The following is a 141,988-nucleotide window of genomic DNA, read 5'->3' as shown; positions in this document are numbered from 1 at the left end:
AGATGGATTCTCATCTGCTCCTGCATTCAGTGTGGTGCCTTATTCTGGTTCCTTGTGACTGTGTAGCTGGAAAAGGAAGGATAACTACTAGACGATAGGAACGCATGCTTGAAGGAAGGACTACTGTGGCTGATAGCTGATAGCCGACAGGAAAGAAGCATCCTTCAGAAACACACATGCCTCACCTGACATTCCCTCTGCAGGCATGTATCTCACATAGGACATGGAAGCCTCTGCGAAGTTTCTGCCCGTTTTGTATCAAGACTTGATAAAGAGGTGGGGCTTCAACGGTGGCCCCCTGTACTGGCACGCTGTGTTCCCAGTAGAGAGACTCGGGGTAGCTGAGAGGCCTCTCGCTGAGAGAAACCACAGAGGGCCTGCTGCTCAGTGCCTGCTGGTTTCCTTTTCTCCCAAATCACTGAGGCAGGATCAAAGGCATATATTGTGGGTGTACCCTCGGGACACTTGGGGTCGGCAATGTCTTGGCTTACTCTTGTGAACTGTTCTTTCCAGAAAAAATAAATGTCATGGGCAAAAAATCCAATTCCGTAAGCTTTTTCTAAGTGATTTTGGGAGACTTCTCCTCCTTTTCAAAGTTGACTCCCAAACTTTTACCCTGGGCGTCCTTGATGGCAAGCGTTCTTATTGCACGGACAGACACTGCGCTGCGGTTGGCGTCTAGCCCGAGCCCAGAGCCCCGTCGGCAGCGGCACAGGTTCTCATGCTTGCGCTGTGTGTAGCACCGTGGTCAACGTTGTCCCACGAGACAGAGTTTACACACTATGTTGGAATCACGTCTCTGCTGTCTCAGACCTCTTGCCTTTCCCGTTTGGGGGACTGGTGCCACCACCTCCCTACGGAGACTCGCTCGCTCGCTCTTTTTTTCCTCTTACTGTGGTAAGTATGTAGGTAAGAGTCCCTGGGTAGGCAGATGGTGAGCACTCAACTATGCCCCCAGAGGTTTTTGGTTTGAACCCTCCTGGAGGCACATCAAAAAACAGGCTTGGTGATCCGCTTGTGGAAGGGCACTGCCTTGAAGCCCTGTGGAGCACACACGGGCTCACCACCTTGAGTCAGAGGGACTTGACGACACCCAGTGTTCACGCCACGAGCTACTCCCATAAAGAGGGAGAGCTTGGGATCCCACAGGCTTAGTTCTTCCCTACCGCGGGAGGTCGAGGTGAGTCGGCGTTGACTTAATGGCAGTGAGTGGGGCTTTTTAAGGAAACAATAGTTTGGATGCGTTGTCAGGAGAGATGAGTCTCTGGAGAAGGACGTCATGCTTGGTAAAGTGGAAGGGCAGTGAAAAAGAGGAAGGTTCTTGAGGAGATAGATGGACACAGTGGCTGAAACATGGCGCCAGACCGAGCAGGGTTTGCTTCTGCCGTGCTTAGGGCCACTATGACTCGTGGCACCTGACAGCAACAAAATGTAAAGGTGAAACAGGTAAAGGGAGACAGACAGACATAACCGACAGGACAGGGAGAGCAGCAACAGAAATAGCCTTATTAGGAGCAGCTCTGGATGAGGTTCTGTGACCCAGGCCATCAGGTCAGGGAAGTCTTGCTCAGCAGCCTGGGAGGAGGGGTGGTGAGGAATGTATGGCAATTATGGCAATTAGCATATGGGGTCTGGAAACTCAGAATTGCTTGTCAATTCCTTATGGCTGTCTTCAAACCTGGAACATCTGGTTTCACCAGTTATCTTATCTGGCACCACTGTCTGCTGCTGACCTTCGGGAAGTGCAGGGATGCACATGCAGGGCCCTGACCTGCTTCAGCTTAGTCCACACACAAAGGATGACAGCAGAGGTTTGTCAGTTCATCATGAATCCCAACAATTGCAGGGTTGAAACAAAGCAAGAGGGTGGAGCTCACTGAGGCATCGCTGACACCAACTTGGACACAGGTAACAGTACAGCAGTCATTTCTGCAGCCTTCCCCGGTACAGTTCAGTGACATTCATTATGTACACCATGTTGCCTACTCACCCTGGTCTGCGGCCATGTTTCCAACACCTTTAATAGAACTCAGTGTCCCCTAAGCACCGCAAAGTCAACTCTTAAGGACTTCCCACCAGAACTACTGGCCTGTTGATTCTGCCTCCCCTAATTTGTTCCCTCCCTTTCATTCCTGCTGCTCCCTCCTCACATCAGGCTCTTCCTCCTCCTGGCCCTCTCTTGATAGCCAGCCACCTCGTTCCTGCTTGTAGGCTGGTCGCAGTCCACCCACCACACCCACTTCTCATTCCTTCCCTGGAATGGCAATACTGTTTATAGAGCATCCAAGTTCCAAGGAATTGTATCCATTTCTAATTATTGCAGTGTTTAAATTGCCACCACCAGGTATGGGATGCTTGCTGTTCCCTGATACTCAAAGATCTAAGATAACGTGCCCAGAGGCACAGTCAGAAAGGGACGCAGCTGAGATGAGAACCTGTCCTTCTGTCTCTTAAAGCCCAATTGTGTGTCCTTTTTCCTCTCCAGAGTCCTTGGCATTCGATTCCAGGACATTCATGATCTAGCCCAAGTATACGTTTAATAATTGGATTTTTAAAAAGTAGGATGCTAGTGTCCCAAATATGTGAATACCTACAAGAAATTGAGGCTTACCTCTTCATTGCAAGAGAGATGAATAAGACTGCGTTTGCATGAATTCCAAGCTCTTCAAAGTGCCTTATGTTGGATCCTCACAAAACACAAGGACAAAAACCATGTGATCTAAAATCAGAAACTCACCCAGCCTGAATATCTCCAAAGGATTCCTGAAGCAGAAAGAGCACTTAAATAAGGGGACAAATAGCCAAGTGCTTAGTAAATTATGGCACTGCTATTTGGCCCTCAAGATTTTGAAGAGGGTTAAAAAGAAATCAAAGACCATGTGACAAAGCAGAGTATGCGACCCACAGAGCTGAAGATAGGCACTGTCTGGCCCTTGATAGCAATAGGTTGCAGGTGGTTGGCATAACAGGAAACACTTGTGTCCAGCCTGATCTGGGACGTTGCTGTTAGTGTCGTGGAGTGCGCTCAGACGCATGGTGACCCCACGTGTAACCGTCTGCGTCGCCATTGTCATGTTGGAGCCAAGGGTGCCGCTGCCGTAGCAATCCATCTCTGAGGCCCCTCCGCTCGCTGTCCTTCTCCAGACACTGGTCTCTCCTGATAGCACGTCCAAAGAAGGTGAGGTGAAGTCTAGCCATCCTTACTTCTACGGATCATCTTGGCTGTACTTCTTCCAAGACAGCTGTGTTTGCCCTTTTGGCACTCAATAGTACTTTCTCAAACCCCTTCAAGAGGGAAGTTAACATTCTTAATAAGATGTTCAGGTAATTTTCTGATAATCTGCAAAGGGATTACAGTGTGTTGGGGGGAGGGGAGCAGTCTTCCACCCACTCAGGTGACTGTCAGTCAGGAATCTTGAACTAAACATTTTTTTGGTAGCTTGTCTAACTGCAACTGCATAACCCTCGCCCCTATCCGATGCCCGCCCTGAGAGCGAGTCTCTGCATTGACTTCTTGGAGGTCTGTGCTTGGGCATTCTCAAGGTAAGAAGACTTTGACAGGTGACTCGCCACCATTGCTCTTTCCCTTTAAAACTGGTCACAGTTTTGACATTTTAGAAAGACTCCTTCAAGAACAGAGGAGCGACAAGGGCAGCAACAGAGTCCCGGCGTCTCTTGCATAGTACTGAACACCACAGAGAGCATCTCTGCAGGACTGGCCTACAGCTCCAAGCTCAGCCCAGGGGAGCCTGAGGGCAGCAGAAAGACCCTTCCAGACACCCCATACTCTGCAAAACGCCCTCCGCTCCCAAAGAGGAGCGTACACCAAGTCTAGGACTGAGAAGTTGTGGTTAAGAAAGGTGTGGTAGTGAGCTATAAAAGGAGCCCTGGCGGTGATGGTGGTGGTCTCATTAAGTAAGAAACCACAACAGGCATTTGCCGAGGAGTGATCCTGGCTGGTATAAGAGGTGGGGACTATGAACAGTGTGCTAATGCACAGGCACCACAGCTCCACAAAAAAGTCTCTCCAGAGCTGGTTGTTGAAACAAGTTGGATCACAGAGTGATGTGACCCACAAGTATGCCTTGAATTAGTAAGCTCCACAAGAAAGTGTCTCCAGAGCTGGTTGTTGAAACAAGTTGGATGACAGAGATGGGAGTGATGTGACCCACAGGCATGCCTTGAATTAGTAAGCTCCTTAGATTCCATTATTTGCAATTAGAAAATTATGAGTTCCAGTGCAGCATTATGGTTTGATTTGAACATATGCATCCACTAATTCATGCACTAATTTATTCTTTGTGGGATCTGAGAGCTATGAACACACCAAACATTCTTCTGCACTGAGGGAAAACCAATAAAACAAGCAACCGAGCTAGGAAACGAACAAGCTCTTCCTCCAAAAACAAACCCACTGTGATTGCATCTCTTCTGAGTCATTGGAACCTTAGCTCATTAGGCTTTCTCTGACTGTAGTTATTTACAGGAGTAAACGTCATCCTACTCGGGGAACCGTTGACTGGTATGAATCCCTGACCTTGTGGTGAGCAACCAAATCTTATCCCACAGCACCACCATAGCCCTTTATATCTCTGCACCAACAAACCCATATTACAGGGTTTCCTAAATGTCACTTATAGAAGCCAAGTCAAAATTTTTAATATTATTATATGAATATGAATAAGGAAGGCCATAAAAATAATGACCTTTGACTTATGGTTTTGAAAAATAATGATGAAAATACCGTGGGACAACCTTTCAATAAAAGAAATATGTTTGAGTGAAAGAAAAAAAAAAGGAGCCCTGGTGGCAGAGTGGGCTATGGGTTGGGCTTCTAGCCAGGATGTTAGTAGTTCAAAACCACCAAGTGCTCCGAGGGAGAAGGAGAGACTTTCTACCACATTGAAGAGTTAAAGTCTCTGAAACCCCCACAAGGGCAGTTCTCCCCTGCCCTGTAGTGATGTTATGAGTAACCTTGATGGCAGTAAGTGTGAGTTAAAATAAAGGTCAATCTCAGACTTAAATCTAAATAGTTAATTGTACTTATAAATACTGGTGAAAGTGTAAGAAAAAAAGTACTCTTGTATTTAGAACCACCTCCTTTTCTACTTTGATCTAAAAATCTATCGGTGTATCAAGCCTGATAACAGAATCATGATGGGAAAGAGCATCTGCAGGTGCGTATTGCCTAACGTTCTATGAAGTCGGATGTATGATGTGGACATCATTCAGGCAAGCCCCTCTATCCCATAGCTAAATCCCCATGAGAACTTTGTGGGAGGCTCCCTGCAAAAATAGGTCTGAGAGTTATGTCGCTGGACCGGGTGCCAGATTGAGAGTTTGTGCATGTCTGGGAGCAGGTTGGGTAGCATATGGGGTGGGGGTCACAGAGAGGTGACCTCAGGGAGTAAGTACAGGGTTGCCACTGGCAGTGGTGGTCTGTCTGTCATCATCATTCTCTTGGCAAGGCTGTTCTTGGACTTTGTGTAGCCTTGGCTGCCTCCACCCAATGCTGAGCCTGGATCCTAGGAGACCTGGCCCTGGCCTGCGCAGGAGCCCTGGCAGGAGCCCAGGAGGGAAAGGCTGCAGAGTGGGGCTGTGAATGAATAAGGAGGTGGAGCATAGATGTGGGGTGGGGTGGGGTGGGGGCTGGGGTTTAGGATGGGCTCTGAAGCTCTGCAGCTCATTTACTCTGAGGCCCGTGGTCTTTAAAACCATTCAAACCTCAAACTCACTGCCACTGAGTCCATGCTGACTCCTGGCGACCCCCTGTGGGTTTCTAAGCCTAATGGTTTTATGGGAGTAGAAAGCCCAATCTTTATCCCCTTAAAACGATTAAAGGGACATAATTAAAGGAGAGCTGCTGCTGCTGCTTAAAAAACCAACAACAAAAACACCTCACAGGATCATGGGCATACATGCACTGGAATAGTGCCCCCAAGTGGTGGCACAAACCTGTGTAGAAAAGGACCCATGAGGAGCCAGGAGAGAGGCGCCACACTCTAGGAGCACCACAGGCGAGAACTGACATGCAAATGACCATGGAAAATCCATGGATCTCAAAGGACACTTCTGGAAGAACGATGAGGCTTTGTACTTCCATAAAGGTGTCCCCAAACCAAACCAGACTCGATAATGGCTCATGTTGAGCCTTATAGGATAAGGTAGAACTGGCTCTGTGGGTTTCAGAGACTCACTCTCTATGGGAGTAGAAAGCCCTGTCTTTTTCCCTGAGGAGAGGCTCATGGTTTCGAACTGCAACCTTATCCTTGCCCCACAAGGACGTCTATAAAGACTCGCAGTTTTGGAAGGCCCACGGGGCAGTTTTGCTCTGTCCTGCAGCGTTGCTGTATGGCAGAATGAACTTGACGGCACTGCGCTAGGGGCATTTTCTCAGCCCTCTGTTCCTTGAAGTAGCCCGTGATTGTGGCAGCCCTGTAGCAACCTTGCCGTGTGCAGTGCAGGTGCTGGTAGCCCCTGTCTTGCCCTTACTCTTGCCTGTGCCCGTGGGATGGGGAGGGCATTGTATGGAATTCTACCTTCCAGGGACACCCCACTCCTACTTTCTCCTTATCCGCCAGTCAAAGTTTTCAGCAGTAAGTGTCACACGGTTAGACAGTCCTTTGATCGAAACTGAAATGTTAGAAGCTTTTCTGTATAGTTTTCATTCCCTAGTTGTCTGATTTGCTTGTATTTCTCATTCTAGGTTGGCGACAGAGATGATTCAAATCTTTATATAAATGTGAAGCTGAAGGCTGCTGAAGAGGTAAAGGCTCCACTAGGGGTGCCGTCGCCCCCCACTCCAGCCTCTGCCCCAACCTCAGCCTGTCATCTACCCTCCTGCCCTTCATGCCTCTCCCATTAAAGCTTCTGTCACTCAAAGCAGCCTTATGTTCTAATCAGAACTAGGCGCCTTGGTGCTGCCATAGGGCTCCAGGTTTGCAATCGACGGTTTTCTCATCAGTGATTTGCTCACTTCACAGAGCAGGGCTGGTGGGCATGAAACTGCCAGGTGCCAGTGGTGACAACTGATGAGTAAATGATGGCTGTGTTGCAAGGAGGGTCGGGGTCCAGTGATGACACCCCCCCCCCCCCATTAGCTGTAATTTTGTCTGGAAGGAAACAGGCCCACATCTCTAGTCCACTTGCATTTACCTGTTTCAAATGTTGATTGTTGCAGATTGGGATCAAAGCCACCCACATTAAGTTGCCGAGAACAGCCACAGAATCGGAGGTGAGTCATCATGCGGCCCTGGGTTCTGACGCTTCACAGGCGATGGGTTGGGCAGGTGTGGATCTCTAGGTAATTCTTTTTTCACAGGCTCTGCCTCGAGACAAGCAGCTCTGGTGGTGGAGCAGGTAACCAGTTGGGTTGCTAACCACAAAGTCAGGAGTTCAAATCCAACTGCTTCGTGGGAGAAAGATGAGGCTATCTGGCCCCTTAAAGGTTTATAGGCTTGGAAACCCACAGGAGCAGTTCAACTCTGTCCTATACTAGTCAGAATCAACTTGATGGCAGTATTGGCCCTTGGCCTCTTGAAAATACCCACAGAGCAAATGGTTCAGTCCTAGACTATAAATTTTTATCACTCCAACTGTGATTTTGGCAATATTTGCTTCTGTATCAAACATATCACCTGTGGGTAATTGCTTCCCTAACCCATCAAGCAGATGAGGCCAGACTGCCAACATGAACCCAAAAGCAAGGATGCGAGGAGAGGGGCAGGGAACGTAGGTCGATGGAAAAAGAACAACCAATGGAAATAAAGGCAGTGCCAGCACGTTGGAAATTATAGCCACTGTCACAGAACCGTTGGCTTCATAATGATTGTCCAATGGGAATCTAATTTGCTCAGTAAGCTTTTGCACAATTAAAAGTCATTACCAGTTCTTGGCCTGTAGTTCTCTGCCTTTTAAAGTCCACGTGTGTATGCTCACTCATGATCTCACAACCAATCAACGATGGCATGGTCGCCTGTAGGTCCCGCGATGACTGGGAAGGGGTGAGAAAGAGGGACATCTCTGAGGTCATGGGAATGTTCTATGTCTGCACTGTGTGAACATGGTGGACACCATATGACTTCTGAAATTTAAGTGACATTTGAAATTCTGTTTCTGGGTTGCACTGGCCACATTTCAAGCGCTCACCCACCACCTGTGAATAGAGACCAGTCTCTTGGAAGGGCCAAATGATGGCACCGTCTACTCACCTCACCCAGCATTACTGGCCAGTGCTGCTGTGTCTTGACCTGGATGGTGGCAGCATGGGCGTTCCTGTCGCAGTGATCCGTTACTGAAGCTCTTAGCTTTTTCCTTACCAGACCCCTGGGGGCTATAGTCTGAGTTAAAGTAGAGTTGTGTTCAGGGCTTGGAGGAGGAGGTATAGAGTCTGAGATGAATAATTTAACTCCTAAAAAAAATCATTAATTAACTCCTCTAGGGGGGGCGGTGGAGTTTTTGTCTTAGGAAGTTTTTCTTCACCCTGTTTGTTTGTATGTGCTCTCCAAATGGTCTGGGGCCCGACCTGTAGGTGTTGAAGTACATCTTGTCTTTGAATGGAGACGCCACCGTGCACGGCTTCATCGTGCAGCTCCCATTGGACTCCGAGAATCCCATCAGCACGGAGGCGGTGATCAATGCTATTGCCCCGGAAAAGGATGTGGACGGGTGAGTGTGCAGGGCCTTTCTGCGGCACCTGGGATACTTCACCTACGATATATTTCCCTTCCAGGACTTACAGATTTAGTTCTAAAGAGTCAAGAGACCTAACGAATTTCTTTTCACCTGTCTGTTTTAGATTGACGAGCGTCAGTGCTGGAAAACTTGCAAGAGGTGACCTAAATGACTGCTTCATTCCTTGTACACCCAAAGGCTGCTTGGAACTCATCAAAGAAACGGGTAAATAAATAAATAAGCCAGCAAAGCGTTACATGGCTGTATTGACTGACTTACTGTTCTGTCACTGACCTCTATTGCAGTGGTCCTCAACCTTCCTTGCACTGCGACCCTTTAATGCAGTTCCTCATGTTGTGGTGACCCCCCCCCACCATAAAATTATTTTCATTGCTATTTCATAACTCATTTTGCTACTGTCATGAGTCGGGCGACCCCTGCGAAAGGGTCGTTCGACCTCCAAAGGGGTTGAGACCCACAGGTTGAGAACCACTGCTCTGTTGGCTTCTGATCTCCTTTGCAGTGGCGTATATGGCAACTCAGACAAAATCCACAATTAAAGGGTTTATTAAGGAAGTTAGTAAGTTGTAAGCCAGTGAGAAATGCTTGAGTTAGTTGTTTATCAAGACATGTTATTAAAAAAAAAAAAGACATATTACAAAGTTTCAAGTCTACTCATAAATGCCCGAAGGGGCATAACACTCTACTGTAAGCCTCAACTCAGGGCACTTACTTCAAGCTCCATGGGTCAGCAAACCCAGCTCCCTGGATTGAGTGACTAGAGGCACCCCGCTCCATAAGCCAGCCTCCTGCACAAAAGCACTTTCCTTGCTCCCTGGGTGTGGAAGTCCACTGCTGCTGTTCCACGCCCTGACTTGTGGCTTTGCTGCTGCTCCTGCGATGGGATAGCTGCCATCTGGATCAGGGAAGTCCACTGTGCAGGGATCTCGGGTCCAGAAACCATGCGCTGCTCCTGGCTCTTGGTTGGTAATGACATTCCTTCCCCCTGCATCTCTGGGGGCTTGTTTGATACACAGCAGGATGGCCCTCCAGAAAATTCCGTTTGCAGTTTCTCACAAGTGAGTTCTATCAGTGTCTTCCGCCATCTTCTTACCAGATCTGGGCAGGGAGGGGCCGTTTGGGGGTTAGAGACTTTGGTTAGAAGAGCCATAATTCACTGGCCCTGCAGTGGCCATAAATAGATGGATTTGATTGGCAGAAGGGCCTGTCTCCTGGGGATTTTACTTAGCAAGTCACTTGATTTCCTCAGTTACCTTATGTGTAGTTACTGTTACTCTTCAACAGCTGAGGGGAAACGGGCTCAAGGACATTAAGTAACTTGTCCAGCATACTCAGCAGCTAAGCATGGAGCCAAGACTTAACTCAAGGTTATTTGAGATTGAAGCAATTTCTTTTTGTGAGATCCACAGCTTGCATGGTAGGAAAGGATGGCATGGGATCGTGCAGTGCTTCATTCTGTTACACACAGGGTCCCTGTGGGGCAGAACCCAAGCGCTGGCACCTGCCAACGACATCAGCATGATGATAAGAATTCAGACAGAATGAAACGTTATAAAATGGAAAGTCCCTACCACTGAAGTGGACCCTGAGGCCTACTCTCCACTAGTAGTGGGGCTACACCTATGTCTGGAAATGAACCCCTTTTGGAGTTGGCGAGATCACTTCGTTTTCTGCTCTGCACCTTGGCATTTTAATTTGATTGTGAATGCGTTTTTACAGATACGTGTTTTTAAAATTGGGGTAACGTTAAATGTACAATTTTTAAAAATCGCTCATTGGAAACGATTCAGTGATGTCTAGTATATTCACAAGATTGTTCCACCATCATCACTGTCTAGTTCCAGAATGCCTAGATATCCCCCGTCTCCTGCTCTCTAATCTGCTGTCAGGCAGGGGTTATGTTTTCCAAGGAGGTGTGTCCTGTTAGCAGAAAGGGGCAGAAGTTGCGTGGGAAGTGCTGGCCTGCTGAGGCTCCAGCCTAAGTGAGCGTGTGTGGTCGGCAAGAGGAGGCACAGCACTGCGCTGCCCTGCAGCTTGAGTTACATTTCATAGCACACTTGACAAACAATGTGTGACCGCTTGACAAAGGATCCCAGAAGCTGTTGCCCCATTGGTTTCCCTGCTTCCTCCTGGTGACAGTGAAACTGCCATCAGCCCAGATTGAATTCAGGTCCTTGGCTGAAGGCTAAGCAGTGCATCCAGTAAGGTAGCTCAAAGCCTGAGGTCTTGCCTTTCAGATACTCTTGATGTTAGCTTTACAACAAAGTGCTCACTTTCTATTTTTATAAAAATAGATCGGTTTCTATTTTTATTAACAAAAGGCGATTAAGTTAATTATATTTAAGTAGTGTGCTCTCCACACAAACTGCCTTTGGCATGGGCTCCTTGCCTTCTGCCTTCTCTGCACAGAGGCCCACCGACCAAGCCCTCCAGCCTCCGTCTCAGCTTGCCTCTTTGTGAGGGGCTTTACCCTCGGGTTCCACTCGGTGCCTCAGGCTCTTCCCGGCTTTTCGACTCACAGCAATCCTATGGGACAGGGTTTTCGAAACTAACCCGTTACCAAGGAGAACGCCTCCTTTGTCCCCTGGGAACCAGCTGGTAGTTTCCAATAGCTGACCTGGGGGGTTAGCAGTCCAACACGTGGTCGTCACACCACATTTCTGTCTTGATGTTAAGCAGGTGTAGGACTGGGTCTCATTGGCTGGTGAAAATACGGTCACTTGTCTGCCTCAGAGGGTGGACTCAGACCGTGTAGGCTGAGCGGAACATAAATTGTTCCTGAGGGCAGTGACTCATTACCAGGGGGACCTCGGTGGCCCAGGTGACTAAGTCCTGGACTTCTTGCTAGATGGTTAATGATTTGAACCCAGCTGGAGCACCTGGGAAGAAAAGCTTGGCAGTCACCTTCCTAAAGGTCACACCCTGGAGAGTTCTCTGACTCGTGTGGGCTCGCCGGGAGTCCCGATCGACTAACAATAATGAAATTGCCGGTGGCTGCTGAGTAGGCAAAATGAAAAGCTTACTTTCTACTACAATTAAGTGTCCTCTTTTTCATTTCCCTGCAATTTACCCTGTGCCCCAGGCCCGAAGTCAAAAAGGAAATTTGGGTGAAGTGTGTGTGTACTTTCTGAACTTAGAAAGGATCCTCAACACTGACCTAGTTTTCTCCTCTCCCAGCCAACTTCTATCCACGCACCCGCTTTGTTACAGCTGTTCAATGAGGTCTCCGTCGAATGACTATCCAGCTGGCTCGCAGAATTTGGGGCTTTTGTTATTTTTCCTTTGAGTGTAGGTTTTTTTTTAACTCCCTTCTGACTAAAAAAATGCATCATGGCTTCCTCTGCTCTGAAAAACCCTCAGCAAGAAGCCCGCGTGTACAAATCCCAATTTGTGGTTGCAGCCCTAGAGTTGAGAATATTTTTCTAAGAACCTATTTGTGTGCATTGATTGCTCTGAGTTTTCCTGAAGGAGGCGGCTTCTTTCTTCCCATTCTGACACACTCTGGCTTCTCTTCCAGGGGTGCAGATTGCTGGGAGGCACGCTGTGGTGGTTGGGCGCAGTAAAATAGTCGGGGCCCCGATGCATGACTTGCTTCTGTGGAATAATGCCACGGTGACCACCTGCCATTCAAAGACTGCCAATCTGGACGCAGAGGTAAGGGGGCCGGAGTAGGGCAGACGCGTGTGTGTGTTTGTCCCCTTCCCATTATCAGACTGGCTACCAAGTAAGTATCACCACCACTGTGTACTTGACCCTTGTTCTCGCCAGTCATGCCTGTAATCGTTCATGACTCTTGGTTGCAGTGTACAAAAGGAGGAAGCACACTCAGATTCAGACTTCCCCAACTTGACCTAGCTCAGAGGCAGAGGCGCCAAGATTCAGATTCATGATGGTGCTCTAGTTCCACAGTGTTTTCCTCTCATGGGGAGAAATCCTGTCCCTGTTAACCAGCCCCTTCCCGTTCCCCCAGGCTCTTCTGTCCATACTCCTTCTGTAGCTGACCCCCCTCGTATAAATAAGGCTCACCAGTGCTGATGCTGGGTCTGGACTCTGGCAGCCAGATTGCATATTCTCACCAGGGGTTGCCTGCCGCCCTGAGGTGGACATGCTCCTGAGGGACTGGGCAGTGGTCCTCTAGCATAAGTAGCAGCTTGTTCTTGACCCCCTGTATTGGATTCTCGGGCCCCAGAAGTCTGACCTTGATGTGCCCCTGTCGATAGCACAAGGATCTCTTGTTGTTAACCCCTGGGCTGTTAGCCAGCAGTCCAAACTCACCAGCTGCTCCTTCTGAGAAAGCTAGGCCCTGGGCTTCTGTACAGATTACAGCCTCAGACGTCCTCGGGACAGTTGTGCCCGACCCCGGAGGGTCTCTGCGATAGGAGTGAATCTGACAGCAGTGGGCTTGAAATCCTTTGGTTGACAGCCCCATTTCTGAAATATGGGGACAGGGCGGAAGAGGGTCCAGCACCCCCTCCTCTAATCCGTAGAGCAGTGCTGTGGAAGGTGGTAGGGCCTCAACCTCCAGTGTTACACATCAGGGATGGGGTCCCAGGCCTGTGCTCCCCCTGCTCTGTAGGTCCACATCACCTTGTCCATTCAGTAACATCTGGGGCGAGAGGTACATCCTGCAAGCTGCAGGGGTATGCATGGTGCATGAAGTGCAGAGGAGACCGTGGTGTGGGTGTGTGTCGCTTCACTTTTATTTTTCCTCCTCTTGTAATCCATCAGACCAGTGTTGAGTTCTGATGGGTAAGGAATCTGGAAGGTTTGTAAGGCCGTGACCCTCTTCTCTCTCTCCTAAGTTGATTCATTTTGCTTTTATTTTCACTTTTATTTGTGGACTATAACATGTGCACAGGGAAACCTACTAGCTGTAGTTACACAGCCCATCACGAGAACAGTGATATGACCCTTCTACTCTCCTGCCCCTCCTCTCTCTCACTCACTCCCGCAGCCCCCGGCCTCCTCAGAGCCCTCCCAGTCTTTCCCTTTGGTGTGAAAACCCTTTTCTCCCCCTTTAAAATAGTGACATCACGAAATATTTTTAAGATCCATCTTTGGATTTGTGTGTGTGTGGGGGGGGGGATTCTTTCATCTATCAAGCCAGGCTCCACTCCCTGCAGGTAAATAAAGGTGATATTCTGGTGGTTGCCACTGGTCAGCCTGAAATGGTGAGAGGGGAATGGATCAAACCCGGAGCCATCGTCATCGACTGCGGAATCAACTATGTTCCAGGTACGTGTCGCTGGGGCTGAAGGTGGTGGTTGGTGGAGAGAAGGGTAGAGGAAAGATCATCAGGGGCTTCACGTACAGCCAGAGAGAGACCCTCTTGTGCCCATTTTGTCCTTGAAGCTCTGCGTGGGTGTCGGCTTGCCCGAGGAAGCACACGGTTGGCGGGGTTGCTACTGAAGGCAGGGCCACCTGCTGTCGGGAGCGGCTGTTTGAGTGCCCTTGCTCTCCAGCCCCAAGGCGAAGCCAGGAAGGGGTTAGCTCTCTGTCTTCATGTCGACGTCACCCTTCAGCCTAGGTGGTGGGTGAAGTTGAAACAGCGTCATCCTTGCGAGCAGCACGGCCAGTCCAGAAGCGGGGCCTCCGCTCCTGCCCACGATCCTCTCAGAGGACTGTCTTGCTCTTTGTGTTCATTTTTAAACTCCATCTTGGGCATGGTGGACGTTCCGCCTCATTGGCTGCAGTTCTCTCAACGTAGCATCACTTATCCCACTTCCTGCCCGTGTTTCCGGCTGCCGCTCCTCCTTTCCCCACCCTTCTGATCTTGGTCTGTGGGTAAATGCTGCCACTGGTCTGCCTGGTGTGACTTTACTCCTTCTGGACCTGGTGTCTGACGGCACAGTGAGCCAAGGGTGACTGAGGATGAGTCTCAGGAGGTGTCACCAGTCTCTGACCAGTAAACCTGGTCACGCTCTCTCTCTCTCTCTCTCTCTCTTGATTTTTAATTTGGCTCACATTTTTCTAGGAGGATTTTTTTTTTAAATCAGGCTGCTGTTAGGTGCCATCAAGGATCCCTAGGGACCCTGCGTACCACAGAAGGAAATGCTCCCTGGTCCTGGCCATCGCACCTTTGTTATGTGTGCGTCCGTTGTGGAAACCACCGTGTCAATCCATCTGTCGAGGGCCTTCCTCTTTGCTGCCCCTCCACTTGGCCAAGCAGAGGATTCATTTATCTCTTCCTCTGTAGCCTGTGTCACGGCAGAATGTGACTTCTTAGCCGGATGCTGACAGATCTCTTGCTGGTTTCTGCGTTCCCTCAGATCCCCACCCCAGACCCATCGGCATGCCTGTGCCTAGTGACATGGACCTAGGAGCATCCCCTCCCGCCCCCACTGTGACGTGCCCAGTCTCTTAGCTCACCTCTGTAGTTGCCCTGCACATCTGCGGCCACTTTCTTCTCTCACCTTGTGAGCGCTGCCTGGCCTTTGTGAAGCTCTTGCACTATCTGCCCCTTGTCGTTTCCCTGCCTACAGTGGTAGTGGGGACAGCCTGTCGCCATTGATTCCGAAAATGGAGGAAACTCCAGCAAGTGACAGCTTTTCACCAAGCACCTATTTCTGTGGAGAGAGCACTATGCCAGACCCTGCCTGCCACCACTGAATCTGACTCGCTGGCCTTCACCGTCAGCCACGTCCTACCGGTGGAAACACCCGGTCCCCCTTCCCAGCCCGTCTGGGTTCTGCCTCTGCAAGGGTTGATCTCACCCCTCTCTCCCTGCGCTCTCCTCCAGTAGTAGTCAAGCCCAGCCAGGGCTGCCCAGCCTGCTCTGAGCCCTGGCGACCCCTTGGGTTTCAGGGTGAATCAGTCAGTGCTCCTCGGGGTTTTCATGGTCGTCGCCTTTGGCAAGCAGATTGCCAGGCCTTTCTTCCCAGGTGCTCTGAGTGGGTTTGAACCGCTCGCCTTTCATCCAGTAGTCAGGCGCTTATCCCCTCGCGCCATCCAGGGAGTCCTCGGCCGTGCAGGGTCTGGTTTGGTGCCTGTGATTACTAGCACTCATAATTGCCAACTTGTTGAAGGGAGCTGTAGCGAGAATAATCTTGTTATTCTCGCCTCCCATTGCAGGTTTGAAATGCAGGCATTGAGCTGCCAGGAACATGAGTCACTGTCAAGTCTTCCCTGTTTTTAACCCCCTCCCACGCTCTCTATCAGGCTTTTAAGACAGTAGCTCCTAATTGATCGCTCTTTTTTCCTGTAGTGTCATTACCTACCTGGCGGGATCGCGAGCCGGCTCTCCTACCACTCCATGCTTTCAGTGCTTGCTCTCGGGCATCCAGGCTCTTGCTGCAGAAAACCCTTTATCTCCCGCGTTTTTGCTTTTCGGCTCCTGCCATTCTCTGGATTAGATATGACAGGTGGAAGAAGGATTTTGCATCTTCGTGATGGATATGAAATGTTGAGCTAAACCTAACCCTCCTATTCACATTGATACTGCCCGTAGATGGTAAAATGGGTATAAGAGAAAAGAGTCTGCCTTCTCTTGCTAGACTCTGTCTTTACTGATCCTGGGCAGACAGGCAAATGCATAATGACAGGCTAGCCTTTACTGTTCCCCACCTAACCCACTGCCATCAAGTCAGTTTTGACTCAGTTTCCAAGGTTATAGATCTTTATAGAAGCAGACAGACTCATCTTTCTCCATTGGGCAGCTGAAGGTGGGTTTGAACCGTTGACCTTGGGATTAGCGATCCAATTTAGACCCAACAGCACCACCAGGGCTCCTTTTATTGTCTTCCCACGGTGGCATAACCATGAATGATCAAGTCCATTCCAACTCAGTAATCCCGACAAGGTAGAACTGCCCCTGTGATTTTTCAGGACTGTAACCCTTTATGGGAATATAAAGCCTCATCTTTCTCCCATGGAGTGGCTGGTGGTTTTGAACTACTGACTTTGCAGTTAGTAACCCAATGTGTAACCTACTATGCAACTAGGATAGAAAACCTAAAATGTGTACTCTGCAGATTGTCTTTTTAGAAACTCCATGTCCCACACCTATGGCCACTGTGTGGTTAGTAATTGAGTTAGTTTATCATGGTGCACTCAGAGAAAACATGTCACTTGCTAGATTAAGAATGAGTGAAGATATACACGTATATTCCCAAGAAATTTTTTTTAATTGTGATTTGGGTGAAACATTACAAAGCAAAAGGAGTTTCCATTCAAGAACTTGTTTGTGAGAGTGATTGCTGTCTCCACAATGTAACAGCACATTCCTATACGTACTGTTTCCATTTGCCCTTATTTCCTGTCCATTCCTGCCACCAGAGCTTCATCCCTGGGCAAATGCTGCCCTTGTGATCTTGCATGATTAATAGTTCCAAGAGGTGCACATCACTATATTAACAATTAAAACCTTTATTAAATGGAGTGGAAACCTCGATTCTGAACAAAGACCTTCTAAACTTTCAATAGATCAAAGTAGGAGGCTGACTCAAGGGAAGGGATGGTCTAGCCATTACATTGTTACCAGGTTGGCAGGGCAGCAGGTTGGGAAGAACAGCACAGCTCTAGGTGCTAATTGAGGGTCTTACAAGATAGTATACAGGTCTTACTCGTTGGACAGGTGGGGTCGGAGACACCTCAGAAGAGGTAGGAGAGGGAAGAGGAGAAGGGGGCTAACTGATAGCAGGGGTTAAAAGCAGTTTGAAACAAGGTGGAGTTCCTCACCTTATAGGCCTGTCTGCCATTCGGCTGAACGTTGAATCACAAGACTGTTTTCAGTTTCAGGCCTGCAGTCCCAGGCCATGGTCTCTCTGACCAGTAAGTCTTTTCTGTTTTATAATTTTGAGTTCTGTTTCACATGTCTCTCCACTCTATCCACGACCCTCTCAAGTGATCCCTTTCAGGGAAGTCAGCAATGGTAGTCGGGCACCATCTAGTTCTTCTGGTCTCAGGCTGAGGCTTCAGAGGTCATAAGCCTTGGAGCTAATTGTTTCCAAGTATCGTTGATTTTCTTTACCTGTTTCACTCCATTCAGGAAGAGACCAACAAATGAATCTTTTCTTGAGGTTCAAGTGCAAAACAGAAAGCTTTGGTCAGAGAAACATGTAAATCTTACCTTCCTGCTTGGCTTACTAGTAGATGAACATGGAAGAGCTGTCAAAAGAGGGAGCAGATTCATCACCCCAGCCCAGTCCAGTGGCTGGTACACTGGGTCCCCAAATGAAATGCAGGGATTCAAGACACAGCCATTCTCAAGTTTATTTATGCCCTTGCCCCTAGGGAAATCCTGAGGCCTAGCATGGATAAGCAAAATGTTGGTTTATTGCTGGAACCATGTACTTTGGTTGAGGAGTGCTTATTTTTTCCACTGGCCACGTTACCTGATCCCTGAAGCACTGTACATCAGTGACACTCAAGCCTGCCCTGCTAGTGTTTATGAGAGATTATTACTGAGCACATGAGCTCATCGGGTGCAGCATTTGGGTCTGCAGATGTTGCTATGTGGCAAAGTAAAAATGGCTGACAATCACTGGGGTGGGTGGGTTTCATTTTCACCTAACTTCAGGGCACACGAGTCCCTTGGTGTTTTGAAACTTGACTTTAGGGGTTATGAAAGGCGATGTGTTACTCGTAATCTTCTAGAAACCCAAAACTACCCCAAGGAGTGATGTTTACTGACTCCTTATGGTTATACAAGTGCAGATAAAAAAGAGAACGCCTTATGTTTGGAGAGTGCCTCTCAAGTTTTGAGAGTGCACATTTTCTTAATTGCATCTTGAGTATATTGTAAAATTAAAACAAAACCCTGCAAAGGTTGACCCTGACTCATGCTGAGCCACTTGTGCTAGAATACACCTGTGCTCTGTAGGGGTTTCAATGGCTGAGATTTAAAATTAGGTTGCCAGACCTTCGTTCCACGGCACATCTGTGTGCACCGCCAGCCTTCTGGTCCGTAGCCAAATACATTAGAAGTCTTAACTTAATCCTCTGCAGCTTTGGACTTCAGATAACTATGGGGCCCGGGGGCTGTGGACCAGCTGGTCCTAGAGCCTGGTTTCATGGCTACTTCCTGATCACAGAGAAGTGGCGATCTGCCTGAGGTTCTACCTGAGAACGGCTCTCGGGCCTCAGCACTGCCAGGCCTCCCCTGGCCCCCAGCCCCTCGCAGAAGTGCACCGAAGGCAAGTGTAGGATGTTCTCGGTGAGGAGTGGTGCATCATGGGGTTGTGTTCTCTGGAACAGCTCTTGTGTGCTGGTGGATGTGATCGTTGTTCTTGGAGCCTTTTAAGGGAAGTGTAATTATCTTCTTTGCCTTTAGCATACAGTTAAGTAGCTGCTCGTCTTTGGAATTGGATGTTGAATTGTTCCTCTAGCTGAGAATGAAGCTTAGAAAATGCTGACAGTTGCTGTAGAAACGGTGTCTGGCAGCTGTATGCACCCAAAGACATTTTCTCTGTGGACCTCACAGATTAGCATTTTAAAAGGAGCTCAGTGTAGATGGGAGCTGATTTTAAGAAACAATTGGTATTTTGTCTCCCAGCTGATGGACTACAAAGGGGTTCTCCTCTGGTTCTGAGGAACAAATTTAAAAAAACCAAAAAACCAGGCACCTTGGGTATTTTGCAGGTGAAAGCATTTTCTTCCTAGGTAATCAATCGCAAACACCTGCCATCCTATAGCTGTACAGAGGGCTGCAGTCACTAGACCTGCTTAGTTCCCCTTGGCTTCTGCATCCTCATCACATTGAGACTTGGCTTTGCTTTTCCTCCCTTAACCAGATGACACAAAACCGAACGGGAAGAAGGTTGTGGGTGACGTGGCGTACAGCGAGGCCAAAGAGAGGGCCGCCTTCATCACCCCGGTTCCTGGCGGTGTTGGGCCCATGACGGTGGCAATGCTCATGCAGGTACCTGTGACCTCTCCAAGAACTCAGATACAAAGCTCAGTACAATTCAGAATCCAAGTGAGGGCTTTTCTCCCGAGTGGAAATTTCAGATGCCAAATAAGGATTGTACTATGTTAAAAGGGAAAAAGAAAACAGAGAGTAGGAGAATAAAACAGAAAGGGTCGAATTAATGGGGGGGTGGGGGGTGAGCCAGCAGTATTCTAGTTGGCTTTGGAGCGTAATAACTTCCTCCAAGAGCAAACAGCAAGCACCTTGACCTCTGCTGTGTCTGCTTTGCCATGCGCTTTTCCTACAAACAGCCCCAAAGCCTTTCCAGTGCCCGCATGGAAGGCAGGTTGACAGGTAGACCACAAAGCAGCGAGTTTTGTGCTTCACTTGTAGTGCCGAGGGGCTGGGAATGGAAGTGGAGATGAAAATGATTCACTTTTGCAACATTTTCTTTGTGTCCGTTAATATGCAGAGCACAGTGGAGAGTGCAAAACGCTTCCTGGGAAAATTCAAGCCAGGAAAGTGGGTGATTCAGTTTAACCACCTTCAGCTCAAGACGCCTGTCCCAAGGTAAGAGGAGAGTTTTACAGGCTGATACTGTGGTGGCGTGTGTGCTCCCTTTGAAGCCCCTACCAGTGGTTGGGCCGTGGTGGTGGTTGGGTATCATGAGGTCGCTCTCAACTCCTTGTGAAGTCCTTTCCACAGGGTAGGATGCCACTTAGGCTCCCTAGGGCTGTGATGTTTACAGAAGTAGATCTCCCGGTCTGTTCTTCCACAGATCCCCTGGCACAGATTGGAAGCACCAACCTTGTCTCGTAATCCTTGTGCCACCAGGTCATTCCCAGTGTGAGGGCTCGTGAAATTCCATGAATGAAGATCAATGCAAATTTTCTCTGTGCCTTTTCTCAGTGACATCGACATATCACGGTCTTGCAAACCGAAGCCCATTGGTAACCTGGCTCGAGAAATCGGTCTGCTCTCTGAAGAGGTGGAGTTGTACGGTGAGACAAAGGCCAAAGTTCTGCTTTCCGTGCTCGACCGGCTGAGGCACCAGCCTGATGGAAAATACGTGGTGGTGACTGGGTGTGTTTTTATTCCCTCCCTGATGGACTCTCCATAGTTTTCCAATCCTGGAAGTATTTACACTTAGCACACATTCGTGAAAGGCCCCTTGAATTGGGTTTTCACACCCTCCCATACAGTGTATCTCCCTTGAGCCTCCTGGCAACCCTGGGAAATAGGCAAGGTGATGGACGGTTATCCAGCTAGGTGATGGACGGTTATCCAGCTAGGTGATGGACGGTTATCCAGCTAGGTGATGGACGGCTATCCACCTAGGTGATGGACGTTATCCAGCTAGGTGATGGACGGCTATCCACCTAGGTGATGGACGGTTATCCAGCTAGGTGATGGACGGTTATCCAGCTAGGTGATGGACGGTTATCCAGCTAGGTGATGGACGGCTATCCACCTAGGTGATGGACGGTTATCCAGCTAGGTGATGGACGGTTATCCAGCTAGGTGATGGACGTTATCCACCTAGGTGATGGACGGTTATCCAGCTAGGTGACGGACGGTTATCCAGCTAGGTGATGGATGGTTATCCAGCTAGGTGATGGACGGTTATCCAGCTAGGTGACGGACGGTTATCCAGCTAGGTGATGGATGGTTATCCAGCTAGGTGATGGACGGGGTGAGTCTTAAAGTCTGGTCTTCACACGGAATTTCCCTTTTCTTTTTGAGAATCCAAATATATTAGTTTACCCGATCCATTAAACAATTTTATTGCTGGCCTAGGTTTTAAGGGAGTCAACTGAGAAACTAAAGTCACAGTAGCAGTACCTCTCTACAAGGGGAATTGTATTTGTTGCAGATGGAGAGAAAACTGTAGTATAACAACCATTTCCTTGCAAGTTTGGGGAAATTACAGCTGAGAAGTCTTGGGAAAGACTCCTCCAGGCCATGCTGTCTTCCTTCTCAGAGGTTCTTCCCATTAGTCATTTGGCCCCTTCGGTACTCAAGCCCCTCATCCAGAGTACAGTGGAGGCCTCTGTCTTGCGGTCCCCTCAGATTGAATCAGTGCCTCCCAGGGGATGGCACCGCCCACTTTGGGCAGTGCTGATTGCAATGAAGAATGGTTCTGTAGGAGATGCTAGGTCAGACTTAGTGAATCACATCAACTTGACTCTATGAATAAGTCCTTTTGTGTTTTCATGTTGCAGAATAACACCAACACCCCTGGGAGAAGGGAAAAGCACAACCACAATTGGGCTGGTCCAAGCCCTTGGTGCCCACCTGCACCAGAATGTGTTCGCCTGTGTGCGACAGCCTTCCCAGGGCCCAACCTTTGGAATAAAAGGTATTTGTGGGCAAGAGGCGGGATGGGATGGTCGATTCTCCCGGGCCCGTCATCCCAGGAATGCTTACTAGGGTCTTCACCTCATTTCACTAGGAAAATGCCCTCCTCACACGTCTCTGATGTCTGGCCCTTGGGGAAGGCTTTCATCCAGACCTCCCAGTCGTATATCTCCACTAGACCATGAACAGGGCTCCCCTGGATGGGGAGTGCATCTGGGAGTGCTTCTGTTGACCTTCATATAGTCAGCTGTCACACTAGCAATAAGGATAATCATAGCTACTGATCATTCTCGTAATTTGTAGAGACAAGACCAACCCACATAGTTGGAGACAAGAAAAGTTTGTCCTTCGTGACTATGCTTCCGGGCAGCTTTTGTAGTAAGCCATTTGTTCACATTATTATATCTTATCTGATATGAGGGAGCTGCTGTTATCACCGTTTTGCCACAGTGTCATGGTCACGTGAGCCTTCAGTTGGGCAGACTCCATTATTAGATATCAGAATGGGTCCTCACAGCTGTGCTTCGAGCTGTAATGCTAAGCTCTGACACATTCTAAAACTATGTCAACACCGTGTTTCCTCTCCTGGCTGTATGAAAATTCAACAGCCATAATCATACTCGATCTCCTACTTCTTAAACTCCTAATTTAGGTATTTATTAAAGCTGCTGTTGTCCTTTGCCTGCAGCAGGGTGTCAGGGTAGCCGAATAGTCTGCTAGTTCTAGTCATGACCGTGAACGTTCATCCCGGCACTACTACTTCTGCCCACCCCATCCTGCACTTTACCAAGGACCTGACCCAGCTCTGCTTCTGAACTTAGGTGAACCGGCCCCCCTCGACTTCAGAATGAGTCTTTTTTCCTGTTCTCTTTTGGAACCCCACATTCTTCTTTTCCTCCTGTTGTGAACCACCCCTGCGTGGTCTGTGCCTCACAGAAGCCAAAAACCCCATCCTCCAAGTTGACCTAGATCTCACTGTTAGCCTTGACTGTTTCTGTGGGCCTTTGAATCTTAATACAAACGAGCCAACGATAATCTAGCATTTAAGCTAGCTAACATGCCCTGTTTGGCTGGAATTGCAGTTTCTGGGTTTTTTTTCGCTGTGTGCTTGTGTTTAAAATGCCAGAGTAGCATATGTAACTGTAGTCTGAGCCCTTTAACCAGTGTTTGGAATTACTGATGGAACCGGTTTCTAAAGTTCATTGTTTGTCAGTTCGACTCATTTCAGTTGAGCGATTGTACAGCCCAAACAAATAGTTTAGCTTGGCTGAAAAAAAATAACCTAGAAAATGGCTGTTTCAATCTGTCTAAATGCTTGTAAGAAGTAAATTAAAAAAATAGTCTTTAGCATGCATAGTAGCTTAGAAAACAAAGCAGAAAACCGATTTGGTTTTCATTGCTCTCTGAGTCTGGGAGAGGCATGCTAACAGGAATCCTTGACCTGTCCTCTAGGTGGCGCTGCAGGAGGTGGCTACTCACAGGTTATTCCGATGGAAGAGGTATGGTATTCTGGGGATTGATTGCTTCTCTTCCTTTCTTATGGTTTTGTATTTAGTCGTTTTTGTAGAACAAGGGAACAGTGTTTAAAGGGGAAGCATCTTAATGTGAAGGCCTATGGGACAGCTTGGTTCCTTGGCATGGCAAGGATTTCGGAGGGTGGCTTTTAGAGGGAATAAGTTTTAAGCGATGTGATCAAATGAAACGTGAGGTAGGGAAGAAGCAAGATCCCAGGGATGCAGAGCAGTCACCTCAGAAACGGAAGCCAAGCAGGAGACGCTTGAAGGAGAGTGAGTGCGTCCCCAGTGGTTCAGTGTTGCTGGTGACCCGGGCTGGGGTGGGGCTTGCAGTTTCTCAGTTGGGAGGAATCCCAGCCGAGGACAGTCAGTCGCTCCGTGGTTTGTGTTTTCCGGAGCTCTCTGGATTCCGCGTGTGCCCCTCACTGGGCAGCCTTGAGCACACCCACAGGTTTGTCATCAGGGACTAGCTTGGTTGCCATTCATTCTGTAATGAAGGCTGAAAAGATGTCGAGAATACTAGAGACGGAAGTGGTTTCTGTTCTTTTGTAGTTTAATCTCCATCTCACGGGTGACATCCACGCCATCACTGCAGCTAACAACCTGGTTGCTGCAGCCATCGATGCTCGGATGTTCCATGAACTGACACAGACAGACAAGGTAGAGTGTTGGGGTCCCCAGAGCCCCAGGAACACACTCGGGTGTGAAGCTCCTAAATGAGTGCTGGGCCTTGGGGTGCTGGTGGCACAGGTAGCAGGGCACTGGGCCTCCTCTCGTGTAAAACCTCTCTCTCCTCCTCTTTAAGGCTCTCTTTAATCGCCTGGTGCCGTCAGTAAACGGAGTGAGGAAGTTCTCTGACATCCAGATCCGAAGGCTACGTGTAAGAATTTTCCCTCTTGAATTTGGGTAGTGTGTCAGATTTGGTAATTGACCCACAGGAAACCAAATCCCTTTAGATTAACCTGTTTTTGAGCAAGTTACATCAATAGCCAGAGTCTTATTAAAATCATGATATGCACAGCAAGGATTGGTGGTCGAGATGAGTTCTCGTTTGCCCATAAATAAGTGGCTGATCCTAGAAGAAATCTACCTTCTCCACGCTTGGTTACGTTCTGAAGACCAGGCTACTGTGTGAAAGTGGGACGTGAGCACCACAGACCACAAAGTTACCAACTTCAATACTACATACCTGCCCGACCCTGGGACTCACGGCCCAGCCAACTTGACCACTAGCCTTAACCCATCAGAGTCGGCATCATTCCCATGTCCCTTGCTCCCAGACTGGTGTTTTTAATGCTCAAAGGAATCGGGATGGTAGACTCTTTGCTATTGTCCTAAATGTGAGATGTTGGCTGAGCAGGTCGATGAGTGAGCAGAAGGTGTGAAGCACTGATAACCTGGCCGAGGCTGAGAAAAAAACCTGCCCCTGTGGCACTGATGGGAGGATCCTGGATGGCAGCAGGCAGCTTTGGGGACCTTTAAACAAATCACTCACCTGTAAACAAATTTCTCACGTCGCTGGCCTGTCAGTTGACTCGTCTGTAAAATGATGCGCTTCATACCTGCCTGGCCCTGCATCGCCGAAGTACCAAATGGATGTGTGTCACATGATGAAGGAGAAACCGCGTGCTGTGGTTTGCGTGACCTTTTACAGCAATATATGCTTGTTCATTGTGTACTATATGAGGGGTTCAAACAGCTCGTTTAAAAGTCCCACTAACTTTCCGCCCTATTTTTCCATAAACTTTTTTAAAGTCTCCTAGTGTGTAGTCTCAGAAGACTCACACTTTAAGAGAAACGAAAACTTAATGTTCATCTAAAAACTGGCGCATTGTGTTACAGCAGCTCTAGAAACCATCTCAACACCTGGAAGTCATGCACGGATCCTTCAGTGGGTGAACGGGTAAGCATCCAGTGGAAGGCCACTTGGCAACAAAAAGAAGGAAGTACGGATCCTCCACCCACCTGGATGGATCTCAGAGGCATTATGTGCCACAGAAGAAGGCAGGGTTTCCAAGTCCTGTGAGGAGGGAAGGAAGCGCTAGCTCTGCCTTCTAGAAGAGTGAAAAGGCAGCAAAAGTGCACGGTTAAAGGAAACGCATGTGGACGTGATTGAGACTTCTTTTTACTATATTCTTATCATTCTGAAGATTTCATTGGAGGAGCCCTGGTGGCGCAGTGGGCAAGTCCTCAGCTGCTAGCCGAAAGATCCCTAGTTCAAACCCACCCACCAGGTGCGCCACAGGAAAAACGTGAAGCGAGCAATCTGTTTCTGTAGCGGCGACAGCCTTGGACCGTGGCGGTTCCACTCCGTCCTTTCCGGTCACGACGAGTTAGAACCATCTGAGCGCAAATGCAGCAGCAGCAAAAGCCCGTTCGAAATCAGCTTCTCCAGCCAGACGCGGCCCGGGGGGTGATGGTGGTACTGGAAAAACGACATCTGTGAAACGTCACCTGACTGGTGAGTTTGAGAAGTGTGTAAGCTACCTTAGGCGTTGAGGTCCATCCCCGTGTGGTCCATATTACAGAGGAGCTGTGGAATTCAACGTGTGGGACATGGCTGGTCAGGAAAAAGTTGGAGGACCGAGAGATGCCTACTATATTCAAGCCCAGTGCCATTATAATGTTCGACGTAACTTCCGGGGTTACTCACAAGCGCGTGCGTAACTGGCACAGGGATCTGGTTCGAGTATGTGAAGACATATCCATCGTGCTGTGTGGCAACAAAGTGGACATTAAGGACAGGACAGTCAAGGCAAAAGCCATCGTCCTCCCCCAAAAGAAGAACCTTCAGTCCTATGATCTTTCTGCCCAAAGTAACTACCACTTTGAAAGTTCTTCCTGTGGCTTGCTAGAGAACTCACTGGCGATCCGATCTTGGAGTCTGTGGCCAGGCCTGCTCCTGCCCCACCGGAGGTGGTTAGGGACCCAGCTTTGGCGGCCCAGTGTGAGCATGATTTAGAGGTTGCGCAGCCAGCCGCTCTCAGGACGAAGTTGATGAGCCGGGAGAGAAGGAAGCTGGAGCGCAGCGTCAGAGTCTAGTTTTACAGGCGACTGTCCTGCGGTGTCCGTGGAGCAGCGTGTCTGCCTCTCTTATGGCAGCGCTCAGCAGAACGTGCCCATCTGTGGGAGGCTGAAGGAGAGGAATGGGCTTTGGAGTGAGTGTGGCAGTTAAAATCCTCTTTTTTTGGACCTGCATATCTAGCTGTTTGTGAACGTATTTTTCTTTCTTGAAATTCAAATACAAGACTGCTACAGTCACATCACAATGAAAAAAAACTCAGCTTCTCAATGGTTTGGCTGGAAAAAAAACTTAGCACATTGCATTTCCTTTTGGTGTGCTTGGGTTCAGTCTTGGTCACGGCACTAGTTTAAGCTTGCTGCTCAGATCGGTGAGCATGTACTTGTGTGAGGACACGCAACTGAACCTTTGTGCAGGTGTGAGTAGGAAATGACTCCTATGCTTAGCCAAAAGGGTCACGGTTTTCCCTTCAGAATTTAAGATGGGCTTGTATTTCCCAGGAGGGATCCTGTTTTGAGATACACTAGGTTTAAAATTTTTTCCTTTTTTTTTAATGTATGAAATTTTCCATTATCTTTTTATTAGGTTATTTTGTTTGTTTTTGAAGCCTCCTCCTATTATGTTTTTGCTCGTTCCATTTGATTGTAGTCTTCATTTTCCCACTTCTTCAGAGACTAGGCATTGAAAAGACCGACCCTACCACACTGACGGAGGAAGAGATAAACAAGTTTGCAAGACTGGATATTGACCCAGAAACTATTACCTGGCAAAGAGGTACCAGAGTTTCCTGTGTAACTTCTTGTGCTCACCACCCCCTTATCCCCGCCGCAGCCTTGTTCCATGGGGTATGCAGAGCCAGTATGGCGACCGACTCATTTCTCTCGCCACCCCGTCAGTACTCCATCTTACTAACTGTAGACAAATCTCCCTTTGTTGGGACGGTTCACCATTTTGCTGGCTATTCAGTGATAATTAGAACACTGGTTTCCAGGAACGTCATGCATAATATATATATATATATATATATATATATATATATATAAACAATTTTGCAAGTTTCGTTTTATATAAAACATTTTGATGTCATGCCGTAGGGAAATTATGGGTAATCAACTTCTTGAATCATGTATTTCCTTTATTCTCAGAACTCTGGTCTGCCATAAGTGATCCAACTTGCCTTGTAATTACGCCCTCTTGTCACAGGCTAGGCACCGTCAAGGTTAAACACTCTGCGACTTGCTGGGTGAGGTGCCTGACTTCACTGCCTTATGGTCCCTTGCTGTATGTCCAGAGAAGCGTGACTTAGAATTTTATTTCTTACCAGCAGTGCTTCCATCTCTTATCGCCCAGTTGGGCAGAAGGTAGTGAGGGGCTAATTTATTGGCAGTTTTTGTGACTGTCATTGGCTCAGTAACTGCTAGCAGCTAATGACATTCTAAGATGGCCCTCTTACTAACTAAAATCATATTGGTGTTTCTCTTCTCTCAGCTTCAAAAGCATTTGCCAGATGTTTTAATATTTTATCAAGATCAAGGTCCATTTTGAAATTTTAGCATGTCATTCATTTTTCTTTTGCTTTCTGTCTAATATATATTTTATAAGAAAGAGCAGACAAAGGAAAAGAAAAATAAGACTGGCTATTTTATACAGAAAAACTAGATGCAAGGAATGTGACTATTTAATAATTTTTTAAAAGGAGTACATTTTTCACATAATGAGTGTGTGTATTTAATGATAGCCAGTGATGTATAATACAATGCTTTTGATGTTTAATTAATTACAAACTTTGTGGAAGGTAATTTGTCTTGTTACCAAGTACCCTAAACTTGCCTCCTCTTTGACCCAATTGGAGGCTCGACTGGTTTGTTGTTTATTTCTGTGTGTTTGTTTTGCATTTATTTGGTTGTTAATCTTTGGCATGCCATACAGAATTGGGAATACAGCAGTCAAATGTTAGCAGGAGTTGTTGCCTCAGGAAGAGGAGGCCGGTGGCATAGTGGGTGGGCATTATGGGTTGGCCTGCCAACTGCAAGGTCTGCAGTTCAAAACCACCAGCCGCTCCACAGGAGAAAGATGAGATGTTCTATTCCCATACAGATTGGCAGTCTCAGAAACCCACAGGAGTAGTTCTGCTCTGGCCCTATAGGGTTGCTTTGTTACAAAATTGACTCGATGGTAAACATAACAATCTCAGGAGGTGGGATAAGGTTCATTGGTTGGTCTTTCCTGGGTTGTATGATTGGATATATAGTCTGCTGTTGACAATGTTGGATTATCCATTAAGCAAGATAAGCACAGGCTTAATTATGCTTACTTTTAAATCTGTGGTGAACAGTTTCACATGTTTGTATGAGTTTACTTGTTTGTATTTACTAATCTATAGTGAAGTTTCAAGCACAGGAAACTGTTCACTGTAGATTAGTAAGCACAAGTAAGCCTGTGCATACCTTGCTTATTGGATAGTCTGCTCCTGGTTATCAGAATAAAAGTCATTTCTTCTAAGTGTGTTAAAGGAGACACCAGGTCTGTAACCAGGTTTGGTTCACAGAGAATTTGTACCTGCCCCGAGTTGATGGCTCTTGTGTTTGCAAGGATAGTGTAAGATCAAGGAGTCATGCCCCAAAACAACAGAAAACTTGGCTTTTTGACCCAAAAAAAGTAACCCACTCTGTTTTTCCTTACAATATGGACTATGCCTTAAAATAGACTCCAGATTTCTAGCTGCAGTAGCTGTTTGAATAAAACCATAATACTTTGCTTTCAACATAATTCCTGTATGCTAATTGTATGTGAGCATGGTTTCTCAACTTTACCCCATATTCTAGGTTTCCTATCAATCTTGAAATCAGATACACCCACTCCTCACTTATCAACCTGATTAGGTTCCAAAGACCAAGCTGCTCAAGGAATATCGCTGTTAATGTGGAAATGGAGGATGACTAAATCAGGTCACAAAATCGAGAATGGGTGCATCACTGCATCGTCACCCCCAGACCACTGAGACTCTGGCCCTGCCAAGTTGAAACATAATCATAGCCATCCTAGCCAGAGCTGCTCTCACCTCCACTATCACTTCCCAGACTCATGTTGTTAATGCTCAAAATAGCCAAGATAGTAGAGATTTTATTATTGTAAGTGCCAGGTAGCAAGGTCATCGGTAAGTGAGGAGTGGGTGTAGTAAGACAGTTATTAAATTAGCTTTATTGCTTTAAAACTGCTGGTTCTAAAAACAAAAACAAAACTCACTGCCATCAGCCTCCCTGTGGGTTTCTGAGACCCTGTTTATGGAAGTAGGAAGCGCAGTTTTCCAAAGGAGCCACTGATGGTTTTGAACTGTCAACCACATGGATTGTAGCCCAACGCAAAACCACTACAGAGCCAGGGCTCCAGCTATTGTCCCTGTATTAAGCAATGTTGTTCCTTTGGTAGTGTTGGATACCAACGATCGGTTCCTGAGGAAGATCACCATCGGACAGGCTCCTACAGAGAAGGGGTACACACGCACGGTAACGAATTGTTTCTTCCCAAGTAAACTTTTTCGTGAGTGCCAGCTCCTTACTGCTTCCACCGGCTGATGCTGCCAGTTGTTGTTCTGCCGTCTCCCTTTTAAAATGGCAGAGAGTAGGCGGGCGGTATTGAAGCTCTTGACAGCCTTTGCCGTACGTACGTCCATGCTACCTGTCGTTTTTCTCCCAGTGTTTTCCTGGAGATGAATATCCTTGCATATACGGGGTCAGTGTGCCTTCACTTTTGAGGGCCGTTTTGCAGTGTGCCTCTTTCCTGTGGGAGCGCCCCCTTCTTTCCTTTCACAGGGGAACCACAGCCACCTGAAGACAAGCGGCCTTCACAGGGGTGGGTACATAGTAGCTTGTTGGTCCTCCTATTTGTTTTGTAGAAGTTAGCTACTCAGGGAACCCAGCCCTCTTCGTGCTGGAGTAGAACCCTGCTTCACAACACTTTTCAGGACAGATTTTTCAGAAGTTGGTCACCAGGATTTCTCACAGTTACTTGGGTGGACTTGAACCGCCGACCTTGCAGGTATTGAAGCACATTAACTGTTTGCACTCCCCAGGGACTAAAGAATTATTTTCTTCCTTTAAAAAAAAAAATCATTTTATTGGGGGCTCATACAATTCTTATCACAATCCATGCATCCATCCGTTGTGTCAAGCCCATTTGTACATTTGTTGCCCTCATCATTCTCAAAACATTTGCTTTCTACTTGAGTCCTTAATATCAGCTCCTCATTTTTCCCCTGCCTCCCCACCACCCCTCCCTCCTGACCCCTTGATACTTCATAAATTATTATTTTTTCATGTCTGACACTATCTGATGTCTCCCTTCACCCACGTTTCTGTTGTCTGTCCCCCAGGGAGGGGGTTAGATGTAGATCCTTGTAATCGGTTTCCCCTTTCTACCCCATCTTCCCTCCACCCTCCCAGCATCGCCACTCTCACCACTGGTCTTGGTCACCACCGCCCTGGATTCCCTGTGTTTCCAGTCCCTGTCTGTACCCGTGTGCATAAAGGATGGTTGTCATTAAGTTCTTTTTATTCTGTCCTTTTAAACAATTGAAACCTCACACTTGAAAGCAAGCTCAGCGCCATCATGTGTACGCTGACTCGTGTCTCTGAAGGACAGGGTCAGACCATGAGGAGTTGCGGAGACCGAATGAAAGGGCCACCGTGCTGTTCATCAGTGTGGTTTAACCTTGTTTTCTCTGTACCTGCCCCTCTTATGTGGATTATCTCATTATCTCATTTCACGTTTAAGACACTGCTAACAAATCTCCTGCCCCGCTGCTTTACTCATAACAATGCACATCGGGCAGTAACAGAGGCTGTGATGGTTAGAGTTTAGTGTCAACTTCGCTGAGCCATGGTTCTCAGTGGTCTGAAAGTTCTGTGATTATGTAGCCATCGTCACCAGTCATGTGACCGGATGTGGTCATCCTCCGTTTGCACATTAAGCCGACTTTTTGAATGAGCGACCTGGTCTTTGCACCCTAACCGTGTGGATAAATGAGCAGGTGTGGTCTGTCTTTTCCTGACCCACAGGCCCAGTTTGACATCTCTGTGGCCAGTGAAATCATGGCTGTCCTCGCCCTCACCAGTTCTCTGGAAGACATGAGAGAGAGACTGGGCAAAATGGTGGTGGCTTCCAGCAAGAAAGGGGAGCCCGTCAGTGCCGAAGACCTGGTGAGTGGTGGCAGATCAGGGCCGCTCAGAGGCACCAGTAACAAAAACTGCTGTACTGAATCTGTTAGCGTAAACTAATCCATAGAGTTTTGCTGTGTACATGTTAATTATGAAATGCACTTAATAATTCAGAATAAATAGGTGAGATACCCTAGCACCAATCTCCACATTTCAGCAGTTTGAGCAACCTGTGAGTGTTTTCAAGCTAGAGTGTATGGCTTCTGTTTTCAGAGGACCTTAGGAGTCCAAGTGAGAACCTTGGTAGTTGACCTTGGAGTCACACCCTGGTCACACCTCAGGACACATGGCTTCCTGCATGGAAGTCTCGTGAGGCCATCTGTCAATTCATCTCCCCTGGCAACTGCAGCAGGAACACTTGAAGCTAATCCTTAACCAACCTGAAATCCCCGAGCTCTGTCTGCTAGGCCGGTTCTCCATGTAAGGGTTATTTCCCGACCGCCTGGGTCGAAATGAGAGTTCCCATAGATAAATTTTTAAGGCTCTGTTTGTATTAACACACACCAAAATGTTGGCCTGAGATTGAGGCCGGGAAGGGTTTATTTTTTTGTTTCCCCAGCTTAGGCCAAAAAAAAGGAATGATCTTCCTTGTCAACATCCAAAACAGAAATGTGGAAATTCATTGGAATTGACCCTTAAATGGGAGCCATTGCTTTATCTTACTTTGCTTCCAGGTTGTTCATGAGGGTTGGATAACATAAAAGGGAGACCTGGGATAGTCTTGATCTCCTGGGTAAAATTTCCACTTCAACTTTGAGAAGCACATATTAAATCTGATTTACAGTCACTCCGCCTGGATACCAAAGGCTCAAGGAGCTCAGTGCTCCAGGAACCAGCGTTCCCCTGTTCTAAGCTAGTCTAAAGCGGGCTCCCCACATAGTCTGCAACAGAGCTTTGTTGAGATGCTTGTTTCCAGGGTTACATGTCTTTCTAAAAATTGCATGTGCATGTCATTTTCATTCTATCAGTCCTCCCTGCTTAAAATAACTGGTAACTCCACAGCAGATCCAGTAACAAAGTGAATGGATGCTGTAGTCCAGGTGAAAGTCTAATTGGTCCCACATGGCTAAGAAGGGAAGCCTTGTGGAGGTCGGATGTTGCCTTCTGAGGGGTTGCTGGCAGGAGACGACACCTGGTATGTGTTTCATAGGGGGTGAGTGGAGCGCTGACGGTGCTCATGAAGGATGCGATCAAGCCCAACCTCATGCAGACGCTGGAGGTGAGCGGGGGGTGACAGAGCCCACTTTCCTTGGGGAATCAAGACCCTCTACCTGCCCATCTCTCCCTTCCCATCCTTTCTCATACTTCTGGCAGGGACATGATTCAAATGTCAATTCCCTGTGGGAAATCTCTTCATTTTGGATTCCAACCCTTGACTGTGTGAGCCTTTCTTTCTTCTTTTCATGATGATAGTGTCTAACAGCATTTGCAGATGTACTTGAGGGGCACAGACTGTGTCTGTCTCGCTGCTCGACAGCACCCTCTGTGATCCTGTCTGGGGCGGGAACTTCCCTGATGACATCTCGATTCCCACAGGGCACGCCAGTGTTTGTTCATGCTGGACCGTTTGCCAACATTGCACATGGGAACTCCTCAATCATAGCGGACCGGATTGCCCTCAAGCTTGTGGGCCCTGACGGGTTTGTAGGTGAGCAACTTTGCAAAGTGGGTTCACAGAAATGAACCTCTCTCTCTCTCTCTCAAGTCAAGTGACGTGAGGGGACCCGGGCCAGGTGGCATTGTGAACATTGCCCTTCTCCTTCCTTACAGTGACGGAAGCCGGGTTCGGAGCCGACATTGGGATGGAAAAGTTTTTTAACATCAAATGTCGGTATTCTGGTCTCCGCCCACACGTGGTTGTGCTTGTGGCCACAATCAGGGCTCTCAAGATGCACGGGGGCGGCCCCACGGTGAGTGAGGAGAAGGCTGGGCAGGGTCTGGTTGTCAGGGTTTTCTGAATGCTAAGGGGAAGTTGGGGCTGGTGGGGTTGGGTGGGGGTGGGGGGCACGCGGGGGTCTGCGGCTGCTCTTACCGTCACAGCTCAGAGGCGGCCAGGAGCCAGGACTGGCCAGGCTGTGCTCGAAATGGCCACCTAATCACTCACAGACACTATCAGCTGTCAACATTTGAAGAGGCTGAAATTGGCTTCCTGGCCTTCCTTTCTGAGGAAAACAGCTGATAATATCTGAACCCCTCCAAGAACAAGCACTTGGCTGTACCCCAAAGCTCCTTCATGTTCCAACTGTTCTTTTTAGGTCTTAGTCCCATTTTCCCTTTAAATAGTGACACTGGCAGCCAGTCAGCTCAGCCCCTTAGTCCAGTTGTAGGCCAACCAGCCCCTTCTTGAGCAGTGCAGATGCACAACAAGACTACTGACGGCCTGGAGTGGGTGGGCGTTGGGGGAGGGGTGGAGAGGAGAGGAGGGAGAGGCTCTGGGCCATGGGGAGAATAGGAACTTGGCACTGACTCAGTGGCTCCCATATCCTCAGCTTAATCTGAACTTGGCATTTTCCTGAACTCCTCGCCGAGGCGCGCACACACACACACACACACACACACACACACACCAAACTCAGTGCCATTGTGGCGATTCAACTCACAGTGACCCTGTAGGACAGGGTAGAACTGCCCCTGTGGGCTTCTGAGACTGCCTCTTTACAGGAGGAGAAAGCCCCATCTTTCTCCTGACTTCCTACTTAGCAGAAATTATGTGCTAGCATTTAACACCTTTCCTCCAGCCAGTTCTCAGAGCTATTGAATTGTTGAAGTATTGAATGCCTTTCCTTTAGGAGGTTGTATGGTAATAAGGGGGAAGCGCTCCCTCAAGCTGCAGGATAAAACCTGTCCCTCGGTGTGGCGGTCCGCTTTTTCCCTGGATAATGCAGCGGTTCTCCAGAGGTCAGGCTCGGGATCCCTGTCTAGTCTGAAAATTGATTGAGGGCTCCCTGCAGCAGGTTTGTGTGGGTTCTATCTAGTGCTGCTGCTAGACTAGAACCTATAACCGTTCCATACTCACATAAGTAACATTTTTAATTGAAGTCAGTATTTTCCACATGGCGTTTGGACTGTCTTCAGTGTTCGTGCTCTAACTTGATGGATGACATCTGTGTTCTCACCTTCCGCATTCAGTCTACTGTGAAATCATAAAGCCCGCACCAAAGTCCTTGCTAGGGAGTCAGTCCTGCCTCACAGCGACCCGGCAGCGCAGTGAGTAGAGCCGCCCTGTGGGGTCTACTCTGTAGAGGCTGTCAGTCTTTTTTTCTTTTAAGAATTGTACAAGTGTCGCTTTATTAAATTCTAGAACATTTTCTTCTTCCTTGTACCCGTTGTTGTTCATGTAATTTTTATATGGGGCAAAGCATTCTCGAGTTCCACAACTTCTATATATAATTCAGTACCATTGATTATGCTCTTCATGTTATACAACGATTAGTGATAACCTTTTCCAAATTATTCTACCAGCACTGACGTAAACTCAGTGCCCCCTGAGCAACCACTCTTTCCCCTTCACGCATGCTGCTTCTTCTTCTTTTTTTTTTTTTAAAACAAGCGCTCGCCAGTTTATTAAAGAAAAATATTGCAGGATTTATTTTTCACCAGTCTGTTCTGGCCTGCTTCTAATGATATCAGAATCACCGGGGTCGATGATGGCCAGCGTGCACACCCTGTAGTACTTGCCGCACGCCGTGCCCAACTCGATGTTGTGGCCACTGTAGTGATGGACACCGGTTTTGGCCAACATGGCGCAGTACTCGATTTCTGGTTTCCTCCAGGCCGGGCAGTTGTTGGCCAGGATGACCAGTTTGGCTTTGCCTTGCCTGATCATCTTCAGCGTCTGCTTGTAGCCCAGCACGTACTTCCCACTTTTCATAACGAGTTGGAGCCTCAAGTTGATGGACTCCAGCGACTTTTTCGTCTTCTTTGTGGCCACCATCTTCCTGTCTTAGGTGCGGGACGGCCCCCAACCAAGAGCAGCCGCCAAGATGGCCGGGAAGGGAGAAAGGAAGGAAGACCCACAATGCTTCTTTCTTTTTTCAGTATTTTCTTGATCTAGTATTCACATATACACTTCCATGGTTAAATCGCTTGTCAAATGAGTTGTATCTACATTACATCCTCACAATCAGTTTTAGTGTTCCCTCCAGCTCTCCATTCATTGTTTGTTCCCCAAATCCCCTCACCCTTCTCACTCCCTACTCCCTCCACATCCCAGTTAGACCTTTGCATCGGGTATTAGCTCTACGTCCACTCCTACTGTGCTTCACAAACTAGGAAACCCAACAGAAACAATAAAACAAAATAAGGTGGCAAAAAGCAAACCATAATATAAAGACGCAAATAAAGAGTAAGAAAGAAAAGACCGCGGTTAGTATTTAAAAAGCTAGGGCAGAAATTGTCATGAACAGAGGCTGCTAGGCTGCTCCACGACAGAAAGGCCCATGGTGCTCCATCCAGCAGAGCAGCTGGCGGTTTTGAACTGCTGATCTTAAGGCTAGCGCCCAACCCAACTTGAACCCCCAGTGCAATGCCACCAGGACTCCTTTGTGATAGCACGTGCCACGTGGTTTTTGACAAGCCCATTGCACACTTGCTAGTGTGACTGAGCATAGCTTTGGCCTCGCAGGCTTCCCTGCAAGGTGAGGTCCCCAGGCTGTCCTCCGAGGGTTAGGGCCGTGATGCACTCCACACGCCTCTCTAGCCGGAGAAGCCAAAGACTCTTGGCCAGTGAACCCCTGATTCAGGTACAGAGTGCGCTCCTCTGTCGTGAGCACCTTTTCCGACTCACAGCCAGGCCTCTTCACACCTCACACCCGGCCGCCCAGCATGGTCTAAAGAAGAGAGGGGAAGAGGGCCTGACACAAACACTGCTGCTCTCAGTGACTCAGGGACAGGGAGCCCAGAACGCACGCCACGAGCATGGCAGCTCAAGGGCTTGCTTCCTGCCTCACCTGTCCGGGCCCCTTTAGAACACTGGAGCCCCATAACCTCCCTGAGGAGTGGGGCGAGACCAGGCCAGCGACCCCTTAAGCACAGTCTTTTGTCCGCAGCTACTCCTCCCAAGCTCCCTGTCTTGACCCCCCAGCCCCACCCCCTCCCGTGCTTATACCTCCCCTGTGGCCAAGGCACGGCTGAGTCATAGCACACAGCAGGACCTGTGGCACACCACTCACCCCACCACGGTGGGCTCCCTGCGTCGGTGTCTTCACACCTTCGAGGTGCTCGGCTGCAGGAGGAGGAAGTCCATCCGCTGGTGATTTTCCCTCGGCCTGTCTGTCTTCGGCATAACAGTTCTGAGCCGCTGAGACCTTCACTGGCCCTGGGCTGGCGTGGACCAGCGTGGGGAGGGAGCCCCTCGCAGACCCTGTCACAGGCTCCACCTCCACACCTTTGGGGTGGCCTTTGCAGACTGACGCTCCCCTCCCACGGGGTGTGCTGCGGTGGGTGCCCCTGTCGAGAGCATCCTTCCCCTGCCTCCAGAGACGGCCCCTCCCCAGAGAGCCCTGCTGGCCAAGCGAGGGTTTGAGTCGGGCCGTGATCTGCACGGGCAGCATCTGAAGCCAGCAGCCACTCCAAGAGAAGGGCTTTCTCCTCCCGGAAAGAGCTGACGGTCTCCAACGCTCACAAGGGCAGTTCTACCCGTTCATTGACTCGATGGCAGCCAGTGGGGTTGTATTTGACCCCTGTAAGAGATTCCCATGGCTAACTCCGGCGCTGCAGGGCCCCTGGTCTCGGAGCACTCACTTGTTTTAGGCCGAGTGACTGGACCCTCGAGGACACCCACTAAGCCTCACAAGGTGGCATGACGTCTCTCACTTGTTTCCTTGCCTTCCAGGTGACTGCTGGACTGCCTCTACCCAAGGCCTACACTGAGGAGGTAACCTTGACCCCTGCTGATTCTCACCTAGAAAGTGCCACCCAGCCAGCATTCCTCACCCTGACCCAGCAGTGCTCCTGGGAGCCAGGGGTGCTACAGGCCTTGGGGGCTGCCACCGTGTGAGATAAGAGAAAGAGGGGGAAGTGCTTCAGAAGGCACGGAGTCCCTAGAAACCACTGTCGCCGGTCAGCCAGGGGGGATGCGGCATCCGCTGGGAAGAGTCCAGGCGTGCTGCACATCGCTCGACATTGCACGGACGGCCCCTGTCAGCTCAGGATGTCAAAAGATGCCGAGGCTGAGGAGCCTGCTCTGTGCTGTTGGGAGACTCCTGTCGTGCCCCCTGTGGGGCTTGGCCGGGCTGGGCCCGGTGCAACTCTGTCCAAACTGCCCCTGCAGACCCCCAGCCTCTCGGCTTGTTTTCCCTGGCAGAGCTCCCAGGGGCCGACATGGTTTACAGCGAGCGCCTGCCTTTCCCTGTGTGTCCCGTTTACTACCAGGGGTGGACCTGTGAGGGGATGGCCAGACCAGCTGCTGTCTCTGTTCACTCCATGTCTCAGTCCCCACCCAACCCCCAACATCTCCTTTCCCCCTTCTCCTACACTCCTCCCCCCCAAGGCGTTTAAAGGATCAAGCAATGCCTGGTCACCCGGTGAAGTCTTTCAGACGGCCTGGAAAGGAGTCACCCTCACCCAGGGCCGCCTGTCTTAAGAGTTATGATTTGCCTTTTATGGTCATGTCTGAGGCGGGCGTAGGAGGGGAATTTACAGCTCGGGCCCTCCTGCCCCCCCTCCCGCCCCCCCACAGCCTTCCCTGTGTCTAATTGGAGTGGCCGCCCTCACCGGCCCAGCTGGTGTCTTCATCTCAGAAAGTCTGTGTACTGCAAACCCTTCACCGCCTGCCTAGCATCCACGTTGGCTTTCTTGTGACGGGGTAAAGCATGAGCAGCGCTCCTCAGAATCAAACCTAGCCTGGCCCCACGTTTCCGCTTTCAGAGGGCGAGAAGAAAGAGCACAAATCCCATTCCCGCTGATGAGGGTGGCACCCTGGCCTCCCGTTCCTTCCTGCTCTGCCATGATGGGTGTGGGTCTTCACACTCGGCAAGGTCACTGCTGCTGACTCCCTGCCCCGGGTGTGGATTCTTACTGAAGACTGCTCTACTTGCTGTCTTTTAAACGTACGCTTGTCTTTAAAAAAGAAAAGAAACGCCAGAATAGAATCCGTGAGCCTCCTGGCTAGCTGGGCCTTTCTCGTGAGTGTACGCGTCTGCCGTTGTGCTGGTGCAGAGACAGAGTTCCGTCCTGCCAACTTTACCGCCTCGTGGCCGCAGACTGCTTTGTTAACCCAGATCCATCTTCTCGTAGTGTGGTGTGTTAAGTATTTCACTGAGTGTGCCTGTAGCGTTGTGATTTATTGGCCCTCGCCCTATTGGTGGGGGTTGGTATGGCTTGCCACAAGCAGTGTTCTCATTTAAAGGTTTATTTCCTTAATGGTTGTCTATTAAATTCCATCTTTTTCATTCTTGCAGACAGCATTTATCTTGTTGGCTGGTGTCCCTTATGAAAGTTCACTTTTGAGCTCAGGAAAACCTTTGAAAGCCTGGTGGATGTTGTGTTGTTTTCCATTAGTCTTTATGGCAGCTGTGGAACAACTGTCTCATAGCAACCCTGTAGGGCAGGCTCCTCAAACTATGGCCCACGGCTGCTGAGAACATTTATCCAGCCCTCCGGGTGTTTTTGCCTCATTTGCTTTTTTAACTTCAAAATAAGATATAGGAATTTGTTCATAGTTAGGGTTTTTTTTAACTATAGTCCGGCCCTCCAGTGGGTCTGAGGGACAGAACTGACCCCTGTTTAAAAAGTTTGAGGACCTCTGCTGTACAGGGTTCCCAACTGTGAATCTTTATGAGAGGAGATAACCTCAGCTTGGTGCTGCAGAGCACTGAGGGACTTGAACCACCCATTTCGTGGTTAATGGTTGTGTTAGTCCACGTAGACTAGAGAAACAAATTCATGGATACTCCTGTGTAAGGAAAAGCTTTAAGTACAAGAGCAGTTGAATATTGAGGAAACATCCCAGCCCAGTCCAGATGAAATCCATAAATCTGTTATTAGCCCATATCCGATACCAATCTATAAAGTCTTCAGACTCACGAAACACATGCAATGCACCAAATGCAGGTAGGTGGGTGGGAAGTCTTGTGGATCCAGTGGCATTGTAAGCATTTTGGCACTGGCAGGGGTCTCCACATGGCTGGTCTGGCTCCATCAGCCTCTCTCCGTGTGTCTTCACAGGATGTCTCCCATGGAGTGAGCATGTGTCTCGCCTCCAGTGAGCTGTTTATCTCCTTAGTGCCTCCAAGTGAGGTCATCAAGCTACGACCTGATTGACAGTCTAGACTCCACCCCTTCACTCTGAATCCTCAAATTGACACCGGATTATGTAACTACCACAATGGCCCAATGCCTGACCCACAGCACCACAGGGTTCTTATAATTTATGTAGAGGTAACTAATTACCTTCCTATCTCTACTAAGCTAGAGCTGGTTGATGGCCAATACAACAGCTCCAACATTGCCAAACTGGCTGGGACACAAGCTCAACACACACCCCACCACCCCCGGTAGTTTGTGCTGGACTCAAAGCTGCCCTCCTGCAGGGCGTTCCCTCACCAGGGTGAAGAGCGCACCTGAGAATCCCTCCCGGACTTGCCCCCTTGTTCTGACAGCGAGTGGCTCCTGACTGTAAAGAGGACATTTCCCTGGTAAGAAGCCTCTGCAACTGCTTCAACTCTGAGCTCACCGGCCTTCCACTGTTGTTTTCACAGAACCTGGAGCTAATTGAAAGGGGCTTCAGTAACTTGAGGAAACAAATAGAAAATGCCAGATTCTTTGGTGTTCCGGTAGTCGTGGCTGTGAATGTGTTCAAGTAAGTGCGGCAAGAGGGGGAAATGGTGAGGAAAGCACTGCACAGCGGTGCCTTCTCGTGTGACTGCTCTCTGCGCCGGCCGCACGTGGTCGGCGAGCCATTGCCCTCCCCGGCACGGCGTTCATTAGTCACAGCGAGGACTCTCCCTGCTGGGGACTAAGCGGCAGGCCCCTCTTCTCCACGGGGTGAAGTAGATGTTCTCTTTGGTCTTGGGAGGCACAGCCCGACAGAGTCCCATTATTCCACCAGGCTGGTGGGCTGTTCTTACAAAGGGTCGAGCTGGTGTTGAGCTGCAAGGATTCGCGTAGGAAAGGACTTGCGTGGGTTGTTCACACGTGGCAGTGCTCCTTTCGCTCTCGTTATCATGGCCGAGCCACTGAAAGGGAAGCAGAGCAGAACTCTAAAGCTACTATCTACTGATTCTGATGACGGCTTAAACTATTCTAAATGCTTTCTGTATGTTTACTTGCCTAAGCCCATAGCATCCCGAGAAGCCGCAGTGCCATGGCTAGTCCCGTTCCACTCGTGTGGAAGTTGAGATATGCAAAGATTTTGTCACTGGCTGAGAGTCGCTTATGGGGCCCAGATTCACTCCCAGGCAGTATTCCCTGATTAGTCGTCGTTTAGCAAGTACTAATCACCTGGGCCTTATGGACAGCCCAAGACTGCCTTCTCCAGCCATCCGTCCCTGCTCAAGGTTTTAATGTGAAACACTGTCTTCACAGGACGGACACAGAGGCTGAGTTGGAGCTCGTCAGCCGCCTTGCCAAAGAACATGGAGCCTTTGATGCTGTGAAGTGCACTCACTGGGCAGAAGGGGGCAGGGGGGCCTTAGTTCTGGCACAGGCCGTCCAGAGAGCAGCGCAGGCCCCCAGCAGCTTCCAGCTCCTGTATGACCTCAAGGTGAGCGACTTACTCTGGGGAAAACACACACCACCTGACGCCTCAGATCAGGGCCCCGTGGTCCCATGCTTTGACCTTATGGGTTTGGTTGCCGTGTGAGTGAATTACATGACCACTGCATGGGCTCCCAGCCTTAGGCAGCTTCCTTACAAATGCACGCTTACCTAAAGGGTGAGGGTTTTGAAGAGACTCCCCAGGACGGGCCCTTGTTTCGAGGAGCAAGGGGACGTCATCTGGAGATGCTGTACATGTGGATCCTGGGGTGCTTGAATTGTTTGTTCAGACCACCTTTATCCCAAGGGACCAACCACTTGACCCATCGACTAGGAGTGCCACCAAGCTCAGCAAGGTTTATGACCACTTCCAGTGATGGGGGAAGGTGGTGTGCGCCTCCACACTCTCCCTGACAGCTCGCTGTCTCGAGGTCAGAGTGCAAGACCAGAGCGCTGCAGGAGCCTTGGTCCCTTTTTCCATCACCTCTGGCCCAAGCAGAGGCACTGCCTGCTCTGTGGTACCGTGGCAGGAGTTCAGCCAAAGGTCATCCTTGTTACAGGCTGTATCTTGTTTCCGTTCTCTGCTCCTTGCATTTCAGGTGGTGTGTCCATGGCACTAAAGACCTCCTTAGGACCGTAGAATGAGTACTGTAGCTGATTCTGCTTACAAAAAGTTAGTGGAAACATGGGATTATAAGATAATGGAGCTTTTCCGTGAATTTTTTGAAGCCCTCATATTCTTGAGGTTGTTTTTTGGCCTGATTTTTTGTTGTTGTTGTTACTGGTTTTTTTGTTGTTGTTCTTGTTTGTTTTTTTAAAACATTTTAGGGCTCATACAACTCTTACCACAATCCATACATATAAATACATCAATTGTATAAAGCACATCTGAACATTCTTTGCCCTAATCATTTTCTTTTTTTTTTTTCTCTTTTTTCACATTTTATTAGGGACTCGTACAACTCTTATCACAATCCATACATATACATACATCAATTGTATAAAGCACATCCATACATTCCCTGCCCCAATCATTCTCAAAGCATTTGCTCTCCACTCAAGCCCTTTGCATCAGGTCCTCTTTTTTGTTTGTTTGTTTTGTTTTTAACATAATCATTGATTCTCAAAACTCTTTACTGCCATCAAGCAGATTCCAACTCATGGCGACCCCGTAGCACAGGGTAGCATTGCCCTTCTGTGTTTCTGTGGCTAATCTTTTACAGGAGAAAAGGCCTCGTCTCTTTCCCATGGAGTAGCTGGTGACTTTAAACTGCTGACTTTGTTTAGCAGCCTAACGTGTAACCACTGTGCCGCCCAGCGCTCCAGAAAGCCTGACTCAGAGCGAGCCTGTCAGAGCAGAGCAGAGCCGCCCCGGAAGGTTTCGGAGACTGTGACTTGATGGGCGCAGAAAGCTTTGGCTTCCTCCCAAGGAGCTACTGGTGGTTTGTAGCTTGGTGGTTTTGCACCAGTGATCTTTGGGTCAGTAGCCTCTCATGGGTAACCCACTGTGCCACCGGGACTCCAGAGTGACCCTAAATTACCAGGGCTGGTAGGGCAGGGAAATCACCGCATATTAATTTGGGTGAAGAGAAAGGTAAGGACACAAAAAGGGGGTGATCGCAATACCACAAAGGAATAAAAGGCAGGAGAAGACGCACAAGAGTCACCAACAGCAAAGGTAACGAGGGCTCCGTGCTCTTACACGCACGATCCTGAATTGCGAACGATGGCAGACAGGAATCTTCAAGGGTACACGTAGGCAGGCAGGCCAGGTGAACCGAGGTGTGGAGGCAAATGGGTCTGTGCCCGCAACCATTTATTTCTACCTACGTATTTGAAGGTGCTGTAAACATCCCTGTGTGTTTGGAGCAAACGGGGCAGAGATAGGTAAACTTGGCCATAACCAAGCACCTGGAGGGAACAGGTCCCTGGGCTGTACTCTCAGGGAACCTCGAAGTCCACCAGCATAAGGGAGCCCACAGAGAAAATGCTGTGTGGTCCCCTTTGGCGAGTAGTGCTTACAGAGCCATCCTCAAGTGCACCTGCCGGCTGTGTCACAGAGCAGGTGTCTATGAACTTTTGCACAGAAAACCAGGCAGGAGAGGAACCTCCTAACCTTTGAGCTTTGGTGTTCTCTTATTTCTCTTTGCTTTTGCAGCTCTAAGATGATTACAAGTCATATCCTCCTGACAGATCGGATTGTCTAGGGCTCCTTGAAAATCTGCTCAACCAATCACCGTTTTAGACAGCCCCACAACAGCGCATATGCCCACAAATGTAAAGCAGTTAAAGCTCCCTCACGCCGCCTTCTTTCACGGGGCGTGTGTGTGGGACCCTGTCCGGAAAGGCCACGCGGAGAACGAGAAGTGGGATTGTAGGAGTGTACAGCCCATTTCTATGCATAGCTTCGTTTTGACAAGCAGGAGATGGCCTCTTTTTATATACTAGTCTTAAGTCACCCCGCAACGAAAGTGCTTTTTTTAACAATTCTGACTGTCTTGGCATTTATAGAAACTCCAATTATTAGATGCATGTGTAAGTAACCTATGTCTGAGATCAGAGTAGAAAATTCGCTCTTTTTTCTTGTTTGTATTTCAAGGCCCCTCCATAAGTAATTGCTGTCTGATTTAAAAGGGAGATTTTTTTGGTAATAGATTATTGTTTTTCTTTTTTTTTCTGATTATTGCTTCTTTCATAAAACATGACTCGCTCAGCATTTTGCTGTGGTTGTAGGGTGTACAGAGCCATTGATACATTGCCTAACTTAGAAGTTGAGCATCCAAATGACCTGTTGGAAACTTTCCTTTAGACGGTCTCCCCGCTAGCTGTTTGCTCTGTAGTGTGGTGACGCTTAGAGAAGTGGGGCCCACCTCCCTGAAAGCGCTGCGCTCCCCACCAGGTAGACTGTTGGCCTCTCTGCTGCCATTGCAGGTAGGGTTGTGTTTGCTCCCAGTGGCACGGGAGACCGCCTCTTCCACCACTCCCAGCCTCTATTGATTTCGCACTGTGTCGTTTTAATACACCGGTGCTTTTATTTGGTTATTTGTGAATTCATTGTTGTTGAGACTGCACACAGTCGAACACAGACCAACTTGGCAGTTTCTACAGGGACAACCCAGTGACGCTCATGCCCTTCCTGGAGTTGTGCAGCCTTCCCGTCCTCTCCCAGTTGTTGTTCTCATTACAGACTCCCTGCCCCCTACATTTCCTCTCTGATCTCTCGAGTTTCTGTTTACGTCTGACCCCATTTAGCTGGATCTTAAAAGAGCAGCAGTGAGCAAGGCAGAAACCTTCTTTACGAGTTCAGCTAAATGGTTGTTTGGTTTTGAGACGACTTGGAGGGATATTTTTGAGTTACAGTTTAAAGATCATCCCAGGGCAGGGTGAGCTTCTTTTTGTGACTCTTTCTAAGTAACAGCAGTGGCCTCCCGGGATGTTGTGTTGAAGGTGGCACTTGCCTTTCATGTACCAGCTGGAGGTTATGGAGAGGGATATTGGTTGTCTCATGGCATAGATAATATCCAGATATAGCTTGGCATGTGAGGAGGTGGATGGAGCTTTGTATTAGAACCTCTAGAAATAGTTGTTCTTGGAGAGTCAAAATATTGTTATGCTGTTAAGGTGTGTGTGTGTGTGTGTACGCGTGTGTACGCGCATGCACAGTATGGTCACCTCTGTGGGTCATTTTCTACTTCAAGAAATGTGGGTCTTGGTTTTTGAAGGAAATGTTTTCAGCTTGGTAAGCCTCAGACAATTTACATAGCTGTGTATGAAACCACCCAGCCCCTTTGGAGACTCTCAACTAGAATGTGGCCAGGGCTTGGTTATATGTCCCCGTGGGTTTCTAACCCTGGTCTCTCCTCCCCCTCCTTGTGTGTTAGCTCCCAGTGGAGGACAAGATCAGGATCATCGCCCAGAAAATCTATGGGGCAGATGACATTGAATTGCTCCCCGAAGCCCAGCAAAAAGCCGAAGTCTACACAAAGCAGGTAGGTGTGTGCATGTGTGTTCTCTCAGCTCTTTCTAAAGCAGGCCTGGGAGGTAGGACCCCTGGGTCTCCTCCAGCACTCTGCGTCTGCTCAGAAGTACAGTACGTGGATTGGGTGGTCAGGTCCCAAGTTGTTTCCTGCTTCACAATTCTTTCTTGAAGAGTGATTCAAACTTTGCATATCACGGAGAGGGCAGCATGCCTCCCTCAGTGTGGAACTCTCGTCTACCATGTTGGGAACTGGGTTCAGGTCCCACCAGTACCCCTCAAGTGTAGTTCCCCCCACCCCCCATGTGTGTGGCTATGATTCTGAACAGATGTCGGCCGAGCTTCTGGATCGCCGTGTGTAGAGGGCCCCTCAACAGCAGCTAACAGCAACGGGCACACCATGCGTCTGCGAGTGTGGACCAGCCACGAGAAAGATAGTTACCATCGCACAGTACCGAGATCTTGCCTTCATGTATTATCCTTACGTCTGCTCCAGATGCTCCTGTTCACTTGGTTATATAGTTGAAAAAGGAGCCATTGGTGGTATCATGGTAACACCTTGTGCTGCTAACTGCAAGGTCAGCGGTGTGAAACCACCAGCCGCCTCTCAGGGTGTTCTCCTGTAGAGAGTGGCAGTCGTCCAGGGGTTTAGGTAGAAAACAAATGTTTGGAGAATGATGAAGGCAATGAATGTACAAATGTGCTTGACACAATTGATGTATGTATGGATTGTGATAAGAGTTGTATGAGCCCCTGTTAAAAGGATTAAAAAAAAAAAGGCAGACTTGGAAACTCATAGGCAGTTCTACCCTGTCCTATAGCGTTGCTATGAGTTGACATTGACTCAGTGGCACTGAAATATAGTTAAAAATTTTCAGCCAATTGATTCATTTTGGGGTCTTGAGAAGTAAACTAGAGGGTGGTGAGGTAGAGATGGATACAGAGGGAGATAGGCATTAAAGTAATTTCAGGAGTCCATACACGTGAGGCTAGGGTGTGTTTTGTTGTAATTGTCCTTTTTATTTTTCTCTCATTTTTCCTGCCTCTCTTTCCATCTTTTCCCAGGGCTTCGGGAATCTGCCCATCTGCATGGCCAAAACCCACTTGTCCTTGTCTCACAACCCAGAACAAAAGGGTGTGCCAACAGGCTTTGTCCTTCCCATCCGTGACATCCGCGCTAGTGTGGGGGCTGGCTTCCTATACCCCTTAGTGGGAACGGTAAGTGCGCGCTACTGATTGATGGGTTTCTGGTTTTAAATCCATTACCGAAGCCCCGGAGCAAATGTGCAGCGAGCAGAATCCACCGCCAACCAAGGAGAGCACTGGAGCTGGGCGCACGGCAACTTATCGCATGCTTTCGGTTCAAGTCTGTTTCCCAAGGACACTGTGACCTCAGCTGGATCCAGAACAGCCCTACTTGATTGCCGGTAGTCATGCTGAAATATGCATCTCAAAACCAAACCAAATTTGCTGGCATCAAGTCAATGTACCACACAGTGATCGCCTGTGGGTCTCTGAGAGTCTGACTATTTTCCAAAGTAGAAAGTTCAGTCTTTTTCCCTCAAAGCTGCTGGTGGTTTTGAACTGCGGACCCTGCAGATTTAAGCCCAACAAGTAACCAGGACTAGCACTTCCTAAGCACCTTTCACAGACTAGCCCAGCGCTCCTGATGGTCAGCTGAGAGAGTGCCGGAGGCACTGCATCTCTGTGACCTGAGCCAACACCTGAAACGGGACTGATTGGGTTGGTTGTTTATTTTCAATAAGGAACGCCCTGCAAATGAGCCCCCATAGAAGTAGAAAGTGTGATTGCTTACTACACTTGAAGATAAAGTAGCTGCTAAATGCTTTCACGGTCCTGCAGATTTTCTGTGCATGGAAGCTGGAAACTCGCTGGTTGAGTCGCTGAGGGCCGTTTCAGGCATTGCCACAGTTTGGGCAGTGCGCTCACTCAGCCAGTGATGGCCTGTGGAGCGCTGCCTGCCTTCAGTGTCCTGAGGAGGTGGTAGGAGGGGCATGAAATTTGATCCCGTTTTCACTTCTGCCGATGTGGGCTGTGGGCAAGTTATGAGAGCCCGGCGCCCCTGCCCACCAGTGCTCGGTAGTGCTGCCAATCTACAGGTTTTCTAGAGCGAGGTCAGCCACGTGCCTGCCCACCAGTGTCTCCTCCCCCAACCATCCAAAGGCAGAGGTTTAGTTTGATATTAAGGAGCCTGTCAGCCTTCAGGAGATGAGGAGATGCCCTTGTCGGGGAACACTGCCCACTTCACCCAGCACGCTGAGGAAGGCAGAAGTCCGTGTGCTTTCTGGAGAAATTGTCAGCCGCTGAGAGTGGCGGCTGCACCCTCCACAGTGACATTCTGTGTCTGCAGGCCAGTGGTGGCCGTGCAGAGGGAAGCAGGCCTGAAGGAGGTCACGCTAGTAAGAGAGAAACACAAGCTGCCCTCTCAAGCTTGGAGCGCTTTGGACCCCCAGGTTGGGGAACATGTTTACAAACTTAACCATGCCGGCTGCAGTAACCCAGGGGGTTTGTGTGGTTGACCTGTTCACACGAAGAACTCAGATTTCTAGATCTAGGTGCATATGTATGCATAGGTAAAATCATTCCATGTTAAATATTTTCTGACTATCAACGTGATTCGTGTTTGGGAGAAAATCCTCTTTGGAAGAAATTTTTTTTTTTTTTCAAAAATCATCCCAAACCCTACTATCTCAATATTATCAATCTTTGGAGACTGTCTTAAGAGTTTTCTCCCCACATGCACGTGCATGTCTACATCAGCAGGCCCAAGTTCTTTATCATGTCACCTTCAGGCTTGCCTGCAGTTTGAGGCCGGGCCTCTCCTTTTTCCTGGTGCCTACGTTCAGTACATCCCATTCTCGCATTGACTACAGAGCCTGCAGCTAGTGTGGGAAGTATTGATTAGCACTTGGATATCAGGATTAGATTCTCTAAAGTATAGATGGTTTGTGAGCCAGAAGGTGACTCATCCTTAAAGATGACTCATCCTCTTCTGTAACATTTTTATAGCTGAGTTTTGGAAGTTCATCCTACACTGTTTTCCTGACTGAGTTTGATGAGGAACTTGTGTATGTTCACTATGCAGGAGATGGTGACAGAAGAAAACATACCAAGTTTTCCCTTACAAGCTGCACAAGTTTGCATCTAAGTAGATATTTGTCAAAGCCAAGCCTTTAGAAAAGTGAAAATATATCCAATAAGCATTCCAAGCTCAGTTTTAGAAGGACAAGTTGGACCAGTAAGCATACTGATTGGACAGCCACCTCTGTGCAGTAATGTCCTGGCCCAAGATGACAACCAAACGGAACTCGCTGCATGGAGTCAATCCAGCTCATAGAGAGCCTGTAGAACAGGGTTGGTCTGCCCCGGGGGTTTTTGGAGGCAATAACTCTTCAGCGTAGAAAGCCTCATCTTTCTTGCTGACCCAAGTTTAAGTTAAAGGTTATTCATTCCGAAGGTCATTTTGCTGAAGCAAAAGTAACATGGACATCCACACACGATTCTTTTAAAACAGACCCGACAAAACTCGTAAGCTTCAAGAAAGGGTTGGCGAGCAGCGAGACTGACTGCCCAGCCGCCTAGCCCCGCTGGTCCCCGCAGGGCCAGTGTGAAAGCCCTGCTGTTGCCTGTGCAGTTGCTGGTGCAGACGGCTATGAAGGCCGATGTGTAGCTTCAGTGAAGGACACGAGGGCTTCTCTGCGCCCGGAGCGGCATCGGTGGCTGGGTTTCCCCTCTGATGACAACTGTACAATGCCAGTCTCTCTCTAGCGCTGGACTTTCTCCCGGGGGGAGGGGGGGTGCAGGCGGAAGGAGAGCTAAAGATGGTTTTTCCTGCTGTTTCCCTTGTCCTAGATGAGCACAATGCCCGGACTTCCCACTCGGCCCTGTTTCTATGACATTGATTTGGATCCTGAAACCGAACAGGTGAATGGACTCTTCTAAACAGGTAAGTTGTTACCGAATGAAAGTTCTGAGTTTTCCTGACGAAGCTTTTATGTGAATTATAGGATTGAGTTCCCCACCCCAGAAGCTTTGAAACCTCAGCCTCTAATGCTTTCAAAACCTGTTCCCCAGAAATAGACGTGAAAGTACCAAAAGGGAATAAAAACGTGTAGCAGAGTGAACCCCGAGCAAAGGGAGCATCAGTGAGTTGGCAGTCGCCAGCAGATGTCATAAAGAACACGGGTGTGGACGGCAGGGTGTGGGTTGTCACAGGTTGACAGCATAGAAGAGAGGCCCCGGGTAGCTGCATTTTGGAGGGAGGCTGAGCCCTGGGGTCTTTGGGTTCAGAGTTGGCAGCACACGAAGAGCAGGGGCAGCTGTGAAGGTAAGCATTGACTAAATGTCCGTGGTAGCAGAGAGACTGCCAATCCGGGAGTTCTGGGGACCAAAAGTCTTAGTTGAGAGTTCGCCAAAGTGTCCATCACAGCTTGGGGAAATGATCTACCCCTAGAGCACTTCCCATTGAAATTCAGAAACATCAAAGAAGAAAAACTCTCCTTCACAGAAAAAATATATGACTTGCCTAGGCAGATGAGAGCATGAGAGTGAGATAGTGCCTGTAGACCAAGCAGCATGCCTCCAGGGGAAAGCTGGGGGGATTCCCACTTGTGTTGATACCCCATCTGTCTAGATGATTTCAGAGACTCCAGGTGGGTCACCCCACTTTTTTTCCCAGGACATTACTTAGCCGTGTATTCCAGCCAATGAGGTGGTAAGCCAAGAGTCAAAGAAAGCATGGGTTTTGAGAAGTTGAAATCTGACTTGGAAACAAACAAAGCGAAGTCCTGACAACGGCTCACCTGGCCCAGAGTTAAAACCCAATAGGTTGAGGAGCGAGGGCTTGAGATGAGGAGGACTGAGAAAAGCTAGAGAAGGATGGGGCAGAACTGCTCCCCAGGGTTTCCAGGGCTGTGAACCTTAAAGGAAACAGGCTGCCTCATCTTTGTCCCCCAGGACATCTCATGGATTTGAACTGCTCACCTTGTGGGTACCCACTGCACAACCAGAGATCCTGAGAAAGGACATGGGTGTCATAAAGGTTATGATCCAAAGCCCTCTCACTGCCGTGAAGCCACAGTGATCCTAGAGGACAGGGTGGGACTGCCGCTGCAGCTTTCCAACGCTGTTAATTCTATGGGAGTATAAGGCCTTGTCTTTTTTCCTCAGAGAAGCTGGTGGTTTTGAACTGCTGACCTTGTGGTTAGCAGCTCACCAGGGCTCTTCCAAAGATTATAGTATAGTATACTATCAGAAGGTCTGGCAATATTTAAGAAAATAAAAGTCCAGGTGGAAGCAAGCTGTAGTAATCACTTTAAACAGCGTCAGGGTGGTAAGGAGAAAATTTGTGGCCTCGGTGTGGTCTTTGATCAAGGGGACATAGTGTGACATGGAGATGTCCTGCATGCTCACTGCCCAGCCTGGTCTTGACCTGTATCCAGTGTATTGGTCCCCAGTTTCCAGTCATGGTTTGGGCCGACCCCAGAGGAGCAGATAGAGCCTTGACAATGTATGAGTGGGAGAGAAGATGAAACTAGAAGCTTAGAGAGGACATTTATTTCCTGTTGGCTTTTCCTTCCAGATGGTCTTTCTTCCAGAAGCTACTCTGGAGCTCTGACGGAGCCTGGGCCGAGCCTGCAGTGAGCTGGGGACTTTCCCCAGAAGGCTGCCTGTCATCTTGGTGCCCATCTCCGTGTATAACTTAACACAAATCATGCACATGTCTGTTTACTGAACCACCACAGAATAAAGTTGAGTAACTTTGCCATCTTTGTGTTTAAGTATAAATTGTGGTTCTTTAGGCTTTGTTGCAGTATCCTTGCCGTCCTGTGTGAGTCCTGGGACTGACAACGCAAACTGCGTTTCACGGGAAGCCGTGGGTCTGCCTGTGTTTCTGGGAGGACACGTCGTCAGGAAACCTCCCGAGGGGCTAACGTTAGGGGTGGACACAGAGAATGGCCATGTACCTTGCTATGTTGTCGAATTTTTCACTAAGAAGTATTGCTGATACAGGACTTTGCCCTGAACATCTTGGAATTCTCACAACTTGAGCACCATTTCCTTACTTTTTACAGTAGTGGATTTTGTACCTCTTATTTTTAAGTTCCCCATGAAGGACGGTCACTAACTTGGCGATAGCCCTTCCACTCTGCTGGTTCAGCAAATACTAATTTAGTGCCCACTGAGTGCAGGTCCTTTTCCTGCAGAAGGATTTTTTTTTTCTCCAGTGGCCCCTCTTCTGTCCTTTGTCTCCCATCCTCTGCTCCCTCCTCAAACACCCCCCCCCCACCATCATCTTCCTACATTACCTCCTTCCAGCGGCTGCTGCATCCCCAAGGGTGCCAGTGCTAAATCTGTCGGGCCCTGGTAGAGGTCGTGAGTACAGAATTCAACTTTCCCACCTCCTTACCTCACCTCTTGGTACTCACCTTAGGGTGATTGTGCAGATAAGGGAACACGTCATCAATGACAATTTGTACGGTGACTGACACGTTGTAACTCAGTAATGTCATTTACATCCAAAGCATCCCTCCAGCCCTGTCTGCACAGAAATGCCGAGCTCATTATTTCTGGCATTTGTTAAAGTGTTCTGTAAACCTTCATCTGGAATGGGGTTTGCTGAGACGTCGCCCTAGAGACAAGTCTGTCTGGCATCAGATGGGATGATTGTTCAAGATGCTTCATCTTAGAGGATTTGGTCCTTGTTTGTATCCACACACACAGCAATGTGAATGTAAGCCCTGCGTACTGGGAGGGTAGTGAACACAATTGGAGGAAAGGGTAAGAGAGAGATTGACAAGCTAAGACTAGTAGATAAAGCCATAAGAGAAGTAATACTGAACTGTTTTTTTTTTTTATTAAAAGATCATTTTAAGGGGTGGGGGGAGATGAGCTGATACCAAGGGCTCAAGTAGAAAGAAAATGTTTTGAAAATGATGATGGAAACATGTACAAATGTGTTTGACACAGTGTCTGTATGGATTGTGGTCAGAGCCCCCAATAAAATGAATTTAATTAAAGATCATTTGGTTAAAAAATCATTTTATTGGGGGCTCTTACCATGAACTGTTCTTTAAGATGAATGTTGCTTGAAATGAATGCACCATCACTGATGGGAGAAACTTCCTAAGTGGAAGAAAACATGCCTTCGGTACAAACTCAAATAGCACAACTTGTGATTCCCACTTGGCAGTTATTTTGGAGACCTTTGTGCGTCTGCATTTCAAGATCCACCCTGTGTCTTTGGACTACATGGTACTTAAAAAGAGTCTTCCAATGAGGGAGACTGAGCCTGGCTCCGTGTTTTCTGGTAGTACAGTGTGGCAGTGATAGATTCTCATGGGCCTTTTTGTGAGAACAACTGTAGGATCAATTCTTAGCAATGGGATTGCCCAAAAGGGGGCCTCGAGCTTTGAACTGGAAGCAGACCTGTGCTTGGAAGTGTCCAGAGATAAGTTCTAATGCATCAGGTAAGAACACCAACTCTCTATCCCCATTTCACAGAAAGCAGACTGCAAGACTGGCTAATTCCTGCCTAGACTGTGGTTTGTTTTCACCATCTGCCTTCAAAGCTTCTGATCTCCTACAAAGCAACACTGGCCAGGCCTCACCCAACTGGCCTCCCCATGTTTGAGAGGTGGATGTGCATTTTACATCATTTCAGAAGGAAGAGGAGATAAGGGTGGGAGGAGCAGAGGGGAGAAATCCAGAGGTTGCTGGATTACGTGGAATTCATGGTTTTGTGGAATTGAGTGCTCAGTCTTATAAAAAGATGTCTTAGGTACAGGCTTACAGATTCCATTTCTATAATAGGAGACCATAAAGAGCACACAGGATGGTATTAAATGTCTACAAAAGCATAAATGGGATACCTATGAATATAGGTCCTTAGGACCCTTCTCTGGACCCCTCCCCCTCCCAATTAATGTCAGCAGATGGGCCTCCTAGGAGCTGCGCCTCAGATGGCTGTGGCTGTGCCTTGGTGATTTATGTACACGCTTAACTCGAGAGAGCGAGGGTTGTTTCTCTGCTGGGAAGCAGATTGCAGCAGGATGACGGGAGCTCCCGCTGGGTGGTGCGTCCCACACAGGGCCCACGAACAGATCAAACCACACAAGAACTGGAGGCACGGATTCATTCAATGGTGTGCACGGGGATAGGGTTGGAGGACTTGTTCCCAAAAGGTTCTCTGACATGAAAGGGCTCGTAACAAGGAATTGCAGACCAAACTTGGTAGCTACAGGCCTGGGCTGTGGGGGAGGCTAGGATGGGATGATCAGTATTGTTCAAATGAATATGCAAGCTATTTGATTGGAACACTGGATCTGGTGATTTTAAGATAAGCTGTAGGTAGGATAATTTCTCATCAAATTGGAGAGATATTTATAGGCTGCTTCCCATTATGTAATGAAAAGTTACTAATGGAGTTGCAGACAGTGATGTGGGTAATAGTTGAAACAGCCTGTCACCTAAGTGCATTCAGGAATGACAGGTATCTTACATATACAAGGAGCTGGATACACTTGCAAAGGCCATGTAGATAGGGCACCAGGTTCTAGTCTCAGCCAAATGAAAAACCACAATGCAATTACATATTTGTAGCACAGTGTGTGTGTATGTGTGTGTCTGTGTGGTAGGGCGGGGATGAGCTGCATGTAATGGACTTTGAAGAAATCTGCCTTGGTTTGCATTTCAACTGAAAAAAAAATGACCTCATTTGAAAAATGACGTTTAGTTCCTTCTCCAGCTTTTTTTTTTTATTTAAAGGAAAACATGGAATAAGATCTGCAAGTCACTCCCTGCCATCGATTCGATTCCAACTCACATGACCCTCTAGGATAGGATTGAACTGCCCCTATGGGTTTCCTCGTGTATAACTAAGGGAGTGAAAAACCTTGTCTTTCTACAGAGTGACTAGTGGTTTCGAACTGCTGACCTTGAAGTAAGCAGCCCAGTGTGCAGCCTCTACGTCAAAATTGAAAAGTGACTTGATGACAGTGGGTTTCAGAGTTTGTTTTCCAGGTGGGATGGGGTGTAGGCAGTAGTGGTAAATGAAACAAGGGTCAGGCTACAACTCCCTAAGGGAGCCTTTAATGTTTAGCTTCCTACCACCACCACCCAAAAAAAAACAAAACAACAAACCACTCTCAGCAAGTCAATTTTGACTCATAGTGGCCCTATGGGACAGGGTAGCGTTTCTCAACCGGTGGGGCTCCACCCATTTGGGGTCAGACGACCCGTTCACAGGGGTTGCCCATTTCCTAACAACAAAATCACAGTTATGAAGTAGCAACCAAAAAATAATTTTCTGGTTGGGGAGTCACTACAACATAAGGAACCGTATTAAAGGACGATGAGAACCACTGCCCTAGGGTTTCCACGGTTATCAGTCTGAGCAGGAGCAGACGGCTGCGTCTTTTCCCAGAAGCACTGGGGTGCACCCTCGGCCTTTGGTGTTAGCAGCCCAATGCGTACTCCTCTCCACAACCAGGGCCTCCTCCTTTCTCATAAGACAAGGACCGACCTTGTCCATCTGGAGACGCTTACCTTATTTTTGCCTCTAAGTTGCAAACTCCCAGGTGTCCTAGGTTTGAGAGACCTTGACCCTCAATGAGGATTTGCACAGGTCACATAGTGGTTAGGGATGGCAACGTTCGCTATCCTTCCGCTTGGACACATTTCAGAACGCGCCATCAGCAGTTAGCACCCCATCTGAGCACGTGCCGGACATTCCCCAAGCGGAGAGGTTGTGCATTGCTGTGCAGAGCCTAACCAAGGCTGGGTCACGGGAGCAAGGTCGCTTTTATTTTGAAGTCTGGAAGGTAGAAAGGGGATTCCTGTGCTGCAGGCTCCTGCAGGCGTGGCACCCACCGCAGATGCTTACAAGTGCAGATGAGGTGGCCCCTCGCTGAGACACTACCCTCTGCGCCCTGGAGTTTTGAGGCTGACAGTGAGCCACAAGTGTGCACGTACCGAATTACACCCAAACCCACCACTCCAGGAAGAGGAGGTTGTTGGTTTTGGGGGATTTCTTTACTGTCTTGGTTCATATGTCATTTTATCCCCATACAAACGCTAGCTCCCTCTCTGCAGTTTTGAGCCCAAGTTTTAAAACTCAGTATCCTCTGTAGTCCAGTCTTGGACGCCTACCTAACCTCAAGGTCAGCAGTTCAAACCCACCAGCCGGCTCCGCAGGAGAATGAAGAGGTGCCCCACGCTTCCCATAAAGACAGGCGGCTTCGGAAACGGTCGGGTCGACGGTAGAATGGCCTTGAAGGCAGTGGGTTTGGGTGGGGTTAGGTGTCCGTAACTGTTCCGATGGAACGGCCTATCATTTGAAAACCGATTGTGCTACTTTGTGTCGGAGAAAAGGCGGCCCCCTCCCCATCTCCCTGCTGCTTCTCCCGAGGGCCCAGCTAAGGCTAAAGCGGGAGGGCTCGCTGCCAGGGGCCGGCCGCCCTGCTCTCGAGAGACCCGGCTCGCCCCCGCCGCTCTCGCCCGCCCCCGCCCCGCCCCGTCCCGCCCCCTGCCCGAGCGCAATTGGCGCCGCCGCCTGTCGGTCCCCGCGCGGCTGGGGAGGGGGCGCCGCCAGGCTGCGGTCCCGGTGCAGCTGGCTGCTGGCTCCCGGGCGCTGCCGCGGCTCCCCGCTGCCTGCACCCGGACCCCGGAGCGCGCCCGGACCAGGGAGCACGTCTGGCCACAGACCCCAGCCGCCCTCGGTGAGTAGAAGCCGGGGAAGGAGGCTGCAGGAGGGAGGGTCCGAGGCCGCCTCTGCGGGCGCTCCTGGGTGAGAGGACCCAGGAGTCCGGGCCCCCAAGGTGGCCGGGAGTCAAAGCCGCTGAGGTGGGTGGCGCGCTGGAGTCGCCATCCAGGGGACCCCTGTTGACACGGTGCACGCTCCCTGCTGCGCCGGGCAGCGCTAAGCGCACAGGGGCGGCCCGTTTTGGGGGGGGTTGTGTTTTAGGGTTCCTGATCATTTAGCTGGGACTGCTTTGCAGCCCCTGCACCTTCCCCTCTGAGCACTGGGAGCTGCGCTCTGTCTCCTTTCGGAGGGGCACCCAGCCGGCTCGGCTGCCTCCTGGGGGAGCTTCAGGTCCGGGTCTGGTGCTGGGAGATCGCTTCTGTCCTCAGGACCGATGGCTCTCGGCTCAAGCCCCCAAAGGGAAGGTGGTGTTTTCTGTGGCTTTCGACTTGCCATGGTGTCAGAATGGCGCCAGAGGCTGGAGATGCTCCGAGGTGGCCCTACCGCCCATGCAGGTGCGCGGCCGGTCAAGTGCAGGCTGACATAACTCTGTGAAGTTGGACGTCTCCACGCCGCGCTCCCATCACCACCACTCCCACCCTCACACACATCGTTCCAGGTAGATTTCTGTGTCGATATTTGTTTTATGTCTAGATAAAACAGGTGGTATACATTCAAGAGACAGAGCAAAAATGAAATGAGAGAAAACGTGCCTCTAGAAATTGCCTTTGGCCTTTTCAGGTTAGTTGAAATGAGCATTCCTGAACATGAGCTAATGGTCTGACTTCTAGCAGTAAGAAGTCATCTCTGCTTCGTAAGAATGTCCGGGCGTTGTGATAATCGTACAAGTCTTTTTAATTAGGAAGTGTATGGTATACAAACCGTATGTTAATGAAACTATTTTTAGAAAAATGCTCAGGGCGCAGATAACTGAGGAGAGCTGAGAAGACAGAAAGCTCAAATCCGGGTTGGTTCTGGTTGAGCTTCCCTGGAGGACACGCCGAGACCGTCCTTGCTCGTGGGACCATTTTGTGGTTTTGTCAGAGGCAGAGAAGAAGCAGCGCCCAAACCAAGACAATATTTGCCTGTGTTATCAACTGATTGTTCAGGACTCCAGTTCCTTCATTTAAATTCAGCCCCTATTTATTTATTATATCCACAGAAATTCCTAGGATTATAAAACAAAAACTGATTGTGTATTGGGTAAAGGTGTATAGAGAGCAGATCAGTTTTCCATTTAACACCTCAGCCCCATTTGGCTTCATGCCCTTGAGTGTATGAGGTCATGTGAAAGAAGCGTGCACATCCTTTTGTAGTTGTCACCACGTCGTTATAGAGTGGGCGGGTGGTGGTGTGATCATGGTCCGATGAAGAAACTGAGGCTGAGAGAAGTTAAGCAATTGACCCAAGATTACAAAGCCGATCAGTAGGCTGCAGAGCTGAGCTTAGGTTCAACAGAGGATTGTTTCTGAAGTCCATTCTATGAACCACCGTTACTTTTTTCAGATAATTGATTGCTTGAAGATCCTAATTTACATTGATATCTATTAGTCATTATTTTATAACATTGTCTAATAGTCATTTCACGAATCATAAAATAATCAATCAACTCATAATTGAACCGACACTAGGCTGAGCTCTTGCTATTTTAAAACCAAGCTTTTGAAATTCTTTTATCTTATTTTGGGGGGTTTTAGAACAAATTTAAAAGCCAAGTCAAAATGAACAAGCCATGTAACTGATAAGTTGATGAGCTATGTATAATGGTATGTTTTAAAATTAATTCACAGAATGGTATGATGATTCCCAAGAGTGGATTCTTTAGCAAAAATCCTGTTTTTGCTGTGGAGGAACAAAACTCAACCTCATAATAAAAGACCAGGCTTAGATTGGTGGAACCCACAGACCATGGCCCTTTGCCACTTTTCAAGTCTGGCACTTAACTCAGCCCCGTGGCTCCATGTCAGCAAGAGACAGGTCTATCAGTGGAATGAACTCTAAGGTGGCTTGCCCACACCGGAATAATCTCTTTGAGATCCAAAGGGCTGCATCTACCCAAGGACAGAGTTCAGACGCATTCGGAAGGAAGGGAAGATGGAAACGGGAAACAGGGAGGATAAGCAGTGGACTTGGTCGTACCACCCAGGGCCTCATACGCAGGAGTTACACAGTCCAGGGCAGTTATTGTTGTCGCTCACTCCTGCTGACCTGAACTCTGTGGCCATGCTGAGGGAACAGTCTGAGGCAGCTATTTAGATGACCGTGTCCCGACCATGCAACTAAACTGAAGAGTAGAGAATGACAGCCATGAGTCATTTCCCTCAGAGTATGAATGGGAAGTCGCACCCACCTCCTTGACAGAACACACGTCTTTGTTTACTTATGTGGAACACCCGTCTTTAGAACAAATCCTTAAGGTAGAATGGGATGGTGGCTGAAGAGTTGGGTTCTTGAGTGCTGACTGTCTCTGACCTCCACCTAGCTGTGTGCATGCTGGCAGGCCAATTGTCCCCTCTGGAGTTCAACTGTATTACCCGACTGGATTTGAATCATCTGGGGATCAAGGAATAAGCTAAAGTCCTTTAAAGTTCTCTATTGTAGGTAATTAAAATGACATTAGCATGATTATCATTGGGCCTTCATTACTGTTGTTTTAAATATTTTGTATGTGTTTGATAAAACCAGCAAGGCGGTCGTGCCCAGTCCATAAAGACGGCGCACCAAGAAACCCACAGAGACCAGCTGACGCCTTAGCAAAAGAGGAACTGAGCAAAAATAGATCTCCACTGGAATCTTTTTGATAGAGCAAAAGTAAATGCCCATTTTTATCCCCTAGCTCTTTCAGTAAGATCTTGCATGAGAACCCTGCCCCTCCACCCGAAATCGTCTCTGAGGAAAATCTTGATGAAAGTGAAATAAAATACCACTCTCTCTTCCCTCATCAGGTTGATCTTCAAGGTAAAAATCCGACCAGGAAAGGTCTTTCGTGAAGAAACTACAGCGTGGAATTGCAAGACACCGCGAACGCAGGTACTTGGAGACTGGCGACAACAACTGTATGCATTAAGGCGAGAGGAAGGAAAGCTCCAGGAATCGTCTGCCCGTGTTTGCTCTGTTGGGGAGGAAAGCAGGTCATTTTCTCTGGGAGGAGAGCGTGTGGGGTGAGGATGGAGGCCACCATTTCGGAAATCCAGGTGGAGCACAAGGAGGAGAAGCCATCAGCAGAGGACAGTGCTCAGGACGGGAGGCGCGAGGACCGAGCGGCCGTGCTCTGCTTCAAGAGAAGGAAGAAAAGCGCCAAAGGGCCCAGGGCCCCCGCCGCCTCCGACTCGGGCTCGGGCGGCGCTGCGCCCGGGGGGCAGCCGCTGCGCGGGGCCTGGGCCTCCTTCCAACGCCTGGTAACGCCCCGGAAGCGGCCCAAGCCCGGCAAGGCCAAAGGTCAACCTGGAACCCAGGCCGAGGCCGTGGGTCCTTCCAAGAAAAAGGCACCGTCCAGACTGAAAATCCCCTGCATCCGATTCTCAAGAGGCGGGAAAAGAAGCAGTCGTTCGGAAGGCGCCGAAGAAGACGCAGCCTGCGGCCCGGGAGGCCGGGCGGAGGCTGAGCATCCTCCGCACCTGAGCCCCCAGGCGCCCTTGACCGCGGGGCCCGCCCAGGAGCCCAGGGAGGATGTCCCCCAGAACGGCGACGAGCCAGCCGACGCCCACGTGGGCCGCGCTGTGGCTGCTTCTGGGAAGAGAACGGTTTCCGTGGAGCTTGGCTTGGAGGCTGAGCACGCCGCCATGCCACCAGAAGCGCCCCCTCTGCAAAGAGAGGCCGAGGCGAGCCCGGAGCCGCCAGGCGCGCGGCCCGAGCCAGCAAGCCCCTCCGAGGCCTCAGAAACGCAGCTCCCAGGGCTTTCGGAGCCGCCTCCCCCGGCCGCAAGCCCCGAGCAGCCTGCTGGGGACGCGGCCCGAGACGGCCTCCTGGACGGCAGCCCCCCTCGGGAAGGCCCCGAAAGAGGCGCGATGGCGGCGGACGAGCGGGAGCCCGAGCGTGCGCCAGCGGACACGGGCGCATCCGACAGGGAAGAGAACGAGGTGGAGCAGGAGCAGCGCAAATCGGAAGAAAGCAAAAGGATGGAGCCCATTGCCATCATCATCACGGACACGGAGATCAGCGAATTTGACGTTACCAAATCGAAAAATGTCCCTAAGCAATTTCTAATCTCAATCGAAAGGGAGCCAGGCGGGGTCTTCGCCAACGACGGTGGTTTTGAGGGCAGAACTTCAGAACAATACGAAACGCTCTTAGTGGAGACGGCTGCTTCTCTGGTCCACAATGCCATCCAGTTGTCCATAGAACAGCTCGTGAACGAAATGGTCTCCGACGACAGCAAAATGAACAGCCTCCTCCAGTGACTTCCCGCCGAGTGCAGGAGGGAAGTCAGGCTCCAAGAGGGCGGAGGTGATGTAGTTGTGGCATTTGGGGGAATCAGTTTATCATCTGTGACATTTAAAGTAACAAGCCCACCCTAGAAGGTGCTGAAGAATGGGTAGAGTGGATAAAGCCCGCCCTGCACAATCAGCGACAGGACCACTGCAGGCCGGGCGCTCCTGGACCGCAGGAGTCAGTCCTGAGCAGGACCAGGTGACATCAGGGAGCTGCCACAACGGCAGGTGGATGGCTGCTTTGGGGAAGGAAGACATACTCCGGGAGCACTTTATGTCATACGCGCTTTTATCAACTGATGTCCGAAAATCTGATTTCCTTTTGATAATTCAAGCCTGTGTATAGGCTGACATTGCTTTCAGTTTTAAACTTTTTTTTCTTTCTCTTACAGTGCATTTTTATATTGTTTAAAATGGTGAATATGCTGAGCTACTTTTCCCGAATGTGTGATTTATGGTTGTGACATTCCCGGGCAATGATCTTACCTCAAAATACGGATTAGATTTTCCCAACCTGAAAACAACGAAGAGAAGGAGGCGAGAATAATGCTGTGTTTCATTCCTGAGAAGGAAACCATCCTGAGTTACAAGGATCCAGACCACATAGGATCCATCTTGCAGGATTCCGTCTTGAAGAACTATGTTCAGCAGCCCCTCCTCGAAGAAAGGGGGATGGGTCCAAGGCCAGCCTGGTAGTTAATGCCCTCTGGAATCATAATAATTTAGTAAAAATATGACTCACTCTCAACCAAGAATGAGCCGCATACATGGTTGCATAGTGAAATGTAATTGCTAAAGCATGTATCTTAAATGCCCGTGTTCGTTCATGGTGCCTCTGTGTTGAGGGAGACGAGAGAAAACATTGTATCTGGGTTTAGCGCAGCAGTATTTCCACTCCACCTAATCTGTGGCCTAGAGGCTCTGAAACCCACAGGGGCAGTTTTATTCTGCCCTCCCAGGTTGTTGTGAGTCAGAATTGACTCAACGGCAGTGAGGGTTTTTGTTTGTTTTGAATCTTTTACTTAAAAAGAGGAAGGAGGTGGCAAGGGGAGAGAACTTTACACATGAGAAGAGTTTGTATTTTTATTCAGGTGTCTAAAAGAGGGACATTTGCTCTCATCTGTGACAGCATTTTTTAAGCAAAGTAGTTCGATTTCAATCTCTCCTTGTGCGACATGGCCACGATCCTATGCTGCACTTGCTTCCCCGACAGGTTTAAAAGGTACAGGCCCCACTGTCCAAACTGAGTGAGGGTCGTCCCTGCTTTGAAAGCAGCGGAAGGAATAAAGAGTTTCCACGTGCGAACGAGTTTCTTGTCGAAAGAATATAGAGGATTGTAAAGGACCTGTGTGCATTCTTGCGTAATTTTTGGACTCTGTATAGAAAGTGTGTGTTTCTTTGTCATCTGGAATCTTCATTGAGACTGCTGGCAGAAGAAACTAATCTGACTTTGGATTTGACCCAAATAATATTACTATTGAGACTCTTTGCTGGAATGCAAGTCTTAACATCAAAATATGTATTGCATTTCCCCAATTTTCCTGCTTCCATACTTGTAATCAAAGAGCTTTGGTGCTCTGTGCTTCGGCCCTGAGCTGCTAACCTCGAGGTCATTGATTCAAACACACCTGCTTCCCCTCAGGAGAAAGATGAATCAGTCTGCCCCTATGAAGATTTACATTCTCAGAAACCCTATATAGTGTTGCTAGGTTGCTATCAGTCAATCAATTGGATGACATTGGCATTGGGTTTATATGCTTATAATCTTGAACAAGGGGGGGGCATGGCGCGGCAGGGAGAGTCATTTAAAAGGTGATTTTTCAAAACACAAGTAATCAATTAAAAAGAATGCTAAGTCATCCTCTAAAAATACTACATGTGGTGCTAATGGACTTGAGCAGCTACCAGCAATTAAACCGTGTTTAAAAGGGCACAAATTTTCAAACCCGATTAAGTAAAATTTTAGTAATCTCATGAATTATCAAAAATAAGTACAGCAATTATCAGTTACTGAAAATACTTGCAAGATTGAGGTATGTTTATTTGAAATCTTTAAAAAGGCAGCCAGAGAACTGCTAGAACTATTTTGAACTGAACTTTGAATGGAAACTAATCCTGTAGTCTCGTTTCAACACAATGACCACTTGACTCACAAGGACGAGTTGACTCATAAAATAAATGATATCACCCATGGGGGGAGGCAGATAGCAAGTAAATATGTATGATTTTATATATGTGCTTTTGTTGTGAAGGAAATAACCTTTTATCTAACTAGCTCTAGGTTTCTACTTTTCCAACTGTGGTTTGATATATTTTTATTCAGTTGTATTATGAGTGGCTCTTTTTTATGATGCGATGTATATTCCGTTGACATTTATTGTTAAGTGGCTTCTCCTCAACTGTTCCGACCGAGACAGACTCTGGAGAGTTCAATGAGCACGAGTCCAGTTAGAAAAAGGAATCTAGCGATTAGCTGGTCTGAACTCGACTGCATCTGCTGTGCTGTGTTAGTGTTCTGCTCGATCGTGTTATTTTACTACAGTGATGTCTATGGTGACCCATACGGTTTCATTATTGTGGAAATGAGCAAAAGCCAGATGCCTTAGTCTCTCGGAAAGGGTTTAAAGAATTATGATAGTATTTACCTACTGAGAGTTTGATAGTTTGACCTATCATGCAAGATATAAATAGGCTTTTATTCAATTTGCATCCACTTGACAATATTAAAATAATCATTTGAAAGTTGGGTAAGAGGCTCCTGTTAATTTTGCTGATATGAATATTGCTCTTAATGAACATTTATAAAATAGCCAGCATTCTGTTTTGTTCTTAGAATTTTACAAGATTGGGTGGTTCACAGGCTGCTTGTTAAATTTTTCAGCATTATCACCTCCACTTTTTTTTAAATCATTTTTTCGGGGGCTCGGACAACTCATCACAATCCAAACATCCATCCATTGTGTGTGTCAAGCACATTTGCACATTTCTTGCCCTCATCCTCACCTCAAAACATTTGCTTTCTACTGGAGTCATTGGTATCAGCTCTTCATTTTTCCCTCCCTCCCCGCTCCCTGACCCCCAGTAACCCGTGATAATTTATAAATTATTATTATTTTGTCATCTCTTACACCATCCAACGTCTCCCTTCACCCACTTCTCTGCTGCCCGTCCCCCAGGGAGGAGGTTATATGTAGTTCCTTGTAATTCTTTCCCCCTTTCCACCCTCCGGACCCCCAGTCCTTTTAAAACTCCTCCTAGTCACTTTGTTTCTTACAACCAAGCGAATATGAAAACCCTCCTCCATTTTCTGTAGCACTAGTCATTTAACATTTTCCAGAACCCTTTTATAGGATGTAAAAATAGAACCCCGTAACATTGAAGTAAAGGTAGCAGAAAACAAAAGGGCTTTCAAACAGGAATCCTGTTCCCTGCCTCCCCCTCCCCCCTCCGCCTCCCCCTCCCCCCCTCCACCTCCCCCTCCCCCCTCCGCCCCCCCTACCCCCCTCCGCCTCCCCCTCCCTCCCTCCGTCTCCCCCTCCCCCCCACCCCCCCACCTCCCCACCTCCACCTCCACCTCGGAGAAGAACAAGCATGCGGCACAGATGGAGTTCTTCGGCAAAGCTGTCTGCATAATGTGTCTCCGGGTCATCTACTTGACAGCCCCAAGTTTGCCACGCTTCATTAGCCCACTGCTTCATGCAGTCTTCGAAACTCCCCGCGGCCCTGCTGAGAGATGGCGTGCGTGCGTGTGTGTGCGTGTGCGTGCATGTGTGTGTAGGGGCTTCCTGCAGGAGGCTTCCCGGGCTGTGGGTCTGGAGAGGACACCAGGCCGAGCGGCATCTGTGTGCAGCCCAGAAGAATGCCGGCCACATACTCCTCACTTCGAGTTGCCACATCTTTCTTTTTTAAATCAGTTTATTTTTTATCTTTCTTTCATAGTTAAGAATTAATTAATTTTGGGAGGTTAAGCAGAATTTTAAAACTTAGTAGACTTTAGAACCCCATTGTTTGAAAATCCTGTTGCGTCGATTAGGCTGTGCAAGACCTCATTTCACTAATAGTGTAGGGTGTTGACTTTCGGCCTGCCCTCTCTGCACTGGTAAAAGTCCTCACGGAAGGTTTTGGGGTTATTTAGGTTCAAATTCCTATGAGGTTTTATTTATCACATGAGCTTTCTTATCATACAGAATTCAAAATGGTAGTCAATGCTACCTTTCGTGGTAACTTTCTGGGAAGGAAAATAGAGATCCTAATTTAGTAGCAAAGGTGGGACTGATTGGGAGGGTGCTACATAAAGTGCTGGGTGCCCTGATTTAACTCAATTTGATGCAACCGAACTGTTAGCTTACTGGGCTTTGAATAGGTTTGCTCCAGTGTGACCTTCTGTGGGGAATTTGCCTTTCTACCCCAGGTGCATTGAATCAGATTATCTACAGCTTAACAGGACATGGCTCCCCTCCCCACCATGAGTTTCAGGGATGCCCAGGTGATTCCTATGCAGGCATACAAGGGTCTTCAAAAAGTTCGTGGAACCCTGGCGCCAGAAGCACTAGGTCACGCCCAGCAACCCCTACCAGCTCCTCTGAGAGGGATGACAGTAGAAGGTACTGGATAGAATGGGGAGAACATGGTTGGACAGAGGCAGCTGGGACCCCTGAGACCATGACCTTCAGTCACGCTTCAGGTCTGGAACAGATTTCACTCCTGGGTTAGAACAATCGAAGCTTTAAATATCAAAAGGGCAGCATTTCCCCAAGAACAAAGTTCAGAGGGTGAGGAAGGCAAGCGTACTGGAACAGGAAGCAGGGTAAGTAGTGCTATTTTTCAATGGATGAGTTGAAACAAAACGGATCTGCTCTGTAAACCCTCACCTGACTCACAGCAAAGTTTTAAGTTTGTGGGAAATTCCTTTGTCTTTCGGTTCCCCTTTCCCCACTAACTTTTGAAGCCCCCTTGTCTACATGCATAAGAATCACCTGGGGATCTGTGACAATACAGATTCTGATTCAGTATACCTGAAGTGGAAAGGCAAATTCTCAGCTGGCGGTCAAACCAGAATTAACCAGTTCAAAGCGCTAGGTATAACACATGCCAGTTTGCTGATGGACACAGCCTCTTGACCCTCCCAGAGCTCATCCGAAGGTGTGGCACCAAGGGAAAGGGAACAGAGATCAGATAGGGCAACCAGCCGTTATCCATGGCAGTAGACCAAGTGCTAGGGGACCCGGAGGGGAGAGCACTTAATTTACCTGGTGGGGCGAGAGGGCGATGTGAATACAGGGGCACTTTGAAGCAGTTAATGTATTCCTTCTGATCAGGGAACAGGTGCAGAAAAACGCCTGCATAGTATGTTACATATTTATAGGAATTCTTTGTCTTTAAAAATGTTAAGTGGATGAGCTATTACAAAGGTAAAAAGTTCCGTTATTGTGTGTCTCGTTAAAATTAGCACTATATTCCTGTGAACCAGAATATTCAAGAAATACTCTATAAGAAAAAAGTTTTTATTAAATTAAAATATGTATTGATTATTAATATAAAATAAATGTTATAGTATTTGTTTCACTTTAGGTTATATTACCCACATCTTTTAAAAGAGAACCCTGTATATTGTTCATTTCCTAAAATTAAAAGGATCAGAGTAATGAAGCTACAAGTTAGCACTATTCAAAAATTTTGCTATGTTAGTTGAGTATTGGACAGACGTTCATTCACATAGTTACGAGTGTACCTCCATCAAGGAGACACACATACCCAGGAGAACTTGATTTCATTTCATATAGCTAAGTATATCTAACAAAGAGCTCGGGTGGCATAGCGGGTTATTAATGGGGCTGCTATCCTCAAGGTCAATCACTCATAACCATCAGCAAGATGAGGCTTTCTACTTCCGTAAAGATTTTTGTCTCAAGCCCAGTGGGGCAGTTGGACTCAGTCTCATAGGTGACGCGATGGGAGCGTGCTTGGTTTGGAATTACATTTGAAGAACAATTCTGACTTCGCAGCGCTCTCTGCGTTTGGCAGAAGTACACTGGCTCTTACTGATGTCACTCTAGAGCTCATCAGTTGTCTAATTCAGCCTATGGATTAATAATCTTTACCGTTTTTAACGAACAGTCTTGTAAAGCTGGTTAACTTACTCGGGTGTGATGCCTGCTAAATAGTGGTGTTTTAAGTTATGTGTTCACCAGGCACTCATGTCAGTCTGAGAATGTTAAACCGCCTGCTTTCTGGCCAGTAACCATGACGCTCTTTGAAAGATGGGCCTATCCAAATGCTAGAACACCGCAGGTTGAAAGTGCTTTAAATGCTTGAAAACTGAGCTTTGTTCCTAAGTAAAGTGCTTTGCTGCTATACAAACACTGGTCAGAGGGTTATTATTTATGTCTCACGGTTTCTAAAAATATCTAGTTAAAAAAACAAAACAAACAACAACAAGCTAATGCTCCCTCTGGCAAAACTCGTCCTCACAAGCAATTCTGGCCACCTCTTAATGCTGAATGAAGCTTGGGATCCTTAACCCCTTTATCAATACCTTGGTTTTTTTTCCTGAAAGCTTGCTGTCACCAAGGATTAAATCCCTGAGTTGAGGAGAGAGTCTATGTGTATCCGAAAATGGACACACTATACATTCATGGAAAATCCTCAGCGAAGCTGGGTACAGGCATGAGGATTGAGGGAAATGTAAGTTTGGGGAGAATGGGTGCGGTGACTGAGAAAACGCCTTTAGAATGTCTGTCTTTGCATTGCAGCCTCCCATGGCAACAGTGGTGCCTCTGCAGGTTAGCAAGACCAGGAGCACCTTCCAACCACTTGCTCGGAGGCTGAACTTCAGGATCTCAGCCATATCTCGCTATTTATGGCTATGCGATTAGGGAGTAGAGATGAAGCTGTTTATCACCTGCTCACAGCTGGCCTCGCAGCGATAAAGCCAGGCCTTCTACTTCTGCAGTGGAACAGGTGGAGGAGCACAGGGAAACAACGGCTGATGGGGTCATGTGGACACTTCCCCCAGAACCGTTATCCCCGAGCTCAACTTGAGCAGTAGTACTTTCAGGGTAGCACCTGGGGCCACAGCTGTAATGAATCTCAACCAATCCTAGGCGCCACAGGCCCACCTATAGCCCATGAATAGCCCCAAATGAAGGCCAAGTGTGGAGGGATCATGTGACACAGCCTTCTGTAAGAACTTGCGTTAGAACATGACTTCTCTTGATTTATGTATTAATTCTCTTTGAAAGGGCCATCCTGAACCTGAGCATGTCCATCTTCTGTATCAGAATGACCCATTAACCTCTCTCTCCTTGGCCTATAGTAAGAACGACTACATTATACTGAAATGTTCCCAATGCCAGAACTGGCTACCACTCAAATTCAGCTGGGGGCAGGGGTGAGCAACCTGACATCCTAATATTTTATCCACATGTGCTACAAATAAATAGGCTTTGTTATTAATTTGACTGATTTAAAAGGAAATTTTTTCTTAAGTTTAACATATTTTTTCTTAAGTTAACATATATTTCTTAAGTGTAACAGATTTCTCTCTACCCATTATAAAGGCTGACCACTGTTTTTCTTGAACTGTGGAAGGATCAACTGAATAATGGCAAGTCCTGGGATTTATTAATGATAGGATTTTTCTATATATTGGTGACATTATTAGGCATAACTTACATATTGAAGAATTCACCCTTTTAATGCACAGTTTGACAAGTATTGACAAATATTTATAGTCATGTCACTCAGAATGTTAGTTAACAACTTTTTATTGTCTGTCAGGGGGAGGATGGTTGATATTTCAGATCATGAACTTTGCATTCAACTGTCCAAACCACGAATCAAACCTCCCAGTAGTTCACCCTCCATCCCCTCCTGCTCTCGGGACCACCATCCTCCATTTCAACCGAATGGGGGCTGGGGGTGGGTTTCATTTTACAGCTTCTTCATGAATCACTGTTTTTGTAGCACCGTGTACTTTACGTTCTTCGGTGAAGCAACTGGGAAGTTCCAACTGCCAACCTTCCGCAGGGCCCAATGAGGCAATTAGCTTCCATGAAGATGTGCAGCCTTGGGAAGGCCGTGGGGCAGACCTCTGTCCTATAGCGCTCCTGCGACAGTTTTAAAGGCCTTAGTGACAATGGGTTCGGTGCTTGGGGTTGTGCGTGTACTTTGATAGGCTCTCCCGACCGCACCCGTGGGAATTGCTACTTGCCATGGAGCCTCGGAATGAGGGTTACCTCCAAATGAGCATTTAACCAGGAGGCAAGGCGGGCGGCACACCTGTGCGGAGGGCGTGGCCCAGCCCCAGGGCGGCGCTCATTCGAGGACTGCGCCCCCCTGGCGTCTGCACGGCGGACGCCCGCTCTGCGTGCAGCCGAACTGGGGGCGTCAGGGCCCGTCCGAGATGCTGGGGCAGCGGGAAAGGCTCCACGTCCTCACGCGCCTTTGCTTCAAGAGACTGACCCCACGAAGGAACGGGAACCCCCACCTCTGCGCTCAGCACCGAACCGCGCACAGTTGTGAAGGGAGAGCAATGCTGAGAACTGGGCCCCTACCAACACATTTGCATTCATTCTCCTGAAATTTTGGTTTACATTTTAAACCTTTTACTCTTGTCTTCATAAATGTTATATTTTCTCCTTCAAAAGTAACAGGTGTTTTGGTTTCTAAAAAAATTTTTTAAGGATCCAAAAAAGCAAAAAGAAAAACCACATTTTTTTAGATTTTTCTAGTCAGTTTATTACAAATGCTAGTCCCCCCCCCTTTTTTTTAAATCACATACTCATCTACATATGGTTGGACATACCATAAACTGGCAGAACTAAATTCATGAGATCTCATTCCTCAAGGCCCGTTTGACCCACACAAATCTGACACAGACCTCCTGAAACCAAGGGACAGCAGACAAGAGCAGACCGCTCCATGAGGCGTTCTCAGGCCTCCTCCCCAGCCTCCCCCGCCTCCCCCCAGCTCCTAGAAGACAAGGCCATGCAGCAGTGCACAACACCGCCCCCCCCACATAGAACATGAAAGGACCCCATGATTGTCAAATAGCTGAAGGAAATACTTTATTTCCATTATCTCCATATCACTGGGTTGCTTTAACTTTTCTTTTTTTTTTTTTGCAACATTGTATAATTCAACATTTGAGTAGAATGTATCTGAGGGGAAGTGGACACATTGTAAATTGGCTAAGTTATAAAATACACTTGGAAGTATTCAGTGATCAGATAGTAAGTCTTAGAATAAGATTAGTCATGAAGCTATGGGCAGAAACCGTGTTCACTCGCTACTGAACAGCAAGCAGCGCTGACAGTGAGTGAGAGGGCCACGTGAGCAGTAGAGGGCCGAGCATATTCTGAGGATGGAATGGAGCGGAAGGACATAAGAAAGGCTAAGGAACAACAGCCCAGAGTGTCAATTGTTGAACCACAGTTGAAAAGGTGAGTTTAAAAAAACTATCATGGACTAATGCAGAAGTTAAAGACTAAAAAAGGCAAGAAATAAGCACTGGAGGAGTATTTACTCCTGGATGCATCTCAGGACCAGGCAGAACATCAGAAGCTGGGTCTGGGTTGCCTATTGAGAAAAGCTAGCGAGACTGGAACCAAAACTCTACAGTCTTGCTGTTGATAACCGGCCAGGATCCTGAGAAATGCTCGCTGTAACAATCACAGAAACATGTATTTTAAGAAGGAATCTGAAGCTGTATTTACATATACATTGGCAGGATCTTAAAGAGGGATGTCAAGATACACACAATACTAAGATACAGAATTCTATTAAAATTTCTCATTTAGCAGCATCATAAAATCCTAGCCAAATTTAGGAATTAAACTCTAGTGAATTAAGCAAACAGAGGTACCAAATTTGAACAGCATGTAACCCATTTTTAAGAGGTACACTGGTGCCACCTTTTGGCCAGATTAAAAATCTCATAGGAAAATTGCAACCTACACTCACATTTATTTTAGGAAGAATCTTCTTTAGACACAATCATTTAGATAAAAAAATTATATGAATAAATTGTAAACTATCTTGCTACTTAGTATAACTGTCTTTTAAAAACTTAATTGGGCTTAAAAATATCTGTCAAGTCACTCTATAGATCAATCATGTCCAGCAGAATCGCACATTTGCTACCACAATGTTTCCAAAAATTCTTTTTTCTATATGAACCCCTTGACATCAGCCCTTCACCCTGCCACCACCTCCTAATTCCATGTTATATCTTTTGAGTGTTGAGATAAGGATTATTATAGACTATAATTCTGAACTAACACATCTTTTATAATGTCACAACTGTATTAACTAAAGATACATGGGACAGAAATCCCACATTTAACTTTCTTTGTAATCCTTTGCTTCTTGACAACTATCACAAAATTAAGTTCACTTAGACCATGGTTGCTCAACGTTGGGATGAGTGACCTTTTGAGATGGCCAATTCTTTGGAGTGGGGGAAGGCTGCTCTCTGCATTGTATTATCTTCAGCAACATCCCTCGGTCGCCCCAGGAGATACCACAATAAGCCCTAGCCTACTCTTCAAGGTAGAATCCCCACAGCCTAGAGCCTCTCCAAACTGCTGTGTCCCTGCTGCTAGGTGTCTCCAGCAGGATGGGGGCACTGGGGGGAGGGAACCGGAATGGAGACTTGTCCAGGTGGAGAACTACAGCTGTTACTGAAGTGTGGAGGTGGTGAAGAAGCAAGAAATACAGTGGAGGGCAAACAAGGAACAGAGCCAAGCAGAAACCAACGCGTTACCTTTCTGGGGGGGTGGGGGTGGGGGAGATGGTAGGAAGCGCTTGGTTAAGGCATTAATTGTCTATTAACACAGAATGCGTGGATAAGAAGTGGGCTCAGAGGTGGACTTTGCACAACATCCACAATGCTGCCCAGGGCAGAGATTACTTACCTCAACATTAGGGACCCAACGTTTGGCAGACTTTGCTGGAAAATAAGAACACAATCTATAAGCTGAACTACTTGAAGGTTTTGTTTACGATCAAGTCACATTAATTTATTCATCATGATGAAAATACATGACATCCACTGTTTCTGTTCTAACCAGCAAATACAAAACTTCCTACAGAAATGTTCCTGGGGGAAAACTCACAGTACATCAGATGGAAGCCTTTGACTACACAGTGTATTATTGGTTTGTCTATGGTATTTGCGGCTATGCATTACTTGTACTTTGTGTTCTTCAGCGGGCCTTTTTAAATGACTTTTTATAATCCATGTTACTGTTGAGTGCAGAGTTAACATTTAATCTAACCTGAAAAAAATCACTCTGGCACAAAACAGGAGTTGGTGCCAGTTAATATCCATTGCATCTGGAGTGAGAACTACATAATCAAGTGTGGCACAGATACATACTGAAGAACATGGGTTCTTTCAGGTCGGGAACACCGACGTCAGTTTGTGGGTCCTTGTATGTAAGACATCCAGGCTTGGGAGATTGTGTAACCTACCAGTTTTCAGAGACCAACCGCACAAAAAGATCGAGAGCAAAACATCATCATCCACTAAATTCACTCTTCAAAGTTGAAAGTCAATGATGATAAAATATCACAGAGCTGCATTTAGTTTAAAACATACAAAGACACAAGTTATGAGAACTCTTAATAGGGCCTATCTTTTTACCTCAGTCATTCTGGAAGATGGATACGTATCAAAGGTTTGAATTACAACATCAAGAATGTGTGTATGTACATGACCATGACTGGACATCTTCCAAACTGCTTCCATGATTAATATAATTTCTCCCAGTGTTAAAGTGAAGCCTTTTTCAGTACTATTTTTAAAAGAACATAGTGAAATACTGTTGTTTTCCCTTCTCCTCTTCCTGTTCTGTCGACTGCTCAGATAACCAAGATAAAAGAACTGTTTTTGATGCTTTTTCTATAAGTATACAGTCTGTTCAGGGGAACGTTTCATAAAGCTGAAATTAGCAAGGTTCTGTTTCTAATAATACTGAAGAACTAACACAGTATCTTCCACCCTGAAGGCGAAAGAGAAACACTGATGATGAGCCGTCTCTGGTGAAGAGGATTCTAGCAACACTGCTGTTTCTAGGGGATTTGTAAAAAGTAAAATTGAGTTTTGCCAGTAAGTTATTGATAACGAAACAGTTCGTGGCTGCTTCTAAGACCTTCTAGAATTTATAGGTTGGGATATTGGCGTTAATAGGTTTAGAATAAAGCTACAGAAGAAATTTCATTTTCTTTGTACGGCTGGTTTTTGGCGATAACTCAGAGAATGTGACATCATTTTAATACAATTCTTCCTAACCCCCCTGTGAGGTGGGCATTTCTTATACCCACTTCACAGATCTAAAATCAGAGTCCAAGATCAAGAGTTAGAAATCAGATATTTTTGGTCTTCTTACAAGGCAAATTGCAATGATCAGAACCAGGTTCTGACAATATGCTAATAAGGACAAGTACTCGTCTTTTTTTTAAATATGTTTCCTAGGCATGAAACAGCCCTGGCCATGATCTGGGCATCAAGCTAGGATGAACAAAGGGCTGCCAGTCTGCTCTGTCCCTGACTGATATGAGCACCACCACCAATCAGGTGTCTCTTTGCCCATAGTCAGGGGTTCTTAATCTTTTTGTCTTTTTTAAATCTCTCTCCAGAAAACACTAATATGTGGGATCTGCTAAGCACGGAAGAACTTTAAGCTGATCCAAGGTGAAAATGTTGGTTTAGTGTTCCCTTGATCTGTTGATGAAAGTGCACCATGCATTTCCAGTTTTACAAGTCTGGTGATCATTCTGTAAGCCACACTATAAATCAGGCTTCTGGACAAGATCACAGCTCCATTTGGCAGGTGACTTAGTCCAAGCCAAGTTCAGTTGGAAAACTCCATTTAGACAGAGTGGATTTTCTTAGCAATTATATCTTTAAAAAAAAGATTTGGGGCACAGTGTTTTCCAAACTACTCTTTGAATGTATGGAAAATGGAACTGGGCTCAGTCCCCACACCTCTCTTCACTTTGCTGTCTGGAACCCAGCTTTGGGATTTTTTTTTTAATGAAGTTAACATATTTTTACTTCTTAAAATAGAAAATGTTATAAAGATGAAAGAAAGAGCATTTGGGTCTCTAATAATAAAAGGGACCTTGGGAGAAAGAATAAAAAGACAAGTAATTATTCTCTTTTAAACTGCCAACCACATAGATATACTACTGCTTGAAATTAGTGTGGACTGGCATGGCCATCTGGCCACAGGCAAACTCTTAGTATTCTACTTTTTCCATGGGACCTACTCCCCAACCAGTATACCCCCTAGCCTCTCCCATTAGCCACACACCTCCAGTGTCCAGGACAGGACAAGCAGAAAAACCTAAAGAAGAGAAAAACCAGCAAAACTGTTCTCTGAATGGGAACAATACAATTTGGGAGGTGGCTAGTGACTTTGTCCTGAGTAGCTTAAAATACATGAAATTTGAGTACTTGAAATTTGAAGACTTCTTCACTGGACCCTTTTTAATGTGTACATTTTGATACACCCAAGTCTCTTTTACAGTACTTTGCGCTGATGTTTCATTAGTGACCGTGTCAGCGGCACCTGGAGTGATAAATACTATGTCATCAACTCTGGAAGACACATAGGAGATGAACTCTTGGAGGACGGGACGAATTCGAATACACACTTAAATGGTTTGGTACAAAAATGTTTTGAGTTCTGATACATCCAACTACCTCAACCCAACTGATCCTATATCCACAGCCAGTGGGATTGATCAGTACACACCACGCTCAATCCGGAAGGCTCATCTGAGGCAGGAACTCAACTGACAGCATGCTGGCCAACGCTCCTCTTCACGTCACTTTGTCATTCACTGAAACTCGCTGTTTACCCGAAGGACCTCCGACTCCCTGGAATGGGCTGGGTTGCTCGGGGGAGTGTGCTCCTGTCTGAACACGGGTGCTATTTGGGTACCTCAGGGGCCATTCTCAGAGATGGGCTCAGGGGTCAGTCAGGAGTCTTCTCTAAGAGTTTTAATACTTGGTTGGACTTCAAGCCTCACAAACCACCAAACAGATTAAGATTGGCGAGACTTGGAAGTTCATGGCCGGGCAGCATACAAAACGATGAAGTTACTTTGAAGCCTTTCCCTTGTTAGTCTTGACTAGGTAGTGTCTGACACTTGGATGGTTCACAAGCCATTTAGAGTCATTCTTTGTGGTGGAGTTTGACCAGCTATTTCCCAGAAGCACACACAGAGAGAATCTATCATTTATTCCATCAAATTTAAATTTTCTGGTGTTTTAGTCCTGTAAGTTCCACTGTTATAAAGGGAGCTAAAGTTTATTCACAGAGGGAAACCTATAATCGTGGGTTTTAAACATAGATCGAGAACAGTGAATGTATCCATTCTGCTGGTTTCATAGCCAGGGAAAAAAGTGAACACTGTACCCCTGAAAAAATTACTTTTTCAAGCACTTTCTGAAAATTTACAAAAAGTTTTTTTAAAAAAGAAAATTTACACCTACCCACGCCACCTTGAAAACCTTCTGACACTGAGGGCAGAGCAATGGTTTGTATTTGACCAGTTTGCTCCTGAAACTCACCTAAACCTCGAGTAGTAAAAAATCACAAACTGCTTTAAGCTCATTAAGAAAACTCTAGATGAAGATCACAAGGCCAGGGTGTTAACCAGTATAGGTCTAGCTGGATCTTCCTCTCTGTACACGTGTCCTGATTCCACTTTTACGTGTCTCTGAGTCTTTTTCTTTTAACCAAGATTTTTTGTTGTTAAAAATGAGGTATACACAATGTTAGGATAAATATTGTATGGAATGTCAGAGAGCTAGTAAGTAAAAAATAATTGTAAAATTATATATAACTTGGTATACATGATCACATATGCATGCTTTAAAATAAAAAAACTAGCAATTTATTTTTATTTTATTTCCTTTAACTAGCAATTTCTTAGTTGGCAGAAAATATTTTAAAATAATTTTTAGGGGTTTAGTCCATATGACTAGAGTGAAAAGTGGTAATCTGCAGATAACACTTCATTTACTCCATATTCAATTTGATTTTTACTGACTATAATCTGGAAGGGAGCCTTGGTGGGGTAGTGGGTCAGCAAGGTCAGCAGTTCAAAACCACCAGCTGCTCTGAGGGAAAGATGAGGCTTTACAATCTCGGAAATCCACAGGGGCAGTTCTACTGTCTTATAGGGTTGCTACGAGTCAGAATCGACTCAGTGGCAGTGATTTTGATTTTTTAATAATCTAGAATTACAAAGGAACTCTATAATTATTTGTTGCTCTAAAGTTTTCATGTCTACATTGATTTCTGATTTTTAATTTGTGATTTAATTTATAGCAAGTTCATAGCCCTAATGGAAAGTTACATTTCAATAGCCATGTATTAATAGGTCATAATAAGACAATCTAGTGTGTACAACCCTAAAACTATGGGTAAGTGGTAAAGAAAAGGAAAATAGTTTTTAAAAATTTGAGAAAAATAATTTATGAAAAAAAATGTCACTCCCCCACCCCCCCCAGAATTGGTAGAAAAATGTGGAAGCAGTTGCTATTCCACCAGGATCGTGTCCGCGTTTTCTTGGGTGAGCCCTGGGTCTGCGGCCCAGGAGGAGTCCGAGTGCTCTTGGGGTACTCCAGGGCTTTTCAGGGGCACACCAGGCCAGCGGTCGCAATATGGCTGAAACCGCTGGGCCAGTGTGGTGCCGAACCTTGGGCACCGGCTGTACCGGTAAGATTTACCCTTGTGTGTGTACATGTGCTCCAGCAACTGGCTTTTTCGGAGACATTTATGACCACAGATGGTACAGCTGAGCTTTCTTTTCCGTGAAAAAGAAAAGTTGCAGTTTAATTCCACCGGCTCTGTGTCTTTGGAGATCAGAGACACCTGGCTGATCTGCAGGGGCTCGGCGGCGGCCCGCTTCGGGTGCTCAGGCTGCGGTCCGGGTCCCGGCTCCTTGACGACGAAGGAGCTGAGCCGGGAGCAGGCGGGGGCCTCGGAGCCCTCGGCCAGAGGAGGGACTTCACCGAGGTCGTTGCTCTCCAGGATGGAGGCGGGGACGCCGAAGGGGAGCGACCCAGACACGTGTGTGTGGAGGTGCTGCCTCAGGCTGCTCCGCGAGTCAAACCGTTCCCCACAGTAATGGCACAAGTGTACTTTGATGCTGCTTTCGGTGAACGTGGGGCCTGGAGAGGGTGAGGGGTGGCTCTGGGAGATGGCGGATTCTGGGTCACATCTCTCCTGCTTGATGGACCCGGGGGGCTTGGGGTGCTCCTGCAAGGCCTGGGCTGCAGGGTGGGCCCTCTGCTGGTCTGCGGCGCCATCGTCCAGCCCGATAGCCAAGGAGAGCTGCAGCTGCGGGTGCTCGCTCTGGGCCGCAGCCCTGTTCCCGCTGTTACCGGAAGGGGCGTCCTTGGCCTCCAGCGCCTGTCGGACAGCTGTTTTCTGGGTCGTGGAGATCTGGATGCCATACAGGTTTGAGGACTGCACCGGCTCCGGCGAGAACGCCTGATTCATCTCTGTTGCAATGTGAGAGAGGTAGTCGGCGTGAAGAAAGCGGATCCCTTCCTCCAAACGACTGTGATCAACAATCTGTTTGGGCCCCTTCCCAGTGTACATGATGTGCAACAAGTAGCTGAATATGTCCGGCTGGATGTCAGCTGGCTGTATTTTTATACATTCGCTGTTAGAAACAAAAAACAGACCCACACAAGAGGAAACAAGATCTGGTTAGCTTTCTGGTTCACTCACCGAGCCTAAAGCAAATTCTTGCTAAGGGCAGACTGGCAGTCGGCCTGGATATAACACAGGAATAAATGCTTACACTTGTCTTTTATGCTGCTTTTATGGCCCAGAGACAGCTGTTTTGGCATGCAATCTATGGTTAGGAACCTAATAGAAAGTTAAAAAACACAACTATTCTGATTAGCTTGATATTGATCAAGTGCCTCCAAAGTGACCTTGACTATAAGCCAAAACACCAAGCTCACTGTCATCGAGTTGATCCTGACTCATGTCAACCCTGTAGGACAAGCTAAGAACTGCTCCTGTGAGTTTCACTCAGACCCTGTTCACCAGGGTGGAAAGCCTTGTCTTTCTCTGGTTTCGAACTGCTTATCTCATGGTAGCAGCAACTCAGAACCACTATGCCACCAGGCCTTCTCATGCTAGGTGCGGGACGGTGGCGAAATGAGTGAAACAGGAAACTTGCTTTTAAGGAAACTGGTTAGATTTCAAATTTAAACTAATGTTCATTTAAATTAGCAATACTTAGAATGTAAAAATTGTGTTCTTTTGGCTTCTAAAATACATGTTTTTTATAAAATAAGTGCTTGCTAATGTTTTTGTCATTTCACAAAAGCAGTGCAGTTGAGACTTTGATAACTTCTAAAATAACCCGATCCCCATGGTCACCTGAGTCTAGAATGCAGGTATGAGGTGACGAGGGCCGTATAGCAGGAGCTCTGAGAAACGAGGGCGGAGGCAGGCAGTCTGAAGGGAGAGCCACGCTGGGCAGTGAGGTGGCTGGTGGACTTACCCCCCCGGAAGCGGCAGTCTAAGCAGCAGGGCATCCACCAGCCCTGGCATCCCACGTGGTGGCCTTCCACTCCATTAATTGGTCTTAGCCGAGTTCATGCTCACATGGGGCGTGGCCGGGCTCAGCTCACGACATCAGCAAGGAGCTCTCTATATTGAGGTCTTTTAGTGGCAGTCCGGCCACCGTGGCTTCTCCTGGATGAGATTCAGCATCCTGGCATGCCGCAGGCACTCTGAGGGCTGGCCAGTCACGGCTCTCCGAGGAAACGGATCAGCAGGTAGCACCTCTCAGAAGTGACAGCCGTACTCTGGCAGTCTGAGAGGAAACTTCTTGGCAGGGCAGAAGAGGCTGCCCGTGACCAGCTGCCCCACCCTGGACTCTCTCCTCTCTCCTGTGCAAGCCTTGCAATCATGCCGGCCCACTTGGTTTCTGATTGTGCTGGCCTGGTTCCTAGCTCTCTAGGTTGCATGCATGCCCCCCCCCCCTGCTATGGAAGGAGCCCTGGGGGAGTCCTGGGTGGCATAGTGGGTTAAGTGCCCGGCAGCTAACCAAATGTGATTGTGGGACCCAACCAATGCTCTGCTGGCGGAAGATGAGAGCGTGGACTTCCATGGAGATGTGCAGCCTTGGCAAGGCTATGGAGCAGGTAGTTCTCTGTCCTGCGGGGGCGCGGAGTAGAATGGACGTCAAGGCTCGGTTTCCTGCTGCGCTCCCTCGTGTGCCGCTCTACCGCACCTGGATGCCTCCTCCGGATCCTTCCTGTTCTCCAATTGGGGCTGCAAACACCTAGTCCATGCTATACGCACTTCTGTTTGGGACATATTCCTCAGACTTAAATTTAATAATCCACTTAAATCTTCACAATGCTCACTGCAGAGATCAGGAAACGGAGGCACAGCGAACTCAGCAGCATTGCAATGACTTGTTTTATATGCATCACTTCTCGATTAAATGACGGCCTTCTTACAGGCAGGGCACACATCTTAACTTCGTACTGGGCGCCAGCACACTGCGCAGTGCTGCAAACACCCAAACCCCAAGCCCACTGCCACTGAAGAGATTGACCCCTCGGGGCTCCACAGGTCGGAGGCGAGCTGCTCTGTGGTGCTCCCAGGGCTGAAATCTTTACAGGAGCTGACTGCTTCATCTACCCCGACTTTAAGAACAAACCCTTGGAGGGACTTTTTGAAACAGCGCGACGCTGGAACTCCGATATAGAACGTAGGCTGGCTAGCAGTGAAGCCGGCTAGACTAGGGGGCAGAAGTGAGCAAGGCATGATGGGAGAGCACAGCGCTTCAGGCGGACCTGTTAGCCAGAGAAGCCTGGATGGGCAGTGACTTCGCTCCGCCAGTATCTTTGTCTCCACAGCCCGGGGAATAGTAGTAGTTACACTACAGAATACGAATTCACACTCGGGGCTTGGGTGTAGGCCTTTGGTCCAGTTATTATCACTTTTCACTCCCTCCCGCTGTGAGCCCTATACACCAAGCTGTGTAATTAGATATGCCCCCAAATGGTAATTTTAACAATAAAATAAAAATTGTAAAAAACAAGGTGACCCCTACCCACCACCAACACCACCTCCCAAGGGATGTTATTCTTCTGACTTACACCTTCTTACCTTGTTTGGTGGATAAAGATCATCTTGAAGTAGTTAGAAAAAGCAGCAAGCACAGCTCGATGGGCTTTGAAGTAAACGTCTCCAATAGCAACCGTGCAATCACACAGAAAACCGAACTCCCGCTGCATGTTCAGCTGCTGCAGGAGGACAAGGCTGTGGCTAGTGGTGTCCATTGTGGCTCTGTGAAAAAGGACAGCGTAGCAGAGGCTTTGGGACTTTGCTTTCTACTCGGTTGCACTGTCCATAAATCTCCAACCAAGCACAAACCAAACCCATTGCCGCCGAGTTGCTTCTGACTCTCAGGGATCCTATATAGGGTTTCTGAGACTATAAATCTTTATGGGAGCAGACAGCCTCATCGTGCTTTGGAGGAAGGGCTGGTGGGTTTGAACTGCTAACCTCGTGGCTAGCGGCCTTCTAATGCTGAACCTACAATGGATCCAGGGCTCCTTAGAAAGTAGCAAGAAGACCCAAATTTAAATGCAATTATACAGCCCAAACAAGAAAAAAAAAATTTCCTGGTGTTTTAGTTTGTAGGTCTCTTTTGGGGGTTATTTCAGGCTCTGATTCAGAAAACTGCAATGGATAGACCGCAGCAACTCTAATTTCCTAGATATGGTGTTCCACTGGTATTTTAATCTATGAAGTTATACCGATTTATTAATTTATCACCCTATTAAATATGAGAATTCGGACCCATGAATTACAGGATAAGACCACACACACACAAAAAAGGAATATTTGAAAAAGGGAAGCTGTCTCGGAGCCTAGTTGGTCACACATTAAGTTGCCAATGATAAGGACAGTGTTTTGAAACCACCAGTCACTGCAGCCTTTATAAGACCTAAAGGTTTGGAAACCCAAAGTAATAGTTCTTCTCTGTCCTATAGGGTCACTAGGAGTTAGAATTATTTGATGGCAGCAGGTCTTTTTTTTTTTTCTGGTATGAGAAGCTGTATAGCTATTTCACAGCCTCAGAAGAGTGGAAAATAAAAGAGAAAGCTAAAAAGGCACATACAGAGCATCAAAAAATGTAAAGTTCATAGCAACTTTCACACATATTTTGAAAATCTAAATGCGTCAAGTTTCAGAACACATTTTAATACGTAGAAGTCAATGGATAGTCTTTCTCTCACAAGGCGGCTGGAGGGCTCGAATAGCTGACCATGTGGTTAGTAGTCAAACACATAACCCACTGTGCCATCGGGGCTCCTTATTTATTGTACAGTAACTCTTATTTCTGGTCCCTTTTTAAGATAACAAATTGGAACTACCTGCTGTTCAGCTGCTCGTACAAGTGAAGTGATACCTGGGGGAAATTCCAAGTTATTGTAATTTGTACTGTGCAAATAGATCTTTGGATCAAGGGACACCATGTGAAGTACAACTTGACCTAAATGTTTAGTAAAACGCACACTACTTTAAAATAAAGCCAGTGTGCACTTCCGCTACCTCAGGCTAGCTGACCTGTTAAGATAACCCTGCTATTTTCATGGGCGAGCAAAGAGTGGCATATGGCCTACCTCCTGTATCTCAAAAAATTGAATGATCAGGGAAAACTGGTGCCATTTTGTTGTTGTTTTTTAATCAGCATGTCAAATATACCCAGAAACAAATCTAATATCTGAGGGATGAAAATGTGTGTTGGCCAATGTTACTCAAAGTGTTTCTATACTGTTATTTTCATGCCATACCCAGTCTATGTTAAATGCCCCTTACCACACTTCATATAGATTCCACGGACCATGAAGTATGACCTCTCTTCACCAGGTGAGTGGGAGCGTGGTATGAATCACAGGAACAAAAGGCAGGCTTGTCCTTTGCTATGTGGCTGCGTGTTTGCCATCGGTTTCCTCACTGGGGTCCCTTGGCATTAAAACGCAATGACTATTGTCAAGAGCACATTGTACTGTTTGACTGTTAGCCACAGTCCTGTCATTACTGCCCCAGGAGCCCGGGAGCTCATGGGACACAGGCCTCTCAACGCTCATGGACGGTTTGGGGAAGTCACCAGTCACAATAACTTCAGGAGCCTTTCAAACAGAGGGAAGACGTCCACCCTGACTACTGACTCCTGCATCCCCTGGTCCTGGGTCTCATCGGGGAAGAACTTGAACCCAGATCTTAAGTGGACTGAGACACATACAAACATGGAGGTTCCCAAAGGAAGATGAATGCAGGATGGGCAACTGGGTTTGGGTGAGTTCCGGTAGAGTGGCCCAGTGTGGGCAGCAAAGCCTGAGCATTTGAGAGTGGTACAGTTCTAGGCAAGTAGAGGCGGCACTGTGGCACCCGCTGAGCCCAGAGCCCTGTGGCTGAGAGGTGAAAGGGACTGTGGGGTAAATGGCCTCGCGGGGTGGCTGGAGAACCTCCTCTGAAAGAACATATCCTGAGAAGAGATGAAAGCTTCCTTCCTTGTCAGAGTTGAGGGAGGTCAGCTGTGGGCTGTGGGGCCAGCTGTCTGGAGATGGGCAGCAGCTTGGGCACCAGACAGCTGAGTGCTCAATTACATAATATCAATCACTAATACCACATGGGGCTTTCTCAGTCAAGGAGCCCAGGGGGCAGTGTGCTGGAGTGGCTGCTACTTGGGAAGGTCGCCGGTTCAAGCCCACCAGGAGTACACGTGGCTGCTTCCATAAAGTTTAACATGCTGGAAACCCTGTGGGGCAGCTCTACTCTGTCCCACTGGGTCGCTGTGGGCCCGAGTCAACTTGACTTGATGGCAATGGGCTTGGTTTGGGATGTGCCGGCCACTGCATAGCTCTCTCTTCTTTAACTCTCTATAAAACTTAATAAGAAAGCGGGTGTTATGGATGAACATATGGATCGTGACAAGAGATCTTAGCGACTCCAATAAAAGTATTATGTAAAATAATAAATTTTAAAAAGAAAGTGAGTGTTAAATGCCTTTGCAGATGAAGAAACGGAATCAGCACAGTCAAGCCATTTATTTATGCCAGGCCACACTGCTGGGCGAGGGACTTAAGCCCATGCACGCACTCAGGCTCCAGAGCCCCACTTCCTCCCACACCCTCTCAGAGGGGATGTGCCCTTACACCCACAAACTGGAAGGGCCTAAGGGCAGTCGGGTTACAGAGCGAGGCACTTCTGGGCAAGCTCAGGAATATCTGGAAAGTGGAGGAGAAAGCTGGGTTTTCTGGCTGGCTAAGGAAATGTGTGATGGCAACTCACTTATGGGATTCATGGGTGAGGTCGGGAATACCTGGGAAAGATGAAAGCATTGCTAATACAATGTTGAACCGGTTTTTATTAGAACGACACACTTAAAATGCCAGTTGTTCCTAATCTCCAAGATGATCTTAAGAGAAAAAAAGAGTGTAAAATTGAATACTGAAGAAGACTACAATTTATGTAAAAGGAGATTTTTTTTCTTTTTGTTTTTAAGGTGAGGGAGGAACTTATAAAATATTATTTATGTATATACCTCTGGAAAGATTCACAGGAACCAGTAAAATTTACTTCTGGGTGGAGAACAAGGGGCTAGAGGCATAAGAGTGGGTAGGGAAACATACGGTTTGAACTTTTCAAAAGCCTTTTTGTTGAAGTTTAATATCATAGAGGCATATATCCTCCCTTCTTCATTTGTTAAAACTATACACTATTTTGGATAGACAAATAGGTACAGAGAGCCATGTGACAAACATCCACCCACCCACTACTGGCACAGAAAATGTTACTAACAGGGGAGGCCTCTTGGCCCATCCCCCTGGCTGCAAAGACAACCACCATCCTGACTTTGGCTTTAAGATTCCCTTGCAAAAAAAAGTAAAATAATAAAATAAAATATAATTTTTAATTAAAAAAAAATTCCCTTGCAAGCATCTTCTTTCTGCAGGTGCTTGTCTCCCTGAGTCAGAGCGCCACTCCGCTTGTCTGGCCAAGTCACAGAATGGGCATTACTCTTTAGGTAGCTTGCAACTTGCCTCAAAACAAAACAACTCAGTCTTCAGAATCAAATATATCTATATCTATATATATATAGATATAGATATGTAGATACACATATATAAACACACTAGCTTCCCCATCCCTCCCCCAATTAAAACAAAACTCTTAACCTTACCATTTCACTTTAGAAGCTTTTAAGCATCACTGAAATAAGAAACAATGAGAACAGAATCTACAGAAAATCTATCCTATGATCGAAGAAAACGCACAAAAATCCAAACTGTCTGTTGCTTCAAAAGGCCATTTAATCCAGAGAGTCACTAATCAGATTTATACCATTTTCCTCTGGCTCTAAGATATTCAATTTACAGGCGGATTAAAACAGACAAACAATAAAAACTCTGTCACAAATATTCACATATAAAAATGTATGTTTCAGAATCAATGCTGAAATTAAAGTCTTTAATTAGCTTTAGAAATTGTTTAACACCCCCAGCCCCCCTGGGAGACGGATAACAGAAAAATGGTGAAGGGAGACGTTGGACAGTGTAAGACAGGACAAAATAATAATTTATAAAATATCAAGGGCTCATGAGGGAGTGGAGAGCGGGGAAGGAGGGGGAAAAAGGGAGGAGTTGATACCAAGGGCTCAAGTAAAAAGCAAATGTTTTGAGACTGATGAGGGCAACGAATGTACAAAAGTGTTTGACACGATGGATGGATGGATGGATGGATGGATGGATGGATGGATGGATGGATGGATGAATGGATGAATGGATTGTGGTGAGTTGTACGAGCCCCCAGTAAAATGATGAAAAGCAGATCAAAAACTTTCCCAGCAGTTCTTCCTAGCTCCAGTAATGCACTCTGTAACGAGCCCTCGAATCTTACAGACTTGACAAACAGCAGGTTCAGTGAGTTGTCCATTCAACAATGCTGTGGTTAATGGTCTACGAGTTACGCGGATTCCTCGTTGATTTAATAAACACTTGCAGAGACACTTAGTGAAGAGCACACGGTATTTGAAAGCATGCACTGTACCAGGTACAAGGACAGAAAGACAAAAACACGCGGCAGCAGACATGGATCCTGCACTCGAGATTACAGGCCAATTGGGAGATGAAACACAGTAATTATGAATGACAGGAAGTAAAACTCGGTCGAGGCCAAGCTGTAAAAGCAGTTCAGGGAACATACTTGCGGGGGACATAAATAACAGGTGGCCCACTGGAAAGAAGGCATTTGCAAGGACTGAGATGGAGAGGTAGAAGATGAACATAGCTCTCAGCAAAAAAAACAAACTCCGACCGAGCTGCAAAAGCACAGGGAGGGGGTGTGGCTATAGGGTCACCGAAGAATTGTTTGGCATGGAAGAGAACACAAGGCTGGGGTCAGCTGTGTGCTGAACGCGAGGCTGAACATACTGCAGTTGTGTTTGAAGTGGACCATGTGTGACAGGTATGTGTAGAACAGCCTGCTCAATGGCTCTGTGGGAGGGGAGAAAGCACGGTACTTAAAGCCCAGAGTCTGGATTTAAAGTCCAGGTCTCCTAGCTAGGTGATCTTAAGAGGGTCCGTAACTCTCTGGGCCTCAGCTCTTCCGTTTCTAAATCAAGCGCGACTACAATAACTGCCTTACAGGCTGCTCTGCGGCGTTAGGAAGCTAATGCACAGGGGCCGCTAGAACCCTGGAGCCCACCGGCTAGGACACGTCCAAACATCAAGTTATCACCCCGCAATCACAGCAGTTGGGTTGTGATTCACTATGACTCCAGCAGCAACGTATTAAAAAGTTTAACAAGGGAAAGGCCTGGACACAACAGTCAACTAGGGGGCTCATGCAACATCCAAGTCACGACAGCAGGAATGAAGGAAGAAATACAAGGAACAAATCCGCTCTCGACCTGACGTGACTTAGCGGCAGATTGGAAGTGGTCAGCCATAGACATGAAGCCAAAGGCCAGGCTCAGCATGCCCGTATGTTTATATGAAAGGACCCATTCATGTCTTCAGCTCATATTGGCAAAGAAACTGTAATGTGCTAGCTGTTGCTGTGAAGGTTGGATTCCAAAAAGAAGAAGCACAGAAACTGGTTTGGTAGAGAAAGCTGTTGGACAACAGTGAGCTAGCGATAGACGCAAGAAAGCCAGGGCTGCGTTTTTCTCCTGAGTTGTTGCTGGTGGTTTCGAACTGTTGAACTTATGTTCACAGCCATCAGGGTTCCTATACTAAGCAAAGTAGGTCAGTGAAGAAGAGGTACACCCTCAAGGAGATGGACTTCCACCATGAGCTCAAACAGCAACAACTGTGATGACGGTGCAGAACCGGGCAGTGTTTTGTTCTGTCGCACGTAGACTCACTATGAATCAGAACCAGCTGGACCAAACCTGAAAACAAGCAGCTCTGGGCAAAATTTATCAAGAAATGTTTAGCAATCAGTGGAAGCAAGACCTAGGCCTGGTGTTCTAGAGGGCAAGGCTGGCGTGAGCAGTGACCTCGGAAACGGTCACACACGTCAGCGAGAGCGTGGAAGCAGAGCATGGACAAAGCTAAGAAGGCAGCGGCGTCAAACACAGAAAAGACGCAGGAGGAAACAGGAGGACGACTGAGAACACATCCTGGTGCTTGAGGGGGGCAGGAGGGGAAGGGGAAGCGGAGGTGCAGATGGTGTCGAGTGCTGCTGAGCAACATGGGCATAAGGCCCACTTGCCACTCTGGTGGAGACGCTGAGAAGTTCCTGTAGTGGGCAGCGCCTGACATTTCGGTTCAAGTTTTTTCTTTTCAGCTGAAGCTATGCTCCTGTTGACCTCTGACAACCTTTCAGGAAAATAGCGATGGTAAAATGACTGGATTACCAGGGGTTTTCAGAAAGCCAAGGCCAAGAATGGACGATGATAAAACAGGACATTGAAGGAACTAATGTGAGGTGACCCAGGCCAGGGCCGTGCTTCCTCCTGTGTGCACAGGGCAGCGGTGGGTCGGGAGAGACTCGATGGCCCCCAACACTGTGACCTGGGTGGTGACCAGTTTACCATTCAGCAAAATTTCAACAAAAAAAATAAAAATAAATTTCCACGATCATTTCATTCCATTTCCCCACAAATGCTTTGAAGCCCCTTGTAGAAGCTCAACAGTTTTTCTGACAATGAAACGGAGATGGCTGAGGTGAAAGGAGTTGGCGAGGACGCGTAGATAGCACGGCTTCTGAACGCTGGAGACTAATTCCTGAGACTATAAAGCTCGGACATCGAGCTTTATCCTTCGTAGTGTCTTATTCAGGTTCGGTAAGTCCTATGAATCTATCTTCACGTTCATTCTTTTATCATTTCTAACTTGTTAAACCTAGCGACTAAATACAGATATTGCGTGTTTCAGGTCTAACATTTCCACTTCATTCTCTGAAAAATGTTTCTTTGCTAGAGCTTCGCTTGTTTCCCTGTCACCCACTCTTTCGCTTTACAGTCTTGAGCATCAAGCTAATTGCTGCTTTAAATAGTCTCTGTAAATCCCAACTCTCGATCGCCTTGAGGTCAGTTTTCACTGTTTCGGGTGACGGTTTCCTTTGGCTTCCCATGTCTGCTAACATCCCCTTGCACCCTCCACATTGGGACCCATATAGCAGAGACGTCAGCTTTTGTGCTATCCTGGGGTTGACTCTTTAAAAACAATGAACTTGAACGTAACACTCCCAAGCACCTTCCCTGCAGTGAGCAGCACCTGTTTGAGCTTTCTCTTCTGGACGGTGGTCATCCTCCGTGAGGAACGAACACACACACACACACACCCCTTCCCCCCCCCCCCCACCCCGCTCGGGATTCGCAGAGATTCGAGCAGTTTACATTCAGCAGCGAGGTACCTACCCCCCAGGTCTCCCCGAAGACTTCCTGCCTCACTTTCCAGCTATGCGGTCACTCTGAATTCTGCCATCTTCAGTTACGATCTACGTTTTAGCGATGCCCTCAGTTACCAACCAAGGCGCCCTCATGCAGAAGCCACAAAGACAGAAACTACCCAGTCTTGTTCCCTTTTCAAAGGGAGGTCCACTCCCACTCTGGTTCCGGCCAGCTCCTCCCGACTCTGCAACGCCTCCGGGCAGTTTAAACAGGTCTTTCCCCCCTCAAGTTTCCAGTTCTTTCCTATTGGAAAATTGTCCTGAGAGGAACTACTCTTTTTATCAGTAGTTCTGAAAAGGTTTAGTCTCAAGATTCATTTCCACAAACATTGTACAGAGCTATTGTTTATATGAGTTATGTTTATTGATATTTATTACATTACAATTGTAATATTCATTAAACAAGCCAGTCATATATCAACATAAATAACACACACCCTCATTGGGTAAATGTTAAACAAACAAAGACAAGCATGGCATTGCTTTACCTTTTTTGGGGGGTAAGACTGTCATATCTGGCTTCAAAATAGGCAGGTGGGTGCCTTTATCTATGTCTGCTGTCAGTATTGCCATAAATGGCATTGCTTAACATAAATGCATTGCTTAACATTCATGACACGAGCTGTGAAACAGTACTCTATGTGACTTGGTCATTATGTAAACACCGCTGTCTACAGGCCCTGGCCCAGGAGCTGCTCCAATGTGGGATTCCTCTGGTGGAACTTGGCTGGGTCTTGCCCAGCTGTTAGGAAAGCGACAGTGAGAGCCAAGGAGGCCAAGGGCCAGAGCGTAGACCTTACCAACAGCGCCTATGGAAGCACATTGGGGTTGGAAGCTTGTGCCCGGGCCTCCATTGCCACAGACTAAATAAGCCACATGCAGCACCTGGGTAGATCGCAAGAAGAGCATCTGGTGTCCTGGCACTGAGATATCTGTGGGATCCGGGGGCCACAGATGTCCAGACACGGCCCCCAAAGAGGTTAAGCAACAAACACATGCAATCTAATACCTCGTGGAACCAATGGGAGTATTTCGGGACTCTCCAGAGTACCTTCTTCGACCACACGTGGGACCTTATGTAGTAGAGGAGGTGTTAGGAGGGCCATTTTATAGTTCAAGTCATAGGCTCTCCAGGGAATGCCCTCTGACCAAGGTCCAGGGATGTGTACAGCCTTGCTATCAACCAGTTACTATTGATTATGGCAGATGTAGTTAGGTCAAAATTATATCTTGTGACTTGATCTCATTTTTGACCCACTGTAAAATAGTTTGTTTTTATTATTTTCTACTTTCTTTTTGATTGAGGTTTTTGTTTTGTCTAATCATTGTTGTTCATTTTTTTTGTTTGCTTCTCGTTTTATATGATCTTCTATGTATGAAATCCAGATAGGTAGCTCTACAGAAACAGTAACTCAGTGGTTCACAACCTTCCTAATGCTGCGACCCTTGAATACAGTGCCTCATGTTGTAGTGAACCCCAATCATAAAATTATTTTCGCTGCTACTTCATAACTGTTATTTTCCTACTGTTATGAATTGGGTGACCCATGTGAGAGGGTCATGCCAGGTCACAGGAAGATGACAAGCTAGTGAGGGTGCAGTGTAGCAACAATGAAACATACAGCTTTCCTCTAGTTCCTAAATGCTCCCCACCCACCCAGCTCTCATGATCCCAATTCTACCTTACAAATTTGGCTAGACCAAAGGATGTACACTGGTACAGATAGGAACTGGAAACACAGGGAATCTAGGACAGATGATCCCTTCAGGATCAGTGGTGAGAGTGGCGATACTGGGAGGGTGGAGGGAGGGTGGGGTGGAAAGGGGGAAAAGATTACAAGGATCTACATGTGACCTCCTCCCTGGGGGTGGACAACAGAAAAGTGGGTGAAGGAAGATGTCGGACAGTGTAAGACATGACAATAATAATTTATAAATTATCAAGGGTTCATGGGGTGGGGGAGGAATGGGGAGAGAGGGAAAAAATGAGGAGCTGATACCAAGGGCTCAAGTAGAAAGCAAATGTTTTGAGAATGATGATGGCAACAAATATACAAATGTGCTTGACACAATGGGTGTATGTATGGATTGTGATAAGAGTTGTAGGAGCCCCCAATAAAATTATTAAAGAAAAAAAAGGGTCGTTCGACCCCAGAAGGGTTGTGACTCACAGGTTGAGAGCTGAAGCAGTAACTGGACCTATACTCACCTAGTGGATGGGGTGAAACTGGGAGCTAGCAATGAGCTACAAGAAAACGCTCGGAAATTGATTATGATGATTGCACAAATCTTCATATGTCTGATGGACTAACTTGTGTGATATGTGACGAATATGCCAATAGAACTATTTTTAAAAAGTGTCATGAGCTTGGAGAAGGATGGAATGGTACTCAAGGCCATACTACTATTGATGGTACTGCTAGAACTTCAAGTTTGACTTTAAGCCCAATGCCCTTTATACAAAACCTCCATCTACTATTTTAAACATCTATATTGATGGAAGACTTTGCAAATATGCTGAAGTTTAGAAAATGAAACCAGTTCAGATGTAAAGAACAAAATTAGTATGCACATTGTACTCCTTTTAAGCTTATTTGCACAATAAGACTACTATTTTCAGGCAATACAACTGTATTTTACTTCATCAATAGCTCTAATCATTGCAGTGTTATGAAGAACACTTCTAGTGCAAAGATCAGCTAGGCTTCATATACACATATGAGGATATACACCCCCCAAAACCAGAATTGCACTGGGAAGAGTGGAACTTTCGTAGTACACATTTTCCCCGCTAGGTGAGCATCCAGCAACTCACTCTGAGTTAGTGCACCCAGTGGCATCGCCTTCTCTGTGGTCACAGTGAGTTTTTTTGTAAAAGCAGTTTTGCTCAAATGTTTTTGTGATGGCCAATTTAAGAGAACAGTGTGTGGTTGTGAAACTGTGTTTTTCCTACAAGGGAAAAAACATCACAGAAATTGTTGTGATGTTGAACACAGCTTACAAGGTCAGCACTATGGGAAAAACACAAGTGTACAAGTGGTTTTGCTTCAAAAAATGTGAAATATCAATTGATGACAAACCTCGTTCAGGACAGCAGTCAACTTGCACAACATATGAAAATGTTGACTCGTAAGTAATACATTTGTTCCACCAGACCAGACTGTTAAGCTTTCTATTTAGAGGTTCTGAAAAGATTGTGTAACAGTGTGTGACAAAAAAGGCCTGGTTGTGGCAGACAGGGGACTGGTTTGCCACGACGATGCACCTGCTCAGGCAGCCATCTCAGTGTACACATTTTTTGGCAAAAAAAAACCAGCATGCCTTTCTTGCCCCATGCACCTGACTCACCTGACCTAGATCCATGCAACTTCTTTTCATTCCCGTGATGAAGAGGGACATGAAAGGACCGCAATGTGATGATGCAGATGAGGTGAAGAAAAAACAAGGGAGGGGTTGTCAAGCCATCCAAACAGATGAGTTTTAAAAATGTTTCCAAGAATGGCACTACAGACTTGACAGATGTGTTAAGTGTAATGGAGAGTACTTTGAAGGTGATAGGGTTGTTCTGGGGGAAAATGTAAATAATAGCTTTGGGGAAAAGTGTTGTTTTTTTTTTGGAGTATTCATATATATATATCCTTTATAATTTCTCTGGCCATCAGTTTTATTTTCTCCAGAATATGTAATAGCTCATGTAAACTATGCATACAGAAAGACCTTAGATTTTTTGGTGAAAGTTTTAAGATGTGAGGCTGAAGTAAGAAAATGTATATTTTGCTATGTTTATAAAAACTTGAGCCAAAATCTAAGAGTGCCATATTTTAAAAGAGCTTTGTTATCCAAGTCATATTTAGATTATAACAGGTTTGGCTTTGATACATGAGAGAGACCACCAGAATCTTGCTTGCTAAACTACAATGACTTTGAATTAGCTCACGTGAAGTTGTGAAGGGAAAGCCTTATAGTAGTAACTGTGTTTTTCCAATTAAAAGCTTGCTTATTATTCCTCACATTTGATTTAGCCGACTGGATGGCAATGGTAAGTTTGGTTTTCTGGTTTAGCGTTAGTCTGCACCGTAGGAGCTAATGCAGCCAGACCAATGTCATGGACGCCATGGCCCTGCCCTCCCTCTGGACAAAAAGTACGACAGGAATAGCAGGGCTGTTTCTGTAGGATATCACATGAGTTTCAGAACTTTTCTCTGTAGGTCCTACCACTGTGATTTTTGGATTAATTATCATTAAGCCATGGTGACCGAAAAGTTGTCGAGGAAATGTGTATGTGTGTGTAGTTTTTTACTCATGATTACAAATAACAAAAGTAAACGCAGAAATATTCAAAATGCCCCCGAGAAGACTTTATACGGTGATTTTAATGCTTTCATGGTGCTTGCACATGAGTAAGTGAGGCCTGCTCTTTGCCAGCCTGGCAAATGCCAATGTAGGGGTGACTAACCTGCAACAGTGGCTGCGCTGTAACACCTCCCGCGGGTGACTGTAATAGGACCTTTGCATTGTTGTGAGGCGTCGAGGCGGCTGTTGTGTAAGGCTACTGCTGCAGACAGGGCATCAGTCCACCGGGTGGAGGGTCGCCCTCTCTTCTGCTCACCCACTTTGACAGAGCCGCATGTAAAATGCTCCCCCTCTCCAGGGACCGGTCCCTCCCGGCAATGTCCAAAGTCTGTGAGACGAAGTCTCGCCAGCCTCGCTTCTAGGAAACTTTCTGGCTGTTCTTCTTCCAGGAAAGACTTGTTTGTTCTTCTGGGAGTCCATAATATATTCGATATTCTTTGCCAACACCCTAATTTAAAGACCATTAATCCTTCAGAAAGGACTTCTACGGCGGTGCCTCCTGCAGCAGGCTGTCTGATTTTCTGGCTGCGGTTGCCGGAGGTATTCTCTGCGGAACGAAGCCTTGACAAGGCCAGGCTTTCCCCCTTTCTCATATGGCTGGCTGGTCCAGCAGTGAGCGCTGGTTTGGGCTTTGGTGTAAGCCGTTCTGAGGGCGGTGCAGTGAGTGCTTCAAGCCTTCTCGTTCGCTTCTGGCAAGGTTCTATCATTTGTTCAGCACAGCTTGTTCGTGACCCTTCCTCCAACCCTGAGGCTGCCCACTGCGCCACACAGTCTTCGTTCAGCAAACAGACGGACTAAGTATGTTACAAGGACACGCCGGCCCTCATTTGAAACCATGGAACAGCCCCTTGTTCCGCTTCAACAACTGCCTCTTGAAGAACAGGGCAGGTTCTGTGTGAGCACAATGCAGAATCCTGGAATTCCCATTCTTCCAAATGTTATTCCTAATTTGTTATGATCCATTAGTTGAATGTTTTTACACAGTCGATAAGACACAGATGTTTGATAGTCTCTGCTTTCAACCAAAATTGTTACGATCCACTACCTTGCCTTATAAGAATAGAAGATGAGAGTATTTCACACTCTAAACTCACGTAGGAAAACACAAAACACTTTCGCAAGTACTCAAAGCATGGGAATCCTACCCATTACACTGAATGGCCCCAAACAAACAAACAACACCCCCCCCAACACCTGTAACTTACACTAATAACTTGGCCAGATTAAGAAACAAAAGTGAAAAAACACGGTGCTCTTAAAGTACTGGAGTGAATATGGAGAGTGGGGGGAGGAAGAGGAGGGCATTTTCAACCTTTCTTTTTAAAAGTACTTAGAAAAGAGAAGTTTAAGAACAATTCAACTTCATGACACCGATTTCTTTAATAACCAAAAGTGCTAAGGAAATTCTACTCGGAAAATGCAGTTCCAAGTACAGTCTGCAGTAATTCTGGGCTGAGCCTGTTCGGAGCAGAGGGCAAGCAGATGTGGCAGACGACACAGGAAGAGCAGCTATGCTTGGAGAGGTTTAGCAGAGCAAGGGAAATGTTAGGGTAACAGAAAAGAGAAACCGTTAGTGAGTTGGGGCCTCTGGCCAGTAAGCAGAGGAGGTAACCGTCTACATCTCTAACCTCAATTCTACAAGGTTAACACCAGGAAGTGTGAACTGCCAATGGATGGACCTTGAAAAAGAGAGAAAGAACGAGAGGAAGGAAGGAAGGAAGGAACACTCCAAAGGAGAGAGAAAGATACATCTTAGTTCACTGAAACAATAAAGGGGAAACGTACATTCAAAGGACAAGAGACCAGAGTACAGACTTAGAATATAGGACAGACAGGAATGAGTATAACTTCTCACCAGTATGATGAGCCAGACTTTCTCTGCCACAGAGTCAGTTACCCACAGGGGCTGATGAAATCCTTTGCTTTGAAGATCCTGGAGTTTTTCAGAAGAAATTTTTTAAAAGTCGATGTAACACCACTTTAAAAAATAACTGATTCGACACTATTCTTTTTCAAAGAAGGCACGTGCACACACACATGCATGCACACACACAGCCTTGCTAAAGATGTGTAAATAAATTCAATCAATAACCATGAAGATGATGTTTGCCTCAAATATTTTCCTTCCTCTGCCTCCTCTGCTGAAACAGGCTCAAGCAGCAATAATGTGAACCTTAATAATTAACCTTTTTAGTTACAGTCAAACCTTTTAACAAGTGTCCCAGTTGTTACCAAGTGAGACTATGAGGATGAGCAAGTACAGTACGCCAGGCTTGGAGCTCAGTGTTTGGGGCACATTGTATCTTCTAATCCTTCAATGACCACATGCATGTCATTTGCTTTTGCTTAAGACACACTACTAGCAAGTGGTGGAAGGAGGAGATAAAAAAGCCAAGTCTGACATCAGACAACCGCATGGTAAACTGAAGCAGTCCTTCTCTGCATGTTCTGCTCAGAAGACTGAAGTTCACATGCAATTTGAAATAAAGCACAGAAAACCCAGAAAAGGGACCCAGGAAGTAGTGGTGAAGTACTTTACAAATCAAGACGCGAGCACCTGTACGGCTTTTTAGAAAACAAGGAAACCCACCCCCGGTGGTATAAGTCCCCAACTCCTTTGCCTGGTTGTTATTACTAAAACGAGCACATTTTTCTTTAACAGGATGGTCAAGTGACACCTACAGACAGTAACTAAATCACTTGAGCTCAGTGGTGGGGAGGGCATTATGCAACACTTCCCAGCACAGCCCTCCACAGGATATTTTACGGCAATTGGCCCCTCCTCTCAGCTAGACAGGCTGGCTCCTTCCCATTCCCCTCAGGAGATAGGGTGGAAGCGCTCAGCTCCACTTTCTAAGGCTTAGAGGGCAGCTGAAAGTCCTCCTCAGCCTCTCTGGGCAACCACAGGCGCCAATAAATCAGCCACAGGCGATTCTCTCATCCCCTTCCCAGCTCGGAGTGGTAGCAGATATAACGCACAAGTCAGAGCACTGACTGGACTCCGCAGATAAATGATTTAGGCCTGAACGCTACTGCAAATGACTGCATCACGGAGGCATCTCTTGGGGTCTTGGGGTCGCTTTTGCAACATGGCAATAGTACCACCTCTTTGGGGGGGGGGGTGTAAAAAACAAAATTCATTGAATCAAGGTGCTCAAAAAAAGCAATCCAGCCTGAGCAGAATTCATCTCTGCTCCCTCCAAATAAGACTTCTCGGGGAGGGCTGGGCAAAAAAGGGGTAGCAGGTTACGTGGGGCCTTTCCCCACTTCCTTGCTCGCTGACCCCCTGTGATACTACCAGTCACTGATTACCTGCCAGCCATCAGAATGAATCTGCTCCATGTCCAAGGCCTTCAGTGCTCTGTGACCCCAAAGGAGTTGATGTCTGATAATGGAGTCATCCCTTACCCACAATTAAATCATATTCGTTTAGATTAAAGGCAGTTGATGCCTTAACCCAAGGAAAACCACCAGATATTGTAAATATTGGCTATTCTTTCAGAGAAACCGGGATGATTTTTTTTGGGGGGGGGCGTTGGGGACGAGGGAGAGGCTTTTAGCTTGAAAGGCAATCACAGCTTATCCTACCCTAAAATAGTACCAGCTCTTTTATTATACGGGAGCCATCACACACTGGCGAAGCCTGGTTTCTCAACATCTTGGGCAGTAGACTCCATACAGTGAGTGGGTCAGCTGGCACTGCAATCAGTGTGGTGGAGAGTAATGAATGATGGAGACATTAGGAGCCCTGGTGGACATCCATCGAGTCACATGCTCTCCGGTGTCCCTTGGCCTGGTGGCCTCAGCTGGAGAACCAGAGGTGGGCTGAAACGGATTTTCTAAGGCCTCTCTCTCAGCTCTAAAATCTGTGATTCCAAAGCGTGCTTTACACACTTGATAAAATCCTGTGAGAATCAACAGCTCTGCCAAAAGGGCTTGAGCCTCAAGAGAAAGAATGCCAAATGTAACCCCCTGGGAGGAAACGGGCGTTGATGTAGTTAACGTGCGCTCCGCCACTGTTCCGTTCCTGCCACGGCACTAGGCGCTCAGAAGCAGTCTGCTAAACAGCCTGAAATGAGTGCTTGGAGGCGGTGGCGGTAAGCAGGCAAGTTTCAAAATGAAAAACTGGATTCGCTTATAGGAACACTAATATAATCTTTAAAAATAAAGAAATGAATGAATGAATTTGGGGGGTGGGAGAAGACTTCCTGCTCTCGATACTAGGAAATCCCAAAGTGGTGGGGGGGGGCACAGGGGTCGCAGCATCTCGGCAGCCTACACCTGGAGACCGGCTCGCTTTACAGGAGTGGCGGCGCTGCTCGGGGGCAGCTCCAGCCCGCGGCGCCTTCCCGCACTGCACGCATGGGGTCGCACCCCGGCCCGCAGGGGGAAGAGCTCCCCCGGGACCCCCTGCGGCGCGGCGCCTCCCGGGCCGGGCGGCCGCCCCCGGCAGGCAGTGAGGGGTGGCTCTGGGGCATCCTCCGCTCAACGCTCGCTCGTCGTTGCCATTTTCCTGCTCTGCCCAGACACATCACGCGGATCGAAAACACCCCTCACCCCGGCTACTTGCATCAGTCCCGCGCCCGGCGCAGCTGCAGGCCACTGCCCCGGGCGGCTGGCGGCGGGAGGGGCCGCGCCCGGAGCGAGCCACGGGGCTGGGCCGCGTCGCTTACCCAGATGCCGCCGCGGCGGCGGGCCGGCTCCTCCGTGCGGGAGGGGCAGGCTCCCGCGCCGCTCGGCACGCTGCAGCGCCGGCTCACGCACCCCGCCGCCCGCTCTCGCGCGGCTTCCCGCGCTGGGCCCACGTGACCGGGCGCCTGGCAGCCGGGGAACGGGTGTGCTGGGACCGGAGGGTGCGTGCGTGCGTGCGTGCGTGCTGACGTGCGCGCCCGCTGGCCCCAGTGGCCGGGCGGGGGTCGGCTGGCGCTGCGGGCGCTGCTGCCACGGTCCCCAGTCGTGACTCGAAGGCGGAAGCGTGGGGACGAACCCGAGCGTCACCGGCTCCCCACAAACAACCGCGTGACCTGGGACTTTCCCCAGGGTGTGCAAAAGCACTGACACCCTTTCAATTCGGGGGTGGGGGTGGGGAGGGACGCGCCCGCGTGTTCGCGGGGAGACGGGTTGGGGCGCGCGGCCAGCGAGGCTGAGCCGCGGGAGCCTGGGAGGGGAGGCGCGCTGGGTGGGGTATGGCGAGGGAAGTGACTCAGGGCCGGTGGCGGGCAGGCCCATGGAAAGCAGGGTGGGGGAGCGCAGGGCTCGGACGACCCTCGGCGGACCCGCCTCGGAGGGGACCTGCGCCCCCAGACCGCCGAGGGCGCTCCGCGAGAGGGAGGGAGCAGCTGCTGGCTCCTACGGGGCTGGGGTCTGACATCTGGATCCGAGTGGGGAAGCAGCATCCTGCCCCTGGGGAGTCGAGAGGAGCCCGGTCCCATCCAGCTGTGCAAACAGGAGGAGGAGGAGGTGGAGGTCCCCACCCTGCCCTAGGGAGAGGGGTGGTCCGGCCGCCGTCGCCGCACCGCGCCGGCCCCCTCGGTGCGGGTTGCGCCAGCCTCCCCGGAGCCCGACGCAGAAACTTGTTGCAACAAACAGGCGACCGCGGGTGCCCCTAGCAGCCAGCGGCGGAGTGGGTGGGCGGGTGAGAGGGAGGGGAAGGCTGGCGGACGCCGCAGCGAGCTGGTGGGCAGACCCGGAGTCGCCGCGTAAGCGGGGCCGGCTCAGTGCGGTGCGGCAGGCGCGGCTGTGCGGCAGCGGAAGTCCTTTGTTGCAGCGCAGTCCCCGGCCGAGCCAGCGCCTCTCCGCGCAGCCCAGCCCGAGCGCCGCGCGCCGCCGCCGCCACTGCAGCTCGCGGCCCCTTCCCTCCGCGCGCCTCTCCCGCGGCCGACTCGCCTTAAACTCCCTACAACCTCCGCAGCCCCGGTGCCTGCTGCGGCCGGTGAGTGTTTGCCAGTTGTGGGGCGATTTGCGCAACTTTGGCCCGGGCCGGAAGGCGGCGGGCCGCGGGCCTGGCGGAGTGCGGGGCCCGCGCGGCGCCCACCGTGCGGGGAGCCGACGCGCCGCGGACGGACGCGCAGCGAGGAGCCGGCGACGGACGGCGCCCGGGGCCGCCTGCTCGCGCGCCGCCGCCCGCCGGCGCGTCTATTCCGGGGCGTGCGGCCTCTCTGGGTCGGAGGCGAAAACCCCGCGAAGACTAGTTAGCAAATTAGTTGCCGTCGTTTGCCTTTCTTTCTGGAGCTGTATTTTTTGAGGGGGGAGGGGAGCGGAGGGGAGGTGTAGACGGGAGGCGGGAGGGCTTGGCTTGATTGACGTGCCCAGAGCCCGCTTCTCTCAACTTACAGCTGCGGCTCTGGCGGGTGGGAGGGGAAGTGTCCCGGAGCCCGAGGCCGCAGACTTGGGCGCGCTCCGAGGGAGGAGGCGTAAGAGCCGTGCAAATTCTTGCTGCGCGCTTTCCCACCCCCTCTCGTCGGCACACACGCTTTTTGTTCAGTAAAAAGTGGGTAGGACTGGGGTTTGGGGATTTTCGGTGAAAAAGGTGTTTCCTGGGGAGAAAGTACTCCGGCGTCCAGTGGTGGGCACTTAACACTTACTCGAAGTTCTGTTAGAGTTCGGTAAACGCGGTCCACGGCTGTCGGGGGTCGTTAGCATTCAAATGTGTGGGCTGAGTTTAACTCTCCCCTCCACCTCCCTGTCCACCTAAGCAACGCGGCTCCTTGAGCTGAAGATATGTGATGATTTTGTACAAATTGGGAGCATGCAGACGAGGTGGATTTCAAACAGAAAGTGTTTTCTGGGGCTCATGTGTAAGGACACATGTATGTCTTAAATGCTAGGTACCAGGCAGATTTCCCACTGGCGTGTGTATTCCCATACAGTACAACAGGAAAACTTTAAACTCGAGTCTTGAGGCTCCTTTGAATGACTTTCTTGAGCCGAAGTTTGGTGCATCTTGGAACGGATTTAGTGAAGGATGCATTTTTTTTTTTAAAGGATAGCTTCCAAACAATCACGGTATTTTCTTCTGAAACCGAGAAATTGGATTCCATGGCATTCGGTCAGCGTAAATGGCGATGATCTGGAGGCGTGGGAGGGTTGGGGTAGAAAAAGAAGCTTGCGTGATGCCGCCTGTCATGCTCAGAACCTCAGTACTTTCTTTTTAGTCACGTGCTGATCTGAGCGTTTCAGTAATAACTGAATGGCAGCTAGAGGGGGGCTTCCTCGGCTTATTTTTTCTAAGAGGAAACAAGCATAGGGGGAGTGAAATTCTTTTCCAGAGTTAATAAACCCAACGTTGGCAACGGAGCCATCAGTTACACGATTGAGAGAAGTGTAATGTGGGAGGATTTCCTCCAGACCACATTTTCATGGTGTGGAATAGCACAGGTCTTTCCTGATGCCCTTCTGTTTGTCGCCCCCATAACATGACAGGCCTGTGTTTGTGGTGGGAGCCTGGTGTGTCACTGTGAAAGAAAGGAAAGGCCATGTTCAGCCAGGACCTTAGCAGTTAACCAGAAACATGAGCACAGGCTCAACCACTTGCTCTTGACCTTGTGTTTTGATTTCGCTTTCATTAGCACTGGTAACTTTTTGTGCTATTTCCTAATTCCCTTCTTTTGTGTGTCTTTTAAGTGTGTCTTTGGGGGGCCTCACAGCACCACATCTCATTCTCAGGAGCATGAGAAAGCTGCCCCCCTTTCCAGCCCAGGAAAGTGTTAAGGCCACTGCATTAACCTTTTGGCCCAAACTGGAGGAAGCCATGTGCAGAAGTGCAGAACCTTTTCAGGAATTTAAAAAAAAATAATTTTCTAAAAATTTCTGACTGTTAACTTTTAAAAAAGTAAAATATAGATATTTTATCCCCCAAAGTCAGATATGCTTGAGAAACAATTCAAGTCAGTGGTTCTCAACCTGTGGGTCGAAACCCCTTTGGGGGTCCAATGACTCTTTCACAGGGGTTGCCCGATTCATGACAGTAGCTAGATGACAGTGATAAAGAAGCAACGAAAATAATGTTATGGTTGGGGGTCACCACAACCTGAGGAACTGCATGAAAGGTCGCAGCATTCGGGAGGTTCAGAACCACTGCCTTAAGGGGTCACTTGGGTCTCTACAGGGTCTGTTTTCTCCCGGTGCTACTGTCTCCTACCTTAAGATACTGAACTCACTCTGTGGTTGGTTTTGATGCTCTGATGTGAACTCAATAGTCATATCTCCCCCAGTGGAATTTTCTGTATCATACAATAACCTGCTCTTAATAAACATTCGACCTATTCTGAATTGTGTGAAAACCAACTATAAAAGATTCCAGCACTCCTCCCCAGACACAGCCCCGGTGCAGGCAGTTCCTTATTTAAAACTGGAGAGGGCAACCCGGGATCGGCTGGCTGTCCTGCTGCGTGTGCCTCCGTGGCCCACGGCTGCCCTGCGGTGATTCACTCTCGGCCTCCAGCTCTGTGCTCACTGCTCAGCTTGGTGAAAATTGCCAGGTAGGGAAATAGGGAGTGTTTTGCATTGGGCTGATTTAAAATTCTAGGATTAAGAAACAGACCTGAGAGTTTAAATATAACAGGGTTACTATTTTCGGCTTGTCCTCATGACGTACTTTCTGTCCCTTGGTGGGCTAGTTCTCACACATTTTTTAACATTGCCCTCCTTGTCCAGCATCTGATGAATTGATAAAACACCACTTAAGTCCATTAAAATGAAACGAACTCCTCCCTTCTGTAGAGAGGGACTTGTTTTACAGTGGGGCAGGGGTACCTTTACTTGGGATAGGTTCCTCGACCATTGCCCAAAGGCGGAGTGCCAAACATAAATCAAAGGAACCTAGAGGAAAGAAGCAACTTAATGACCCTGCCTTCAGATGTAGCGTGGGAGGGACTGATGCTGGGGGGTGGGGGGATGAGCAGGGCTTCAGCTCTGAACAGTTCTCATCACTGGTGTCTTGGCACACACTAAGGGGGGGGAGAATTCAAAAAGTTTGTGCACAGATGGAATGAAAAGATAATGGCATTTTCCCCACAGTTAGTTTTTTTTATTAATAAGTCTTTTTATTGGGGCTCATACAACTCTTATCACAATCCATATATACATCAATTGAGCAAAGCACCCTTATACATTCGTTGCACTCGTCATTCTCAAAATTCACCTTCCACTTGGGTTCCTGGAATCAGCTCGGTTTCCCTCCCCCCCCCCCCCCCCCCCCCAGTTTTTGAAGTCCTCTCCCATTGAAGGCAGACTGGAAAGTTGTCTGGGACACTGTATGTTAACGACAAGAGACCCTAGTTGGAGCGCAGAAGCACTTACCCCCGGCAGGTCAAGAAGACAGAACTGAGAAGAAGTGGGGTTGTGTAAGCAAAGCCTCAGCATAGTGCCTAGGAGTGTAACTCCAGCACTAGTTAGACCACAGTGTCCAGGACACTACTCTGCCTTTGAATTCAAAAACTATCCAAATAAAAGTGAAGAAGAACTAAATCACCCATCAGCTTTTGCTAGCTGCCCATGCGAGGTGCGTGTGACATTTTTCAGAGAAACAATTGCATTTCACGTTAGGGGTGGCGTGCTGTGGTGAGCAGGTGGACGGATGTGGGGTAGGGGCCAGGCCAGATGGGGAGTATGAGAATGATGAGAGTGTTTAGATTTATGGAGAAGTGGAAGCCCTGGGGGACTTAGGATGGTTCAAAGGGACACTTCAGTTAATAGTCCTGTCTAGAAAGAAAGAAAGTTCTCTGGTTCACAAAGAAATGAAGGGCTTTGAATCAGAAGCGACAGAGCAAGCCCCAGCTCTGACTTAGATAAGCTGTTTGGGGAAAATCATCCTCTCTTAGTTTGGGTTCCTCGTTCAGAAAATAAGGATTATAGAAATCGACACCTATCTGATGGTGGCTCTGAGAATCAGTTACGTAGTGTCGGTGAAACATTCTGTGCGTGTTTGACCGCTATGCAAGGACTGGAGCTCCAGGCCCAGTGCTTGTGTGGTGGCTTGTTAACTGAGAGACTGGCGATTCCATCCAACCAGCCACTCCATGGGAGAACGATGAGGTGCCTGGGTGTGGAAACAGCCTGGGGAACCCACAGGGGCAGATTTAAATCCTACAGGGTCCCCATGAGTAGCAATTGACTCAGCAGTAGTGGGTGTTGCATAGAATTTGCCAGGATTAAAATAATACCAAAAATGATAAAGCAAAAGAAAATTTAGCCACTTCAACCTTTTGTTCTTTCAAAATCAGATCAAATACCAACTGAGCTTGAAGCAATTGCTACCAGCTCTGGGACAGAGACACCTGAAGACAATGTTCTGAACTCAAGGGGCAGACAGTACGGCCAGGTCATAAGGTGGACTCCCCATTCCGGTGAGACATGATCTGAAGGCCCTTCAAATGGCTTGTGGAAGAATCCCATGTTCTTTTGATTCCATTTTCGCACAAACTGTTTGAAGCCCATGGGCATATCACCTGTAGCTCTGTGAAAGAACTTTGAGCCGGACACCAAAAAGGAAATCGTGTGAAGGCCTTTTCTGTGATAGGAGTTTGGGGCCTGAGAGGGAGTCACTTTTACATAGACTTCAGTTTATGCTTGAATACTCTTTAGAATGAACATTTTTCATTGATATTCACTGTGGTTTCATTTCAGTTAATTTTAATTCAATGAGCATGAAGTTTTCAATATTTGGGGTAGAAATTGTTCTTAGATGTTGTGGAGGCAGTTCTGAATCTTGGCGACCCTGATGTACAGCAGAAGGAAACACCCGCCCGACATGGTCGTCTGTTCAAGCCCAGTGTTGGAGCCACTGGGACAGGCCGTGGCTTTGAGGGTCTTCCTGTTCTTCTGCTGACCCTCTTTATCCAGGAACTAGTCCCTGCTGGTAACATGTCCAAAGAATGTGGCTCGAATTAAATGAAAACAAAACAAAAACCCCGCTAGTGCCACAGCATCGGGAGCACACATTGAAATGTGTGGGATCTGCTGAGAGAAGGAAATTAGGTAATGCCCTCTGTTATCATGGAGAGTTACCTCATGAGTTATTCAGCAGCATTTCTTGGATGCTTATTAAGTTCCAGCAAAATGCATAAGCCAAGTCACTGCTTTCAGTGTAACGGGGAGACCCATACAGAGGTCATTGTAGTAGCTGGTTCTTACTAGCCCTCACCCCCACGGCAGACAGTGGCTGTAAGAGCAAAGAAGTCTTGCCCTCTCCACCCCAGATCTCCTGTGCCTAGACCACAGGACCTCACCACCCAGTTGTCTTGCGGAATGGGGTTTGTTGGTGAATTTGGAGCATGAGCAACCATTTTCACCTGGCAAAGGAAAACTTGTTAACTTTATGTTCTGATGATGAAAATATATTGTAATAGGTATAATTCCCCCCTCCCCAGTCACCCCCCAAAACTAAGAGGAGTCGTGGACAGTAATACACAGGGTAGTATCGAAAACTAAAAGAAGGGGTGGGAGGTAGGTGACACGGACGGGGAGGGGATTTCGGAGTCAATAATGAGTGGGAGTGGGGGTTAGCATTAGAACTGATTGATTTTACAACTCATATTAAAGGTGATTTAAATATGGGATGGAAAAAAATTTTTTTAAAAATAAATATGGGATGGTGCTCTAAAATTGATGTGGTAATGATTGTACAATTCTAGAGGGGATTGAACAATTGAACTATTAAAATAAAACAAATATATTAAACAAAAAACCTAAAATAGTGGAAGAGGCAGGTGTGATTGAAGGCTTTCATGAGGTCATCAGTGGATTTTTAAATGCCGTATGGGCACTTCTTAGCGACTCAATCAGCAGAAGTGGAGTAAGAAGCACATGTAGTAGGGGAGGCAAGCCGTGCAGGGGTGCTGGAGCTTGAAGTCTGAAGCTGTAATAGCCAAATATGAGGCGGGCTGGGTGGCCATGCCATGCTAAGGAGTTTGTACTTTCGCCTGAGGATATGTGGGGGGCGGGGAGGGGTTGCTCTGGCAGGGCTCTAACGGATGACATCGTGTGCTTGCTGTTGGTTTGAATCGTGTTTCAGGGAAGCATGACTTTGAGGAATGTGTTAGGCGCCTGTTCTAATAACCCGGGATTGCCGATGGGAGCCTTCATGAGGCCACAGGAGATGGGGAGGGGATAGAGAGGCAGATCTGGGAAATGGTTGGTAAAATTGCTAAGACTTAATAGTTGATTCTGAGGGAGAAGTTGTGGCCTGGTTCAGTAGTGGTTGGTTCAGTGGTGCCTGCTGAAAGGGAGAATACCAGGAGAGGAGCACTGTCAGGTGAGTTCCAGACAAAGTCTGTGCCCTTTGATTTTTGTTAGTGAGCCTTGCAATAGATTCAAGGCAAGGTCCACAACAGAAACCCTGAAAATGTGAATGCCACGTGCTACAAGACTTCCTGGTGAAGCAGCAGCCTTTCTGCTGAGGGGAAGCTAGTTGACACAGTGCCCTCTGGTGGTCAGAAGAAGCTATGTTGGCTATTTCTACTTCCATACCTGGAGGGAGACAGGAATATTCCAGAAGCCACTAGATTCACCTCCTGTGTAGACAAATGTCTTTCCTAGATTTATAATGCAGCTGGACTACAGAAATGCCTCACCCATTCAGAAAGTACTTGGTTAACCACCATAGCCAACGATGTAGTGCCCTAGCCTGGAGCAAAAGTGGGTCATCACTTTGTAAAATTCTGTAAACTGTCACCAGTGATGGCATTAATAATTAAGGAAAAACTACATTGTGGGTGGATAGAAAAGCCCAGAATACAACATTGCTGAATTGGCAAACCACATGGTAGACATTTTCACCACAATTTTTCAAAGGCAAAACATTTGTCATTTCTCATTTATCCAAGAGTTCCGTGAGGACGCGATCATCCATAGTTCACAGGTGAGAAAAAAAGGCAAAGAAATCAATATGTGGGCCAATTGGGATTCAGAGCCTCGTGCCCGGCCTCAAGAGTTCCATGTGGTGGGCAATATTGTGGCCGACTGCCACCTGGCTCTCCGACAGCACTTGCGGTACAAGGCGCGCCCCACCACTGTCAGTGCAACCTTGCCTTTTGAGAGATTTCGGGGTGTGAGTCACCATTTCTAGCTTGATTTCTATGGGGACTTAGATCAGGTTCCAAATAACTAACTTCGAAATAAAATTTTGGAGCATAAAGCTGTTTAGAATTTCAGAGCTTCCTATATTTAGTATTGGATTTGAAGCCTTGATAGCCATCCAGAACACCTGGTCTGAAGAGTGAATTCCATTTTTTTGATCTGCTGTATCTATCATTGAAGTGTTTTGAAGTAGGCTGGTTCTTCCGGGAAGTTTTAAGGAGACCTAAAGAATTTAATCGGATGTACAGGTTGGACTGAATGTATCCTTGGAAGGTGGTAATCTAGGAAAGAACTTGGCTGAGATGGCAACATTTTTAAGGCCATGGTTACGGGGTTCCGTGTCAAGGTGGTCTTCTCTTTGTGGCTTTAGGGAGGCTTGTGACAGGGTTTGCCTCCATTTTCTTATCTGTGATATGAAAGTTTTAAAAATCATTTTATTGGGTGCTTGTACAACTCTTATCATAATCCATACATCAGGTGAATCAGGCATGTTTGTACATATGTTGCCATCATTCTCTTCTAGACATTTACTTTCTATTGAGCCTTTGGTACCCAGCTTTTTTTCCTGCCCCTCCCCCCACCCTCATAACCCCGATAGAATGTACATTATTATTTTCATCTCTCACACCGACCGCTCTCTCCCTTCCCCCATGTTTTCGGTTGTTCTTCCCCCTGTAGAGGGGTGCATGGTTATGTGTCGATCATTGCGATCAGGTCCCCCTTTCTGGTGATAGGGAATTTATAATGACCTACTTTGTAGGGTTTGTAAGGTTTAAATGATAGCTATGCACATGTGTGTATGAGTATATGCATCTATGTATATGTACTCTATAGGACTCCTTGGGTGGCACCTTGGTTCAGCTAAATGTTCAACTCCTGGCTTCTTGGTGGGAACCCACCCAAGGCAGCTGCAAAGACAGGCCTAGGGTCTGCTTCCAAAAGGTCAGTCTTGTAGACCTTGGGGAGGAGTCCCAGGCTGCAACTAATAGCAACAGTTTTGTGTGTGGGTATATATATAATAACAGTTGACACAGAGTAAAGTTTAACACATTAGCTCTCTAAATTATTGTTGCATTACAGTGGTCTAACCTACCTTTCTAGCTTTCATTCAACAGTTTAATAGAGCAAATCTCTCTGTTCCCATTATATTTCCTAGTTTTTGTTTATCCAGTTGTGGACAGCTCCCGATTGCTTACATGCACGCTCATGTACATACGGAAATGCCTTTTCCCTGGCTTTCACCTCTGTCTTACTCAGTCATTGAGGCATTGTTTAAAAATCCTGGGTCCTTCCTTAAGGCTTCTGTGTTTGTGTTGGTGTATATATGTGTGTGTGTGTGTGTGTGCGTGCGTGTGTGTGTGTTTAATCACTTTATTGGGGCTCGTACAACTCATCACAGTCCTTACATACATCAATTGTGTAAAGCACATTTGTACATTGGTTGCCGTAACATTCTCAAAACATTTGCTCTTCATTTAAGCCCTTGGCACCAGCTCCTCATTTCCACCCCCCCACCCACTCCCCATTTCCTTATGAACCCTTGATAATTTATAAATTATTATTTTGTCATAGCTTACATTGTCCGACATCTCCCTTCACTCACTTTTCTGTTGTCTATCCTCCAGGGAGGAGGTTATATATAGATCCTTGTAATTGGTTCCCCTTTTCCACCCCACCCTCCCTACACCCTCCTGGTATCACCACTCTCAGCACTGGTCCTGAAGGGATCATCTGCCCTGGAGTCCCTGTGTTTCCAGTTCTTATCTGTACCAGTGTACATCCTCTGGTCTAGCCAGATTTGTAAGGTAGAATTGGGATCATGATAGTGGGGGCAGGGGGAGAAAGCATATAGGAACTAGAGGAAAGTTGTGTGTTTAATCATTGCTACACCTGTTGGTATATATTGTTCATGCTGTTTCTCTATTAATGTTGGCCGAATTTCTATTCAATATAATTTAGCATTTAATTGTTCTATAATTGCTTCTTGGTTTAAAATGAAATCCCTCATATAATATCTAGCTGCCTTGTGCACCTCATCCTCCACCCTGCATCCCAAAGCTTTATGTAGTGTTAGCAGGTGTTCAGTACATTTTGATACTCTGATTGATAAACATGAGAAACTTTTTATTATATTTCACACTTACTTTAAAACAGTCTATAATCTTCAAATTAAATCCATATGCATACATTTGATCATATAAAAGAAGACATGGAAATAGGTAAGAAGAAATGAATGTGCATATACTTTAATCTCCTGAGGCCCAAAGATAAGCATAATTGACTCCGAGAACTGAGAGTGATGGTAGACTTTGCTCCAGACTTTGAGTCCAATCCCACTGCGCTTGAGTTAGTTCTGACTCGTTGCGACCCTATCGGACCATGCAGAACTGCTCCACGGGATTTTCAAGGCAGTAACCGCTGACCTTATGGTTACAAAGTAGGCTAGGCTTAACCTGCTGTGCCACCAGGGCTCCTTAGAATTTCACGAAGGCAGTGCAGAATTATCCTGATGTGATTATTTGCCCTCCAGAAGGAATTGTTTCACTACTTACTTGACTCCACGTGCTCACTGTTAGACCCTCCAGTGACCATTTGACCAAGGCTGGTACAGCAGTGGAGCACAGGCAGCTAAGCAGGACAGCAGCAGTGTCAGCTGCCCGCCACTCAGCGGGAGACCGCACCGTCTGCTTCCTGACCAGCACAGCTCTGAGGGCACCCTAACTGAGAAGTAACTTCCTGGCAGTGAGGTTTTTTCCCACACAGCAAAACTTCCAGCAAACTTAAGAAACAACGTTTTCCATTTAAGAGATTTAGCAATTTTTGAAGTTGTATTGTGTCAGTGAGTAGCCTCCCCCCCACCTCAATAAACAAAACAAACCCCACGACCATCAAGTCAGTGTGGTCTCCTCGTGACCCTATGGGACAAAGTCGAGCTGCCTCGTGGGGTTTCTGGGACCGTAAACCTTTAAGGGATCATACGCTAGCTCCATCGACTGGAGGGTTCTAACCGCCGACAAGCATGACCTTGTGGTGTAACTCGCTACACCACCGATGAGGCTAAGTACACCTGTATAGCTAGAATCACTTTGATGTTTAGAAGAGAAATAATGTGTTGGTCTAGAAATAATCCACCTGTCAAGAAAAAGGCGTAGCCCAATAGAAACATTATGAATCAGAATTTTAAACTATAAATCACTGTAAAGTTTTGTAGCTTTGAAATGAAATTTTACAAATTCTTTTTTTTTTTTTTTAAGGAGACCTAGAGGCGCTGTGGGGTAAGTGTTGGGCTGCTACCCTGAACAGTTGGCAGTTCAAACCCACCAGCTGCCCCATGGGAGAGAGTCGCAGCTGTCCGCTCCCATAAAGACTGCTAGTCTCGGAATCCCTGTACAGCGTCCCCATGCATCAGACGAGCGGATACGCTAGGCCTGTCCTTGTGTTTTAGAGTAGCCTGTGAGATGGGTTAGCCTCTGAGCGGTACTATGCAGGCCCTTCACTTTGCCAGGGCACCCGGCCAGCGAGCCCTGTTTTGAAGGCCCTCGTTTTTTGAGTCTGTAGAAGGCCAGGCTAGGTAATCCTGGGGAGTGCCACGGAGTGCTCAGGGCCTGCCTGGGTGGTGCTCGGGCGTCCTTTGTTGGTAGTACCCACGTTCCCAGGGGGAACTGTACCCTGGACAGGCTGGTTTACAGCCGGGCCTTTGGCCCTCTGTGAAATAAACGTGCTGAAACTAACAGGGTTCGATCTCCGACGTCTTTCCACATTCTCGGCGTCTGAATATCTGAATTGCTTAACATGCCTACGTGCTCCATGGCCGTTTTAAAATTTGAGACAAGCTGATGAACGTTTTCAAATTAAACTTTGAAGAATTGTCAAATTTTTCGATCGCCTTCCTCCATAGCCGTCCGTCCTAAAGCGCTGCATGCCGGCGATGCTGCCGGCCTGAGGGAGCCCTGAGACCACAGAGCCCACTACCCTCACCCCAGAGACACCGCGTCCTTTGAACGGCCACTCTGGAAGTTTCAGCTCTCGACCAACCCCTGGCCCTTGACTTCTCTTGCTGTAACAAACTTGTTCTACCAGACAAACAACTGCCGCAATGTCAACAATGATTTTATTTAAAACTTTGTACAAGCCTTACTTGAACAAAAGTTCACTGAGGCGTTTGGTAGCATTACTGAGAATGACAACGATAACAGCAACAAAGGAAAGCAGGTGGATTTCTTTGGGAATTTTGTTTTGTTCATAAAAATGACTGATTTTTTAAAAAGATTTAATGCAAAGGTAGGAAGTCAGAGTCTCGGGAATTCAGAAGCCCTCTGCTGTTACGTTGCTGTTCAGTCTTCCTACAGGCCAGCGAAGGGTCACGAGAACACAGTTGCTCTTATCAGGTGTGAAGGATTACCCTTCAAAGTTAGTCTACCCAGAATCAGTTGTACTCTAAATTGGAACATTTGCATAACTTGGTGTTTTTTAAAATCTCTGTTTTTGGTGAGTGTACAAAGCAAATTGGTTTTTCCATTCAACACTTCATGCACAGTTTGTGACATTGATTCGCAAGCGTAATAACTTTGATGAAACTGTAATTCTAGGTCAGCCTAAAAGCGGTAGTTTGTGTTTAAAAGTTAGACACGGCACTTGTTGAGCTCCCAGGGGAAGCTAGAACTATAGATAAAGCACAAAGCCACACAAGGGCAGCGAGATCCAGAGCCAGGTTGGTCAGATCCAGACTTCCTGCTCTCTCCACAGCAGAGCATGGTGGCTGCTTCTGTAGAGAGGGGAATTTCTGAGGGCATGCTCTCATCTCGAAAATACAGTCTTAATCCTCTTCAGTGATGAGTCCTGGAGATTACAGAAGGCCCATGCTATTGCTGATTCTCAGTACTGTAACTAGTGACTGTGAACATTGATACATAATAAATGTTAATCACATCAAAATGTTCTTTTTTAGCGTTTTGTTTCGTTGAACAGATTATCGTATATATTTTCACTAGTTCATTCAGTTACTACGGCTATTGCTCTGGTGCTTAGTGGTTACTTGTTGGTCTGCTAACTACGAGGTCGGCAGTTGGGAACCACCAGCTGCTCCTCAGGAGAAAGATGAGGCTTTCTACCCCCGCCAGCAGTCACAGTCTCTGAAGCCCACGGGGTGGTTGTATCCCATCTGACAGGGTTGGAATCAGTGCGCTGGCAGTGAGTGCGATGGCTATAGGTGTGTCTGTTATAGTTTGTAGGCTTTGTGTTCATTTTGAATGCTAACCATAGATGTTTGTCATTTAAGTAATAAAGATCCTTGGATTTTTTAAGCTGTGTCTGTCGTCATTTCAAGCATGGGCCATTTAATACCTGGAAGTTTTAGCAAACGAATTGCTGCCTTTCTGGTGGATTCTTATATGTGAAGAGAAATGTGAACATTATCCAGACTTACCTCTTGATGTTTAAATAGCTACCACCAGAACCACTAGCCCACTGCAGCCACCGTTACTTCTGTCAGTTTTATACATTTACCTAGATGCTAAAATTTTACATTTTGCCTCTTGGAATACAGTATTAGTCCCACTTTTGACAGTTCAGAAAACCGAAGGCCCATGAGGATAAACTGGCAAAGATGGCAAAGCCATTAAATTATCTTGTTTGGGGCTAAGCATTGGGCTGCTAACCTCAAGGTCAGGAGTTCAAACCTAACAGCCACTCCGAAGGGGAAAGACGAGACTATCTGCTCTCATAAAAACAGTCTCAGAAATCCTGAGTGGTAGTTCTGCTCTGACCTAGGAGGGTGCTGTGCGTCAGGACCAAATAGACAACAGTGCTTTCTCTGTTTCATACTGTCCTCCACATCTGCCTCTTGCTTCGATATAATCCATTGGTTTATCCTCCTCAGAGTTTGTTTTAGACAATTCTTTGTGCTAGAGAGCTCCCCCCCCCACCCCATTGAGTTAATGGCAGTCCCTCTGCCTCTTCCTTTTTATCCTTCATTGTCGCCTCTGGGTCCTACCACATGTCTGCAGACCTAGAGATCTCATCTTGTTTCAAATAGCTTGAGGCACAACCTTTTTGTGTATTTTTCACCCTCTGAATAGAGTTTTGTTACTCTGTATAATGAAAACTTTTCATGTTTATTTGCCTAACTTTCCATCTTGAAACTGTTTCACGTTTTCTTCAGAAATACAATTTTTCAAGTTCACAGGACAGTGAACTCTATGGAGTAGATTTACCTTAAGTTACTTAAGGTAGTTACTTAAGATCGTTCCCTTCCCTTACATTTCAGATCATAAATACGACTGCTTTCACTATGTTCTGTACTAGGTAGATGCTCCCTGTGACTCCTCACAGTTTGGGTACAGAGATGTAAAAGCTGAGAGCGCTCGTCTGGCTCCCGTGAAGGGGTGATGGGTTGCAATTTGAGGAGGGCGCCGAAACAGACCACACTCGCTGTCCTTGAGGCAGTTCTGACTTAGAGACGCTGCAGGACGCAGTAGGGCTGCCCCTGGGTTTCCATGGGTGGATGGGCACAGAAAGCGCCATCTTCCCCACATGGAGGGACTGAAGACGCAAGCTGTGAGCATTGCCGCTAGCAGCCCGGTGTGTAGCCGGCCGGGTGTGCCGCCAGAGGTCCTGAGGTAGGCAAAAACCAAACACATCGCCATCACCTGCATTCCAGCTCATAGCGACCGTGAGGCCGGGATAGAACTGCCCTGGTGGGCTTCGGAGACGATCTGTTTCCAGGAATAGAAAGCCTCATCCTTCTCTCTTGGACTGCAGCTGGCGATTTTGAACTGCATACCTTGCAGTTAGCAGCCCGACACAGCCACTACACCACGTGGCTCCTCCTGAAGAAGGCAGGAGGTCTTCAGACGGTACCACCCTTTCAGCAGGCAGCTACCCATTTCCCAGGCTAGGCAGCTCTGTCTTTGGGCAAGGAAATAGCGGAGGCTGGATGGGTCTACAGGTAGTGGGGACGGGTATGTACTCCAAATCCGAGTCGATAAAAAGCAAGTAGAAGTAAGTACATTTGTAGTCTCTGAATTAACTACTGTGGGCTTGAAGACTTTGGGGACTGAAGAGCAGTTTATTTCTCTGAACAGTGTGTGAAATGTTATTTTTATGTTCCGTCGAGTTGCACAGGAATTTGCTTTAAAGTTGAAAAGAGATCCTCAAGCTTTAGGTAAAATTAAAAATGGAAGCTAAAATAACATCGTATTTTAGCTTTGAACTATAATGCATGAGACTTCTAGTACTGTTGTTTTTCATTCAAAGTGAACTTTCAGTATTAAAATACTTAAAGTTTACCATATATTGTTCAGTGAAGCAAACTAGCTGCAGAAATGTATATATGGTATAAAACCATGTAGGTACATAAACAAGGAAAACGATGTACAAGTGCATGCTCAATACCGGTTTTGTTCTTCCCCCCCAATAGTTTGATATAAAATTCACATATTATACACCTTTATAGTTAAGTCGCTTTTAAAAATAGTTGTATATATATCATCACGAGTTCTAGTGTGTATGTATGTTTCATGTAAACAGATTTGAAGATACATAATTCAGTGTGTTTAGAGCCATTACTTCTGCCAACGGACTTGTCACCTGAGGTGTGTTTTATCCTGTATATTTTTGTTTGGAGTTTTTACAATGAGCATGTATTGTTTTGTATACTTTTTAATAATTAAAAATGTAGAGGAAAAACTTACTTTAAACTTAAGGATAGTACCTGCTTCCCAAATAAACCCCTATTTTAACTGCTGCCTTGTACAAACCCTACCATGTACGCCAGTCGATCTAAGAACTGCTCATGTTCTGACTGTAAAAAAGCCTACTTTCTCTAGTCATTCCGTAATGTTCTAATCACTTTTCACAGCGAAAAAACAGTGGTCAAACATAATTGTTTTGTGATACACCATAGAATATGAGTCTTTTAAAGGGTTTTTTTTCTATGAAAACTTGTAAACATGCACAACATGGATGTGAAATAGAATTATACCTGTATCCCAACTTTGATACCTGGTAACACATGGCCAGCCTTGTCTCGTCAACCCTTCCAACAGCTCCCTGAGGAGCCTTGGTGGCAGAGGGGCTGGATACTAGCCTAAAGGCCAGCAGTTGAAACCCACAGCTGCTCCATGGGAGAATGACAGGCTCTCTACTCTCATCAGAGTCCAGTCTCAGACCCACGGGGCCAGTTGTACCCTGTCCTATAGGGTCGCTATGAGTAAGAATCAACTTGATGCCAGTGAGTTTGGGTCAACACCTCCCAATACCTACCCCATTCTATTATTTTGAAACAAATTTCAGATATATAATTCCATTAATAAATATTAGTTTATAAAAGATAAAGCCTTTTTAAAAAATACAACCAAAACACCCTCATCGCACTTAGAAAATGAATAATGATTTCTAATATCAGTCATCGAAGAAGTTTTTGATAACTAGTTAATTTGTGATGTGTTGTTATTTATTTTCATTGTACCTTTCAGGTACTTTATACCATATATACTCGTGTGTAAGTCGAGTTTTTCAGCACATTTTTAATGCCGTTTTTGTGGTGAAATTAGGTGCCTCGGCTGATAGTCGGGTCAGCTTATACTCTAGAATATATGGTAGCTAGTGACTTTTCGTTTCAGTATTAGCACCTACTTTTCTCGCTAGAATTATAATAAAACCCAAAGGATAGCTTTTGATGCTTTTTGCTTGTATTTCTTAGTCATTACATAGATAGAATTCATATGAGAAGCCTGGCCATATGGTTGGATATTTTCAGTTCTCCAGTGTTAGACACGATTCAGGTTTTTAAAGGTGTTGCATTGCTTCAGCGTGGAAAGCCAACTCTGCCTGGACTATAATAGCAAAGTCACACAAATCTCAAATCATGGTGAAAAAAAATGCTTGTAATGCTTTCCTGCTCTCTTTGTCTGACTTGGGTGTGTTTGTTTTACATAGGTCTCTGACAGAAGATGGCAAAGCCCAGCCACAGCAGCTACGTTCTTCAGCAGCTAAACAACCAAAGAGAATGGGGATTTCTCTGTGATTGCTGTATTGCCATTGACGACATTTACTTTCAAGCGCACAAAGCCGTCTTAGCTGCCTGTAGCTCCTATTTCAGGATGTTTTTCATGAACCACCAGCATAGCACGGCACAACTGAATCTCAGCAACATGAAAATTAGTGCCGAGTGTTTTGATCTCATTTTGCAGTTTATGTACTTGGGGAAAATAATGACCGCTCCCTCCAGTTTTGAGCAGTTTAAAGTGGCCATGAACTACCTACAGCTGTACAACGTTCCTGACTGCCTGGAGGACATACAAGATGCAGATTGTTCCAGCTCCAAGTGTTCCTCCTCTGCATCCAGCAAGCAGAACAGCAAGATGATCTTTGGAGTCAGGATGTATGAAGACACGGTGACAAGGAACGTAAATGAAGCCAGCAGGTGGTGCGCAGAGCCCAGTTCAACAGTAAACACGCCACAGAACAGAGAGCCTGAGGAAGAGGCCTTGCAACTGGGTAATTTCCCAGAGCCACTGTTCGATGTGTGTAAAAAGAGCTCAGTGTCCAAATTATCTGCTCCGAAAGAGCGCGGGTCTCGGCGCTTCGGCCGGAGCTTTACCTGTGATAGCTGCGGATTTGGCTTTAGCTGCGAAAAGTTACTAGACGAGCACGTGCTAACCTGCACGAACCGCCATTCGTACCAGAACGCAAGATCTTACCACCGCAAAGTCGACGGCCGAGACGGGAAAGACGGCGCCATCAAGGCGGAATTTGGAGAGAAGGATTCCTCTAAAATGTTTTCTGCACAGACGGACAAGTACAGAGGAGACGCGAGCCAGGCGGCTGCCGACGATTCCGCCTCCACCGCCGGGAGCAGGAAAAGCAGCAGCACAGTGGAATCGGAACTAGCCAGTGAGGAAAAGAGTCGAGCTGCGGAGAGGAAAAGAATCATCATCAAGATGGAGCCAGAAGATATTCCTACAGATGAACTGAAAGACTTTAACATCATCAAGGTTACGGAAAAGGACTGCAATGAATCCACGGACAATGAGGAATTAGAGGACGAGCCAGAAGAGCCCTTTTATAGATACTACGTCGAAGAAGATGTCAGTATTAAGAAAAGTGGTCGGAAAACACTCAAGCCTCGGATGTCGGTGAATGCCGAGGAAAGAGGCGGCTTGGAGACTCTGAGGCCCCCTAACGACAGCAGCCCGGTCCGGGAGGACACTGAGAATGCGTCCTGTGAGCTGTGTGGCCTGACGATAACCGAGGAGGACCTGTCTTCGCATTACTTAGCCAAACACATTGAGAACATCTGTGCGTGCGGCAAATGTGGACAGATACTTGTCAAGGGTAGACAGCTGCAGGAGCATGCCCAGAGATGTGGAGAACCCCAAGACCTGACAATGAACGGGTTAGGAAACACGGAGGAGAAAATGGACATGGAGGAGAATCCTGACGAGCAGTCTGAAATAAGAGATATGTTCGTGGAAATGTTGGATGATTTCAGGGACAATCATTTCCCGATAAACAGCCTCCAAAAGAAACAGCTGTTTAAGCATTCTGCCTGTCCCTTTCGATGTCCAAATTGTGGCCAGCGCTTCGAGACGGAAAGTCTCGTGGTTGAACATATGTCTACCTGCCTGGACCAGGATATGTTCAAGAGCGCCATCATGGAAGAGAATGAGAGAGATCACAGGCGTAAGCATTTTTGTAATCTCTGTGGAAAGGGATTTTATCAGCGGTGCCACTTACGAGAACACTATACTGTCCATACTAAGGAAAAACAGTTTGTTTGTCAGACATGTGGAAAGCAGTTTTTAAGGGAGCGCCAGTTGCGTCTGCACAATGATATGCACAAAGGCATGGCCAGGTATGTCTGTTCCATCTGTGATCAAGGGAACTTCAGAAAACATGACCATGTACGACATATGATTTCTCATTTATCTGCTGGTGAGACTATATGTCAGGTCTGCTTTCAGATATTCCCCAATAATGAACAATTGGAGCAGCACATGGATGTTCATCTGTATACATGTGGAATTTGTGGAGCAAAATTTAATTTGAGGAAGGATATGAGGTCACATTATAATGCAAAGCATTTGAAAAGACCATAAGTGAGTTTCGACTGTACTAATGAATAGTTGGTAGCAGACAAAACACCAAAGCAAAGGATATGAGCTATTTAGAAATTGATTTTATAATATAAATCATTGGGAGAAAAAAAATCTCAAGGCCCTTTTCCTTTAACATTTTTGTTTAGGATATTAAATATATATATATTTTTAGGAGCTATTAAATGTATACTATCATTTTTATTTCTAATAGAATTTTTTTTTAGTTTGTCTTAGCTATGATTAAAATTACTTTTAAGTGTAGACTACAAGTGATTTTCCCCCTTCAGTGACTATTAAACTTTAGGATTTTTATTTTTTAATCAATAAGGTGATGACTTTACTATTTTTATGTTGGTTTTTGTGTTGTTGTTTTGAGATTTAAAACCCAACGTTAGTGGACATTCCTGTTTAAAAGAAAAAAATTAAAGTAATGAATTATTTGAAATTATTCCATTTACTTTTATTTGTTTTTGTCAGCTGAACACTGTTTATTCCCCCTTCTTATCAATGAGATTTTGATTCTTAAATTTGACAGGCTGACTAGGCAGGTTAGGTGCCCTGAATCTAACCTTGAAGACTGACATGGGCCCATCCTTGGCCTAAAAAGATTGATGGACCTGAGGAGATTCCTATAAATAAGTATTTCTTATAATTGATAAAATATTATCATTTAATAATCACATTTAAAACTTATATTAAGTATAAAACCCAATGACTTTACCCCACTTGAGAAATTAGTGGGGGTAAGCCATTTTGTTTTGTGATATTAAATTTAACTATGATAGTTAATTAAAAAGACATATCTTGTAATCATTTTAAATATTTAAATTTAAAATATTCTGATTTCTAAAGTGTGTTAGCTTATCAATGATTCTTGTTTATAAATAGACTTTTAATATTTCTCTAGGAGTATGACATTAAAGGAAATGAATTTTTTCATCTTTAAAATTTACATACTTTTGGAACTTACTTTGAGATTTGAGAAAGTTGCCATGTATACTGATAAATCTAATAAAATAAAGAAATCGATTATAAATCTGGTTGTTCTATAAAAGTATAGTGTGCAAAAAATTTTCTTGTGTTTTATGTTTTCTAAGATTTAGAAAAAATGTGTTGTGGCAAATGACAGTTTATCCCCATGCTTTTTTTTTTTCTTCCCTTTTCCCTCCCTCCTGTACAGGACTACAAAATTTAAGGATGTTAAAACCACTGAGAATATAAATGGAAACAACTTATCATTTTTCAGTGAAAGTAGTGTTTATTGATAGTTTTTGCTAATGCAGGGTCTACATGCAATACATGTGAGTTAAAACACTGGCAAAATTGACTAGAAACATCTATTGAATAGAAAGCCTCTACCCTCACCATTTCAAGGTTTGTTGAGGCAATCAACAGGTTACAAATGCAATTTGTAACTACAATTATCGGAACAGGGCAGTCTCTTCTCAACTGTGCCAGCAGGCGAGCCTCTCTCTGGCCTTCGGCTGCTCAGCCACGTGGCTCAGTGACTCCTGCTCTGCTCGTGCAACGCTACAGAACAGCAAGCCTTTTAATGTGAATACGATGACTTTGATGTAATGCCCATCTCTTGAGGAAAGGGATATTAAATAAGCCCCGTATTTAAAAATACAATATTGTGATTTTGAACAGTAATTTAAGAGCTTTGCTTTTTTCATTTACATCAAATTCTTAAGTCCAAAATCATTTTCCATACAATATGAAAAACAAAATACCACATTGTTTACAGAATTGTGACAATGATGTCTCAGTAGATTTAGTTGAACGAGACATCTTTGAACACAATGTGTGCTCAAGAGATTTGGAGGGATTTGTGGAGGTCGGTAAATCCAGGAAAACTAAAAGCCAGTGGTGAAGAAGTAAAACAGGAGTGGAAAATGGAGGAAATACAAAGAAAGATAAATGAGAAACCAGGAAGTTTTCTAAACGCTACATAGTTAATTAAGTGGGAAAAATCTTTCATCTTAGAGACAATGGTTTATTAATTGAAAATACAACTTAAAATGAACTATGACTGAGGAAGTTGCTATGGTGGCCCAAACAGTTCAGCACCCCTGTACTGGCCAAAAGATTGTCGGTTTGAACCCACCTCCGAATACAGGCCTAGGGATCTGCTTCCGAAGGGCCACAGCCTTACAGTCCCTCTGGTGTGCTGCCCTCGGCACACGCGGCCTTGCATGCAGAGAGAGAGGGCTCTTTCGAAATGCTACCGCTCTTTCTAGAAAGGGTTGTGTATTCTGTTAGGAAAGGGGTTGGTTTTCAAGCCCGATACCTAGTGACAGCCAACAATAAGTAAGTATATAAACCTTAAACAATTTCTAGTTTTACATAATGGAGATGTTCCCCAAAGCCACATGTGTGTCATTACCCGCCCTGCCCGCTCCCCACCCCCACCCCGACCCCACTCCCAGTTTCGTGTTACACAGGCCACCTCTGGAATGGTTTTGCTTGGGAACAACTACAGCGGCAGCATAGACTTCTCTAAACAGACTGTCATGTTCCTTATCAAGATGAAATTTTTATTTCAAAGCTACTTATAAAATCCGTGGGAATGCAATCCCAGTGTCAACAAACTTTAGGAGTGCCTTCGCCCACCTCTGTGCCCCCTGTGTAATTTACGTTTTTAAGCTCCAGATCTTAAAATGAAGACCTAGACCAGCAGTTCTCAACCTGTGGGTCACGACCCCTTTGGGGGTCAAATGACCCTTTCACAGGGGTTGCACGATTCATAACAGTAGCAAAATGACAGTTATGAAATAGCAATGACAATAATTTTATGATTGAGGTCCCCACATTACGAGGATCTGTATTAAAGGGTTGCAGCATTAGGAAGGTTGAGAACCCCTGGTCTAGAGAGAGATGCATGGAAGCTTGTTCCTCTTCATGTCTCAAACACAAGCAACCTTGCTTAAAGGGCCTTTTGTCCAAAACAGCAAGAAGTCAAGCTTGCTACCAATTCCAGTTACAGTTCAACTTAGTCATTCTGTGTTCTTCAGCCAACAGGGCTGAGAATCTCAGGTAAATAAAGCCACAATCAAGCTGGTAGTAGATTAGAACTAAAATTTGTCTTGATTTCTCTCTTATTTTTATTGTAAAAGTATATACTCCCACAATTTTAAAGTAAAATTTTAAGAGAAATAACTCACATGAGTAAAATGCCAAATTGGATGTCTTTAATGTGTGAAGTAATTTAACAGTTTGAATGTGGACATAAATTAGAAGAAAAAACGGATTCTAAAGGAGTAGTTAGGAAAATAGAGTAAACATAGCATTTATTTTACAGCAAGCCAGAGTCCCACTAAGAGGAATAATCGTACTTGAATAGGAGATGGGATTGATGGTTGAATATACTGACATGAAAAGCCATGTTTAAGCGCTGTTGACAAAATATGAACAGGATATAAAATTTGAATTAAAAAAGATTTTAAAATTGTAGGTCAAGTAAGACTAAATTAGATAAAAAGAACTTGATTAGAATCACACGGAATGCCTAGTGGAGCAATTGGCCGTGAATACGCCAAGAATATACTGAAATACTGGAGCCAAGTATACCACGTGTATATTTCAGATTAAATGGAAAAAGAAGCTGGTCATTGTTGGCAACTTTCTCCCGATATATCCCATCTTAGCTCCTCTAATGGGGAGGAAGATGAGGCTGGCTGATCCCGTAAAGACTTACAGTCTCAGAAGCGGTTTAGGGTCCTTCCCGGTCAGAATTGACTGGCGGCAGTGATTTTTGTTGTTTCCTGTTTTGCGTAGTTCCTCTAAATCTCTGGAAATTTCCAAATAAAATCAGTGTGGCAGTTTTAATATTTAACACAAAACTTGACATTGCTAACACAACAGATTCCAGTAATGTATGTTAAACAAAACTAACCAGCTAAAAATCAAAGGCTGAATGTATACATAAGCACAGGTGAGACTATATTTGGTATAGTCACTTTAACTGAGCTTGATCATGTTTTAAATTTGCGTGAATCCATTTGAGCAATTCTGCACTGCCCTCTGCCCCACTCTGTTGCTTTGTAACCAGTCCTTCTGGAGTGACAAGAGTGAGTGCTGGAAGCATCCTAGCATCAGCGGTCCCTATACTCCCTGGGTACCAAAAGCTTGAGGGGAACATGTCTTTGTAGAATTCTGTACCCTTGACACCTTTACACTTGGTTGATAGCGTGAATGCAAGTAGAGTCATATATGTAGTATTATAAACTTGAAGTTGCATCTGATCCGTACACTGGGACTTGGTAATTCCAGCATTCACTTATTTAGCACTCTCTAGCCCCAGTGGTACAACAGGCGGTTAGGCATTGGGCTGCTAATCATAAGGGTCAGTGGTTCAAACCCACTAGATGCTCTGCTGAAGAAAACGGTGGCAGTCTGCGTCTGTAAAGATGTATAACCTTGAAAACCCTATGGGGCAGTTCTACTCTGTCCAAAGGGTTGCCATGTCTCAGAATTGACTCCACAGCAGTCAGTTTGGTTTGGGTTTTTTTTTCATACTCTGTTACAGTGTTTTATTTGTGTAACTTCATTAGTCCTTACAGCCTTAGAAGGTAAGTACCGGTAAGCCGTACTTAGTCACGCTCAGCAACACCCTGTCATCAGACTGCACAATGTCCATGGCCCCGTAGTTGGTTTATTAAAGGGAAAAGAAAGAAGCTCTTTTACTATTTCCCCTAATAGTTCAAAAGACCACAAATCCAGACTCTGGTAGCACTGGACCTCGGGTGAGATACAAGCAAGTGAGGGACATGGATTGGGGCACCCACTTTATTTCAGGTATTGTCCTCATCAAGGGAATAGGGGAGCTGTGGCTGAGGGGTTGGGGTGTGTGTCTTGCAGGGCTGCTTCTGCTGCTCTGGCAGGTGGAACAGCTAGTGGGGCTGGGTGAGCTCCGCTCCCTCCCTGCATGTCTACTCCTCAGCTCTGCTGCTGCCCCTCCTCTCAGCTGCTACCCTGGCGCACAATGGGACATGGGCCCACATAAGATTTTAATATGGTGTTCACATAACATTCAAATCAATAGCATTTCTTTCATAGAATGTATGGTGATTACGCCAGGCATGCCTGTACACTACATATACTAAATTTCCACATGAGGGACTAAGGTTCAGAGAAATTATCTTTCCCAACGTCACACAGCAACTAGATAATAGAGCTATCGGACTTCTCCGTTTCTTTACTCCGCCAACCACGAAGTACAAAGAAGGGCCTTTTCAACCCAGGAAAACAGGTGCTAGAGCTGTGCTCCCTGGGCAGCATCTGTGCTGGCAGTAGTGGGTACCAATGAACATGCTGAGTAATGGGAAAACAGAACTATTAAAGTGGGTCATTCAGAATGTTTTAGAAATATTAAATGCTGGTACGTCTTATTTTGCTTTGTTTAAGGTTCTAGCCATTTATTGGTAAATGCAGACATTTTTTCTGGTCCATAGTAGGTGCTCAGTTAAAATTTCATTTGATTTCAACTTCCATATCTCCACCTCTGCCTTTACCCTCCTCTGTTGTTCCCTAGCCCTGCTCCTTATGCCCTTCATTTCCCCTGCCATTTCCTTCTATGGTTATGAGACAAATAAGTTGGATTTAAATCATTTGAAGAATGTTTATTCCCAAGAAAATATTGGACCCCAGAATAAGTAGTTTCCTCTTTTTGTGGGTAAGAAGAAAACCACCATTTTGCTAGTTAAAAAGCCCTAGTTACTATATTGTGATTAAGATTTATAGAGTAATCTAAGTTTGGTAAAAGTTATTCTAGTCATGTATAATTCAGTTTTCTAAAACTCTGGATTTCTAGTATCCATATAGACAATCTTACTTATAAAATGAATTTAAGGTAATTTCAGAAAGGCAGTTGCATAGCCACTCTAGCCTAGCACCAAACTTAGAACAGGGCAATTTAATCATTTAAGTGTATTGGCACTCTCCTCCCAATAAAATCTGATTGAAACTTTTTGTATTTTATTACCCGATTTCTAAAACCAACACAGTAGGTTTTACTACTATACTATACTGTGCTAAATCTCCTTGACATCTACCATCTACCACATGTTACTTTGAAGAGAATAGAAGACTGCAGGGAGGATTCCATGGAGCAAGGCGGCATGTTCACCTGAGCCCACGCTCGTTGCTTGCTCTCAAGCGTACATCATTTGGCAACATGGGTGGAGACTCTTACTAAAAAGTTGCAATTTAGCCACTTATAAATTTATATACTGGCAACAGGCAAAAAGGCAAGCATTTAGGATGATTGTGTTTCTGAGTGACTTGGTAAATATAAAGTACTTAAATAGTAGCAGTTTATTCATGCATGCTAATTTTCAGCCAGTTTGAAATCGTTTATATAGTTATGCACACAGTTAACTTTAGCATTAAGAGACTAATTTTAAATACTATGGAAGCTTTGCTCTTTCTGGAAAACCAAATTAGCTCAATCAGTAGTGGCAGAATTGTTCCTTCATTCTATCACAATCTGTTACAGGTCACTAGGGGGCAGGACACAATTATAATTTCTCATCCTACTCATTTGCTGACATAAAAAGACAATATAAAAATTATACTTGGCCCTGAATTGAATGTCTGAAGGTACTAATCACCACGGGTAAAAGTAAGAAATCTTAAAAGAGTAAGAGTAGTTTTATGTGAGAAAGTTCATTTAACTCTGAAAATTTAGCTATTTAAGAAAGGAAGACATAAGTAGTTAGTCTATGAAGAGCTTCACTTGAAAAGGTATTACAATGCTGTTTTAATTTGGCTTACACCAAATGATTATGCCAGTCAGAATCAGCATAGCTAATTTTTACATGACAAAAGCATAATCTCTTAAGAATTCATATTACAGAAGTAATTTTCTTTCAAATGCATAATGCTGTCTGATGTCACATTAGGGTGAAAGATTGCTACAAAATAATAATTCTTAAACAAATTATAATTCTACCCAGTATCCCTGGGTATGTTGGCAAAGTTTTAAGAACCTAGTTTGCAGGCATAAGATCCCTCCTCTTTTGTATGTGAGTATGAACTTTGTTTTCACTTGTAGACTGTACCACACGTAATATTCAAAGAAGGAAGGCAGTGGTAGCTGAAGGCACTCAATTAAAAACAGGCACTTTAAAATGTGTAAGATCTATGTTTTTAAATCAGATTTTCCATGGCAAGTTCAAGTAGACTGAAATTAATTTGAAGGAAAGCTGTTCTTAACCCCTTTCCTTCCTCCCTACTTTCTTCTACTTGGCTGACCTTTTTTATGTTACATGTTGATGCCCCCGCTCTTCTAGCCTAGACCAGCAAGAGTAAACATGAAAGGTGCCCCGATAGCTGAGGAACTTTATTAGTAATAAGAGCACCTTATAGTTGGAAGCTCCAGTGAGTTACATCCGGGAAGTAACTAAGTAAACATAAGTTGTACAAATCTGTTCCCATTCTTTGTTCTAGTAATAATGTGGCCTAGTGCCAAAAGTCATGAAATTCTGACCTAAGAGTTATGTTGTGTCTTATAAAGCAGTCATTTGTAATATTATTTTTTCTTGAGTTTTGTCTTTTTCTGTGTGGCAGTGGTGGAATAGGGCCTTCTAAAGCTCTGGCGAAGTGAGAAATCTGAATTTGGAGAGGACATGGGGAAGAATCAATCTTCAACAGATATGTTTAAGTCCAGACCCAGGAATAGCAGATCTGAAGTGCACCATCTTTTCTGTCTACCTGACAAACGTCATCAACCCCCAAAGTTCCAGTTGCAAAGAGCCAAGAAAACTCAGTAAAGACCACTTTGGAGTCACTTTGTTGTGACAAAACTGATCCATGGGGGCTCTACTAGGATTTGTGGGATATCTGCTTAAAGAAAAATCACTAAAAAATTCATGACACCAATGGTTAGAGCGGAAAAAAAGCCAAAAACAAAACTTTATGCTAATTATCTTCACGGGCCGCTTTTACCATAAAAGGGTTTACTAGGGTTGCTGTAAATATACTAGATAATCAAAGATATGTTTAAGCAATAATGTTAAACAAAACCATAATTACAGCTTACATAGTATGAAATGTAGTCAAGAATTTTTTAAAAGTACACCTGAAAATCTGTAAAAGTGTAAGCAAAAAGATATGAGTACAGAGAAATAAAAATTTAAGACCGATATTTTAACAAGATAATCTAGTTATTATGATGTAACACTTGCCCTTCCTTTTTCACTGTATATACTTCATTGTTGATTTTAATGAAGTTCCTTTTAAGCCTGTTCACTTGAAGGAAGAGCAGAAGTGGCATTATTTCAATAATGGATGTCCATAAATTACAGAAAGTCCATAATAAAGTATAGTAAGACATTGTTGTTCCTGAACTTAGCAACGTAACTTTAAGGCAGAATGAATTTCTGTTAAAACACTTATTTTCAGTACTAATCCATCCTTCTCAAATTTCAAGTGAAAATTCACCTTATATATCTTAACAAAATTCTGTGGAAAATTGAAATGCAAGGTCAGGTTTTAACCTGGCTAAAAACACGCAATATGTTTTATCCAAATGAATCTTATAAACCAACTATTTCCTTATTGTAAATAAGCTTGTAGTTTTACTTTTGCATAACTGTATAATCCAATTCTTTATTCTTTCTATTTTGTTTCTTGTGAAATAGTAAAATGTTGTATACTTTCAGAAATGCTTATTTCATTTTATGTCTATTTCTTTAAGTGCTTTGATCAAAGAGATCTTTGCACATAGAGATCTAACTACAGAATAGTATATGCAAAAGAAATTTAAGTAATTTTAAAAGTAGCTATAAAGCAGACTGATACAGTGAATATTCATCTAATAATTAAGACTAAAAGTTAGGCCAAGATTTAATTGCAATGTTTAGAGAGTAGAAGAAAGTTTAGTGGGAAGAAAGAAAATGAATCTATATCAATTCAACAGAGTTAAGAGAAATAAGATGAATAAATTTAGAAAAGTATTACGTTTAAAATAAGAACAGAATTAACCTCTGTTGGACATATGAGGCAGCATGGAACTTCAGAACTTAAATATATTACAGGAAACAAAGTAATAATAATAATTAAAGTTATATTAACATATTAGAGACAGTTTTTGATTGGCTAGTGAAAGTAGGTCAACAAAAGAAATATGGCTTAAATTTGAACTGTACTATAGATGTGATTATAATAATTATAAATACATTCTGCAATGTAATTATTTCTGTATACTGGTAAAACATGGAATTACTGGGTTACAAAGAAAATTTTGTTAACTTAAAATATATTGCTTTTATCTATCTTAATAAAATTTCCTCCTCTATGTTCAGAAGTTAAACTGTCTGCATATTACTTTTATTTATACTGTATCTTTTTCAATCTAGTTTTAAAAAATATACTATGAAGTTATCTACCCATTGTCTAATAACACAATAATAATATATCTGAAATAGCTAGTTATGGTGTTCCCAAGTAGCTTAATTTACTAACTAAAATTCTTATTGCCAAATCTTGGTTTCTCTCAATAGAGAACAAAAAATTTGGGGGCAAAAAGTGCTGATACCAAGGGCTCAAGTAGAAAGAAAGTGTTTTGGAAATATGTACAAATGTGCTTAATACAATTGAATGATGGATTGTTAGAAGATTTGTAAGAGCCCCCACAATAAAATGATTATAAAAATGTAAAATAAACCTTTAAAAAAGAAAAAATATTGGAAGAATACAATCTCAAAATGTACTTTTACTTTGAAATAAATGGGTAGCCGAGTGAGGAAAAAAAAAAAGAATACTATCTCTTGGTAAACACTGATGACAACAATAGGTTTCCTTGAAGTATCCAAATAATCATTTATTAAAATGTAATGAATAGGTGTTCAGCTCTCTGATGATTAATTAATTTTTCAAAATAACAAACATTACTCAGAGAAGTTATTCCTTTATCAGTATAATTCATTTTGTTTCTTATAGAATTCATAACTATTAACAGTACATATTGAATCTGATTCTGTAAGCCATCAGTCAGCCTCATTTTTTCAGGCTCTTTCAGACTTCCACATTTTTTCAGGCTCTTTCAGACTTCCACAAGCATCTGTTCTTGAGTTTATTAGCACCATCTAGTTGCATAATGGCTTATGCCTTAGGCAATGAATGAGCCACAAGGTCAGTGGTTCAGACCCATCAGCCACTCCACACACACAAAAAAAACTTCTATAAAGATGCACAGTCTCAGAACCTCACAGGGGCAGTTCTACTCTGTCCTACAGGGCCCGTTGTATGTCAGAATGAACTTGATGGCAGTGAGTGTGGCTTAGTTTTTGGATTGTCCCAGATCTGCTCTTCTGGAAACACCTCTGTAATACACTAATTGTATTGTTTAATTGTAATGTTTAAAGACTAGTTTTTTTCAGGACTCAAAGGATAAAATTTTTCACATAGCGAGAGGTGACTGGCGTAGTATTTTGGTCTAGGATACTCTCAGCTCATTAAATGGAAGTGGTCATGGAAATCTTAAATATAATTGCTAGTTTAACTCCAGTTTGCTCACTGATCAAGTTACAGACTGTTGCTTGCCCTACCTTCTATTCAGACTACCACCACCCCTCAAAACAATCTACAACTCCCGTGAAGGCTGTGCCTCAATGGGTCTTAAAAGCCCTCCAGGAAAATCTACCAATTTGGATTAATTTTTCTAGTAATAATGAAAAAACAAAATTCTTGTTCATCTGTTTCCATAAGGCAGGCTTACTACTTACTACCCATGTACATTGTTCTAGACCTCACTCACCTTGTCCATCCTGTTTCCCTTACAGATCTGTTCAGTTATCAATTTGTTTCAGTGGTTGATCTCTGCAAGGTCATTTAGAGATTCTTCCACTTCTACAGAGGGGAAAAATTGAGTTACTATTCCCAATCCTTTGGTTAAACAATGTGTCTCTTGTTGCTTTTAATAAACACTAAGCTAATGAATTAATACTGTATTCCAGGTACTTTTCTGAGTGCTGGGCAATGTTAGAGAAAGTTGGACAGATGTCGAAGCCTTTCTGTTTTTTGTTCTACCACTAAATCTGTGTGGAACCATTGGCTTTGAAGAATATTTTACACTCTAGTATTTGTAATCAGCTAAGCGGATTTTATTTTAGAAAATCAGTAATACTAGTCATTGTTTCAAATGAATATTCATAGTCATATTTTTTAAAATCCGAAGAACCATGATGAAAAAATACTTTATCAATAATCCTAGATATAATGCATTTTGGTTTTTTAATGATTGTCCTATATATATGTATAGTTTTTTTCACTTGTATTCAGAACATTTTTGTGTGATTTAAACTCAAATAACTTTATGGCTGCATATTTCATAATATGCTATAACTTATGTAATCATTTTCTTGTTATTGGAAATGAAAACCCATTTCCTTTCTGTTGTTATCATAAATTATATTGTTTGCATGCTTTTATCTCAAGATCAATCCTATAAAAAGTAATAATAAATGAAGTATCTGATCGTATTTAAGGTCAAAAATAAATATCACGTTGCCTTCCAAAATGATTGTACTAATTTATATTCATTCCTACCAGTTTGCCTATTTTGTTGTACATCTGATGGAACTTTTAAATATTATTTTATCATAAATTTATTGTTTTGATACATTTTAATCAACTAGGATTTTACTTGAGTCATAGTTATCAAAGAAAAAGGTTTTTTATCCATACAAATAATTATAAAGAATCCACAAATGACCAGTATACAATAATGTTCTAAGAATGAAAAAGTTTATTTCATATAAAATCAAAATGCAAAAACTATTCCTTTGGGGGGAAACTCAGGATGCCATTGAAAGTCTGAAACTTCAATTTACTAGGTGAAAAGGTAAAGCAGACAAATATATAGAGAACTATGAAAAACAGAAATAATTGGTACTGTGGTTTCACAAACTGTTAAAGATGAATTGATAGTTAAACTATAAGGTTTGTAGTAACTACGCAGAAGTGATAAGTAAATAAGTAGTATGCAAAAGAATCTCTTCCTTCAGAAACTTTTAGTCCTTATACGGGAGCACTCAGCCTGCTTGCTTGTTCTAGTTTTGTTTGAGGTAAGGGATATGATGCTTTGTTTTCAGTTACAGCTGGGATCCTGTCTGAGTCACATCATATTATATGTTCTCCGGCCCATTAATTCTCTCCCTCTCTTTTTCTCTCCATGCTTATTGGGTTTATTAGTTAATAAATTACATACAGTTCAGGATCTGAAAATGCTCAAGACATAATTCTTTGGTCCGACAGGATATAATTATTCTCAGCTAGACCCACCCATAGGCACGACTCTATTTGGTGTAGACCAGGGGTCAGCAAACTGTAGCCTGAGCGCCATATCTGGCTCTTTCTGTATATGCATGTGGCTCTAAAGTAAAATTGAAAAAACTGAAAGGATTCCTTATTCCGGTAATGATGGTTCCATTTGTTTGTAAAAATATTTATGACTCTTGGACAATTTTCAAGTTGTTGGCTCTTCTGTCTCAAAAATGTGTCGACTCCTGGTCTAGACACATGGCTCCTTGGTAGTATTACAAAGCTCTTTTAGCATGGCCAATAAATTCACAAAGGGCTTTTTTTTAACTGAATGTTGTTGGTTGCCTTTGAGTCAGCTCTGACTCATGGAGTTGCCATGTGCAGCAGCACAAAGCCTTGCACCACCCTGTGCCATCTGCATAACCACTGCTATGCTTTCTGTTCATCGTGGCATCTCTAGTATTTTGAGTGCCTTCCAACCCAAGGTACTTGTCTTTGGGCACTGTATTTGACAGTATTCTGCTATCATTCATAAAGTTCTCATTGACTTGTTATGAGAACTAGACAGTCAGACCTATCTTCCTATAAGACATCTTAATCTGGAAGTGCTGTGGAAAAACCACAGGTAATCCTGCTGATAAGTAAAATATCAGCATCATAGCTTCCAGTCTCAACAGCTACATGCAAGTACAATCAACTGACAGGTTGATTTAACTACACACAAAATAAGAATTGCCAAGAGATCCTTATTCAATAGGAACTTTTTCCCTCTTTAATCTTTGTTTTTCTAATACTTTCTTTAAAATGTTTCCTATTTTAAATAAATTTCAGCTTCTTTAATGGAAATGGGGATGGTCATTGTGGTTAAAACGATTTAACCAATTATAGCAAATGTGTCTTTAACATTAGAAACCAGAAACACAGCTAGAAAAAGAATCTTAAATCTCCAGACACTTCTGCATTTTAAACATTTCCTTTTCATCACAGATAACTTTCTCAGACCAAAAAATTATCCAATACATAGCTTATATAGGGATTTTAACGTACTATTCTAGCCTCCCCCCAAAGCCCCTTCCCATTCCTTCTTCCCTAACCTCGGGACCATGCCACAGAGCCCTTATTAATGCTATCCATCTGAAAAGACCATTTCGTGCGGACCCTGCCCTTTCCAGTGACACTAATCTTGTCCTCCTGAGCAGGTTCACCCATGCAGCAACCTATGCCTCCCCCTCGCCCCCCACTTTGCTGGCAGACATGCCATCTCTGAGCTTGTCATCGTCCTCGCCAACACACTGAACCCTCCGTCTGGAGGTGCCCCCTCCAGTGTTCTCCAATAGCATCTTCCTCTCACCGAGACTCCCAACTTCTTAGGGAGAACTCCTTGCACTTGTCTGGGTATTCTCGGAGGAGCCTGCTCCCGTCCCCAGTTATCTGGTGACAGCTACTCCCAGGAGAGGATGAATTGTACTATCCGTCCACCCTCTTCTCCTGGAGGTAAGTAAGCCTTCTGCCAAGTTCGTGGCAGCGAAGGAAAGGCGCGCCACTCCGTGGCGACGACTCGGTCGGAAACCGGAGCGAGCACTCGCACGGGCGGGGCGCCGGGGGACTTCATCTGCAGTGTGGGTTTTTATGTCTTCCCGAGAAGAACCCTGGCGTTTGCAATAAGTAAGCCCTGGACTTGGGAAATCAGGAGAGCAGAGGGGCGCTTCAAGTGGCAGGACAAGTGGAGAGGGGGCTAGACAAAGCTGCAATTTTCTCTGGGCTCGGGGCAGGCCCGGCCGCGCGGCCCGCCCGCCTCCAGCTCTGCGCGGGAAAACGGCCGGCGGCTCGCGGCGCTCCCCGGTCAGCTCGGGCTTCCCCGTCGCGCGGTTTGGATCGAGACACAGTGAAGCCAAAGGCCGACTTCCGTTCACGGAACTTCGGTTTCATTTCTTTGTGTCCCCACCTGGCCTGGCCGCCCCCTCAAATTGGACCGCCCCACACAGGAAAAGAATAAAAGCCGGTCCCGGCCCTGGGGCCTCAGGGCAAGCAACTCGGAATGAACCGCGGCAGCGCTGACCCGCACGGCCAGTCAGGCCTCCGGACACTAAACGGCCCGGTACCTGGGAGCGCTCTCTCAGAAACTCCGTCCCCGCGGCCCCCCTACGCCCCGCCCATGCCCGCCGGCGCCCCACCCCCATTGGGAGACCGCGATGCTCATTGGTCGCCTGCCCTGCCAATCGAGTGGGCGTCAGCGAATCGCGCCTTCGGAATGGCGGAGGCGGAGAAAGAGCGCGGACTTGTGCTTCGCGGGGCTCGCGCCTAACGTCTCCCAGCTGCAGGCGGCGCGCGAGGCGCCGCGGTCTCCGCCGCACCCGGGACGCGGAGGGCTTCATTTGCATAACGGCCGCCCCCTGCCTGCCCCCCGTACCCATCTTGAAATCTGTTGGGCCGCAGGCCGGTCACTCCGACCCAGGCTAGCCTGTGGCGGGGCGGGCAGCGTGTGTGCGGGCGGTCCGAGAGTGGATTGGCTCAGGGAGTGGCCCGAAGGCGGCGGGGAGGCGCTATAAGAGCGAGGAGTCCAGCTGGGGGGAGCGGGAGACGCCAGACGCGCTCGGCGAGCCTACCGCGCAGTGGCCGTTCGTGGACTCCGAAGGAGGGTTTCCCTCTCCTCGCCTTTTCTCTCTTAACTCGGCTTGCCTGCCTTTCAACCAGCATGTCTGCTCGCGGCCCGGCTATCGGCATCGACCTGGGCACCACCTACTCGTGCGTGGGGGTCTTCCAACACGGCAAGGTCGAGATCATTGCCAACGACCAGGGCAACCGCACCACCCCCAGCTACGTGGCCTTCACCGACACGGAGCGCCTCATCGGCGACGCCGCCAAGAACCAGGTGGCCATGAACCCCACCAACACCATCTTCGACGCCAAGAGGCTGATCGGGCGCAAGTTCGAGGACGCCACGGTGCAGTCGGACATGAAACACTGGCCGTTCCGCGTGGTGAGTGAGGGAGGGAAGCCCAAGGTGCAGGTGGAGTACAAGGGCGAGATCAAGACCTTCTTCCCGGAGGAGATCTCCTCCATGGTCCTCACCAAGATGAAGGAGATCGCCGAGGCCTACCTGGGAGGCAAGGTGCAGAGCGCGGTCATCACCGTGCCGGCCTACTTCAACGACTCGCAGCGCCAGGCCACCAAGGACGCGGGCACCATCACGGGCCTCAACGTGCTGCGCATCATCAACGAGCCCACGGCGGCAGCCATCGCCTACGGCCTGGACAAGAAGGGCTGCGCGGGCGGCGAGAAGAACGTGCTCATCTTTGACCTGGGGGGCGGCACCTTCGACGTGTCCATCCTGACCATCGAAGACGGCATCTTCGAGGTGAAGTCCACCGCCGGGGACACCCACCTGGGCGGCGAGGACTTCGACAACCGCATGGTGAGCCACCTGGCGGAGGAGTTCAAGCGCAAGCACAAGAAGGACATTGGGCCCAACAAGCGAGCGGTGCGGCGGCTGCGCACCGCCTGCGAGCGCGCCAAGCGCACCCTGAGCTCGTCCACGCAGGCCAGCATCGAGATCGACTCGCTCTACGAGGGGGTGGACTTCTACACGTCCATCACCCGCGCCCGCTTCGAGGAGCTCAACGCCGACCTCTTCCGCGGGACCCTGGAGCCGGTGGAGAAGGCGCTGCGCGACGCCAAGCTGGACAAGGGCCAGATTCAGGAGATCGTGCTGGTGGGCGGCTCCACGCGCATCCCCAAGATCCAGAAGCTGCTGCAGGATTTCTTCAACGGCAAGGAGCTCAACAAGAGCATCAACCCCGACGAGGCGGTGGCGTACGGCGCCGCGGTACAGGCGGCCATCCTCATCGGGGACAAGTCGGAGAACGTGCAGGACCTGCTGCTGCTCGACGTGACCCCGTTGTCGCTGGGCATCGAGACGGCGGGTGGCGTCATGACCCCGCTCATCAAGAGGAACACCACCATCCCCACCAAGCAGACGCAGACCTTCACCACCTACTCCGACAACCAGAGCAGCGTGCTGGTGCAGGTGTACGAGGGCGAACGGGCCATGACCAAGGACAATAACCTGCTGGGCAAGTTCGACCTGACCGGGATCCCCCCCGCCCCCCGCGGGGTCCCCCAGATCGAGGTCACCTTCGACATCGACGCCAACGGCATCCTCAATGTCACCGCGGCCGACAAGAGCACCGGTAAGGAGAACAAAATCACAATCACCAACGACAAGGGTCGCCTGAGCAAGGATGACATCGACCGCATGGTGCAGGAGGCGGAGCGGTACAAGTCGGAAGACGAGGCCAATCGCGACCGTGTCGCCGCCAAAAACGCCGTGGAGTCCTACACCTACAACTTCAAGCAGAGGGTGGAAGACGAGAAACTGAGGGGCAAGATTAGCGAGCAGGACAAAAACAAGATCCTCGACAAGTGCCAGGAGGTGATCAACTGGCTCGACCGGAACCAGATGGCGGAGAAAGAGGAGTACGAACACAAGCAGCGCGAGCTGGAGCGAGTGTGCAACCCCATCATCAGCAAACTTTACCAAGGCGGCGGCGGCGGCGGCGCGTCGGGAGCCTCCGGGGGACCGACCATCGAGGAAGTGGACTAAACGGCCCTGCAGTCAGCGTAAATCCCTTTTCCTTTCTCTCGTTTTTTGCTTTTCTTTTTGTTCTTTACAAAGTCGTTGTGCCAAGCAGAAATCTATTCTTGGCAGTCTTTAGCAGGGTGTTTGCCTATGAAAGGAAAGGTGTAACAACTTAGCTTAATTACAAAAGGTTCAAAAGGTTTTTATTTTTCCCTAAGAAAAGCCACCATTTTGCGAGTTTGCTACCTTAAGCGGTACCCCCATCCCCTTAGTTAGCCTAGTTTGTGCACGAAGATTTGTTTGAGATGAGACTTTCACCCACCTGTCCTCAGAAGCCTAGGGCCATCAAAAATACATAAGCTTTGTTTGTTTTTATGTAGAACTTTAAAGTGAATGTTAGGACAGGCTTACTTTTTTGCAAATTTATTTTGCAAATAAAAAATTTAAAGTAAAGCTGTAATTGATCTCAACATTACTGTCTTGGAGTTTTAAATTTTTTTTCTAACTGTAGTGTTAATGATCTTTGTATTATTATAATGTGAAATTTACCTAACCTAATCTTGTCTAATTCTCAGATGAGGTTCCTGCCTTGAATTCCAAACAACTGAAGGGAGAAGATCTTGGTAAACTGTTTTTCCCCCTTTAATAAAGAACCGTGTACAGAAACAGAAACTAAGTTCTTTCCCAATGTCCACAAGCCCCTAAAACTTACTCAAAACACGCACTTGAGTAGCCCACAAAACACAAGCTTTGCCCTGGGGTTAAGTATTAAAAACTTTTTCTTTTTTTTTTTTTTCTCCAAACTAAGTAAAGCAGAGGCCGGAGTTGGAGTTTTCTTATAATAAAGCCAAAGGTAATATGGAAACAAATTGCTTTCTGTGACATTAGGAGAAACGAGAGGCAACAGGCAAGCATCAAAGTGAAGACTTAATATTGAGTCCAAATTTGGTCAAACTTGTTTGAATGCTCAGATTCCTCTAAAACAGCTCAACATAAGAACCTGGGGCAAATTCTTTTCCAGAACACATTCCCGGCCCCCGACCCCCACCCAGCCAGCAACTATAATTACTTGGAGGGAGGGAAGTAATATTTAGATTTCATATGTGTGAGTTGAGGATTATAATGATATTGCAGTGCCTACCTTGGATCAAAAGACAGACTATAAAATACTTGTTCACTTTTCCATGTATCTGGCTTTGAGGCTGTTCCAAACAGGAACATTGCAATTCTTTGGAAACCTACTAGACCTAACACTTTAAAATGTACATTTTTTGGAAAAAGTGTGGCTCAGACCTGCTTCCTTCTGCTATAATCTCCTTAAGGTGGGGGCGAGGCTGACTTAAAACTAAGTTAAACATGCTTTTAACACACGGGCATTTTGCTGTCGTAAGTGATGCATCATGTTTATAATGTGAGTTTTAGAAAAATATTTTTACACAGTGTGATTTTGTGCCATATGATGAGATCACCTCAAATACTAAGAATTACAATTTTAATATGTAGAGACCTCATTAGCCTGAAAATAATGATCCTCTGATACAGATGTCGACCTTTAAAGCTTATTTTGAAATAATTTTACAATTGCCTTCACCCAGTGAGACTTGCTAAAAAAGAAGAAAAACGGCCTTCAATATTTTAGAAAGGTAAGGTAATTGATCTTTAGACTGAGAAGCTGAAGATGACCCGGGTTTACCAGTGTTGGTGGGGTCATGTTGGAAAGTTTTCAGTGAGGAGGCATTAAGGGTGTCTCATTTGACTTCAGATAGTATCACATAAATACTTGACAAACTACCGTCCTACTTCACAGAGTCAGGTGAATGCCAACCTTAGCAGCAGCGGTTCTCAACCTGTGGGTCACGACCCCTTTGGGTTGATTCATACCAGTGGCAAAAATACAATTATGAAGTAGCAATGAAAATAACTATGGTTGGGGGGTCACCACAATATGAGGAACTGTATGAAAGGGTCCAGGCATTAGGAAGGTTGAGAACCACTGCCGTAGAGTAACTTCTCACACAGAATGTTAACTAAGATAATCCCCGTTGTATGAATCCTGTGTTAGCCTTTTATTTGTGTATATTCCTTGCTCTAGTATAAAGAAGTATTTCTGTAAGTGCAACTTGTTACTAGTATGACATCTCACTGGAGAAGAGAATCGTTTCTCTAATGAATCAGAAAAATGACAAGTGCACCTCTCTTCTGTGGTCCCAAACTTACTTGGCCTATCATTTCTCTCCCCCCGCCCCACCCCTGCCTTTTCAGGAAAAAAAAATTACTCTATCACCATCACCCCTGGCGATTCAAAATCTTTGTACTATAACCCATAATGCAGGACAAAGTGTAGGCATGCGCTTTTGAAGAGTAATTACTTGTGGGGTGGCGAGGGGAAAAATATTTAGATAATTAGCTCTTCCCTTTCTTGAGGGTGTTTTTAAAGTTCTGACTTCTCAAACTAGATCTGAATATATTACCAAATAAAGTCACCAAAGTAGCTCTTCAGTGTCTGGAGGAGTCCTTTGAAACTGGTAACTTGGTAACTCCTCGGAACCGCATAGCAGATGTTAGATTAGCTATAGTCAAATGACAATGGAAAAAGCACTTGATGGAGGACAGGCTAAATTACAGTTTAAGGAATCATTACCATTTCTGGAGCTGGAAAGTGAATTTGCTAGAAACCAGTAGTCATGACTAGAGCAGATGTAACGTGTGTATACTGTTAGAAGATGGGAAAAGTATTCCTTTCAGAATAGGTACTTCAATTCTTACCTGAGAGTTTACTACTGTTATCCTCCTCCCAAGGCAATAAATCTAGACAATACCCAAAGACATACCAGGTTGTTTACAGTATTGGAAGTGTGTGGAATTTCAAAACAAGCTCAATTTATAGTATTACTTCGATATATATATTGGAAAGCATGGAGGAGGAGCAAAAAAGAGGAAGACACTGGAAGGGGTGGATTTCCACAGTGGCTACAACAATGGGTTCAAACATGGCAACTCTGAGGATGGGCGGTATTTCGTTCTATCGTATGTAGATAGGGTCTCGGAGTCAAATGGACTTGATGGCTCCTAACAGCACAATAGGAAGCATTAAGATTGGGCTTGCACATTAGGAATATTGTTACATCTCTAAGGTTAACATGTATAATAGAATGTGTCACCTAGTCAGTATCTCAAGGGACTTTGTGAGAATTTATTTACACGTGTAAATCGTGAAATCAAAAGTTTTTATGAGTCTACTGGAACCATGATAAGGGATTCACCTACTCTAATTGAATGTAAACTACCAAATTATGTTGTGAGGTTTGCTCCCCTTTATATATAGCACAGATTAAATTGGAATTTTGAAAATTCTTAAATCCAAACATCCCACAACTGCTGAGGGAATGTGTGTGCTTAGGTTAAGGAGCAATGGGAATATCTATTTGCTTCCATTTATTTGTGTGCAAACACTACATGTGAGTTAACTGTTTTTGAAGAACTATCCTTAAATGTTAATTTGGATACAGTATCTCAATCTTTGAAGAAAAATCATGAGTCTTTAGAAAATGCCAGAAAGAAAAAATGCCCAATATTTAATCTTGATATACCTCTGGGAATAACTATTTAAGGGTATAGGCAGTTATGAAATTTAGTAGTAGGGCTATTAAATATCTTTCTCTTAAAAGAAATTAAGAGCATAGGCCCTATTCCTCACCTATTTCAGTATAGATTAACTTGTAAATCAAAAGTTGGGGAAATAAAAAATGGAGTTGGTAATTTAAAATCTGACATTGCTACTTACATGTCCAGTTTTTTTAGTTAGGTTTACAGCATACCAATCTTGTGACTTTTCATAGCATAAACATACATTGTATTAAATTCGTGTCTTGAGCCTAGAACCTGAATTAGCAATTTAGGTCTATTTTTAGGTAATCAGTATAACCTTGAATGGAGTTTTTCTGGGTGGTGCAAACAGTTAAGAAGTTGACTAAGGGTTGGCCATTCAAACACGAGGAAGAGCAGGTCTACTGTGTATGCGTGGGACCTTGAAGAGTTTGCTCATTAGGCAAGGGCATCTTTCTGTTATGGAACACTTGGAATTAGAAATGTTTAGGAGACATCTTTAGCCTTACATTATACCAATTGTTTTTCTTTGCTTTGAAAAAGGAAAGATTCTATTTCCAGTCTAAGCTCTGAATTTCTAATGGCATTAAAAAATTATTGGGAGGGGGAAATTATTGGGGTTCGCACAACTCTTTATCACCATCCATCCATCCATCAATATGTCAAGCACATTTGTACATTTGTTGAAAGGCATCATTTTTAAAGAAAACCTAATTAGTGACCATCAGGGGTCACTGTTCAGAACAAATGATGACTTAGAGTTCTACAAGCCATAGTCTCATTCTGCCATAACCAACACTTCGCGCATGGCAATGTAGACAGACAAGAAGTCCCCTCTTACCATATGTACGGGTGCTCGAGTGGCACGGTGGGTTAAGGGCTGCGCTGCTAACCTAAAAGCCAGCCATTCAAACCCACTAGCCACTTCAAGGGGGGAGGCTGAGAGTCCACTTCTGGAAAGAAACGTTCTACTCGGCCCTACACGACCACTGTGAGTCGGAATAGATTCGCAGTGTATAGACTCAACCACAACTGAAATAACTTGTCATGGTTCATACGTATAGATTCCTTAAAATTCACTTTTACCTTAGTTATGTACATCAGCCAGCCTGAAGTTAGACTCTGGTGAATTACATTAGATTTTCAGGTTTCTATTGGCACTTCACTCCTGGAGAAAAATTTGCAAGAGGTTGACTGGCCCTAGTGTATTTCATTTGAGCTTCCTGATCTGGGCTGTGAGGTGACGGGGTTCTATCCAGACTGATTGCTCTTTGTGGTGTATTTCATTTTTCCACACCTCCCCAAGTTAAATTCACTGGTGAAAACCTTGGCTACTGAGTTGTTCTCATAGTAGATAGTCTCATGTTAAACATTTCTTAATGGTTCTTTTATTACAGAATGCACAAAGCACTAAGTATCTAAATGTATTGAGAAAAGGCAGGAGACTCATTAACATCTTTGGTTCAAAGTGATTTTCTAATCTACATGTCCCATCCTAAATCAAAGTAATCTTTACAAGGTCCCAGCAGTCCAAGAGATAATTCTGCTATAACATTTTGCATGCTATTAAATGACAGGGTGCTAAAAAAAATGACAGGGTGCTGAGGAAATAGAGATGATGCATATAAAAAAATTCAAAATCTTTAGCAATCTAAGGGTTTGGTGCTGTCTTTGAGGACACATGATCCCAGCTATGTGAAAGACAGTTGCAAATCAGCCAACACCACAATACCCTCTTCCTTTTGTGACCCTCCCCTTGTAAAGCCAAAGGGTTTTTAACTTCTACTGGAGTTGGCACCTGCCCCTCCTCTTTCACAACAAAAAGGCTGGGATTATCCCCAGAAACATCTGTTAGGCGTGACTGTGATTACAATAAGCAAGCTGTGGGCCAGCTCTGGCAACACGTATAGGTCGGTTTCAATGTGTCTGCGTTCACTTGAATAGCTCCTGACAACTGACTTAAGTAGAACATGAATCCAGGTGATTATAATTTGTGTCATGGAAACCTTGCTTGGTTCACTCAACTAGTAACTGAAGGGTCAGAAGTTCGAGCCCACCCAGACACAATTTTCGGTGTCTGAAACATCAGCCATTGAAAAACCTTTGGTTTGCAGTTCAGCTCTGAACCACAGGGCATCATCATGAGCCTTAAAATTGTCAGCTGGTTTTGGTAACTATGGAATGTGTTCTACCAAGAGAGGGTGGTACTGGGGGAGGAGGTGTTAGGTAGCAGGATATGGGGTTGTAAGACCACCTACAGGAGGTTGGAAGCCAATGAAAGCTAGGGTCAATTCAAGCTTGAGCCAGGTGGGCGGTACACGTAGGTGGGTGGTGCACCTGGGTTGGCCCAAACTAGGTCAGGTGGGCTTAATTGAGTCAATGGGGTCTACCAGGACTGTCCACCAAGCCTTCCAGCTGAAAGCCCTAAAGGCTGGAACTTGGAGCCCTGTATTCCCTTCAGCTGCTCCTCTGCTTTCTGCTGGGCTCTGCTGTGGTCTCTCTCTGGCCTCAGGCCACCACCTGTGGGTGTGCTGTACCCCAAGGGTGCCTGTGTTCAGTGACTGCATACCGTGAAACTTCTTGTCCTTTATAAAAACCCACTTGGATCACAAACCAGGCATTGTTGTGAATTCTTTCTCCGGCGAAGCCAAGAACCGAGTATTTGCCACCTGAGAAATCTAACAGGGATATTGGGGTGGTGGGTGGAGGGTAGGTTTTCAAAAACTCATGGAAAAATTCCATTAGTTTTAATTTTTCCATGAACTTCTCTACGACTCCCTGCTATGCTTCCAGATTTTTATCCAGGGATGTTGGTGCTGGAAGAAAAAGATCCACTAGAATCGGCATTATAGCAAGAAGGAACTACAATACACGAGCTGAAAACAAATGTAAAAACATCCTGGAGCACCAGACTCTGACCCAAAGCAAGTTTTGTGCTTTAGGCAACACTGCTTCTGAGTAGTTAAGCTCAGTGCCTAACACCTGTAACATTACAGATTTCCATAACCCCTGATTGTTTTCAGATAAGGAAACAGAATCAGAATTAACCTGCCTTAGATTTCACAAATAGTAAAGTAGCAAGATCTAATATCGAGACACTTTGTTTCCACACTTCGATTCTCTTCCACCCCACCTTGCCCACAACCTAGGGCCAGCCTGGACCTAGTGCTTGCTAATCAAGTGGGGAACAAATGGAAAGGATTCGAGTTATTCCAATGGACAACTCGTTAAGTGGTTTAACCTCATGGTGGGGTTAATTATCCCCCCCAAAAAACAAACACACAAACAAAAAGAATTAACCCCTAGGCAGCTTTACTCTGGATAAGCCACGGGGTGGGTGGGGAGGGAGAGGCCCGCGGAAGCCCCCCCACCCCGGAGAGCTTAGTGGGGCTCTGGCCGCCCGCGGGGCCCGAGGTGGAAGCGGGTCGCCGCCCCCCCCCGCCCCCTCCAGAGCGTTGCCAAGCGCCGGCGGGCAGTTGCCTCGGCGACGCTGCGAGGTGTGCAGGCGGAGGCCATGTACCGCCTGCCGGAGCTTTCTTTGAAGAAGAAGCGGTGGGACCTTTCGAGCTCTCCCCAGCTGGAAGTAAGTGGCCGGGGGCGGGGGTGGGGAAGGCGCGGCGGAGCCAGCCAGACGCCCACGTTTGCTGTGCCTTTGCTGCGCCCTGGACCTCCTCGCCTTACTCCCTGGGTGAGCGGTGCGCCAAGGGATGTGGGCAGTGTGCCCGCAGAAACAAAATCAAAGGGGCTCTTGGGACACAGGGAATTGCATTCTGCCCTTCGCAAGTCTTTCTACGGTAACCGGAGGTTCCCCCTCCCCTCCCAACCTCCTCTCCTTGGTGGCAAACTGTCCTCCTGCTGAAGCAGCCAGGCCTGGTTGGGGTCCCAGGACAAGGAAGGCTGTCCTGGAGGCAGTGCTGACACAGAGCGACGCCCTGTATGTTCCCGAGAAACTGTAACTGTTTGTGGTAACAGAGAGCCCAGTCTTTATCCAGCGGACGCGCTAGTGGTTTTGAACCGCTGACCCTGCAGGGCCCAGCCCAGGGCGGAACCAGGACACCACAAGGGCTCCTCGCAGTAAAATAGAAAGTGGGGGCAAAGAGGAGGGCCGACAGTGGGATGGACTGACGCGGTGGCTGCCTTGATGGACGCCAAGGTCACCGTGTGGAGGTCAGCCCGGGACCCCACGGGGTTTCCTCCTCTTGTGCGTAAGGTCGCTATGAGTCGGAACTGCCTCGATGGCACTGAACACCAGTAACAACTTCCCCAGAGGGCCGGAGTTAGTGGTAGAACTGGCGCCTTCTAATTAAACCCTCTCTCCTCCCAGAAGAAACCTCCCAATCCGCTGGTTATCCTGCGATCACGTAGAACTCTTCAAATCTGTTATGGAAGCAGATTGCCTCTGCCGCAGCCTTGGCCTTCAGAGCCGCAGGCGGGCTAGCGTGTGTAAGCACTGTGACACCAGGACTCCTCCCAGTCCTGCCCAGTGGGCAAGTTAAAGCTGCACCTGCCGTCGGCTTCAGCTGATTATTGTATGTGCCCAGCTCGCAGATGCTGGCCTCTGAGGGTCCTTGAGCCACGTACAATCGGATAACATCTTGGCTTCAAGTTGAAAATCAAAACACTTTCAATTTCCCCAACTCCGTTGAATAGAATTTAAGAGCAACTAGTGGGAACTTGTATTAAAGGTTCTTTGGGACTCGGGTTTGTAAACTGGACTTGTAATCCGCTGTCATTTCATTTTACAGCATATGGGATTGCGGTTAGGGATGTGGTACTGGAAGGATGACACCAGAACTCTTGAATTCAGAAGGTAAATTTTTCACAAAACAGCTTCATGTTGTATAAAAAGGATTGTCTGCTTGGGGTCAAAAATAATGCGAACAACTCAAAAGACTAGAGAGACTGCAGTCAGTATTCATATGTTAAAGAAATAAGAGTGAAAGAAACACCTACTCCCCACCCAGAAAACCTCTCCACAAACGACAAAGAAACCTGTTACCACTGAGCAAGCAATACACCCCAGTGTGAGGCGTCACAGGCAATCTGCTAGAGAGACTGCAAAAGACAAATCGAGGCGCTGATGTCAAGGGCTCAAGTAGAAAGCAAATGTTTTGAGAACGATGAGGGCAACAAACATACAAATGTGCTTGACACAATGGATGTATGTATGGATTGTGATAAGAGTTGTACAAGCCCCCAATGAAATGATTTAATAAAACAAAACAAAAGAAGTCTCCCTGTCCCCTCACACCCCCACAAAAAAAGAAATTATACCCTTTATATAGCTAACTGAATACAACCAAGCATATGTTAATAGCCTCAAGAGAAAACTCTTAATTTTCTAGCTTCTTTCTGGTAGGATATTCTGAAGTTAGGCCAATCTTCCAGAAAACTGGGAAGTAAGGGTGTGATCAGTACCAAATCTGGCCCAAACCCAGTCTGCAATGTACAGTGGCCCCCTCTGTTGGACCATGTTGCTTTTGCACGCCATTGAGTTGGCTCCAACTCACAGCCACCTTGTAAGACT

General features: G+C 46.4%; 5 protein-coding genes, 1 non-coding gene and 1 pseudogene across 7 annotated transcripts in view; 4 read left to right on the top strand and 3 right to left on the bottom strand.

The window, feature by feature from the left end:
• MTHFD1 (methylenetetrahydrofolate dehydrogenase, cyclohydrolase and formyltetrahydrofolate synthetase 1) overlaps window positions 1–51,112 on the top strand; it is a 67,119-nt gene extending 16,007 nt beyond the window's left edge. Inside the window, exons 3-28 of the mRNA XM_075530513.1 lie at window positions 6,707–6,766; window positions 7,181–7,234; window positions 8,531–8,667; window positions 8,798–8,898; window positions 12,212–12,348; window positions 13,818–13,929; window positions 19,425–19,552; window positions 20,013–20,110; window positions 20,450–20,623; window positions 21,763–21,899; window positions 23,351–23,397; window positions 23,965–24,072; window positions 24,218–24,292; window positions 27,106–27,208; window positions 29,864–29,940; window positions 31,492–31,632; window positions 32,801–32,869; window positions 33,187–33,298; window positions 33,421–33,560; window positions 37,484–37,525; window positions 40,350–40,450; window positions 41,176–41,353; window positions 45,228–45,335; window positions 46,388–46,540; window positions 49,196–49,289; window positions 50,925–51,112. Of these exons, the coding sequence (XP_075386628.1) occupies window positions 6,707–6,766; window positions 7,181–7,234; window positions 8,531–8,667; window positions 8,798–8,898; window positions 12,212–12,348; window positions 13,818–13,929; window positions 19,425–19,552; window positions 20,013–20,110; window positions 20,450–20,623; window positions 21,763–21,899; window positions 23,351–23,397; window positions 23,965–24,072; window positions 24,218–24,292; window positions 27,106–27,208; window positions 29,864–29,940; window positions 31,492–31,632; window positions 32,801–32,869; window positions 33,187–33,298; window positions 33,421–33,560; window positions 37,484–37,525; window positions 40,350–40,450; window positions 41,176–41,353; window positions 45,228–45,335; window positions 46,388–46,540; window positions 49,196–49,285 (2,682 nt within the window). The 3' untranslated portion in view covers window positions 49,286–49,289; window positions 50,925–51,112. The remainder of the gene's footprint in view (window positions 1–6,706; window positions 6,767–7,180; window positions 7,235–8,530; window positions 8,668–8,797; window positions 8,899–12,211; window positions 12,349–13,817; window positions 13,930–19,424; window positions 19,553–20,012; window positions 20,111–20,449; window positions 20,624–21,762; window positions 21,900–23,350; window positions 23,398–23,964; window positions 24,073–24,217; window positions 24,293–27,105; window positions 27,209–29,863; window positions 29,941–31,491; window positions 31,633–32,800; window positions 32,870–33,186; window positions 33,299–33,420; window positions 33,561–37,483; window positions 37,526–40,349; window positions 40,451–41,175; window positions 41,354–45,227; window positions 45,336–46,387; window positions 46,541–49,195; window positions 49,290–50,924) is intronic.
• LOC142425343 (large ribosomal subunit protein eL30 pseudogene) lies at window positions 35,180–35,691 on the bottom strand (annotated as a pseudogene).
• Window positions 51,113–59,034: 7,922 nt separating the features above from the next.
• On the top strand, window positions 59,035–63,235 carry AKAP5 (A-kinase anchoring protein 5). Its single transcript, XM_075531573.1, has one exon. The coding sequence runs from the start codon at window positions 59,252–59,254 to the stop codon at window positions 60,482–60,484; it is 1,233 nt and encodes a 410-aa protein (XP_075387688.1). The 5' UTR covers window positions 59,035–59,251; the 3' UTR covers window positions 60,485–63,235.
• Window positions 63,236–72,979: 9,744 nt separating this feature from the next.
• Window positions 72,980–73,121, bottom strand: LOC142427171 (small nucleolar RNA SNORA48). The gene has a single exon (XR_012779985.1). It is a non-coding gene; the product is annotated as a small nucleolar RNA SNORA48 (small nucleolar RNA).
• Window positions 73,122–74,099: 978 nt separating this feature from the next.
• Window positions 74,100–96,672, bottom strand: ZBTB25 (zinc finger and BTB domain containing 25). The gene is made up of 3 exons (XM_075530516.1): window positions 96,510–96,672; window positions 79,681–79,860; window positions 74,100–77,203 (listed from the first exon to the last, which is right to left on the bottom strand). Exons 2-3 carry the CDS (start codon window positions 79,851–79,853, stop codon window positions 76,072–76,074), a joined length of 1,305 nt encoding a protein of 434 aa, XP_075386631.1. The 5' UTR covers window positions 79,854–79,860; window positions 96,510–96,672; the 3' UTR covers window positions 74,100–76,071.
• Window positions 96,673–97,053: 381 nt separating this feature from the next.
• Window positions 97,054–125,016, top strand: ZBTB1 (zinc finger and BTB domain containing 1). 2 transcript variants are annotated; one of them, XM_075530515.1, is made up of 3 exons: window positions 97,055–97,768; window positions 113,851–115,768; window positions 123,582–125,016. In XM_075530515.1, the coding sequence occupies exons 2-3, from the start codon at window positions 113,865–113,867 to the stop codon at window positions 123,616–123,618; spliced, it is 1,941 nt and encodes a 646-aa protein (XP_075386630.1). In that variant the 5' UTR covers window positions 97,055–97,768; window positions 113,851–113,864; the 3' UTR covers window positions 123,619–125,016. The 2 variants fall into 2 exon arrangements, with proteins under 2 accessions (XP_075386629.1, XP_075386630.1); XM_075530514.1 differs by lacking the exon at window positions 123,582–125,016 and having other exon boundaries at window positions 97,054–97,768; window positions 113,851–117,033.
• A 5,805-nt stretch (window positions 125,017–130,821) lies between these two features.
• On the top strand, window positions 130,822–135,346 carry HSPA2 (heat shock protein family A (Hsp70) member 2). Its single transcript, XM_075530543.1, has 2 exons — window positions 130,822–132,896; window positions 133,431–135,346. Exon 1 carries the CDS (start codon window positions 130,972–130,974, stop codon window positions 132,877–132,879), a length of 1,908 nt encoding a protein of 635 aa, XP_075386658.1. The 5' UTR covers window positions 130,822–130,971; the 3' UTR covers window positions 132,880–132,896; window positions 133,431–135,346.
• The last annotated feature ends 6,642 nt before the right edge of the window (window positions 135,347–141,988 follow it).

The sequence above is a fragment of the Tenrec ecaudatus genome, chromosome 14 (genome assembly GCF_050624435.1).
Source record: "Tenrec ecaudatus isolate mTenEca1 chromosome 14, mTenEca1.hap1, whole genome shotgun sequence".
NCBI lineage: Eukaryota > Metazoa > Chordata > Mammalia > Afrosoricida > Tenrecidae > Tenrec > Tenrec ecaudatus.
The sequence above is the reverse complement of the archived record's forward strand: the minus strand, read 5'-3'. Positions and strand labels throughout refer to the sequence as shown.

What these genes read in the sequence shown, in the direction of transcription:
- AKAP5 (XM_075531573.1), top strand. Translation starts at nt 59,252, where the DNA reads ATGGAGGCCACCATTTCGGAAATCCAGGTGGAGCACAAGGAGGAGAAG.
- ZBTB25 (XM_075530516.1), bottom strand. Translation starts at nt 79,853, where the DNA reads ATGGACACCACTAGCCACAGCCTTGTCCTCCTGCAGCAGCTGAACATG. An exon ending in ATCTTTATCCACCAAACAAG is followed by an intron (nt 77,204 to 79,680) that starts GTAAGAAGGTGT and finishes TGTTTCTAACAG; the next exon opens with CGAATGTATAAAAATACAGC.
- ZBTB1 (XM_075530514.1), top strand. Translation starts at nt 113,865, where the DNA reads ATGGCAAAGCCCAGCCACAGCAGCTACGTTCTTCAGCAGCTAAACAAC.
- HSPA2 (XM_075530543.1), top strand. Translation starts at nt 130,972, where the DNA reads ATGTCTGCTCGCGGCCCGGCTATCGGCATCGACCTGGGCACCACCTAC.